The sequence below is a fragment of the Scleropages formosus genome, chromosome 4 (genome assembly GCF_900964775.1).
Source record: "Scleropages formosus chromosome 4, fSclFor1.1, whole genome shotgun sequence".
NCBI lineage: Eukaryota > Metazoa > Chordata > Actinopteri > Osteoglossiformes > Osteoglossidae > Scleropages > Scleropages formosus.
This window is the reverse complement of record NC_041809.1, coordinates 6,754,462-6,878,534: the sequence shown is the minus strand read 5'-3', so window position 1 is coordinate 6,878,534 and position 124,073 is coordinate 6,754,462. Positions and strand designations below refer to the sequence as shown.

The window sequence follows — 124,073 nt, the reverse complement described above, 5'->3', positions numbered from 1 at the left end:
ATTCGGAATGGGCATTTGAATATCAAACGCAGTTGCATCTGACCACTTTTAGGTAACTTTCTCATACAGTCTAATGTAGATACAGTAAGAGATACACCTTGATTTATTCGCTGGGTAGGTTTTGCCGAAGTCTTGGATGTAGATACAATGAATGTGTGCTATAACACACTTTTTTCCAGCTTAGAGCTACATTAAAATAACTGAAAATGCTTTGTGTCCACAAACCCCTGTTCCTTGTTGCTGCGGAGATTGGGAGAGAAGTGGATCTGAAAGAGATGTCTGAAGGCCCTTACTGAAAGACTGGTGTGAATAAGCACTTGTGAGGAGAAGGACAGCAGGAGTTCCACCAAACTGATTTTGTACCCTTACTGACCTTGTGTAGGGCTTGAATGTTTGCTGGTACTTCCTCTTTATACCATGCTCCCTTAAAGTACGGTAACTCTATGGGAATGGCCTTTATTCTTGTATAAAATCTTAAACTTCTAAAAAGAATAATTGATTTACATGCCTGATTGCACTTACCTACTTGGTTTAACCAATGCAACTTGGAGTTTGCTTATTTTTGTACCAGCACTACTTTTTCTTACTTGTTTTTCTGCTACACACAATTTCCTCTAAAGTAACACATGGAATTGGTTATTGCATACCTATGATGTTAGCTGAGAAAATAACCATTTTATGGTAAAACTAATAGGACACAAGGGGTTCATATACTTCTAAGCAGCACTGCATCCTCTATGCTGACAGTCATTGACTTAACTGGACTCTGCTCTTTCTGGTCACTTTAGCCACACCCCTTACACCATACTCTTTGCCCCTTCTTTCTGAATTGTGCTTGTGAAATATGCAGTTGATCACCTTCATGGGCACTTATTTTTCAGGTTGACCATTGAATCTGCAGTAGTTCAGTACTGCAGCGGTATGTGGAGGTCTGGTATTCGCCGCTTCCCATGTAGTAGTTCTTCCCACAGCCTCTGTGAACGTGTATCGAGGTGGTCCTCAGCATCATATGATGAGACTCTATAACAAAGACCTCATTATAATTCAACTTTGAAAGCCACAACACCCCTTACGTTAAATTGTATAAAGATATTATAGAAAGACATAGTAACAAGCATCAGTGCTAGGTTGTATAAATAGGTCATTTATATAGTTTCACTGATTTCACACATTTCATACTAATACTAGTTTTGAATAATAATGTAGTACAATATAATTACTTTCATACTGCACTATAATTTTTACTTTTGTTTCTCAATGTTTTTTCATTCTCTTTTTTCTACCACTAGAATACTCTCTTTTCCCTGGGTAGCCATTATGGGAGGAAAAAATGCAATAGAGTCACGAACAAAGTGTTCTGTAAATCAAATTATTTTACAAACAGAACACAGTAGCTGACAGATGAACTGAGTCAATAAGAAACATGATCCTTTGCACCAGAGCAGCCAGCTGATTTGATCATTGTCTTTAGGCCTTCAACCAACAGTCGTGACTCAAAAATAATATAATTAGACTGAGGGTGTGCTGAAAGTCCAGGACTTGCAGTAACCCAACACTGCAGTTCCTTAGTCACCCAAAGAGGAAGTTACCATGGTTGTACCATGCGAATGTAACATACTGGGTTATTGTCAGTTCCCTGTGCGGTATGAAATTGAGACAGTGTGTGATTTTATCATAGCAAGCTCACATCAAAGACTGTCCACAACACAGTGTCCACCTGTCGTGGTAGAATGTCACATGTAAGTGCTGTGGAAACCGTGCGGCCTGACAAGTCGCTGTCTGTCACGTAGCCAAAATAATAACCCGTCATATATAACAGGCAGTAAAAATCAACAACATGGGTGTTAATCAATGACACCTTCCAATGACAATGAACAGTGGCATTTATCCCCCACCAGCTGACCGCTTAAGGGTGTGATGCTGTCTGCATGATTGATCTGTGCATTAGACCACGGTACCGTACTCTTCATTACCATATCACAGGCAGCAGATGGAGCAGCGCTGTGCAGCTCTACCAGGCGCTACTCCTAAGGTGTGTTTCTATCAGCCAACCCCACAAAGGGGTGCATCAAGAGACAGAGGAGTTAAAATACAGCTTCTCTTTGTGTTCCAGCACTTTAATCACCACTCTGCTCCCCCTGAATGACCCTTCCCCCCCCCCAACCCGGAAAGCGCAGTGCCAGCATGTCCTTGATTTTCCTTTGTTGCAATTTGTATTTTGCCCGATAGATTGGCCGAATGGCAGGGAGTGCCAGTCTGTTTATGGAACGATCGGACCGGAAGTGCGCGTTGGTCAGAGGACCCAAAGAACCAGGGTGTGAATCGAGGTCTGTTGCTCACCCAAATACTTTAAACGAGTTCATTTTCCACACCTGAATTCGCCTTGCGTGTATGAACTATGGTTTTCACGGTTGAGGGGCGGTGTTACGGCACACACCAGAAATGCTGTAAATACTGCCATCGGGTGTATGGCTCTGTAATTTGCTGTCTGTAATGTTAACGGTTGTCTGCAGTTATCTTGCGTTTACACCACCTTGCACATTAGTCTCACACTCTGAAAGCAGTATGTTATGTCCCAGATTTGGAGCAGCTCTTCTGGTTTATAACGTCCACTGATGTCAAAAAGAGTCGTATAATCAGTCTCTCCAACATCACACTCAGGTGTTACACCCCAAGTGTGTCTTTTAAATTGTTGAGGTGTCATTACAGGGGCGGCTGGGCTGTATATATGCTGTCGCAGCTTGTTCCAATTGAATAAGGCTACAGTGTCAGCGTGGGGAAGTATTTTAAACAGTGGGATGCTTGATCTGTACCCACCCCACCGAAGGCCGTGCCGCCATCCTGACAGACCAAGATTCCTGGAGCCAATTAAAGAATATAGGCTTGACGGTGATCTTGAGCAGCAGGTGGCGCAGTGGTTGGAGCTATTGCCTTCCAGTCAAAGATCCAGGTTTGGGCCCCACCTTCTTCTGTATTACCTTTGATTACTCCTACCTTTTTAGAGCTTATCTTTTTTATTGCTCATCTTGCGGTTAGAACAGTTGCCTGCTGGAATCGAAGGGCTCAGATTCGAATCCCTGTTCCTGGTGTAGTGCACTTGATCAAGGCCCTTATCCTGGACTGATACGGTAAAAATGACCCAGCTCTGCAAATGTGTAGAAACCTAACACTGTACGTCACTTTGGACGAAGGTGTCAGCAAAACAGTGCTTATTATTATGCTGTGGACATTATGGGAATGGTCCTTCCTCCTTGTCGACCTGCAACTGGCAACAGTGAGAAGTCGCAAAGTGACCACAGCTTTCTTTTCACAGCTAGGGGTCTCCTGTCCCTCCTGACTTGGGGATGGCGTGTGATGTCCCTGTGCTGGTACGCCAGCGGCCTTCTCAGCCACTCCGCCTGGGTGTTTTCCACTCGAGAAGGTAGGGTGCTGCATGTTGGTCAACTCGCTTTTAAGCTCAGTGGGCTGATGGGAACGGGTCCCAGAGATAATGGACCTCTGCTTGAGAGCTGTTCCGCCTGACCCCAGAAGCCCTCATCTTTTTATCATTTATTTATTTATTTGTTTAAACATTCCAGCCACATCTCACGGCCGAGCTGGAAGTCCTCCACTCCTTCTTGCGTGCGAAGAAGGATCCGGCGAGGGAGAAACAAAGCTGGTCATGAGCCGTCCTCGGTCATCCCGCCGCTCGGTCGGGAAGCCGCAGCTTAGTGGCAAAAGTCTCTGCTTTGTCGTGGAGGCGCTGTCTGTGGACAGTGCGTTCGCCTCCTTCGCTGAGGACGAGAGTCCTTGTGAGTCACCGCAGGAGCCAGCCAGGACACTACTGGTGTGTGTGTGTGTGTGTGTGTGTGTGTGTGTGTGTGTGTGTGTGTGTGTGTGTGTTTGATTTCTCAGCACTGAATAGACATGACTGAATAGGAAGTTCAGCACAGAGAACATGTACTGTGTGACACTGAGTGATAGGATTTTTAAAAAATATTTTTTAAACTGACAGCTGCATTTGATTATAATCAATTGATATTAAATTTTTCTTTAAAAAATAGAGCCGATTCATTTGAATTACGCCATTTATCAAAGGTCTCAGCATGGGCCTGCATCTAGCAAAAACATGCATAATTTGCTAAGTAATTGTTTTTTACGTGATAACAGTACCAGTTTCGGACCAGCACGATGTTATCTTTTTGCAACATACTTTATTCAGTATTAAATTAATGCAATGAACATAAATCAGAGCTCACACACTTGCTGAGATCGCTTGTCCCAAGCGGGGTCACTGCGAACCAGAGCCTAACCCGGCAACACAGGGTGTAAGGCCGGAGGGGGGAGGGGACACACCCAGGACAAGACGCCAGTTCGTCACAAGGCACTCCAAGCGGGACTCGAACCCCAGACCCACCAGAGAGCAGGACCCGGCCAAACCTGCTGCGCCGCTGCGCTCCCCTAATCAGAGCTAAATGATGTAAATCAAAGCTGGACAGTACTACTCTTAACTGACCCTGCTCACTTCCTCAATGTAGCTCAGCAGCCTCAAGTACACCAGCACCAGATTTCCAGTATTTTACTTTCACTTTTAGAGTTATGAAGTGTAAAGGCTATAAAATGCAACTTTGCCCGATGCTTAAAATCTGTGCCAGAATTTACATACAGTAACTTTAAAGCAAATTCAAAGGTTTCCTGTAATAACTCCCCCCCACAGCACTGCTTCTCAATACAATAATCCTCAGACAGTGAATGACTGCCAACTTAATACCTTCTTCTAAGCTATCATTTTGACAAATGGTAATTGAAGAGAAAAAAAAAAAAAAAATACTATGTGAAAAGCGGTTTTAGGACTGCAGGATCCTGAAGTCAGAAATTATTTTCAGCTTTACCCAGCTCTGTGAACCCCACCCCCACCAGAGTCCATTGTTCAATAGCTGCGGCCAAAAATATGTATTAAAATTCCGTCAAATCTGGGAACACTTGAAGATACTAGTTAAGAGAACTTCAGGCAAAGCTTTTTCCATGTTCGCTGTATGTGTTACTCACTGCTGCATTTGTTGTTTTGTGGTCACTCGGCATAAATGGGTCAGCACATCACTCTTTATCCGCTGCGTTTGTCATTTGGAAATCACGGGATGGAGATAAACGTTAATTCCTCAGCCGGTTCTCCGAAACTCGGTTTATTGTTGGGGATTACCCATCGTTCACCAGGAAATAGGGAAATAAAAGTAAGTATTGTAGACAGATGTTTAGACAATGGTTTTGTCATGAGAGGCTATGCCAGCAATGGGCAAATAGTGTTCAGGCCTCCCTGCCAATGTGGGAGTTTCTTCTGTCAGCAGAAGGGTTCATTAGTCCACATATTTCCTATAGAAACAGTGTAATTTGACAGAGTAATGCAACTATGAGTGGAAATTTTCACATATTTGCAGTCTATAGCTGCCCGATGCGCTCCGAAGAGCAGGATGATTCATTTAGATGCCACGTAAAAAGCTGGTGAAATTTGCAATTCTATCAGCCGTTCCATCAGGCTGCATCCTGAGGCCATTAAACCGGCTGGTTGAGGGCAAGGCCGGCGAAATGGAAACGGAAACTGTCTGGGTTGGGGGCTTCGTACCATCTCTTAGTGGTAAAAGTGGGCTATTTCAGGAAAGCCAGGAGTCATTTTCAGCGTGTGGCTCAGTTAGCGGTGAGGTGTGTGTTTATGGGATGAAGGATGGGTGCAGGTTCATGCCAGTAGTCGCCCAGGTCGTAGTGAATTGCTCATGTGGGACAGGCTGTGTTGGGCAGAGATCAGCTTCGAGAAGCCAAGGATGCTCAGAACTAGCGGTATTGTCTGAAAAAGTTGTTGGGGATTCAAGTGCATGAAAGCGAAGAATTTTGCTGACTTTAAAATTATTTGAGATTTCCTGCAATTGGGGGAAAAAAGCTGAAAATAGCACAGAAACTGATTCGCAATTTCTCTGCACAGTTTCTTTTGAGAATTTCTTGTAAATGATTTAATGTGTCATCATTTATTTTTAAGCTACCAAACTGGGTCATGTTTTGACCTTTGGCAATTTCGATGAAATATTCCCGAAAATGAGGAATTCAGTCATCATTAGCTGGATGTCATTCCGTTTCATGGACGTTGTCAGTGAGAGCTAGTAAAGCTATATGGCTATTAATTATTAAATATAAATATGAGGAATGGATCGCATTTACAACGGCCAGCTGTTACGTTAAAGTCATGAGAGAGCAGCAAAGAAACAGGGCTACGCACTAAACTCGGGCTTTCAAACAGAAAGCTTCAGAATGCCTCAAAGCCCAGAAATTGAATGAGTTTTGTTGTCACTTATTAATAATTTTGAAATGTTCTTCAATCTCACTCACTTTTGTTAACTATCTGTCCAAGTCTGGGTTGTGGCGGTCCGGCGCCTATCCTAGAGGCGGTGATACAATTTAAAGGGAATGTCAGAGGATGGGAGGCATCACACTGTGGAGCTCAGTGTGGTACAGCCCAACACTCCTGGGTTATGCTCTGTTTATGTGTTTGCTATACGCCTAGTCGCTCCCGAAGCCGGTCTCACCCGGCATGTCACAGCTAGTTACGGTACGCCCAGGATGTAACCGCAGTCCAACACAGGGTAAAGTGAAACTAAGAAACATTTAAGAATTTCTGAACAAGGGCCTGCTTTCTGGTGGATCTGGGGTTCAGGTCCTGCTTGAGGTGCCTTGTGATGGACAGGCATCCTGCCCTGGGTGTGTCCCCTTCCCCTCCAGCCTTGCACCCTGTGTTGCTGGGTTAGGCTCCTGGTTCACTGCAACCCCACTTGGGACAAGCAGTTTCAGACAGTGTGTGTTTGTTCTGAACAAATAACTGGAACTGGGCTTCCTCTCCAAATGCTTGGCTGTCATCACCAGCTGATCACTCACACTCACACACTTTCTGAACCGCTTGTCCCATACGGGGTTGGGGGGAAACCAGAGCCTACCCGGCAACACAGGGCATAAGGCCGGAGGGGGAGGGGACACACCCAGGGCGGGAAGCCAGTCCGTCGCAAGGCACCCCAAGCGGGACTCGAACCCCAGACCCACGGGAGAGCAGGACCCGGTCTAACCCGCTGCACCACCGCACCACCGCACCCCCCTTCACCAACTGATCATTTCAGAGATTATTTCGAAACAGGCACTTTCAGCGGTTACACACCAGCTTGTGGAGCTTTGCTCATCACTGACCGCTGAAAGGCAGTCACCTCGCCATAAACGCTGATTGAATCTGTTTCATTTCCCTGCTGGCTCGACCCACATGAGAAGGTGCTGAGACAGATGCAGAATTTCCCATGCAGCAGTAACCCGGGTCTCTGCCTATCTCCTCGTGCCTTTTCTCTCATAAAGGGCCTCAGTAGGCACAGGTTGTCGTAACCAAGGGGACCAGCACTCTGCGGTGATCTTATGTAACCCCTCGCACACTTGCCACACTTATGTCAGTTTAGTCATTTACGGAAATATTCTTACACAGCGAGCAATGTCGCAATAGCCCATATATTTCACTGGACCCTTTTTTTTTTTTTAAACATTTCAGTTCTGATCACTCGTGTGATGTACATTGGTTCATATGGTGGAAAGAAACTAAACTGCGCTTAAGAAGCACACATCTGCATCGAAGTTCCTCTTTCTGCTAATGTAATGCGCACGTTGTATTTTCTATGAGATGTATGTCGCTTTGGAGAAAAGTGTCTGCTGAATGAGTGAATGTAAATGATAATTCTGCCATCCCCAGTCCCAGATTGTACATATAAGTAGGGCAGCTGGTAACATAGTGGTTAGTGCTGCTGCCTCTGGACCCAGAGGTCATAGGTTCAAATTTCACCTCTGGCTGTAGTATCCTTGAACTGTGTACTTACCCTGAATTGCTCCAGTGCAATTACCTACCTGTGTAAGTAGGTTAATGCAGTAAGATGCTTTAGAGAAAAGCATCAGTGAAATGAGTAAATGTACACTGGGTGCTATAGTCCTGTATAGATTCCCTACTTTTTCTTATAAGGCTCCACCCTTGCAAACAGAGCTAAGTGTAATTAAATCTTGTTTAAACTTTGCAGTTCCTCTGCTACTGTACCAATAATCATCTCCTGGCTTATTTAATAAAAGTTGATTTATCTTGATAACACTATGCTGAAGTAATCTTCATAGCATTAGTATGAGTTTGATGATTTAGACCAACCGCTTGAATTCTCACCAGGAAATCAAATTTTTATGTCGTATCGCCCCCTGTGGTGTGATTTCTTTAATATCGCTAAGCACTTTCTGTGCGTGAATCACCGTTGCGGAGTGTTTTAGTTCATTGAGAAACACCTTCCCGGCTGAAGATACTCACCGCAGTCTCACTCAGCATAAGCAGAAATCCTCCACTTAGGTGAATACAAATATCTCAGAGGGCCACGTTCATTGTGACCTTGAACAGTGGAGGTTGCGTGATGTTGTATTGCTTTGCCTTTGCAAGTTAACGTAGTTAAAGCGAGAATACGTGGAATAAGTCATGTTTTTTACATTATTTTAAGGTATGGTATATTTATCCATCCATTGTACCTAATCAATATTCGGTTCATGGTTATGGTGATCCAGAGCCTATCCCAGAAGCATAGCGCGTGAGGGAGGGTGCACCCTGGATGGGATGCCAGTCCACCGCAAGGTATAATTTGTTTTAATTATTTAGCAGTAAGGCATTGTTTGACGTCTACCTAAAATTAGTTCCTAATTAAACAAAATGATGAAAAATATTACAATAAATAATTTCCTTTTGTAAAGATTTGCATTAATATATATTGTTATGGGATCATTTCTCTGTTGCACTTGGGACAGTTGGTAGGGTAGTGGTTAGAGCTGTTGCCTTTGAACCCAAAGGTCATAGGTTCAATCCCCATCTTTGGCTGTAAAGCCCCTAAGTAAGGTGCTTACCCTAAAATCACCCACCTTCATAAATTTTGTTTCAAGCTTTATTGTCACATCATCGTCAACATAACATGTAGAGAAGAGTGAAAATCTTTAGTGCAGCTCCAGAAAATGCGCTATTGAGAGTATGTCATAAGTTACGTTAAAATACAGTATATATACAAATTGTATTTGCAAAATATGCAACAGAAACATAAATAAATAAATAAATAAAAAACATAAACCATCTATATGTATGTACAAATGGGTAAATAAGTGTAGTTTGACTAATACTGTAAGTTGCTCATCAGCTAAATGAGTAAATGTAACACCTTTGCCTTATTACAAACAACACTTGAATTGGCACCTGGCCTCCAGAAGAATAATTCACGAACTGAATATTAATATTCTTGTTCGCTGAAAATCGCTTGCGAACAGCTTTCCTGCAGACATTGTTGTGACCTGTACTAAGACTGTGTAAGCGTTCCTCTGTAACAGGAGATTCACTTTTAAAAAATTTTTTAAATTTAAAAATGTTTTGCTGCGCTTGACCCAAGCATCATTTCACAATTAGTCAATATTACGAAACATGCTGGTACCGGGCCTGAAGTCGGGTTGAGTTTTCTCTCGTCTCACCACAGATAGCGTGCTGCAGCAGCCCTGGTGCTGAACTCGTCTGAATTTGTTATGTAAGACTTTCTTTTATTAAGCATTTTTGGTGCAGTTAAAAAGCAGCTAAAAATCTGAAGGGAGAGCAGCAGCACGCGTCTCTTCGTGTGAGCGGAGTGTTAAATCCAAAAATATTTATTTCCATAAAAATCTTCTAAAAAGCTTAGATTTGTGAAAGGCTTTGACTTTTTACAAGCACGGCTTCGACCGTATAAGCAACGCTTGCAGGTTTACGTGCATTTTATATTTCACCCGAAGCGTCTTATCACAAAATATTTACTGTCAGTTCTGAAAACTGTATTTTTTTTTTCTAAAGGTAATTGTCAGCGGAAATTGTGCTACTGAGGAGTGATGTGCTGTGGATTGAGACAAAGAGAAATAAGAAAAATATCACTTAGTCTATTTCTTGGGCATGGCATATATACTGGAGCCAGGATCTCCTGATCAAGAGCAGAAATGCATTTGAATCCTGCAGGATGAATGTGAGATATACAGGTAAACTACATGACTGTCTGCAGAAGAAACACCTATAAGTAAATTCAAATTTATTTACTTAGCAGATGCTTTTCTCCAAAGCAACTTCCAATGAACTCTATGTAGTGTTACCAGTCCACACACCTTATTCACCAAGGTGTCTTACACTGCTGGATACACTACTTACACCGGGTCCCTCATCCATAAATCAGTGGAACACACTCTCTCTGTCACTCATACACTATGGGGGAACCTGAACAGCATGTCTTTGGATTGTGGAAGGAAACCAGAGCACCCAGAGGAAACCCACACAGAGACAGAGAGAACCTGCCAACTCCACAGACTGAACCTATGTTCTCTCACACCACCCAGGTGCTATAAGACAGCAGCACTCCTTGCTGTGCCACCATGCAACCCTGGCCACCCAGGGCAAGGCCTGAGCAAGCAAATCACCCAAAGCTCCCCTTGGTTGTTGTGCTTAAGTATCCCTGTGAAAATGACAATGTATCCTTTAGTAGTGAAATACTATGCAAAAATTACCACGGCACCTATTTTACAAGGATATACCCTGTCTAGGACTCATTAAGGAGGGGAGTGCAGTGGCGCAGTGGGTTGGACCGGGTCCTGCTCTCCGGTGGGTCTAGGGTTCAAGTTCTGCTGGGGCTGCTTTGCAATGGGTGGGTGCCTTGGCCTGGATGTGTCCCCTCCCCCTCCAGCCTTTCTCCCTGCGTTGCCGGGTTAGGTTCTGGCTCCCCACAACCCTCTATGGGACAAGTGGTTTCAGATGATGTGTGTGTGTGTGTGTGTGAATGAATCATTAAATATATTACTGGCCACTAGACCAAAGTTTATCTTATATCAAAAACCTTAATTAAGAATGAATTTTTGGCAAGAAGGTAACAAGGGGGTGCACTGCCATCCAAAAGCTGGTTCCTTATCTATGGTGGGCAGCTGAGGATGGAAGAAATTCTCCAGCCTATTAAGATTTGCGCTCCTCTTAATGAGGTCCAGCTGCCCCTGACTGAACTGATTGCCTTCGGATATAAAGGGGCAGCTGGTGAAGGATGTGACTGTGGGTAGAGAAGTCGGCACACTTTATCATGTATTCACTGATCCAGTTCTATTACACGTTCTTTAATATCACAGCTGCAATTTGCAAGATTTTGAAAGTTTGCTTTGCGTCTGGATCATTGTTTACCTCCCTAAATTAAATCCAGAATCTGTGTACTAGATTATTCATTTATACTTAGCTGATGTCGTTCCACATTACCTGCACCATGCCGATGAAAGATTTTTTTTTTTTAAACTTGTATCTGAAAGAAATAAATAATATTTAGTTTTTGTGACCTGAAATATGATGGTGCTTGTGTTTGCAAAAGAGAAAAAGAGAATGACACTAAAGATAATGGTCGTACCAAAGGTGTCATACAGACAGAGCCAGATTTTTATGTTGAATGCAGGTTGGTAAGAACCTAGGCGCTCTTTACCGGAACTTCTCCTTCAGAGAAATGGATAAAAGAACAGTTCTGGCAACGTTAAGCAAGATGTGACTGTTTCACATAGAATTCTGCTCTGCATATAAACAGTACTAAATATCAGTATGTTTGTAATTTCTGGGTTTACATCCCAAAGTAAATGTGCCAGTGTTACACCAAGGTCTTTTTTAATAAATATCATGCTCTGGTGAGCATGGTAAACAAAGTTAATATTTGGATGAAATGAGTGACATTCTCTTATTTGTTTTTTTATTCATTAGGTGCATGAAAGGTGTCTGACAAGTCTGTAAGGGTTTTTTTTTTTTTTTTTCCCCCTAATGTTTTCTAAATGTATTGCATCAGGTTGAGACATGTTGTGTACATAGCATAGTTAAGTGTGAGATCATAGTAAATTACTCATTTTAACCCTGAATGGTCTTTAAATATGTAAGCCAACTGTTGTAATGATACATACTGATCCAAAGAGATTATATATTTTATTCAGTTGGATGACACTGTTTTCTTAAAATGATTGACTTATTCATATGGCAGGAGAATTTTTACTGGAGCTCTTCAGCATGGGGGGGGGGGAGCCTGTCTGTGTGTACGGTGCTGCAGTGGGTTGGACCAGGTCCTGTTCTCCAGTGGGTCTGGGGTTCAAGTCCCGCTTGGGGTGCCTTGTGATGGACTGGTGTCCCATCCTGGGTGTGTCCCCTCCCCCTCCAGCCCTTTGCTCTCTGTTTCCGGGTTAGGCTCCGGCTCCCCACGACCCCATCTGGGATAAGCGGTTTCAGATGGTGTGTGTCTTCGGCATAAGTTCTTGGGTGCTTTGAGTGCAAACAACTCAAACCGTTATGCCACAAGCTTGAACTGTGTAATAGCTGTTGAGCAATTAGAATGTTGTACAGAACACTTTTCTGGCAAATTCTCCCAAGGGCCATGTATGCAACACATGCTCATGCAGTTCAGAAGATGCATGAGCACATGGGTAGATGGGTGCAGTTCGAAGACCTGCCTTTACTTTGACTTGAATTATTTTCATTTATATTTCTACCGGACATTTGAAGAAGTGAAGAAGTGAGCCGATGATGAGCGTGTCGCCGTATGGTTTTTATGGAACCATGAAGCTCAGCACATCCTCAGCATTATTGTTTGCGAACTGAATTCCTTATTTGAGCAAAGATGGCACATTGCTTCCACCTAGTGCTGGCCAGAAATGACTCACAATTTTAATTATCAAGAGCCAATACGATCAAACAAATCTTAATATAATCCTAGTTAAAAATTTGTGTTTTCCCATAAGTGCTTTGTCATAATAAAGTATTACCAAAATAAATGCAGTCTATATAAAATAAAAGTATATGTACAAAGGGTGTAACAGATGAAATGCTTATCTTCTTGTTTCTGTTTATATGACATTATTTAACGTGCTTTATTTACAAAGTAAAGCATAATATATTTGTGTGAGGAAACTTAAAATCATCAGCATTATAAAAGAATGAACTTGTATAGCAAGTTGCACATTTTTGTCTCTTTTGCTTAATATCAGTACTTTTTACAGTTTTTGTTGTTGGTGTTGTTTTGTATCTTGCTGAAAATGCAATGCAGTCCTGGCCTTTTTCTGGTAATAATATACTTTGCACAGAGCTATTTTAGAACCAGAGAGCTTTTCTCTTCTGCTAGACATGGAAGCCAGCTAACGCTGTAAAGAATTTGCCTTCGCTGAGCGTTTTTTAAACATATTGTTATAAATGTTGTTGGATTAATAGGGATCAGCACTGGTTCTCTTGAAAAAGAAGATGAAAATAAGGAAGCGAGACGTGTCAGACAGGCTCATTAGCTTGTTTATGGTAGTTGGTGGTACAGTGGTTGGAGCCATCACCCCGTAACAGAAGAGCTCCGGTTCAAATTCCACCTCCCACTGCGGTACCCGTGAGCAAAATAATCTTCTTAAATTGCGCCAGTAAAAATTACCCTGTTCTATAAATGGTTAAATAATTTAAAGTAGTTTACTCCCTCAAAGTCACCTTGGAGAAAAATCTCAGCTAAATGAATATTAATAATAATTTAGTAGCTCAGTTTAAGCCTCATCTATAAACTCAGTAATTCTCAAACCTGTCCCTTGATTACAGCTGCACGTTCCGATTTTTGTTTCAGATCGTCTCTTAATTGGTTTATTGCAATGTTGCTCAATTCAAACAATGTCAAACTTCACATTTTAGGCTCACTTTTTAAAATGTGTCAGATTTCTGTTCTCTGAGGAGTGCCCGGCCCAGTAAGAACCAGCAAAATAAGCTCTTTCTATTAAAATTCACAATACAGGTCATTATTTTAATTAAAATGATTGTTTTAAATCCATTCACCAAGTGAGTCAGCTTGATTAATCCAAATTAAGTCCAGTACTAACTTGTTTGGTTTGCTTGAGTTTTAGGAAAGATCAGTTAGAAGGAACGCTGGACTCCGATAATTTTCTTACATTATTTCTGATTACATGTTTAAGGTGTTTGCATCCTCTCATTCCTCTTTGACGGCAGTTTGTACTGTGTTTGGTTGCTGGCGTTACCACGAGTGATGAGTCACACTTTTTTTCAGTAATATGGTTTTAAATTATTTATCCTCAAGTGGCTGAATGATAAAGTCAGAGTGGTTTGTGGACATTAAACAGGTGTGGGCAAACCAACGTCCCGGAGAGCCGCGGTGCTGCAGATTATAGACAATATATATTAATTAGCACCTGGATGACAGCGGAAACACTTATTGTCCTAATTATTAAAGCCATTATGAGGCCAACAGAACAGTTAAGTGCTTAAGATGAGCAACAAACAACACGCCCTGCGGCTCTCTTGAATGGCCATTGTAGTGAATGAACTGCTCAACCATTCCTTATTTCCCACTCTTGTTTAAACGCCCTTCCTCGGTGCTTTTTTGCCGTGAAGCGACAAAAAGTAAAACCTTAGTGTAAATCAAAATAGAGCTCATCCACACGCATAAATAAGCAAAACAGGTGCAAGGGACATAAGGAAATAAAACAAGACTGTAAACGAATCCAGGAGAATACAGGCAGGTAGAACAAGTGTAAATAAAACATAGTAGTGGTAAGGGTACAACGCAAACAGAACGTGTTCCCCCACCGTGTCACTTATACGTGATGTGAACTTAACAGGCTTTATTGCCTCATGTTTGTCCGAACTCAAAGCCAAAACTCTGCTTCCCTTCTCGAATCAGAAAATAACATTTGAAGTATTGCTTGAACAAATGAGTAACAAATGTGCTGCAAACGTACAAAAGCTCACTAGTAAACTTGCAAAAGAAGAGAAAGTGTCTTTCACTTACAAGCGCGGCACTCATATGGCACAAACCAACCTAACTGTATGCAGAAACAAAAAAACGTCAGCATCTTAACCTCATATACAAACGATTTTTGGAGAATTTTCTGTGGTCACCTTATTTAAAATAAATATATTCGGCGGGAAAAAATTATATATACTGTATATATAGCATTTTTTTGCATGTTTATGTATGTATAATAAATATGACATAACATATATACGTATATATTATATTTATTGTATATATATATATATATTTTTTGTATCTTTGTTTTTTTGCTAAATATCACTCTACTTGAACTCCAGACCTTCCGTTTACAGCAAGAGTCTTCTGGAAAAGATTCTGCATATGAGTATTTCACAGACTCTAGCCTCATAAAGGGGCAGCACCATGAAAAAGCAATAATTGTGCAGGTACGTACCTTTCGCTACCCTGCTACTTCATCTTTTCAAATAAAAGGATTATTTGGCTTATTTGTTGCACCCCATCAAACAAGACAGCTGATAACTGCAGCACACATTCCTTCAAATTATTCATGGATTATTTATTCAGTGCTGCTGAGTTAGAACTGCTGCCTTTGGACCTAAAGGTTGCAGGTTTTAATCCCACCTCCAGCTGTAGGACTCTTGAGCAGGGTACTTACCCTAAATTGCTCTGGCAAAATTGCTCAGCTGTATAAATGGGTAAATAATTGTAAGTTGTAAGTTGCTTTGGAGAAAACTGCCAGCTAAATGTTAATGGATTTTAGAACTGGGGTTCTTTATCTATATATTGCAAGGCATCTGCACGGCATCCTTCTCGTAATGGAAAATGCCGCTGAGTTTAAGTTGATTCGTGGTGATCATTCTCATTGTTTTCAAGGTGAGGGAGGGATCACAAGTAGTTTACCGTCGCTTTATATCGTGCATGCTTTTCGTACACGTGAAGAACATGCAAACTCCACACAGACCGAGTCAGATCTAAGCGCAGATCCAAAATCACAGCCCAGGAGCTATGAGGCACCAACAGTACCCGCTATGCCGCTGTCTTCCTCAACTCATCCAGCGGGGAAAATAAGAACGGTGGAATTGCACTGTAGAGGAGATTGTAAGCAGAGGTTACAATAGATCATTGCATAAGCCTTTGTGTATGTCTGCTTTCTCCACTGAAACGCTGCTGAGAATAAATCAGCTCGAGTCAGTCCGACTGCACCTTCCTTTTCATTACAGTCTACGCACTCTGAAGTTTGCACCTCGTAACTGTGACAAATGCATATTTGATCTGCAGTAGTGTTTTAGCACACGTCGTACTTTCGAGCGGGAAATCGTGACGTGTCCATGTCTGCGGTGGCTTCACACACAGCTACAACGTGGGAATACTAGAGAACTGCATGACGCATACGCCTGCTGTCTCCGGCTTTCTAACGCTGGGATATCAGCACAGATAACAAGTTAGAGCTGCACATGAGAACAGCTCTTGCTGCTTTGGGGCCAACTGTGAAAGGGCAAGTATGACTATACCGTTTATAACACTTAGAACTTAACAAGGGGTATGTGAAGAACTGGCAGTTTAGAATGGAGTAGAAGGCTGGTGTTTCGGGTTTTTCACGCAGTACTGCTGGTGCTATATCGGAAGGGACACGCTGAAGATCTCTTAATGAAATCTGTGGAGCATCTAAGAAAAATAATCTATCACTTATTTTATGTGCTGTGTTGTTTGTTCCTCGCGCAATATTAATTTTCTGCATTAGAAACACCCACGATCTAGAAACTCCTGGCTCCACACTTTATACCTTTCTTATATAAACGGTGTATATATTCTGGTAAAGTTTATAATATAGTTCATGGATTATTTTCTCAAATTAAAATTGGGGGTGGTTCTACGTTGCAAATGAAGAGCTCTTTGTTGCCATGGCACTGTCATGGCAACAAACCCTGCTGGTAAACATGAATGGCCCATAATAGCAAAACATACAAGCCCTTTAAATAAAATGAGTGTTTGGAGTTATTGCACAGAAGTCCACATTACTCACAGTATACGCATGGCTCCAGCGCAGAACACACTTCGTTTACCTATCACATACTGAACATGCTTGCTTAAGCGCAAGTTTCTAAACATTAGTTTTTAATAAATGTACCTTAGGCACATATCACCACAGGCCTCTTACCATCCTCTCGCTTTGCGGATCAGCAGTTGTTGAGCTGGTGAGGTTGGGTTATCCCATTCTAATAATAGATAAGCACATTGTGACTCCCTTGGAGACCATAGCTTTGTCTCCCTCGAGTGCATCTACTTAAGGTAGAAGCCACCGACAGGCCACTCTTCTCCCCATTTTCTCTATTACCCATACAATGACGTGGAAGGTTGGGCCCAAGGTCGGACCTGAATGGCAAGAAGCTACTCATTTTTGCGATGCGTTTTTTTTGCCTTTTTTTCTGTTGTGGGAGAACGAAGTTAAGTGCTCAGGGATTGAGAGTGAGAGAGATAATTGTTTGTTACTTATTGCTTTCAATGGACTCTCTTGGTGTTCACATGCAATCTTATGTCAACCTTAGGGAATGAATGAGGCTGTGACTCTTAATGCAAATGGCATCTCAGAGGTCAGACTGCATCTCAGCCCTAGAACTAATACAATGGTGGCATGATGCTTAGAACCATTGTCTTCCACTTGGAGGGTGCAGGTATGAATCCCATCCACTGCTGTCGTACCCTATCTAATAATTTTCTTACACCATTTCTGATTACATGTTTAAGGTGTTTTCATCTCCTCATTCATCTTCAACAGTTTGTAGTGTGTTTACATTGCTGTATAAACGGGTAAATTATTGTAAGTAGTTTTGGAGAAAAGTGTCAACTAAGCGAGTACATTTACAAAGGAAAGTTCAAACTTCATGCAGTAAACATGCACCGAATCAGTATAACTAGCTTAGAAATGCCAGGAATTCAGATCTAGTTACATGAAAATAGACTCCATATTCTGACCTGCATTAGTGAATCGTTTTAACAAAGCCTCACGTTATATAAATCACTTAAGAGATGAAATGGGTCCTTTGTTAATCCACTTCATCCTCTGTGTTGCTGCACTGTTCTTGTCCTTTTCGTGAATCTCACCTCACTTTACCGTTTGCCACCTGGAGTATTGTGGTGTTTGTTGTCGCCCATGTGAGCACTTATAAGGTGAGATAATTAGCAATTAGATTATACACTTCAATCATGGCAGTAAGGCTAAGGATACAAGTGAGGGAGAGAAGATTCTGGAGCCAGTCTATGTATGCGGTCACCAAGAGTCAACATCGGCTCAATGGTACTTAACAACATAAACAGCTTACACACTATTCCAACGGCGCATTGTTTACCTTGGGAGAAATCTCACCATGGAAATGTAAATACTGGATTTAGGTTGAACATATTTCTTTTTCGTTTTTAATTAACTGAAATTTCCTGGCTGCCTATGATGCACTTTGAGTGTGAGTAACTTTTCACTAGATGGCCTGAAGTATTTTTGGCCTGAGTGTGACCTGCTTTCAATATTGACATACATATTCTCCTGATAGTGTATGTCGCTGTTTCTTACTTTGCTTAACTGACACTTTACTTCTATTGCCAGTAATGTTTCACTGGCCTGAGGTTTTTTTTTAAAAAAAGCTTATTCTTATTCTGAAGTTTTGAGCTTTACCTGTGCTCATCAGCCAGAAGTGCTCCTCGGCCTCCACAATTCTTCCAGGCAGACTGTGCTCCACCTTGCACACTCAAAAGGGAAGGCCTACAGTTGATATTCTCCAAAAAAATGCTAGATTTTGAAAAATTAAACCTATTTAAAAATCATTCATGCATTCATTCTTCATCGATGATAGGTTGCCAAGCGCAGTGTCGTAATGTTCCAGATCCTACCTCAGAAGCATAGGGCATGAGATAGGGTACACCTTTGATGGTAATCCAGTCCATCACAGAGCAATCACACACACTCAACCACACATACACACTAAAGACAATTCTGATTTACAATTCACAATGCATCTGAAACCTGTGTTGTTGGACTATGAGAATGATCTGGAGTCTCTACAAAAAAACCAACAACAACAGTTTTGTGCAGATTTAAGCATTTTCTTGCAGTATTACCCAGCATTTTACATTACCCATCAGTCCTTCAGTTCTGCTAATAATACAGTCCATGCTGATGGGAATCCCCCACAGCATTGTACTGTCACCACCATACTTCATTGTAGGGATAGTGTTTTTTTGGTAAATAAGAAGTCTTCCTTTTTCACCACACAAAGCAGTTTGCAGTAAGGTCAGGCCACAATACTTTTTCCCAACATCTCAATTGAGTCACGTTGGTGATCTCTGAAAAAACTGCACACTGGATTTGAGATAGTCTTTCTTGAATAAAGATTCATTTCTTGACACTCTCCCACACACGTCAAAATTTTGGAGGGATCTTGATACAATTCTCTGGTGCACCTTCACTTGACTGAACTCTGTTGACCTCTCAACAGTATTAATATTTCATTAGTATCCTCTTCCTATTCTACGTATTTTATAGCTTTATCTCTAACTTCTTTAAAATGAAGTTTGGTATTCATTTGGTCTTCTTAAGTAGCTACTTGAGCATGAGGTATGAAGACTTATGCAAGGAGCATATTTCAGTTGAAGTCTGTATCACAATATGCTGTACCATTGTTATATCAAAAGAGAAATAAATTTAGAAATATTTTATGCTTTCTTATATTTCTAATTATTATAATAAATTACTAACTGGAGAAAATGTCACTGCTTCATTTATACCTGAGTAGCATTTGAAAATGTTTGCAGAGTGTTTGGATATTGATTTGGTCCAGTCCCACTGTTTGTTATTCCTGTGGTTTGTACTTAGGAAACCTTTTTGAGATTGTTATTCTGCCCAGGGGGATGAACTCCGTATTTTGTATTTTGCAGCCAAAAACTGCTGCAGAAGAAAACTGCTGGTGTCCTCACGTGTCAGAGTCTTCTCCACTTGCAAACGTATTCAGGTCCCCTTTCATTTTTAACCAAGCAGACGGTTATCTAATTCAGCCACGAGCACAGAACGTGCCTATAATAAACAAACAAAGACACACACACACACACACACACACACACACACACACACACACACACACACACACACACACACACACACACGCACAAACGACTCCTCCTGTGATTCCTTTACCCCCGATCCTCATTGTTCAGTTTGTTCGATCGCTGACCCACACGTGCACGAGGGCAAGGTGCACTAAGGAGCAGCGCTACGGGGATGTGAGAGGGGGGTCTATCTCGCGCCTGCGAACCCCGGTGGACCGGAGGCGCGTGCAGCCACAGCGCTGCCTGATTGGGCAGGAGAGCCTTCGGAACGCTCACGGGGGGGTGTGGAGGTGGGGTGTGGAGGAATCGCTCGCTGGTATTGCAGTGCGGTACTCGCACTCCCCACCACCACGCACGAGTCCGCGACACGCGGCACAGGCAGGAGCAGCGCGAGGAGGAGCGACGGCCCCGCGCGCGGACATTCTCATGGCCTGTTCCCATCAGCGGCACGAGTGAGCGTGAGTCGATCAGCGCTGAGACCCCCGACATCCGCACACCTTGGCGTTGCTGGCCGTTCCGCAGACCGGCATGGATTAGCGGGAGCCGACAGGGGGAGCGGCACTAAATCCCCTTTGTTCCACGCTCATCTGGATTTAAGGGACAAAACACCACAAGTTTTTGTTTTTCATTCAAAAAAAAAAAAAAAAGAAAGAAACGGAGGGGCGCAGCTGAGGGACAATGGACACGAACATGCGCAAATTCACCGTGCGGAGGTTCTTCTCCGTGTACCTTCACAAGAAGTCCAGGTCCAAGAGCTCAAGTCTCTGCAAGCTGGAGGTGGGTGTTGGTTCTAGAGTGGGGTCTGGTGTCGAGTCTCAGGCGGGAGGGTGCGGGATGGAGGCGGGAGCGATGCCCTGTCCATGGTGCTGAAAGTGCTGTGCGCTGTTGGAGCTTGTGCTTTTGAAGTACAATTATACTCGTGTTTTGCGGATGCAAATGTATTGAAGTATTCTTCAACATATTGTTATGAACATTACGTTAATTTCTGAAACACACCTATGATTTTTTTATGTTCTTAAAAATGAATCAAAGGAAGAGGACGTTGAAAAAATATTGCTATTTTTTATTTATTGTAGTTATTTCATTTAAACCAACATTTTAGGTGATCAAAAGCAGAGTTTAAGGTTTTTTCTTTCAGTATAGTTTTACTGAGCGAGTTCATACATTTCATTAACTATGAATTAATTTAAATTCATATAGTTTGCAGAATTTAAACGTAATAGCGCACACACTTTTTACCATAGTGTTTGTGAAATTAATTTTTAATGTACAACTTGATTAACTTGTAGATTAGGTTAGAACTTATTCAATGACATTTGTGTATATCAAACAACCTACAAGTTAGTCTCCCCCCATTGCATTTTTTTTTTACCCACAGGGCTCTTGTTAGTGCTATGTGTGTATCTGTGCATCTGCAAAGGTTGAGGAGATGTAAAAAGTGATCGCGGGACAGGGGATGCAGAAAGCAGCAGAACCTGCAGTGTAGGTCATATTTATATTCATACTCTTCTGGAATCTCCTCTTCCTTTCTTCTGGGATGATGCAGTGTGACACGCAATTCTTCTGGAAACAAACAGTAAGTTTAGCCTTTCTCTGTGATGGACCTGCTTTCTGATGGAATTCCCCTTGATGGACCTTTTCCATCCCCTTGGCCTGCTCAGATCAGGTCAAGTTTGCTTTACGTTCTTGTGTCATGGTAGATGGGGCTGAGGGTTTGACCAGTTGTATGATCATTTGCATCTATCATAATGAACATGTACAGATATTAAGAGCTGCTCATGTAGTGTTAAAGAAGAAAGTGTAAGTCAAAATAGAAATGAGCTGAAGAAAATGGAAATGTGTTGAAGTTCTTCTCAAATACCCATATACTGCATATTTATGCTTTATTTTGGTCAAACACTGGTTTGCTTTTCAAAAAATATGTATGCATTTATGTTTGTGGTGGCTGCTGAGTATTTGGGTAGAATGTCTCAAATTGGCAGGTCATAGTTTTTCAAGGGAAAGTAGAAGCATTTCTGGGGACTAATGAGAGCTTATGCAAACATGGGTCTGTAAGCTTAGTTACGGAGAGGTGCACACGTAAATTCATAAGCTGGAGTCAAATTGTCTGCTACTGATCTTTTCGGTGATCTTGCGGACATTATCAATCCATTTGTAACCAAGACACCGGATAGCGGAAGATAATTTTTGTTTAATTTAAATTGGTCCTGTGACAGAAATGGCATTGACTACACAATGATTATTTCTCAGAAATAATATTAATGATAATAAAATCTGAAAGAAAAAATCACATTTCCCCTCAAAATTTTTAGTGATTCTGAATGCCTTTCATTTGATGTGTGAAATTCAATTTAAAATAAGAATACGGGGGCTGGGTGTATGTATGTGATCGATCCAAACAGGAGCAGAACTGCAGCTGTAACAAAGAAAATAATTTCATGGTCGTTATTCATCCATCAGTCCATAGACACTATAATCAGTGTGCTGGGCTTCCATGATTGCTTTTCGATGTAAGAAACATCTTAATAAATGGTTTCAAATTTCACCGATGATAACGATGATAATTTGATTAACTCACCTATCCCGAAAAGTGTTACACTGCAAAATTACAAAATCTATGAAGGCCATGAAGATACCATGAATATTTCAGATAATTACTATTTTTCAGTTCAGCCTGTATTATTCTTCTATTTTAAGTTATTAGATATTTGTCTTTTTCATTTACTGGAAATAAACACCAGCATTGAAAACTTGAAAGGTATAACAATTTCTTTTGATACTTAACTTATGATACATAAAAAAGCACCGTGGTTGAACATTTTTCAAGACAGTAGAGTACAGGGTGTATGCCATTGAATGACTCACCAAAACCAGGAGAGCTGCAGTAGTAAAGTCATGTCGGATACTGCTAAATATACAAAGCAGCGGTCAAAGTTGAGGTTACTGCACGCGTTCACGTCATTGCCCTGACGGCAGAAACACAATGCATTAATACTGCGCCCACCCTTTTTCCATGACACATCTGCCTATTTTATCGATTTTCTTTTATTCTGCATCCCACTATTGACATTCAAGCTGCTTCCTGTTCAGTGTTTTCTTGATGGCCTGATTCCTAGACAGGGTATTTCCTTGTACAATGGGTGCCATGGTAATTTTTGCATAGTGTTTCGCTACTTGGAAATCTGCGAAAGGATACATTGTCATTACGGGGATACTTAAAGTACAACAACAACCAAGGGGAGCTTTGGGTGATTTGCTTGGTCAGGTCTTGCCCTGATTTAGTGGTTCAAAGTGGCCTGATCCTCTGGAGGGATCAGCTATCCATCAACGCACCACTGGACAATCACAGTGTGATTTTCAGAGTTATCTTTTAGGGTATCAGATAATTGGATTTTGACAGGCTGGTAGCTGTTCCAGAAACAGTAGGGGATATGATTTGGGTTTACTGTGTACCTGAGCATCTGCACTGTATCTCTTTTAGTAAAGAGAAATTTCAGGGAATCTGGGGCTGTGATGAAGCTGGCAGTGATTGGAATAAGGACTTAATTCGAAATGGGAACTGTATATATTTCACTATTTCCACTTGCCTTGTGTAATGCATCAGGGAGTAAGTCATATTTTCTAATGAACAATCTAGGGCAAATTTATCTGTGCTCGTATTACAAGAATCAATACAAGCGAGTTCATGCTAATAGGATAAAGCTGCATTAGGATTTTGTTACCGAATTCACATAAATGGCTTGTTTTCCTGTTTAATGCTGAAATACAATGCCAGCTCGTGCAGGAAGTGAAATCCAATCGGGTATTTTTAATGGAAACCGCAAGTATTTTCGAAATTACATTTCACAGCTCGGCACCAATCTCATCATATCTAACTTGGAAAATACGGCGGGTAAACAAATATAATTTAAGGTTGTGGACAGGCTCCACAGATACAAGTTGAAAATATAAATCGTATTTTCATTTCTTTCCCACGAGACAAAGCACTCCCGTTGTTTATTTTATTTCAGGAAGGTTGAGATCAGCATCAGTGCAAAATTACTTATGACTCTTAATGGAAGTTCTTTTCATAGGCACAGAACACTTGTTCTTCTATGACTGGACAATTTCCTGTGTACCCGACTAAAAAAATTAAACATGATTTTTCAAAAAAAAGCATGCATCACAGATACTTGCAGCAGGTCTTGTTGTTTCAGTTATAGAAACAATACAGAAGGGGCCACATTCCTGCACTGGACAACCTGTTATTGATGATGGATAATAAATAGAATCCAGCAGGATGCTTTAAGGACTATTTTAGAGCAACATAGTCACAAGCCTTAGTTTATCATTCATCCTGCAGCAGCTAAGGAATTGCAATTGTCACTAAAATGCAGTAGTGTTAAATCTATAAATACTGAACATGTCTCCAATTGCCTTAGATCTTGGTGTTTGCAAATAACTAGCTATTGATGCATCTTTCCAATAAAGCAAATACATATTGGAATTTGACAAAGATCCAAATGATGCTTTACATCATCAGCATACACTCCCAGACTGCATGCAAAATTAGGATATTTGTTTTGTTTTACTGGAGGACTTCTGTTTCCCTGACCTACTTCTGCTTTTGCAGTGATCATCACTTTTATGTGCTTAAAATTGCAGATGAAATATTACCTTCCTGACCGCTGGAAAACCTTGTTTTAGCTCAGGCAGAGAATTCTCAACAGTAGCGGATCCGGTCCTTGTTGCATGGTTACAGACGGCATTGTCTTAGCCAGGAAGTGATGAAGTAACCTGTATTGTGGAAAATACAGTGTTTTCTGCCACTTTTTGGTTGGTCAATATGTGCTTTCAAAGTCTTACACAATTGTGATCTGAAATTTAATACTGTAAATTAATAGCTGATTTTTGTGGTCTTGTTTCTTGGTGGAATATAATTATTGTTTCAACTTCAGTTATGTTCTCACTCTTTCATGGGGTCTTATTTTTCCATTATTCTGGCATAAACTATTAATATCCATGACTGACAGATTATAGGTATGCAACCATCATTGTGTTCTTTTGGCATTTTAAATGGATGGGCCAATATTTTTTTGTGAAAACTGGAGAGAAAAATCACAAGCTCTTTTGCGTTTTTAGGCTTTTTGGTAATGGCTATTTTAAATCTTTTATAAATGAAAAAATTTGTAGGTGAAGGATTAAGTTCAATTAACATTGATTCATTCTGGTCAATCTAACCAGCATTTCTTTAAATCTGGCCAATAATTGATATTTTAAATGTGCACATCAAATTTCCCCAACCTTTATTAGAAGTAAAATATATGCTATGTGTGTTAAATGCCAATCACTTGTAATCTATAAAGTATAGACCACAAATAATTTCAAGATATATTGATTCTCATAATCCATGTAGTCAGCAATGCTACTACGGGAGAATTACACCAAAGTCAATGATCATAAGTTTCAAGACTAATATTAAAATAAGGAGTAGGATGAGTACATATGGAGAGACAGATTTCACCCAATAAGTGTGTGGTATTTTAATGACTTATTTTTGTGCGCTTAAATTAGTGTCAAGTCTCTTCTTCTGTTCCCACTATCATATATGTTCCTACTCTACTTGTTCATAACCTCTTGACAATCCAGTTCTGCCTGCCCACGCAAACGCCACTATGGGGTGGATGAATGAGCTGTGTGCTGCTTTGCTGTATCTGTAGGAATTCCAATATATGCACAAGAAGTCTGCAGCATTAGTTACACAGCACAGTAATACTGCAGATCTTTTATTTGGTCATCAATAAATCCTTCTCAAAATGATTAATAATAGTTCAGCACTACTCTGCCTTATCCGAAGCCAATATCTCTTTCCAAAATAATAGAAAAATATGTGAGTTTCAGGCTACAGATTATGTCATGGTAGATATTAACCTTTTTACAATGTTTTAAATTGAAAATGGGGAAAGAGTTTATGAAACAGCTTTCAAAATTATGCACATTCTTCTTCCTTTAGCTTAATAAATGAAATATGCAAAAAAAGTTTATTTAAAAATAGGGTTCTTCTCCGCTGTAGATGGTGCATTTGAATCATGACTCTGAGCTGGTCCACTTGTAACATGATAAAGAATGAGTCACTGAATGTCTGATATCACAAGATCATAAACCACCCCAAAACACTAGTTAAACCTCGTGTTATTAGTGTAGCTCATCAACGGGTTGTAAACTTGGAGGTGAACAGATATTAAATATTACACTTTCTAACCTGGGTTAATGGTGTAATTATACAGAATTTCTCCTCTCCAGTCCACTTCTGGCATAACATGGCTGCTCCTCAAGAAGGGGTTTAAAAAATCTCCATCTGGAAACAAGACTTGTAGCTGCATGAACCTACCTGGTGTGCTCTCAGTCCTGCATGCATCATCACATGAGTGCTCTTTAAATGATCATGTAAGTTGCTTTTAGGTTGGTATTTCTCTTCAACCCAATATGGGAAGACATTCGGGGCATTTTATTGTTTAAGCCGTCTATGGTACGGTCCCTGGATCATCAGCTGCATCCGGTGAGGGAATAAGCACCTGGTGTGACTAATGAAGTCCCAGTGTATATAGGTGAACTTTGGGAAGGAATTGGTTGAACTGTGAAATTGTGCGAGGTTGTTCCCCCTGTGTTCACATGGGCTTCCTGACCCAAGGTTCAAAAGATATAGCCTGGTGACCCTAAATTGCCCATAGTGTGTGTATGCAGGAGTATGTGTGTGATTACCCTGTACTTCTGGGATTGGCTCTGTACCATCATGACCCTCCATTGGATAAGAGGTTCTTGATAATGAATGGATGGAATAATATTTTCGTTCAGTCTATTTAAAATGATCTTATTTTACATTGATTTCACCTACAGGTTTGGATATGCTTTGTTTTGAGTTTTACAAGTATTATCGGTTTGCCAAATTAAAGACCCATGTCAACATTATGCTTAAACTATCTTAAGATATTATAAAATGTTGTTTCTTTGAAAACGTGCTATAAACTTCGTACAGAATTCACTACATCTGATATTACCCTAGTAAAATACTGGACATATATAATTCAAGTAGAGGGTTTACACTTATTTTTCTTGTAGCTCTAGCTAGCCATATCTGCAACCTCCACACCACAAATGTGTGTGAGAAGTGGCAGGGAAAAAGGAATCCCACTATGCGAGGGGGGTCGGAATTGAACGCTCACTGGAGATATTGAGCACTGGAGCAGCTGAGCTCATGGATATGAATATGGAGCAGTTCTGCGGAGATCAAAGAGCGTTCTGCCACACACACACATTGTGCAAGTCGGGTTCAAAGCGTATGAGAGCTGTTAATTTCCAGCGGCACACAGCGGCCCGGACAGGAGAAAACCTACTCAGCTTATTTCGAAAAAAGACAAAAAAAAATTAAATTAATCTTGATTCTTCAAACAGCTTAATAATTGAGAACAAAGGGGGAATTTACGTCAAATTAACGAAACGGGTGATTTCTCGGGGTCCGGAAAGTCAGGATCTTCCGGATGCTGTGGGATGTCGGGAAAGTGATGTTAGGCTGATGTTCAGGGGAAACTGTCTGACCCTTAGATGAACCTCCTGCTGCATTGGATTTCTTCCTTCCGACAGTCTCCTACAGAGGCTTCTTACAAAGAGTGTTACCTCTTCTTTTTCTGCCAGTTCCTGCTGGTCACCTTTGTTTCTCTGTGTCAACTACATTTTTTCCTTTTCCCTGAACTTAACTGGTTAGGCACTTCTTTCACTATGCTAAAACTTACCTGAGTAATCTGAACCATAAGTGAACCAGGTTCTGGAGATCTGTTTAATTTTACATTTATTCATTTGACAGATGTTCTTCTCCAAACCGAGGTACAACCTGGAGTAAACAAGAGTACGTTTCACCAGCAGATGATGATATAGTCAGTTACTCCAATACCAGCATACATTTCATGAGTAGCTGCATATAGGATTGATAGAGGAAGTTTTTTCTTCTTTCCCTACTTAAAATGGAAAAGTATTGAAGGTTCATGGCTCAGATGGATGGAGACAAGGCCTATGGAGCAAGCAACCAGGAGAGAAGTGAGTCCAAAAGGGATGTTTCCTTGCAGGTATTTTCCAATTGTTAAACTTGTGAACTTGTTCAGCAATGATGGCCAGTTGATCATCCTGAGGGCCTGCAAATCTGGAAGGCTGTAGAAAAAACATTTTAATGAGTGCCAGGTTCACACCCTGCCGGCACCACCTTGAGGTGTCTTATTATCCAGAAAACACTTCAACAAAGCAATTAAGAAGGTAAAGTGAAAGCCAGCATGCACTGCAGTCCCCGTGGACCAGCGTAGTCCAGTTCGGGTCTGCAACAGCAGAAATTATATGGTTATATATTTTGTGTCAACTGAGATTACAACGTGAGTTCACTATTATAGGACAGTTTCATATAGGAAATTGAACTCTTTTAGCACATTTACCATATCATAGCAGCTGTAGGGTGTTAAAGAAGTTGAGATACATCCAGAATGTAGCGCAGGAATTCCAGAGGCACAGTAAATGCTATATATGCCAAATCCGCTATTGCTCTGCTGTCCATATGCTGTCCATGGTGGATATTGCCCACACCTGTTCTTATTTACTCCTTGTCATGAATTCAGTCGTTGGCAATGAAAAGCACAGTTTTCTCAGACCTAACACCTTGGCAGAGTGTGAATCACACTCTTTTCGCGGATGCTGTTACTTATCTCGGTGCCGTGTATTTTTATGTTTCCGAGCCAATTCGCACACAAGGCTGTTTGTCTTCTTTAGCGTATTGTTTAAATGAATGTTATTACCACACAGTTATGTTGGGACACCGCAGTGTGAGTTCTGTGTTCAAAAAAAAAAAAGTTCCTGGTCAACCCGTTTTCGCGGTCAGATGTAATCCAGGGGAGCGTTCGGACGGTGAATCCCTCATCCTAAACAGCTGGTGGCCTAGATCAAGGGAACGCAGCACTGCGTGGCACACGACTACCTTAGTCCCTCACGTCTGGAAACAACAATTAATGGGCGGAGCCTTCGCATTAATGCATTTGTCACCATCAACGGTTTAGGCAAAGAACAAAACTAAAAAATTATTCCCTCTATTCCACCTCATTATTATTTATTCATTTAGCCAGTGCCTTTCTCTAAAACAACCCACAATGATAGATTTGTGTATTAAGCTATTTACAGTTTTTTAGTGGGGTAAATCAAGGGCACCACAGCTGGAGCGGGATTTGAATCTGGGTTCTTTGAGTACAATCCAAAGGTTTTAACCACTGCACTACATGTTGCCCCATACATAAGTGCCCAGTAAATAATATTTTAAGCAGACCTCGAAAAGCCGTTTCGCAGTACTGTTTGAAGGGGAATGTCAAAAAGGCCGAGCAGCAGGACCGTGAAAACCGCAATTATGATGATATTGGGTTTAATATACCAAGGAAACTTTAAATATTTTAGTAATTCTGTTCCTTCAGCAGAACAAAGCAATGAAGAAGTTATTTAAATGTAAAACGCACAGCATTTAATTGACTGGCATCCTGCCCATATGGAAAATATGAGCATGGTTTTGTGTTGCACGTAGTGTCCAACAGGCTGAGTGTCATCTGGAGCAGTAGGCGTGCATCTGAGTAAATCATTACATCACTCCTAATCTTCCTGTGGAGCCCCATTGTTCACAGTTAATATAAAAGCTATTTTCCTGCACATGTCGATTTTTTTTTTTTTCTTTTTTGCAAAGAAAAGTGCAGAAGTGTTTGTCACATCTGGCTCTGTGATGTTTGTGTAACATGAGTGGACAGTGGAAAAATGACTGCAGTGGGTCTTTGAGCTTTATCTGCGTCCCCTGGGAGCTTATGTAACATGAAGGCATGGGCCCAAAAGAGTGTGTGCGTGTGTATGTGGACACGTGTCCGATTTGTGGGAATAAATCAAATAACCTTTGCCGCCAAAACACATGTTGCAGGGATAAATTTATATATCTGAGACAAACGGCAATATTATGTTATGCCTTATCGCATGGATGATGAAAAGATTTGGAAATGAATACATTACCGGAAGTAATATCTGTGGTGATCGTGTTTTTTTGTGTTACACTGTTACACTGCATTTCATAAATAATATTAGTTGCTCCAGAAACCTTCGTATTCATCATCACTTGCATAAAAGTCTCATAAATTTTCTGAGTTTGAAGCTTGTCGTAAAAGATCAAGAAGATCTGTTGACGAAATTCGAAGGCAGGACTTCAGGAAATGTGATATTCACATAAAATGCTTTGGCACTTAAACATTTTATTTGATTTTAAATCTTACGGAAATCGCATAAAGTGATTTAGCAGACATAGCCACAAAATATATAGTGTTTTTGTTTCAGAGCAATTTAAGGAATGATAGAAAGCGATCGATTCGCTAATGCAACTCTACAGCTACCGCTCAGCAGAGGTACCGTGAAGTGAAAGGTCACATCTTTGCACCTCAAATAGAAACATGTTCACACAGCATGAAGTGTGTCTGAAAGATGTCACACTTTGAAGGTTAAAACAACAGGGTCTGGAAATAGAGGGAGGAAGGCTATGCTACATGATCATCATCATGTAAAGGCATTTTTAGGGGATAAAAAAGTATTCCTTATGTGTAGTAGCAGCTGGTGCCCCTGGACCTGAAGGTTGTAGGTTTGAACCCCAGCTGTAGTACTCTTACCCAAGGTGCTTTCCCTGAATTATTCCATTAAAATTAAACAGCATCAAAAGGGGGTGGGTAGTTTAAAATTGTAAGTTGCTTTGGCAAGAAGCATCAACTAAACAGGTAAATGCAAACTCGACATTTGCGCGAAAGCAGAGCAACACAGTTGTGCTTCTCTTTTCTGGAAGCTACTGCTCGGAAGACACGACACGTCAATTTCGCATCAAACTTGTCGACCTAATGTAAAAAAAAAAAAAAAGCTATGTTTCATATTTATATTTTTACAGCCCCAAAGACAGTGAATAAGCAGACTGGTCATACAGTTGATGCCTTACTTTTCTAGAACATTTGACTCAACACTTTCCTAGAACAGTTCTGCAGCCCCAGCTCCTGTCACCTTCAACACGGGCAATTTTTGACACCCGAACAGCACATGTCCAATTTAAGTTGCAGTCCACACCGGCTAATAGAACGTGATTGCATAAAATGTGTCAGCTTACGCCCTTAACAGACGCGGACGACTTACTGAACAAGTATAAGTCGACGCAAAAGGCCGGGATTTGCTCCGTAGTGCTGCAAGGGGCACTTCTTTTTTTGGAATATCTTTGTGGCTGTTATGAGCGGTGCTGTCATGACGGCCTCTCGGCGCATCAGCAGTTCTCATTGTTGCACAGCGAACATAAAAGCTTTATATAGTCCTGCGACGCAGCCCGAATGATGCTTGTCACAGCGAGTGTTTATAACCCGCTGGTTTCTGGCATCCAGCTCAGCTTCGATTTGCACATGCGGTCAGCAGGTTTGGCTCAATATCCCACTTTATCTTTGTGAACTGAGGTGCGGGAATTGCTAGCAAAGAGGAATATATAAAAAAAAAAACTGTAAATTGATTCATTTTTGAGACAGCTGATGGTTTAATTATGGCAATTACTTCATTAGACCCCAATGAAGCTCTAATGAATGTCTTTAATACCTGAGAACAAGCAAGGCCACTCTATAATATAAATATAAATTCGCAGTTTACATTAATGCTTCTGTTTTTTTTTAACCACCTGGAAATTTCACCCGAAGGTTGCTTGCAACAGCTTGCTAAAGCATGTGGCATTAACATAAAATGTGTTGCTTTTTTAACCTCAGTTTAAAGGTTGTGCAGTTATTGGGGTGAAATTATAACACAAAAGTCAGGTGAACAGTACAGTGAAATGCTGCTTCTGCTGCAGTATAATTACCTTTTTAATGGAAAACAGGAAAAAGAAGGCAATTGTTCTCTTTTCAGTCAGAGACAGATGATTGTTTTGCATCTAGCAAAGGGTAATACCATTAATCCATCCGTTTATAACCTATGAACAAGAGAGAGTTGCAATAAATAGTAAAGAGAGCACAGCACAAAACCTTTAGTGTGGCGCTGAGCTGTTTCTCCCCTTTGGATATGCAACAATGAAGTGCATCACCTGTGCACATGTTTAAAAGGTTGCTTCAAACCACCGAATACTGAGACAAACGTTTCACGCTTTAAAAAATTTGCATAATTCGGTTTTGTTGCCGCGTCGACTCCATATGTCTTAGATCTCGAGCAGTGGCCCGTGGTTCCTGTGAGTAACTGCAGCCATCTGCATGCCGAAGTGGTTTTTCACGGTGGTAACAAGGCGTGAGCGGAGCAGACCGTGGGACGGAGATCCACACCCACCCATGTCCTACAAACATTCGCAGTCCGGACCTCGCAGATGGCGTGTTGGTTCGACGAGCATTTATGTCCTACGGGACATTCCTCACCGCTTATAGAGAGCTGAGTCTACTTGGCTTTCCAGTGTGGGAAGCAGATGAGTAAAGGAGGCTGAGAGTAGGCAAACGTACCTGCTCTTGAGTAGCAATAGAAATCTTGGAGGATGATAGATAGATAGATAGATAGATAGATAGATAGATAGATACGCAAGGCTACAGCAGCATATATGACTGTAGTTATAGATCAGAAATGTAATTGCAGGTACACTGGAATCACACAGAAAGTAAAGACATAAATATTTTACCCAAGTTACCTAAGTACTGTATATAGGAATAAACACATTTCATCGCTGCTCCATTGCTTTCAAGTGGGGTTTTTTTTTTTGTTTTTTTCAATAAGATCACAGTGACTTTTACGCAAGTTGTTTCCCTTCTGTTATGCTTCCATGCATGCAGAAATCGTTGTTTCCGCCCAGCTCGTGATGTACGGGTCCAGTGGGACCAAGGGTTCCACACAAGGCCTCTCTGAGCCAAGGTCATTTCTCGGGCACAGCTGGATGTCCAGGAAGGTGCATGCACTATTAATGGCTGGAGATGTGTCGTGTTGGCCGGGGCAGGGGGGGGCACGTCAGATCCACTTTAAGGTGGGATGTGACTGTAGCATCATAACTGTCCCTTTTGGCTCCCATCACTTAAAACAAAGGGTGTATCTCTCTTGAATATGAGGTTCTGTACCCAGGTTCAGTGTCCAAGTGTCCATGTCTTGTCCGTGTGTCCAAGGCTTGCACGTCGAAAGTGTCCATGCAAATATATTCACGCATGGTTATTAGGATTTCTTTTGTCATTATTTTATTGTTTTCCTTTTTCTGGAGTTTGTAGTTTTCATGTGGTTGAGGGAAACAGGTGAGTTTGGGGTTTGGCAATTTCATCACGGTGGCATTGATTTACTTTGCACTCAGTGGATGTCTGTCATTAATCAGCAGTGAAAAAGAAAGAGAAACAATATTTGCTGAATCTTTTCGAAACGTAAGTCTTATATATTAACTTCTCACCTGAGAGCCTATTTTCAATGGTTGGTATCTCATTTCCATTGATACGGTCTATTGGAATATGCTGAAATATACTGAAAATACAGGTGGTCCCTGATTTACGATGGTTCGACTTACGATTTTTTGTCCCTTTAAGATGGTGAGCTGGCGGTAGACATTCAGTAGAAACCCTACTTCGAATTTTGAATTTTGATTTTTTTTTCCCGGGCAAGTGATATGCGGAGCGATACTTTCTCACGATGCTGGGCAGCGGCAGCGACCTGAATCTCCCAGTCTGTCACACAGAGGTGTGTATTAGGTGTATTGAATGCATTTTCAACTTATGATATTTTCAACTTGTGATGGGTTTCGCGGAATGTAACCCCATTGTAAATTGGAGACCACCTGTACTGTAATTTGTTGCTTCTGTGGGCCTGCATAAGGGTCCATATTGGACTCTGGATGATAGTACTTTCTGCTTCCTCTTCCTCCAGGATGAAGGCATTGTCAAAGAAATCGACATCAGCAACCACGTGAAGGAGGGTTTCGAGAAAGCAGACCCGTCTCAGTTCGAGCTGCTCAAGGTTCTGGGTCAGGGCTCCTACGGAAAAGTAAGCCAAACCACCCCAGGCCCTGGATTGAAGCCAACTAGAGCCCTTTTCACCAACCTGGTTGTGGAACCTCAAAGGGATGAAGTGTGATAGAATCTCAAGATTAAAAAAATCAGATTAGCGTCAGCCATTGTTTTCGATGGGAATATACACTCCAGTATAAACGCCATGCAAATGCTGCTCTTAATTTTCCACGAGGAATAGTGTGCTCATAATTTTTAGGAGCAGAAAAAACAGTTTTGCTAAATTCTTATATGGATCACAGACGTATCACATCTGATGCATTAAATTTTGGCTGTTCCGTGTGAATGTGAATCCGTAAAGTTTACCTTTTTCACCTTCTGCTGTTCCCTATCACGCTCGGTTATTAAATATTGTCACTTAGCTAAACGCCATCAGCAGGTTTTATCATTCAAATACAGCAGTGAATGCTTTGTGTCCGGAATATTTGTGATAAATGGGTTATTTTCCAATGAAAACCAATGTGCAATGTATATTCAGTCAGCATGTGACCGATATTGATATTTCCTTCCACGTTTTCCCATCAGGTATTCTTGGTGAGGAAAATCAAAGGCTCTGACAAAGGTCAACTGTATGCCATGAAGGTGCTGAAAAAGGCAACATTAAAAGGTAAAAACACATTTTCTTTCCTGTGAAAAGCACAGAAGGTCTCCCAGTTGAGAAAACTGTGACTCCATAAACAATTGATGAAACTGCCAATCAAAGTATATTATATATTATATATTATATATTATATATTATATATGAGGGGTGCAGTGGCACAACAGGTTTGACCAGGTCCTGCTTTCTGGTGGATATGGGGTTTAAGTCCTGCTAGGGGTGCCTTGTGATGGAATGGCGTCCCGCCCTGGGTGTGCCCCTTCCAGCCTTGTGCCCTGTGCGACCCCACTCGGGACAAGCACTGTCAGCCTGTGTGTGTATGTTATATATTATATATTTAGTGCTCTCTGTCACTGCTTGAGAAGAGCACTCTAATAAAGAGAAAAATTAATTGAATTGAATATATTTACCAGTGCTAATGTCTAATGTTATTATGAGACTGAGTGCCATAGACATTAGTATGTATAACACAGACGTTTAATGTCGCGGATTCATGAAAATTTCTTCTAAAACAGGTAAATGGTTCGAGCTCATGGCCACCTGCATTATTTGAGCAAAACGCATCCTGCCGTAATTCTTTAATTATGAGTTTTAATAAAACAACATTTAGAGTCACCTCTAACACTCAAGGAAATCGGAAATAATTGCAAGATACATATTTCCGTTTAATAGCCCCAGCTGTGTCGGGTTATTCTGCAGAGTTAAGATCAATAATGACTATAATTCTGCCTGAACACTGGCTCTATAACCTTTGAATCTGACCACCTACACATCAGCAGTAACCATGGTTACTGCCTGCTGATGTCATCTAAGAGTCATTCTGAACAATTGCCTTTGTGCAGGTTATGAGCACCCTGCAAAAATAGTGCCGCTAGCACTTTCATACAGGTTGCCATGTCTTGATTTGGCAAAGGAAAATGTCGAAATCGCTTATGTACTATAAGTAGGAACAAAGGAACCAGGAGTGTGTTCACTGGAGGGAAGCTGGAGTCAGACAAAGTTCTGCAGCACTCCCATGACTTGCTTTGCCTTGGGATTCCTTAACGTTCCACTGGCGGAGCCCCATTGGTCCCCAGTTGGCCCTTTGGTGATTCATCAGAGAGCTCCATGCCCCCCCTCCCCCCATCACTGACGGAGATTCCCATGGGAGGACCATACTCAAGGGTATCCCAGGATTGCTCCTGCAGCTGCTTCAGTCGAACCCACGCTGTTCCATTCCCTCTGCACTCAGACACGTTTGTTCGGGGTGTTTCTGGAGAACAGCTGATGCTCACCCTGTCTTTGCTTCCCTGCGGCCTGTTCTTCTGAAGGATCAATAGGAATAAATGCTTCTGGAAGAATGAACTTCACTCATATGAGAAGACCTTGTCATCTAAGGGGCAAGAAGAAGCATAGAACTCATTAGGCGAACCTGTAACCCGAACATTAGCTGGAGCTCTGCCATAGTACCCTTGAGCAAGGTCCTTAGCCTGTATTGCTCCATCAAAATGTTTAAATATGAACAGGCAAAGCTGTAAATGACATTGTGTGAATGCACTAGACAAGCAACAAACACAGTAATAATTATAATTATTATAACACAAAACAATAATTCTGTCGGCTTTCCGACATGTTTTAGGTGCTGTTTTTCACGGGCTTTCAAGATGCTTTTGATTGTTGTGTGTTTGTTGGCTATTATGTTCTCTTTCTTGGCTGTTTAATAGCTCATGACTCACAGCACTGGTTCTTTGATGCACTTTCCATATACGTGTCAGCTTGGGCTCTCTCTGCTTTTGCAGTCCGGGACAGGGTGCGATCGAAGATGGAGAGAGATATTTTGGCCGAAGTGAATCATCCCTTCATTGTCAAGCTCCATTACGGTGGGTTCGCTTTCACCACGTCGGTTACATCAGCATGTGCCCTAAGAGTCGAATCCAGCCCGTGAGCGTCCGTCACCTACAGGATTGTGTAGAATTAATGTACAAACAGAGGGAAAGTGTAACACCACTATTAATTGACTGAACATGTCTGAAAAGTTTGAGCTCTGTGTACTTCAAGATTTATCTCACAGCTTAGGAAGTTCGTTTGTTGTCTTCATTTACCGGCCTCCTGGGACCCAGCCATTTGTTTTTGCCCACTCTAGAGAACACATTTTCAAGTATGTCTTCCTAACCGTACACACTACCAGGCTTGTAGTGGATATTCTATGCTTCGAAATGATACTATGCATGCTGGGTTTGAAGAACTTCCTAGAAATTGTCGAAAAATTTCTGAAGTTACGGGTGGCTGGTGGCATCGTGGTTGGAGCAGCTGCCTTTGGCTCTGGAGATTGCCAGTTGGATTCCCCGCCTCCGGCTGTAGTGCCGTTGACTGACGTGTTTGTCCTGCAATCGCTCCAGTACCTTCGCCCAGCTGTGTGCCTGGGCACCTAGCCACGGCCGTGCTATGGACTGGCGACCTGTCCAGGGTGTGCCGCCCCACCCCTTTGGCCTCTCGCCCGTTGTCTCTGGAATTGGCTCCGGCTCACCGTGACCCCGCCTGGGACAAGTGGTTATTGAAATTGTTTGGTATCCTAAATCACATTTTTTCCTTTGTCTTGGAAGGCTAGACATGGATTTTAAACACCTTAATTCCAAGGCTGTCTATTAATAGTTACCAAGGGTCCTAAAGTTCACCTTCTGACATTTTTCATTAGGGTTCATTCCCTTTGACCTCTCTCTGTGAACAGGAATTTTACCAGAGTGTTACAGTCATTACAACAGGCAAAAGAGCAACAGAGTGGTTTAGGTTGTGCCCACTTTATTAAACACAAAAGGGTGTACTGTGGTTTACTGTGGTGTACTGTTTCTTGCTTTTGGATGTACTTCAGTGTCAATACTTGTTTGGCACTGACAACCAAATGACAGCGGTGGTTGAAAAAAGTGTAAATTAGTAATGGATTTCTTCTGTGGATTTTTTCCCGGCGCGAAACCGTTGTTGTGCTGTGAGCCATTCGCTGCATGTTAAGCAAACGCTGTTGCGGGTTGTTTTATTGATCAATTTACATAATGAATCTGTCATCCACTCACAGCATTACTCAGAGTGCTTAACGGAGCATGTTTTCCGCGCTTGCAACAACCCTGCGTATTAGTGAGCACCAATGGCCACGGACCCTCACACTACCATTTCTCCAGGCTACTTGGCGGATGTGCTGATGTATGTCTCTTAGGCCACAAGTGATAAACTCAGTTGCCTGAAGGCTGCATATATGCAGATTTCTGCTTCAGCATAGCCCTTTAAATTTTTAATTTGTTGCATCATTTTCACAGCTCATTCTTTAAAAAAATCATACTGCACATTTTACATTTATGTCAAATGCTTTTCCAAAGTGATGCGCCACTTACAGCAGACAAAAGTGCCTTCAACCACAGTCAAAGAAACATGAGTGATCAAGCACAACTTGTTTGACTAATAGCACATTACTGAAGTAGCTGCCTATTCAGAAGACAAACCAAACAATTTACAGGTAGATAAAGGGACGAAAAGAATTTCTGTAGCTGTCATGGAGAACAGAAGAGAAATTAGTCTGATTTTGAAATTTTGAGACCTATCTTGACTGCTGGAGGGATTCAGCAGTTCTGAGGGAGAGAGGAAACTCATCTCACACGTAGACTTGAAGACTGAAAGCCAGTTGGCTTTCAGTTTTGGGCTCCTTGTAAGCAAGGCCACCAAGCAGTCAGAAGTGGAACCGTGTAACATTCCTGCCAAGATGTACAGAGAGATCAGACCTTATAGGTATCAGAGTGTGCATTGTTTGACCATCTTGGACACAGTAGCTAGGGTGTTGAACCGAATGCAGGCAGGTACAGGAATCCGATGCAGAGAGACAAGGAGCAAAGGTACATGGAGAAGCTTTGGCATGTTAAAAACATCTTACCGCAGTAACTTTGAAAATGACAGCTCATTTTATATGTGTTTGCAAAACTGTATATTTGAGCCATGCTTTTTACAAAAAAACACATCAGCAATAAAAATAAGCAGCTGGAAAGTGGACAGTAATTTAAGACGAATGGATTGGTTTTAACTGGTGTCCCATCTATGGTGTACGCTCATCTGAGCCTTGCATGCAATGATTGCAGGACAGGCTGTGGACCCTCGTGATCTTGATTGGACAAGCAGTTATTGAAAATGGATGGATGGATGGATGGATGGGTTGATTGGTTTTACAACTGGAACGCACATGGGCTTCCAAGACCTGACTTTAACTTTACAGTATATCTAAAATTATAGGCATAAATGTGAAATGGGTATATCATTAAGGTTCTCAAATTCCTGCCATCTTGTTTGTGTTTCACTGTAGAAGAGATGTTCTTCGCTGACCTCTGCTTGTCTTCCTGTCCCTCAGCCTTCCAGACTGAAGGAAAGTTGTATCTCATTCTGGATTTCCTCAGGGGTGGTGATCTCTTCACTCGTCTCTCCAAGGAGGTCAGTGTCGTGGTTTCCCAGCATGCTTCAGTGTATTCAATGACCTCATCTCCGCTCTTCTCCGATACACAACACACGTGCACTTCAGCAACGCAGCAGACTGGCCATGCTCAGCACCCTCGTGCACAAACCCAGTCTAGTCATGATTAACCTGGGTTTTTAAAAAAAGACTGTAATTAAGCTCATCAGCTGTAATTAGCATTTCCATCAAGCGCACACAAATCCTGAGAGGTATCAACCCTTGATCAAATATGAAATTCTAATCAAAACGGAGAGTGGGCTAATTTGTTCATTCTGTTCAGAATGCTTCTGCACAAGCGTCCCTTGGGGTTAGTCGTAATGACTTTTCAACGCGAGCTCAGATCTGTAGCTGCAGCCACCTCGTCGACGCAGGTCCTCGAAATCTAGGCAAGAAAAGAGGCAAAGAGGTTTCTGTGGGATAAACACGACAGGTTGCTATGGACAAATTTTAAATGAGCATCAGAGGACAGCATCAATACCCAGGATAGTGAAGAGATCAGTCGTCCACTGTGGAGGTTTCGCCTTTGGCAAATGGCCCTCTTTATTTAGCATAAGCTGGTGAAGATGGATCAACCTCTTGCTCCATGATTGATATTTCACATTTACAGTGCTGTACCCTGCTGGACATTCCCAAAGCTGCCCCCAGCACGCTCCTAGTCCTCCATCCCTGGTGTACATTCCCATTTACTTTGTTTCATTTTTATATCCTTTCAGACACACTCCAATCGATTTTTGATTTCTGTTGTTTTGGTGGCAAGTCCAGAGTGTTCGTAATTGCTTTTCTGGGTGCTGCCATGAGCATCATTTTCAGTGGTTACACAGGAATTAATCTGACACAAATTGAAAGGTATGTTTCATTAAAATTTTGAGTTCACTCGAGTTGCAATGTGCCTCTGAGATTATATTACATTCACAGAGCTCTCTATATAACTGTTTTGTGTAACAGAGTAGGGAGGCTGTGATTTAAGCAGCATCCCTTTAGTGAATCCTCTCATTAGAAGGCTGCTAAAAACATTCACAATATAGGCAGTTTTTGTAAATATGTTCCCTGACTGACCAGTTTGGATGCACTTAACCATTGGAGCAGAGCGATCATGGTGCTCATGTTCTGTCTACTTGGACTGCTGTAATCTTCTTCTGCTCGCCCATTTCTCACTGGTTATGCAGATTTGACCCCCGGAGCGATAAATGCAGACAGTTTGATGCACAGGAGTTGAAATCAGAATCCAGCAGGCCTCAAATCAGCCTTTCCAAAAGGGATTCCCCCCCCAGCCATCAATGGTAATTTGATGGCTTCCATCTCAAGTGTCCCTCAGCCAAATGCCATCATTGAGGTTTCCACTCTGTGCTGTTTGGGGCTGATAAAAAAGGCAGAGTTCAGTGCTCCAGTTCACCTACTGGTCCATCTAGTCCTGGTCTTGGGTCATTTGTACCTATTTGACCCAGTGTGGCCTCAAGCCCACAGGGGGGACTCACTCTAGGGTTGCGACTTTCATCTTTGAAAAAAAAGGAATGTCCTACAGAAGAGGTGGGGGTAGTGAACCGAGCAGAGATGTTGTTTTGTTTATATAACTATAGATAAATACTGTATAAATATAGATGTTGTTTTGTTTTTAATACAGTCAATGGCAAATGTTCCTCATACCGAAGAAATAATCTTAAATCCAGGATGTCCTGGCAAAATGGTCCAACATGGGTCCCGCAATTCCTAAGGCCAGCCCTGAGTCAGTTGACGTTGATGGTCAAGATGCAGAGTTTTTCATTCAGACCAAGAAAGTTGTATTCGACATACAGTTGACATAGGTTGACATAGGTTTCAATACAGGTTTGGCCCTGCAAAGGAAGCTGCGAGAGCCAACTCTAAAAGAGAATATGACAAAGCATGAAACCAGTCTAGCAAAATATGAAAACTAACATTAAAATGTTAAGTGAATGAACTGCTTCCCTTTGGAGAGTCCATCAGGTGGGGAAGTTTAAGGAATGGCTGTTGCTGTGCTGATGTTGTGATAAAGATACTGGATTATGTAAGTCCAAGCAGTCTTTTTACATGTTTTTGCTGGTAAGGCTGGAAATACCGAGCCACCCACAGACGATGAAACTGGATGTTCGAACTCCACTAATGGCACTTTTTCTACAGTTTTCAAAGGGTCTGTTAACTGATTTGGTTTCCTTCGGATCTTTTCACAGTGTTCATAATCAGCCAGGAGAATTAATGAGCAGAATTTCCGTGGGAACACTTGCTTAAATTTGTCTGCTAATGGCCATCGATTATTTTTATTCAGTGTCAGACTTTTTCTAATTATCTGAAGATTTCCTGCGCAGTTTTCTTTCCTCCACTGATAACCAATCAAAAGGCCACTGTTGACGCTTAAGCATCCTCTCCCTGTGCATCTTCCCAGGTTGCACTTCAGTGACCTTGGGTTAGACCATGTATTGATTTCAGCGAGTCATCACTAATGATTATTGACTTTCCCAGATGAGTGCCAAGCCTTGCCAGCGTATGCTTTAGCACAATTCAGTAAAGATAATTTTTAAGAAATTAATAAAATCACTCATCCATTTTACTGTTGGTTATAATAATGTTCTAGCATTAGGCATATTTTTTGACTGACAATAAAATGGAAGACGAACTTGGGCTCTTGCTCAAGGGCACTAGAGATGAAGGTGGGATTCCCACCTGCAACCTTTGGGCCTGAAGAAAGCAGCTCCAACCACAAGTCTACTAGCTGTCCTCTATTTGTTGTGAAAAGAAATAAAACTGACTTTGTTCTTTCTCACCATCTCTGAATCATTGTTTTCCTGCATTAAGTTTCTTAATCATGTTGATTTTATCTGCCATAAAACCAACCTTATTTACATTAATTTAGTTGACTTATTTCTCCAAAGCAACTTAAAAGGGTACTAGAGCAGGAGGTGGGGTTTCAACCTGAGCCTTCTGAGCGGAGACAATAGCACTAACCATTAAGTTACCTGCCGCCCATACTGCTAATAAAGAATTTTTAGTTTCCCTTAATTTATATGGCTGATTTAGTGACTCAGAACAATGGATGAATATTTTATTATGCCTAAAGGTTCTGCAAATGAGTTACATGTTACCGGATCATCAGCGCTGATTAAATCCCTTATGCGCCTGACTCATACTTGTTTTTCTCACTCCATTCTTCTCACCTGCTTAGAATATCACTCCTGTCTGAACCGCTGAGCGAGTCCAGCTCGGTCTATGCTGAAAAAACATGGTTGTGGGCTTAGAATTGAGGCGATTGCTTGCGGTCCCTGAACGCATTCATCTCCCTGGCCACAGCCTCCGCGCTACCGGCAGACACATGATACGGCTCCTCGGACGAACCCTGGGAGCCTTCTTCCCTTGAGCTGCTATAAAACATTATCTTTTTGATGTTTCCTTTAAAAACTCGAGCCCGAGTTCCTGGTCTCACTCCTCGGAGGAGGAAAGAGTCATGTGATGAAAGGGTTACTTTCAGATTTCATTGCTGGTGGTCAATGACGTGACCTGTATATGCTATATATACTCACATGGCATGATATCACTTCCACTTACACCAGTCCAAGAGAACCTTTTCACAAAGCAATTTATCTAGTGTCTTAAGTAGTAGTTTTAAGAAATTCTATATAAAAGGGCAGCACGTGGCAAAGAAGTTAGAGCTGCAGTCTTGCCTTTAAAGGAGCAGCGTTTGAATCCCACCTCTTAGCAACTATGATCGAAGTTCTTACCTTAAGCTCGTCCAGTGAAAATGATTCAGCTCTATAAATGGGTAATTACAAGCAGCTTAGCCCTGTAAGTTGCTTTTGAGAAAAGCAGCATCTAAATGAACGAATGTTAAGTGCAATATCTCGCCAATAAAACATTTGCCGATGTCATCCTCTTTTCTTTACTTTCAAGCTTAGCTGATATAAATCTAAATGCTTAATTTTAACAGCGGTTCTCTTTTGATTTGCAATGCCAGGTGATGTTCACAGAGGAGGATGTGAAGTTCTACCTGGCTGAGCTTGCCTTGGCTCTAGACCATCTCCACAGCCTGGGCATCATCTACAGAGATCTCAAACCCGAGAAGTGAGCACTGCGATCTAACCATGTCTTTTGTAAAAAGTGCGCAGATCAGTTCCTTCCTCTAACAACTGAGGTTCCTCAAATCCAACAAGAAAATCAGAGCAGGGTGGCCGGACGTTCCATCACAAGACGAACAGTTTTGTTAAGGTTTTTTTTTCCTATCAAAATATATCAGTATCAAATCACACTGCTGTGATTCATGCCAGATAGTAACAGTACGTAGATTTGTGCGCGACACCTCTAGATTTGCACATTTTCAAAACGCCTTTTTCATCTTTTGAAATTGCTCTCAGAGATATTGGTTCAATTGATTGGATTCAGAAATAAGCATCTGTGTTGTTGCGAAGGTCCTGTCATGTAGATCTGAGTCACTCTCATCGCTCTCATCTTCTGCCAGTATCTGCAAAAATCCATATGCGCGTAGAACACTGGACCAAGGCCTGGTTCCGCTCCAACCACAAAGCGTGTGGCCAGCTGGTACGCTTCACGGGCGCTGCTGAAGAAGCATTTATTTCTGTCCGGGTCCTCTTCTGCACCGAGGCCTTAACATGCATAACGCTCCACAGATTGAATTGTGCCTGTACCACAATGCAATACAATCCTTTAATATCCGCTGGGCTGATGGATTTAATCTGGACCTAGCTTCATGCTGCATGCAAATGCTGGACCAAAACTGCATGCATGCATGCATTTCTTACATACAAGAAAAGATGTGGGATACATGTTCCACAGGCGACATTTCCCCTAAATTTAAAAAAAAATTATTTACCCTAGTTAAAGAAATGCCCTTCCGGTGGTGATGAGGACTACAATATTTCACACATAAATACATTTATGCATAGATGCATGCAAACATTTGTTTATTCATTCATGCATACATGTACACATGCATATATGTCATATATCTGACAAGCACCACATTTATGAGAGCTGGTAAAACAGAGCTGCTGTAGGAATTCAGCATGTTTGTCCCTCCTGCTCCTTGGTTTCGATTCTCAGTGGAAAAATTGATGTGTTGCGTAAGGTGTTTTGGCGGTGGGAGGGGAGTGTCCTCAGTGTAGTAGGTTAATTTATCTCCCGGACGGCCTCTCGAGGGTGTGAGTTATTCTAAAGCCGCTACAGCGAGGACGATTAATGACTGGGGCAGGACGTGAAGGACAGAGGCTCATCACAGCGTTCCGTTCATTAGGACAAACAGAGGGCTGCAAAAGCACAACACCTACCTGTTCGTTTGTCCAAGGGGGACAATAAATGCACTCTGGTCTGCTCTGCCTTTGTCCTCTGGAAATGCACCATGGGAGTCTTTCAGCAAATACATGTAGAAATGCAGGAAAATGGTAAAAATCTTTTAATCTCTCTGAGAATCTATATGTTAAATATTTACATATCCAAGATCACAGTCAAATGTAATGTTCCTTTTTAAATTCTTTGTTCCAGATTTGTTTAGTCATCTGAGGTCATTATAGTCATATTTAGTCATCTGTGGTCATTATAGTCATATTTAGTCATCTGTGGTCGTTCTAGTCATATTTAGTCGTCTGTGGTCGTTACAGTCATATTTAGTCATCTGTGGTCATTATAGTCATGTTTAGTCATCTGTGGTCGTTATAGACATATTTAGTCATCTGTGGTCATTATAGTCATATTTAGTCGTCTGTGGTCACTATAAGTCGTTATGTATATATTTAGTCCACCGTTCCCCAAAGTCTAATAATATCTTTCATAATCCCCCCACAAGAGCTTATGTCTAATATGATTGTTGTCATCCACAGCATACTCCTAGACGAGGAGGGTCACATCAAAATAACAGGTGAGAAAGGACGTAGCCCTTGTGTTCTCACGCATGATGCTCAGCAGACTGAGGGTGCGGCTCCACTGATGCTGGGCCTCTGCCCTTACAGATTTTGGCCTGAGCAAAGAAGCGATCGACCACGACAAGCGAGCATATTCCTTCTGCGGCACGATAGAGTACATGGCCCCCGAAGTGGTGAACAGGAGAGGGCACACGCAGAGTGCCGACTGGTGGTCCTTTGGGGTTTTAATGGTATGGCTCTTTTGCTCTTTCACTTTACATTTAATAGCAATGCACTGTGGGAACTCAGTTTACGTGCAGAGTGAGGTTCTGAGGGGCATAGCTGGTGTTCTTAGGAAAACCAATGCAATTTATTTATTCATTAATTTAGCTATTGATACTGTTCTCTCATGCTCGTTTAAAGTTCCATTCATCCTAGCTTTCTCCAAAGGAATTACAGCCTTATGCTACTTACAGTCTTTTACCCGTTTATTTAGCGGGGTCTTTTTTTTAGTTTGTGTATTTAGGGTAAGTACTTTGCTCAAGGGTACAGCAATAAGAGATGCAAATCAAACCTGGCTCTTTCGAGCACAAGGTAGCAACTGTAACCAGTATGTTACTTACTGTCCCATAGTAAATGTAAAACTAATGTAATAATAAATACCTGAAATATACATATCAAGAATAGAATAATTCCAGGTGTTCTGAATACAATTTTAAACAGATTATTAAGATGTAAGCATATTGTGAGTGCGTTACAGCAACGACTCACCCCTCTGCTGCTCATTAAGTTAAATACTTATATTTTATTCAGGTTTTCCAGAATTGACATTTAGAGGTGACTGAGATACTTCCACCTCAAATCAATCTCTTCTGTGGTTTGTGATGTGACTCCAAGCAAATGTATTAATTAGACCATTTGAGCTCCAGAATAACTGACACACACACACACACAGCATCTCCAGCTTGGTGGCCAAGCACTTTTGCCTCACACAAAAAAGGAAAATCTTACATCAAATCCACTCGAAGCCAAGGTAGCACTAATTAAACCAGGCCGGACCTTTAGACCAGAGGCTGACTAATCCACTCATCCTCAGCCGCCATGAATTGGTAAACAAACCACTTGTTCATTGTCTCACATTTGGGTATTTGGAGTGAAGCTCAGTCACATCTGGCATGTTCTCACTGTGCCACTGTCAGTGAGCGAATTGGGCATCATCCATCACACTGGAGCATCAGTGATTAAACCACAGAAATGTCCCCCCAGGTTATTAGAATGGCCTCACTGTCACAACGCAGTGTAACTGAGTCCTGTGTCTTCTTCTCATTATTATTATTATTATTATTATTATTATTATTATTATTATTATTATTATATTCTGCCATGTAACATCAGAGGGCTTTCTTATGGAAAATAGATATCTTTAATTGTTGGTTTCCTTCTCTCTTGTCCAATATCAATTGGCTAGAATTAAAAATAGACCATTTTACTGAGCAGTATTTTTTGGCCATCTCCTTTTTCTAGTATATGCAGTTATTAGAGAAAACAACTTGATTTATTTTTTTCTTTGTCACATTTCACTAGGTTCAAATTACCATGCCAGGGAAATCTAATGAGGAACAGAGTGGAAAAGCTGATAAGGAAACTGCTGAGTTGAATACTGAGCGATGAAGTACAGAGGAGTTTCACTGATTACGGCAGTTTCATGGAGTAAAAGGCAAACTAATCAGCCGACAGCGAATTTGCATTTGTAATAGCGGAAGTGAAACAAACAAAACACAATGCTGTCGAAAACTAAGATACGTGGTCTCACGGTTAAGGAACTGGACCTGTGGGAGGTTCAGATCCAAACAGACAATCTGCTGTTTTACCCATGAGAATTAGCATAAATCACTACAGGCCCTGATTTACTGCTACTTTGGAAGATAGTGGCTACCTAAATATGTAAATAAAGATAGCTTTTATGTAATAATCACACGTAATGTTAGTGAGTGGGTGTTCAAAATTTAAATTTAGTATATGTGGGAGCCAGTTTGGATGGCCTGGCATATTTGATTGCATTTATATATTTAGTAGACAATTTTTTCCAGAGTAACTTACAATGCAAGCTATTGACAACTATTTGCTCGTTCATACAGGGGGATAACTTTATTGGGACAATTTAGAGTAAGTACCTTGCTCAAGGGTACTACAGCTGGATGAGGGATTCAGATCTACAAGCTGTGGATCCAAAGGCAGTAGCTTTAACCATTACACTGCCAGCTGCCCTTTTGATAAATATAAATTGATAGAAATGGGCATTCAGATGTTACCTAGTCCAGCTCAACACTGGCATGTCTCCATGGATCCGTTCAGACCCTGAATGTGCTTGAATTGTTTTCCTATATTGATTAAATTCATTACATAAAGACACACATAAGAGGAGCCTTTTTGCATCTGTTAGAATTTATTGTTGCGTGTTACTTAGCTGTTTGCTTTATAATGCGGTCCTTGGTGAATATGCTGAAAGAACTTTAATTCCGTTTTTCAAATGAGCTCCTGCTGTCTGGGCAAGGCTTTTTGTGGAATTTCGGACTGATAACTGCCATCTGCTTCCATCCTTCGCTCCAGTTTGAGATGCTGACCGGATCGCTGCCCTTCCAGGGAAAAGACCGAAAGGAGACCATGGCACTCATCCTGAAGTAGGTGTGAGCATCGCTGAGTGCGAAGCACAACCTAAGACCTTAATCTTAGTCACAAGTTCTCAGCTGTGCATTAGTCATTTTCTCTCTTTCTCTTTGCTCTGTCTCACACCAGGGCTAAACTTGGCATGCCTCAGTTTTTAAGCCCAGAAGTCCAAAGTTTACTACGGGCACTTTTTAAAAGAAATCCGGCCAACAGACTGGGTATGTAATGTACACCGTTTTACCTTCACCTTTTTCTCTAAGATATGTAACATTGTGCATTATGTAAGACGTATGAAACATAATATTCATCTATCATATTCAGTAAATTGAGACTCCACATTTGTAAGTTGTGAATGTATTATTTATCCCAGTCTGCCCCATTTATTTTTGCCTTTACCCCAATTTATTCTCTTCATGCAGGTAATACCACAGGTATTAATGTCTAAGCAACTATTGATCTTTGTCTACTTGACTATTCAGAGACCATGCATCTCCCTCAAAGACAATCTACTATTGACAGTGGGTGTGTAATTTGTCAAAGAGGGCAGGTCAAAGCGTTGATCGAATCACACCTTTATCCATAATTTATGTTTTTTGGGAGGGTTCAGTTGTGAGTCAACCAGGGAAGGAGTGCTGACAGATGGATCCTTTCAAAAGCCATGGCACACTTACAGTGACGCATGAAAAGTCTACTTCTAATAAAAAATATATATTTCATGTTGGCCATTGAGCTCCAGTAGTGAAGAGGGCTGTCTAGGCTTCACCTTGATTCTTCAATACAGTTTGATCTGAAGATGTTCTCTTCTAAGATAGAGTTTGGGGTTTTGTTTCAGCATCTGCAAACTGACTTCTTATTCTATGCAAGTCACCTATTTTTTTAAGTACTGTCCTCAAGAGTACTGCACCTAGAATCTGAACCTGTGGCCTTTGGGTCCAAAGGCAGCAGTATCAGTCACTACACTACACTACCAGCTTTGTATTGCTCTGTATATGTAGCCATACACACAAACTACAGCCATATAAACAGCTTTAATACCCTTACATCCTTACACGAGCATTAATAAACCCTTAATCTTACAATGAAATTATGATAATCTGGCATCAAACATATGTTAGTAACACCACACAGCTCTTGCAATTTCTTTGCAAAGTGATAGAGGCAGGAATCTTGGGAAATATTTCTTAATATCATTAACATTTGTGAGCCATACTATCAAAAGGACTCCATCTAGTGTACCATGTACCATGTTTCACACACTTTACTTCCGAGGTAGATTCCGGACCAGCGTAACATTGCACTGAACAAGCAGTTATTGATGTGACTGAATGAAATTATAGCAAAAAATAGCATTAAAAGCCAACCTATTAATAATGTTTTTTGTAAATATTATAAAACACATTGTGTTGTCACTGTTCTGCATAACCACTGTCTAGGGCAGGCTTTTATTTTGCATTTTTAATTATTTTTAGGTGACACATTTTTCATCAGGCTATCAATTATATTTTTTCCCATAAGATATAATTGTAATTTGGTACCCTCACAGTAGAAATGGGTATAACAGTGTCATTTCATGGAAGTGAGTGATGAGTGTATATACATATCACACTGTATTTGATAATAGTATTTTTTCATAAATAAGCTTTCAGCACAGGATGAGTATAGCTATTGCAATGGCATCGGTGTTTTGCAAGCCAAGTGTGATGTGCAATGTCTAAATGCTGAAGCAGTGGATCCACCTAAGACCTTTCTCCTTGAAGAGATGAGCCTGCACTTGTTTGTAATAAATTGTCTCCTGCATCTGTCACCTTGGCTTTCACTGCAGTGCTCCGCATCAATTAACTTGCAGAGCGAGACCGGCTGTGGCCTGTACCCACGGGGGGCGAAGCAATAGATGTTGCTACAGTTTCTTGGCCAGTAAAGAAAAACCATGAAACGGTTGCTCTAATCTGCATAACCAGGATGAAGAAATGGGAATTTCGTTTGGGCCTGTAGTTTGGTGTGGTCTAGTTCAACTCAGATTGGAAGAGAGCAGGAATTTCTTCATAATACTGATTACGTTCCAAAACACATAATATAGATATTGGACAGGATACAAGGGTATATCTATATTAGGTCACTATTGTAGGCTTATGGTTTTCTTATTAAATACTCGTACAGGAGCAGGACCTGATGGGGTTGAAGAAATCAAGAGGCACCATTTTTTTGCAACAATAGACTGGAATGTAAGTGCAATATCGTTTGTCTGGCGGTCGGTCTATCTTTCCATTCTTGAATTGGTCAGTCGGTCTATCTGGCTTATGCTTTTGTCTAAGGTGATTTGCAGTGCTAGGATTTGCAGTGCTAGGTACAATAAAAGCTGATTACAAGGTAATGGAATAATAATTATATTACTACAATCCTGGATGAAATACTGATCTTCAGCAAAAATTAAAAAAAAAAGACCATTCAAGGACTAGATAGAGCTCTTAGTATTAAATATAATCAAACTATTACAAGCTGAAATGAGAACCAACAGATTAAAGGTAAAAGTCAAACTGTTGCAAATTTATTCCCTTAAAAGTATATCCTGTTCTATACTCCATGTCAAATGATCTTCTGCTTTGTTCTAATGTATTGTACTCTCATCTACTGTGTTACATTGCAACATTGCATATTGTTTTATTTCACAATAGAACAATTTTATCTGTTCTGTTCTTATTCCATTCAGTGTACAGTAGTAACTCCTAGTGCAACTTCGAAAGTCAAGTAGTTCTCTTCTTATGTATTTTTTTCAAAAACAGAAATTGTACAGAAAAGAAATTAAACCTCCCTTTAAGCCTGCGGTGGGCCGACCCGAAGATACCTTCCACTTCGATCCCGAGTTCACATCCCGGACACCTACAGGTGGGTCACTCCCTCAGCTCTTCTTAATCTTCATATGAGGTTTGTTCTGGGCAAGAGCACAATTAGAAGCCCTAAATTTAAAGTAAGAGCGAAACGCCAGTCTGGACAGAACTATGTGTACCGTAATTTGTTTCCTTTTCAAACGGAACACTGATTGAAAACAGTAGAACAAACAGCTTTGTGAAAATTGAAATAAATGCGTGTGCAATATTACACGGGAAATGTAAGATCTAGGGATAAATAGGGTTTAAGGTATAATTACATTACATAAGAAAGTTATTTTCTTGCTTTTTGTGGTATCTAACAGTTATAGAAATTACCTCTTTTGATATTATGTATATAGCCTTTTTATATAGCTATAGTTTATAAAGTTTTGCATGTGTGTCTGGGGGAGTCTCTTGACTATTTCTTGTTGGACTAATGGTTCAAAATGAAAATGATGCCATTTTATTTACTATACAAATGCACAGATGGAGAAAAAACGTGTACAGGTTAACAATTTTTTTAAATTTTTTTCTACGGTGCATCAGCTGCTTTAACACAAGGTTTTCAATTCACTACAAACAGTAACAGAAATCTGGCTGTTTATTGCTATTATTACTATGTTGTGAATACACATCCGGTACTTTTTAATAACTCTCTATAGTGTCCTGGGATCTGTCATCAACCCCAGACCGACCACACAGTGGGCACTAGCTGAACCCACTGCTTTTGTATTTACATTTACATTTACCTACTAACTCTATGTAGTGTTATCAGCCCACACACCTTATTCACTGCAATGACTTACACTGCTAGATACACTACTTGCACTGGGTCACTCATCCATACATCAGTGGAACACACTCTCTCTGTCACTCACACACATTTATTCATTTAGCAGACGCTTTTCTCCAAAGCGGCGTACATCTCATAGAAAATACAATTTGTGCGTTACATTAGGAGAAAGAGACATAGCTGTAGATGTATGATTAAGTAGTTAGTTATTTTCATCATATGCACCAATGCAGCTGCATAAAACTTTGCCAGAATATCAACAATTCCTAATTACCTTCCTACTATTTTTTTTTTTCTGAGATACATATAAACATTTACGTTACATTACAGGAGTAGCTACGTAAATGATTGATCCCGGCATGATCTTAAAGTTATAGCGCATGAACTGTTATACCTTACGTGAACTTCAGAGATCATGGGTGAAGTGAGTCCAGAAGAGATGAGTTTTAAGACCCTTTTTAAATGTGGACAAATATTCAGCAGTCCTGAGTGAGAGGGGGAGGTCGTTCTACCACAACAGAGCCAGAACCAAATTGTTTTAATTATTTAATAAATAATTACTTATTTTTCTTACTGAGTGATGATAATTTGGCATTAATATCATTATTACTAATACTAATTCTAGGACTGCTAACTAATTTTTGTTATTATTAACAAACAACTTTATTTGTATAAATATGTCACACACCTATATGTTTCCATGCCATAGTGCTATTCAGGATCGGTTTTGTTTAACCCTCTTATGTCAGCGCGGTGATGTCCTCTTGATGCGGCGCACTTGACAGATAGCACACGTTTCCGACAGATCCAAAAATAGCCTTTGTGACGAAATCTGTTTTGAACTAACAAACGAATCTTTACGAGTGTAAGAAAAAAGCCCCGCGGCCACAGGGACACTGTACAGCGAGCCGTCCTTCTCTCCTGTCAATTTCGCTCGAGTGGAATTTTCAGTCGGGGCCTAAATTTATGTCTGGTTGTGCCAGCATGTCCTGAGTTGCACCCTGACTCGCGCCCTTCGTCCCTCTCTCTCTTTTTCGGTGCCTCCCCAGATTCGCCGGGCGTCCCGCCGAGCGCCAACGCCCATCAGCTCTTCCGCGGCTTCAGCTTCGTGGCGGCCAACCTGGGCCAGGAGCAGCCGCACTCTCAGCCTCAGTCCGAGTCGCAGTCGCGCCAGAACTGGGTCAGCCCCATCGTGCAGGTGCGCGTGGATAATCTCGCCGTGTCGCGTTTACGATACTCTCCCCAAGGTTGGGTGCTGGGTGGATGTGATGTCTTGTGCTCTTGGGGAGGAGTTCCTATTTATTTATGTATTTATTTATTTATTTAGAGCAGCACTGGGTCACGGCAACACAGGAACAGAAACGGTACACTGAGAAATTGCAAGCGGCTCTCTACACAGTACATAAAGCAATGGAGAAAGGTTGCAGTATTTTACAGCTGTGATCATGTAGGCCTATAACAGGGCTTCTATCTAAGAAGTCCCAGAAGGGTGTCCAGACATGATAGAATTACTGTCACGTGAATCAAACGGTGGTTTTGGCCATCCATGTATTTGTGGTGGGGCCTTCAATTGTTTACCATGATCGTAGTATGCATTTGCTGAGCCAGTGATGTATGAATGGTCAGTCTACGTTCTATAACGTCATCAGAAAAATCATTTAAGTTGTGGTTAAATGGGAAGACAGGGGAGGACAAATGAAACTTTTTCCTCAAGGTTTTTCCAGCGAGTTTGTATGTTTTCACATTCCCAGAAAAAAAAAAAGAGCATCAAAGTTCCAGAATTTAACTGCATTATATTGAAAACAGAAGTGAGATGTCCGCAGGCATATAGGAGGATATCGGAGGAAGGGAATGGGTAACCACTGTAGATCGGGACTGGTCTACCCTCCTCCTTGTTGCAAAAAGATCTCAAAATTTCATATTTTCACTCCCAGACTGCTTTGGTAAAAATGCTGGTCTGTGATCCACGCAGTTTTGCAGCTGATGGTTTGTAGGTACCCTCAAAGGGGGGCTTACTTAGAGTAGCTCAGAATTCCTTAATCTCGTTCCCCACTGGGAGGCTTTGTTCTAATGGGTTGGTGTTTACCCACAATGCTCTGTGACGGCACAGACTACATTGCTGCGCAACCTACCGTCGTCTCCAGGGGGTCAAAATTTTCTCCGTCAAATATTAAACGTTCCTGGGGACACCCCCACCCTTCTGCTTAGTCCTCAAAGCAACTTGAGTTAATCTGCTCCAAAGGGGACTGTGCAGTTCAGGCGTGTCTGAACATTAACTGAGTGGTGCTAAGAGTAATAACAGTAACCTAGGCGACGGGGAAGCTGTCGGGATGGGAACACACTCCCAGGGCCAAGCTTCTTCTAATTGGATCTGTGGAGACAAAAGTACACACACACGCACACACACAGAAAAAGACACTCATGAAATTACAATGCACTGCTGACATATGCGGGTTAAGTGGGGATTTGGCAGTGTCACTTTGGGACTCTTCCCAGCACGGTCAGTGTCTGATTAGAGCTTTCCACACACATATTGACCGCGGAAAGAGGCACCGGCCATGGAAAGTCCTCTCGTAAAATACACATGTAAAACAGAATTAATCCACAGTTATTGAAATTACATAAAGTGCATGAACAGGACCACTCAGAATGTATGATTAGAATGAAAATGGGCAGCATTTCTTTCACTTTCGCAAATGTGCTGAATAAAAGTTCCATTAACTATTTGGTAAACTGAGTGTAAATTAAATTAGCAAAAATGCAGTGGCACTTATAAAGTTCAAATTCATTATGTAATTTCAATCCTTTTATTGCAGGATTTTTCCTCTAACGTAAGGTGACAGCAATGTGGTGTTTTAACTTCAGCGCAACACATTTCAGGGATGAAGATAATCACCAAGATTGTCTCGAGACTTATCATTCGAATGATAAAATACCTGTCTTGCAAAGATCATTTATTCTGCTAAGGTTCACGTCATTTTTGCATCTATATTTAGAATTTGCACCCTTCTCATCTCGGGCGCATGCTGTTGATGAGATTATGCCTTTAATTACCCACCTTCTGAGATGACAACATCCAGAGTGATTAAAAAAGGGAAATAAAACAAGAAAAGGATGGATAAGCTAATGAGGTAGGGTTTGGTAAATTCTGGAGCTTGAACCAGTCCGCCGAATGGAGCGCTCCTCTCAGACCTATAGATGAGTGCTTGCTTTTCACTCCTTCTAAGATCCCATCACATGAGCATCTGTAGCCTTTTTGTAAGAGCAAGCAAGGCTTTCATTTGCAGAGAAAACCACGTTGCGACGCTTTTTTCAGAGCCGCAGATGCTTGGTTACCTGAGCCAAACTTTCCGAAGGCCCATGTGCTTCCACGTCAAAAAATAACCTGGTTGCATAACTTGTGGTTGTAGTTCCATGAGGGTTTCCAGCTTCTCGCTTCTGATTGGAACTCCATTGATGTAGCAGCTGGCGGGCGGCACCCTATTGATTGGCCAGCGGGCCTATGGACCGCCGTCGGTCCTTCCCAGAAATTCAGGCCACCGAGAAGATGTTTCGAGGCGCCGCGGTGTTCCAGTGCTCCGGTGCTGCTTATTTCCCCATACTGGACAAAAGAGCCCGAATACTCAAGTAACCCTAATTAATACGTTTGAGCGCACAAATTATAACGAATCAGAATATCTATCAACAGCAAACACTAATTAGCATTGATTGCATGGCACATTGAGGCGTCCTTTTCAACGTCTTAATTGATACCGAAGTGGGATGTCAGTCGGGCACTGAATTATTCATTGCTCTCGCTTACATTTTTGCATCTGGGGGGAAAAAAAGTTTGACAGAGAAGAACTTCCGTGTTTTTAACGTTAGCAAGGAATTGGAAAAGCAGGGGAGCCTAGAAATAAAGAAGTGGAAAATAAATTTAAGGAAGCCTGTGCGAAAGGAAATATGGCCGCAGGTTTATGAGAGCAAGCGTTTTTTTTTTTTTTTTTTTTTTTTTTTTTTTGAGCAACTTCAGAGAACTCCTTCAAGGATAAATGTGCGGATCAGCTTCATTAAAATGAATATTTATAGAGAAAAAGAGCTGGGTACTTTGCATGTGAAATAGAGTTTCCTTCTGCGGAAAAATCTGAGGATTATTTCAACCCTACAAGACCCTGGTCTGAAAAGGCAAGACAATTGCGCAAAAAACGAACAGCTAAATGAGCAAATTAAATGCAAACTTAAGTAATATTGCCAAAATATCACGTTCAAAATTAAAGGAAATGCAAAAGCTTTTTTTTTCCATTTTGACTCTATTCATTCCTCCACAAATAGATCTTTTTACCTTGTTTTTTCGTTCTTTGCAGCAGCTGCACGGCAACAACATCCATTTTACAGATGGTTACGAGATTAAGGAGGACATCGGGGTCGGGGCGTACTCCGTCTGCAAGCGCTGCATTCATAAAATCACTAGCGTGGAATATGCAGTGAAAGTAAGTGTGTTGTGAAATGTGTAACGATTAGAGCCAACACCTCGCAATCGACGCATCCGGGTTCGAATCCCCACTCCTGGTCTGGTACCTATGATCGGGGTCCTTACGCTGAACTGATACAGTAAAAATTATAATCAGTAGTGCATCAGTGGACAAATCATAGTAAACAGCTTGGTATACAAAGCAAACCGTGTAAGTTGCTTTGGAGGAAGGTGTCAGCTAAATGAATAAATTATGAAATAAATTATAAAAATAGAAATGTCTGCATCTTATGGATGGATAACAAGGATTTCAGTGGAATGAACAGGGGTGTAATTCCACTTCTAGCCTTGTTCAGAAGCGCACAAAATACTGGAAGCTGCTACTGTTTTAAAATTTTCTCTGGATAGAGGGCTCTGGTTTGTGGTTTGCGAATGTCACAAATCCTCCATTGAGATTCTGAATATGAATTCATGCAAATCTCATCGAGCTGACAGCTAGCTGACGACGGCTGATAAATGAGCTTCCAAATGAACCTCTAGTCCAGCTCATGGCTCTGGTGACATGTTTGAACAGGGAATTTAAACCTTTTGGCATTTTTGTTGTAATCCTGTTAATAACTTGTCTCATTATAGGTCACAATTATATAAATGAGGCAATATGAATGTGTAATGTAGTGTTCCGATGGCCTGCTCTTTCTTGCAGATTATTGACAGGGCCAAGAAGGATCCTTCGGAGGAGATTGAGATTCTCCTGAGATACGGGCAGCATCCTAACATCATTACGCTGAAAGATGTGCGTAATGCGCTACCGCGTTGATTCCCGCCTTTCCTCTGCAATGTTCAAGCTGAGATTATAATGTTCATGCTGTTGATGGGGATAAGCCAACCTCAGTCTTGTTCGTGTTGCACGAGAGCAGCTGTTTGCTGAGTTAGGTGTGAACTTTGATTATAGATGCACCATTTAGCATTGGGTTTTCGTGTCTGCTCTGTTCTCCCTGCCCCGGGACGTCTCAGGTGTACGACGACGGGAAGTACGTGTACCTGGTGATGGAGCTCATGAGAGGGGGGGAGCTGCTGGACCGAATACTGCGACAGAAGTGCTTCTCCGAGCGAGAGGCCAGCGCCGTGCTCTGCACCATCACGAAGACAGTCGAGTACCTCCATTCACAAGGGGTGCGTGCAAAGTCTTTGGCGGCTCCGAACGCAAAAAAATTACCCGCTTCGGGGTTGCTTTGCATCTTTCCTGCATTCTTTTAAGCTGTTTTCTCACCCATCCATCCAAAATCACTGAGCAGTTGTAAATACAAGGTCATTGTGGTCCGGAGTTGATTCGGGAAGTCTGGAGTATGAGACAGGGCACACCCTGAACAGGACACTAGTCCATAACAGAGGAATCTCACACACACACTCTCAGGGCAATTTATAGTCACCAATTCATCTGAAACACATGCCTTCGAATGGTGGGAGGAAACCAGAGCACCTGAAGCAAGCCCAAGTGAATATGGGGAGAACATGCAAACTCCACACAGACCGAGCAGGATTTGAACCCGAGGTACAACCGAGCTGTCCTTAAACTGATTTATTTTGATTTGAGCGAAGGTGGTCCATCGAGACCTGAAGCCAAGCAACATCCTTTACGTGGATGAGACGGGAGACCCAGAATCCATCAGGATCAGCGACTTTGGATTCGCCAAACAGCTGCGGGCGGAAAACGGCCTCCTCATGACACCGTGCTACACCGCTAACTTTGTGGCCCCGGAGGTATGGAGGCAAGATAGATTCTCAGTCTTTCTGCTTACTTAACACTTTTTCATTGCAATGCATGAAAGAACTGCTTAGAAACTATAATAACTATTACAATAATTTAGTACTTCACTTGTACACTATAATTCTTATGGCCATGAAAGTATGTCAGGTTAGGTGAAAAATTCTCCTTCGCTATTATCTACGTCAAGGCATACAATTTTCTGTCACAGCCTTGGTTTGGACCTCAGATTGACTGCCTGTGGTTCATTGTATGGCTTTGAATTCAGACTGGCTTTTAATACGAAGCACCTTTCCGAGCCATTGCCCAAAGCCCTGAAAATAAATTTACATACAATGACACCTTCAAAAATGATCCTTCTGAAAGAAGAGGGAAAAATTCTCTTATCTGAGTAGAATTTTGATATTTGAGTTGTAGCTTTATTCTCTTATTCTCCAAACTTTTTTTCTAAAATTGCACTTCTGTTTCCTGTCCACTGCTGGTTGATGCATTTTGAAGCTTTTTGGCTCTTTTGAAGTGATAGGACACTCAGGTTGCCATCTGAATGCAGACAGCGTCACACAGAATGACCGAGAGTCTCCCTCTTGTTCATTTCAGGTCTTGAAGAGACAAGGGTACGATGCTGCCTGTGACATCTGGAGTCTGGGGATTCTGCTCTACACTATGCTTGCAGGGTACAGGCTAAACTTGGTCCTGCCAAAGTGTCAGACCGATGCTTACTTCAAACCAAACATCTGACTTTTGAATTACATCAAAAGGATGCCCTATAAGAACGTGAATCCCAGCAAGTGACATTGATTTATTTTATAATCAAAAAACTAATATGTATGAATTATTTTGCAATGGGGGTGTGGTGGTGCAGTGGGTTGGACCACAGTCCTGCTCTCCGGTGGGTCTGGGGTTCGAGTCCCGCTTGGGGTGCCTTGCGACAGACTGGCGTCCCGTCCTTGGTGTGTCCCCTTCCCCCTCCGGCCTTACGCCCTGTGTTGCCGGGTAGGCTCCGGTTCCCCGCGACCCCGTATGGGACAAGCGGTTCTAAAAGTGTGTGTGTGTGTGTGTGTGTGTGTGTGTATTTTGCAATGTAAAAGTTAATTTGTACACCTGTCAGAAAAAAAAAAAAAAAAACTTGGTTAGAGACATAAATAAGCCAGAGAGAATTAGATTTAATTGATCGTTCAATTAATAATAGATTTTTTTTATTGTTCATTTTAACGGTCCAGTGCAGGGTCACAGGGGTCTGGAGCCCGTCCTGTATGAATAGGGTGTGAGGCAGTGTGCACCCTGGATGGGAAGTTAAATACTATAGAGGGCAATCTCTCACACAAATACACACGCTCACTGGCTCACATACAAACAAAGAGCAATTCATAGTTTTGAATTCATCTGGGAGGAAACCAGGGCACCCACATAGACCAAGCAGAATCTGAACCAATGCCTGAACCATAGCCCAGGAGCTGTGAGACACCAGTGCTACTCACTGCACCACCTTGGTAACTGGACAAGCTGCATGTAAATTGACTATTTATCTCAGGAGTAGCTCCGTTCATCCTTTTTAACTATGCAGGCAAAGTGCGAGAGTTAAATGCGGCTGGCAACCACGTGCGCCTAAGTTATCCACTTTTACCACACTAGCGGGGAGTGGATTGGCACTTTGCTTTAATTGGCTCCATCTGCTCTGTCTGCAACGCAGTGAATTGTTGCCAGTCTTCAGCAAATTGCCCTTTATCCCAATTTCACCGTTTCTCACCCTGGCAGCGTGTTTCTGGCTGTCTTCTCGGTCCCCGCTTGAACACCTGAAAGTGTTTTGTCACCAAAGCGAACATGAGTTAAACCTCCGTTGTGCCAAAGTCCCCGTCGATAACGAAGGGGTCTCCAAAAAAACCACAAAAACGCCACCGTTTTTACCTCTCAGCATGTCGAGAGCCCCGCTACGGCTCCTTTCGCAATGCGTCGGGCGCACGAGTCGGAGCGACAGGGTGGACCGGTGCAGCCTGCTATAGGAGGAAATAATCCCGAGAACAGCGCAAGAGGGATTACTGGGTAAGCTGGGTTCAGGTCAGCGGCCGATTCCGTTTAATTGAGGCCCACACAATGCTAAGGCCATCAGGAAGGGAACGGGCAGGCCCACATACACACCGGGCCACTAGGAGTTTAAATCCCCCTGTAATGAGGGCATCTGAACCACACAAATCTTTCCTAGATGTAAAACACCATTGAGCACTGCCCTAGCCCATGCTAAAAATACCACCTATCAGCTCATGCCGAGTTTTTTTTCTTTTTCTTTCACCGACATAGCGAGCTGGCAGCGGTTTTTGTTTGGTGGTGCTGTTTTCCATGAAAAGGCGAGGCAGGCTCACCTGCTCTGCCAAAGCAAGGGTGATATGGGGGGAAAAAAGTGTTAGCATCTGTGAAATGATGAGGAAAACATTAGAAAAAATGTTACAGGAGTGGAAACAGCCTCCCCTCTGAGACAGGAAAACACATGTAACGCAGTATTTACGGCCAAATTGCGGTGCTGTTCGAAATTGAGGAAACAGGACTCGCTCTTGTACCTTCGAGCGCTGTATATATGAGATGTGAATATTGGGTAGGTGAATATTCAGTACAGCCATGTACGGCTCAACACTTAAAACTATAAGCTGCATAAGCTTCTCTGGCGTCGGCTGAAGAGGTGAATGAAAAAACAAAATCAAGCCCTAGTGAGATGTGGATTGTCCTCATCTGGCTGTGTCCCCCCCCCCCCCAGATTCACTCCCTTTGCCAACGGCCCTGACGACACCCCAGAGGAGATCCTGGCACGCATCGGCAGTGGGAAATACGCCCTTTCCGGTGGCAACTGGGACACGGTGTCTGACATGGCCAAGGTACCGGAGCTGCTCTTTACCAAATCGGCCTTGAAAACGGTCATGAGGTGTCCACTGGGACCAGAAACATAACAGCATCCTGGTTGTGTATACTGTAACAACCTGTATTGCTGTGGGGTGTCCTGTTTGAGCGGGACAATGGGTTTATTGTAAATAGTTAAGAATTGTGGGTAAAATGTGAGTTAAGCGTTCAACCGCTATGGGGACTCACGGAGATTCTGAGGGGGTGAGTGTCTTAGGTTGAGAAGACTGAGTATGTGGGAAAGAAGGCTTGCTTGAAGTGGAGCTCTAATGGGGTCCTTGAACCAGTGGTGTTAGTTCCATTGGTTTGGTATTGATACCTTTTACTGTGTAAAAGGTAAATGTCCTGTATAATAGTGTTCTAATGAATGCTCTCCACGTGTCCTTTTTTGCTCCATCCAAACCGGGAGTGGTGCGCTACAATACAGCTGCATTTGTTAGATTTGCACGGTACGTGTGGTAAACGCAAAGTCAGCACATAGCAAATGTGAACTCGCCACATATCTTTCAGAACAGAGCAGAACTCCCCCTGCAAAGAGGCGGTGAACAGCAGGCCCCCTTGGCAACTGTGTGAAAACACGCAGATCTGCGTTTGAGATGTGTGCTTGCATTTCCTCCTTTAAGAGGAGGCATTTTGTTCAGCGTCGCCGGACTGGAGCGACTGGGTCGTGCTCCTCTTGCGGAATGAGAAAGCGTGGGGCATGCCTTGATCCATGGTTATTGTTCTCCAATTCAGCGCTTTCGATTTGAGGAGTCATGGGAGTAAATGTGCAGTAAAGACGTGCAGTTTTCGTTGCAGGTGACATGAAATTTTATTAGAACAACAGAGAAGTTATCCTGAGTCTTTTGCTAGGAAGCAGGTTATGGGGATACTCCGAAAGGTCACACCCCCAAACAAATGTGAATTATTATTTCACGTCAGCCAACACTTTTGCCCAAAGTCACTTACGGTTTCACCTACAACATTTCTACATATGCATACGCTCCTGAAACTATTCCTCTTCTACACCCTGTTTAAGGGTGCCATAGTAGGAGCTTTGAACCAGCAGCTATTATGCATTCATTTAGATGACACTTTTCTCTAAAGTCGCATACAAGGATTTATCAGTTTACTCTATACAGCTGGGTGTCTTTTACTTGAGCAATTGAGTAAATACTTTGCTCAAGGGTACTACAGCAGAAGGTGGAATTGAGACCTACAGCCTATAGATCCAAAAGCAACAGCTCTAACCACTTTGGTGCAAGCTTCCCCCCAACACACACCTCTTTTCTTGTACTGGCCAGGGGCGTCATATTCAACTCTAAAAACTGGGGTTTTAACCCTCACTCCTGCTGTTGTACTCTTGATGAAGGTATGGACTATGAATTGAGACAGTGAAGATGGCCCAAGTGCAAAAAAAAATTGAGTGAATCATTGTAAATAGCTTAATGTACGTTTACATTTATTCATTTGTCTTATAATAATAATAATAATAATGTTTTTGTTGTTCTTGTTGTGTAGCTAACAGCTGACGGTGTTTGATTTGTGCATATTTGTTAAATGTGTAGGTTTTCTAAGTATTGGGGCAGTTGGTAGTGTAGTGGTTAACGCTGCCACTTGTGGGTCCCCAGGTTGCAGGTTTGAATCCCAGTTGTGGTAAAGTACTTAACTTACCCTACATTTTTCCAGTAAAAATTGCCAGGTTGTATAAATGTAGGTGTCTTAAGATTGTCAACCACTTTGGAAAAAAGTGTCAACTAAAGGAATAATGTACACGTGACCATTAGTGTTCATGTACTTTTTAATAAGCAGTTCAGGATAAATACCTTGATCACTGATACCACAGCTGTAGTGGATGCGGTGAGATTGCAACTCTCTGTCCTCAACCGTTATTCTACCTGCTGCTACCAGTGACACAGCCACTGGGGTCCAGTACACAGAGGAATTGTGCCACACAGCAAGTCTGGCCATGACACACAGGTCCCCTTTGTCCTCAGGATATTGTGTCCAAGATGCTTCATGTGGACCCCCACCAACGACTGACGGCCCACCAGGTCCTGAGACACCCTTGGGTAGTAAACCGAGAGCAACTGTCGCAGAGCCAGCTCATCAGACAGGACGTCCAGCTCGTGAAGGTGAGTCACCGACATCCAAGGTGTCACAGGTTTCGCTGCACAATGACAGCATTAGACAAAAGTGTCCTCAGGAGGACTATGAGCAGGAAATGTTGTCGTGCCTAAATAAAAAAAATTGAATTAGTTCATTGAATCATCTAGTCTACCCAAAAAAGTAATCCAATCAAAATCATGAGTTCAATCCTTAGAGACAATTTGCAGTTATGTCATTTTCTACTGATGAAGTTAGCTTTTCAAATGTATGCAGTCTGTGTGGGGAATAATGAAGTTATAAGGAAACGTTCAGTCGTTTATTCATTATAAGCACAGTCAGGCTGTATTGCAGTATTTGGATTTAATTGCCCTTTCATCCATAGCTCACTGCTGCCACCCCCTGAGCATTGCTGTCATTCCTGCAGTACCTCCTATGTCCTCATGGGTGTGCTGTGCTGTTTGCAGTTTAGTATTTCCACAGGCAAAGTGAAAAAATTGCCCTGCCTCTTCTGCTGTCCTAGGGTGCCATGGCAGCCACATACTTTGCCCTGAACCGTACCCCTCAGGCCCCAAAGCTCGAACCCGTGCTGTCCTCCGGCCTGGCCCAGAGGAGAGGCATGAAGAGACTCACGTCAACACGCTTATAGCGCTCCCTCAACTCAAGCAGCACATGAGCGCAAGTCGACGTCCGTCGAAAAAAGTGCCCTCGCTTCCTCCGGGCGTCGACTCGCGACGGGCCACGCGATTTGCACTAAGCAGCAATTGCAGCCAAATCGACACTGAAGGAGGAGCAGCAGCTCTCTGACTAAGGAGCTGCAGCTCAGGTGTCACATTCCAAAAAAAGTTCCAGTAAAGGCTCCCCAGGGTTCTGTCGGGTTCTGGTTGCAGCACCGACAGAGCAGCATCTCGGAGTGATTTGTGGGAATGGCCTTGAAAACAAACTTGAAGAATAGTGACCCATCACTGAATTCAGCTCAGAAGATTCATATAGCAGCCCCTCAAGTTACGAAAATAATCCATTCTTGAAAACAGTGCACATACAGAAATTTTGGATACTGGAGACTTATTTCCCATTAATTTAAATGTAGTAGTAGTAATAATAATAATAATGTGTTCTCAGTCCATCAGAAACGCCTAAACCAGTTTTCCCAAATATTACTAAAGCACTGTATAGCCACTATATAAAAATCAAATCATGATTTCAACATTATATAAAACACAATATAACATAATATAAAAAACACGCACCAAGCAAGCATTTTTTTTTTGTAATGTTAATGTATGCAGTAGGTGAAGAGAAGAGCAGTGGATTGTACATTATGATGGGCGGAGGAGAGCGAAGACTTGGCAGTCATTCTTGCACTGCAACTTCCCAAACACGTGGAAAGAAAGTGAGCATGAGACAGGACACCAACAAGAAACAGCTGATTGTACTCTAGTGCAACACTCAACTTTCATTTTTTTTGGACATGCTTCAGGAAAATTTCGTAACACTAATTTTCATTTCAGAAATCAAAAACTGGGTATCAAAAGCCATTATACCAAATTTTGGCTAAAGTTCAAAAATCAATGCATGCCTGCAAATGAAATATTAGAAATAGAAGTTTTCTCAAACTTCTGCAAAATTAAAGTGGACAGTAAAGCCTTTGCAGACACTTTTTATTACATTCTCATAACAAAATATTAAGTGCTTTCCTTTTGTCCCGAGTATTCATAATCCTGTTTATTATCACCTTCACTCAGTCTAAGAGAATTACAGTGAATTTCAAATGCCCAAGGTTCTCCATCACTAAGCTTTCTGTCCTTGATGTCACTCTGGTTTTTTTCTGGGCAGAGACTCACAGACAATTTGCTTTTCTTCAAATTACCACATATTTACTGTTTCATGCACTGCACTGAAGAGAATAACTTAAAATTATTTTTGTTTAAATTTTACTGTATTGACATTTAAAAATAATTTACACTTTCCAAGTAAACTTTCTAAAGCACAAACATATGTGTATTTCCTACATTTTTTCACTTAGCTGATGCTTCTCTCCAAATAAATTTACAGTGTCAAGCTACCTGCAATTCTTTACCCATTTATACATCTGGGTGATTTTACTGGAGTCAAATTTGCATAAGTACCAGATTTGAGGGTAGAGCAGAAGCAGGCAGGATTCGAACCTGCAACCTTTGGATCCAAAGGGAGCAGCTCTATACGCTACACAAAAAGCATCATCACAGATAACTTTAAATATTTGTAATTAGTAATATCAAGAGTATTCAGGGTTCACCGAGACACCTTTAGTGATGGGGGATTTATACTCTTGGTTCTGTTAAGCTGTTTAAAAAGTACATTTTATTCATTCCAAGCATAAAACAAGCAACTTTATAAAGGCTTTTAGTACCACTAATATATTGAAAATCAAGCTATTTTAAAATGCTGCAGTGCTCATACAGTCACTATGGTAAATGTATGATGTCACTCTTTTTCAAGTGAAACTGAACAAAAGGAAATTGATTTCTGGGTTTATACTGGAGTTTATCCATTGTGCACAATGTACAAACACACTGTACAGATACTGAATAACAGCTGTTATAAATGAGGGCACCCTGCGTATGAGTGTGTGTGTGTGCACGCGGGTGTGTGTATACACACATATACACATACAGTATATAGAGGAAAACTGTGTGTATATATTTGTATAGAGAAAAAGAGCAACAGATAATGTGTGTGTATATGTGTGTTCAAAAAAGCACAGATGCTACAAAATGTTTCAATATTTTACTTTATTTTTTTAATGAGAATGCAAGTTTTTTCTTTCCTCCGAACTCGTTTCCTTTCCAGTGACTGTCAGAGTTTCCTGTTATGTTTACAAATATTACTCATGTCGTCTTTTTATTTGTTGCCTATGTGGAAAGCAGACATGTTCCTTTTAGTGCAGACAGATGCCATTTCTTTTTTTTTTCTCTTTTTTTATGTTATTTCGGAAAGGCTTTTTGTTTTAGCTCTTTTTGTCTTTCTTAGATACAACCCTAATTATTTATGTGTTAATCTGTTTATTTGTGTATTTATTTTTGTGTTTAATGAAGTGCACTTTATAGGTGACCTGGGTGTGCAGATTAATGTTGTTACATCTACACTTACCAGAGACTGAGTAAAATGTGAAGATTATGTGAAGATTTTTTTTTTCTTTTGCTGTATGGTGTGAAGGTAGTATCCCGTGCCATAAAGTAACCGGCTATTTCACAGTCCCAGTTAATGAAGATAACATTAATATTGTAAAATATCATATAAAAAGGAGTGTCTGGAATAAATAATATAATAACACAATAAATCAGTATATCTCTTTAAAAATAAGGAGAATAGACACCTCTCAAATTTATATGCTAGGTTTTCAATTTTGCATCTCTGAAGGGTCTTAATTAACAAAGCACATGAACAGACCAACTAGTTAAATAAATGCAATCTCAATAAACTGTGACCTTTGGTCTCTGGAGTATCATCTCCGTTTACACTTTTTGCTCTAACGATTAGTAAGGACAAGATAGCAACAAAAAGTGACATGACATTGTTTGACATGTATCGCTTAGATGCTTTGTGTTTTTATGATGTCTTTCTACATCTCTTCAAGTCACACTCAAATTCTGAAGCTCATAGTTTCTAGGATCGAATGAGATTCAGTGGGAATCTTGTGGTAAAAGTGTGTATCACTTGCCAAAATTGCCAAAAGTTTTTTTTTTTTTTTTTATTTTAAAAATTCTGTGTTATAAGTAAGGAGAAAAGCGCGCGAAGACAAAGAAAGCACTAATGTATAAAATATGTTTCTTTTGCTTGTCTGCCTTCTCTGTTTTTCATTCCTTTGACAAATGCTATATTTTTTTTTTCCTTTTGGTGTTGACACTTTACCATTCGTAGGATTACCGTTCATAAAAGGAGTGTATGAATTTCTTTTTAAATTCCCTGTGCATTCATGTTCTGACATGCAGCTGTAGACACTTCAGTCTCAGTTAATTGATCATTGTGGTTTATTCAAGGAGTCTTTCTGCGGTAATATGGAAATAGACAAGAGGGCTGTAATTATATGTGCGACAGCTTGCTCCTGTCACGTTTTTGTACTGCGGTGAAACATGACCCTTGCTCCCTTATTCACAGAAGGAATGTCGACACAAAGGAGGTAAACACTATGGTAGTATTGAGGTTTGGCAGGGTGCAGCTGTGGCCAAACCCACAAAACTTGACTGACAGCCACGCCAAAAGGAGCCCGTCCCGGGTTCGGCTGTTCGTCGCAGTTTGGGGGTGTGGACGCTGTGTGTCCTGCAACCTGAAGCCTTAAGAAAATTCCTGCTCTGATCTCTAAAGCTTTACAAATGCACTTGCAATAAAGATATCTAAAACAGTGTTTATGCCACCCAATAATTTAATTTCTATTTCTTTCTTAGACTTCTTCATTTCTGCCATTCAGTACTTTAAGATGAATCAATATTTTTTTAAATATTGGTTATGGTTATTGGCTATCAGTTGTATTTGCATCTGTAAGTGGAGAAATCTTTAACTTTTTACTTTTCACTGCACAAATGCTACAATTGTATAATAATAATAATAATATTATTATTATTGATGAAAAATGAGTCATTAAGGAGATAGCTGCAATATTTTATAGCACTGTGAAAAATCTCGGTAAAGTACTTTCTATTTTCCAAATGCCATGTCTGGTCGGAGGAGATACCTGTGAATCCTGAAAACCTCAAAAAGAACGTGTCTTCTGTCAGCGTGGTTTCTTTATGGGTTATGGAAAATAGTCCGTGTCGTATGGTTTTCTGCAATTTCAGTGCAACGTACATTCTAATAAAAAAATGTCCCCCGAGCGAACACTACCCACTGGAACATTGCTGTAACGCTGTGGCAGCGCTGCATTGCTCCAATGTTACACCAGTGTTGTGAAGACGTCGTGTGGTAGATACCCCGACCTGCTTTGTACTGGTTTTGGCATGCCAAATATTTATACATAAATAAAATAAATTATGGCACTTCCCTGTGTGTTTGTGTGGCCCTTGTGTTAGTGCTGCAGTACGTCGTGTTGGTGCTTCACTTTTTTATGCAAAAAAAGAGCAAAAACACGGAACCGTTGACTGTTTGTGTCCCAGGTACATGCCGTACAGAAGCAGGGTTTCGTTTCAAAGCTTGGAATTTCTGCTTTCTGTTAATACCCAGCTTTTCAGCATGTTCTCAATGACCAGATTTTCAGCCCAAACTATGCTCATAATGTTGAGATAAGCACAGTGTACAGGTATAACAATTGCTCACAAAACTCAATGGCCAGTGTGGACAAATAAATATAAATAAATAAATAAATATATTTGTGAAATGTGCTATGTGATTTAACTTCAAGACCTGCTTTTAAATCTTTAATCCGTCCCTCTGATTATTGCGCGAATTTCGAAACATGACGGAGCAAGTGACACAGAATGTTTATTTGTCACACACTTGACACGCACTTAAAGGAAAGGAGATTGTCATAGGAATTGTGTGTGCCTCCGCACTTCATTGTCAGGCCATTATCCTTCAGTAAAAGTCATTTATTAGGATTGTACTAAATATGTGTTTAACGAATATGGGCAGCCTGGATAAACTGGTTGAACCTTTACAACAGTGACAGGCTTCCATGTTTTTCTTTTCTTCTATTGAAATGACAACCGCAGTTGATAGGACCTTCTCTGAAGTAGAAATAAGGGAAAGGTCACTGGGTTTTCCGCAAAAAAAATCCTAAAACGAAAAATAAAACGATAAGAATGTGGACTATGCAATCTGTTAAAATATTTCTGGGGAAAGGGTCATCTGGTAAATGTTTAGCTATATATTACACATAGACATCTGTGACCAAGTGCCCCAGCACAAATAAAATGCTAGCAACATTTTGTTTACCTGTATATATATATTTATTTTGGTTATTTGGCTGCACATAGCTATCCAAAGATAGCATTTTACACAGAGGAACACCCAGTGTTTATTCCAATGTACAATGGGGAACAAGGAAAGGAATGAAAAGTCATGTAAAATAATGAAACAGATTCGGAGGGGAAAAATCTGTATGCGTCATATCTTAAACTGATTTAAAATGGGCCCCAATAGGTGCCCTGGGGCACAAAACAGAAGTGCTTCTTGTTTAACTATGAAGACTGAATCACATTCGTTCAAGCTCTGGCATTTCATTTCTGCTGCTGTACTTCGATGAACACAAGTGAAAGATGCATTTCTATTTCCTTGTAGTTTAAATGGGCTCAGCAAATACAAAGTAACTGTGAACATCTCATTTTAAAAAACCTAAACTGGGAGTCCCCTTTTTTTGAACAGTTGAATTACAATTTTAAAAATCCCTACAAACCAAACTCAGCGCAATTTATTTTGCATGAAATTAATTACGGTCATCTTATGTTAAATATGTGACAAAAACTGGGATATAGATATAATTCCCCACGTGAAAATTTTAGTAAAATGGCACACCTTGTGTGAGGGAGCGAGAGTGCGTGAAACGAACTTTGTGATAGTGTCGTAAAATAAACCGTTGGCGGAAGTGTTTGCAACAGTGTCGTAAACTGCCCTGCGAGCGCTGCTCCTGACGTCGATTTGTGGGCGGTTAGCTCAGTGACCGCAGGTACTGAACCTCAGAGGTACGTGGACAGCGTCGATTCTCTGTTAGCCTCAGCCCCGGCACGATGGCAGGTACCTTGGCCCGGAAAGCCGTGGACCACCTGAAGAGCAAGGAGTTCAGGGACTACCTTATGAGGTGCGAGCGCCGTGCTTGGGGATTGATCCCCTCTTAGCCGCTAGCTAAGAGTCAACTTTTTATGTGGGTCAGTGCTACTCTCTCGCGTCGGGTTACCGTTACCCTAGCCTAGGGGTTGTTTTTTCTTTTGATTTTTTTCTCTTAAATAAACCTGAAAAAACAAAACAATAAGAAATCGTGAAGCGTGTTTTTGGGCCGAGCGCGGCGGTTTGTGCGCCTTCCTGTTTTGTAAGCTTTGAGTTTGAGCGGCCTGCGTCCGGTGAAGGACAGAGAGAGAGGGCTCTCTGAGAGGGCGGTGGCGGCGCGTGCGAGTTGCCAGCGAATCATGGCGGCGGCGGAAGGGCAACGACAAAACTTAAGGATGTAGGAGTCACTCAATGTCCACATTTTCCACCACATTCTCCTAACCCTGCTCTGTCACAGTGTCAGCGGCCTTGGCTCTTCGCACTGGCACACAGCGGGCAGCCGTGCGAAACAGGCCCATCCGGTGTATATTTGGAGTGGCATATATAATTAACCTGGAGCTGGATCGAAATTAACCGGAATTTTGTCCAGTTGCAAGGTTAGGCCAATCATTTATTATTATTATTTGTAGTAGTAGTATTAGTATTATTTTTAGTATTCCTCTTATGTACCTGCTGACATCTTTGTCCAAGGTGACATTGTTAGATAACTTATCCAGATTTATAATAGAGTAGGGTATATTTACTGTACCAGTTCAGGGTAAGCACCTTGATGAAGGTTACTGGGCAGGAGTGGGATTCGAATCAGGAACCTTCAGATTGCAAGGCGAGAGCCCCAAAGGACGCCTGCTGTTGCCCCTACACGGCCTGGATTCCCTAAAGACCATTATTTCCGTTTCTTTTTGCTCTTTTTGCACGTGCATTCATGGTCTGCATCTTAGCGCGTTTTGCACAGTACCCTCAAATTAAGTGATGTTTGCAGGCGCGCTTGTTTGGACTTCATTGCACGTGATTGCTTTGTTTAGGTTTGTGTTGTGTTGTTGTCGTGTGCATGACAACAGAAGATCGCACTTTCCACTAGGGGGCGCCAAATCGACACGATTGACTTTTCCCTTCCTACGCAGTGGGATTAAAAAAAATAAAAACTTCTTTTTTTTTTTAATGCTGAAAACAAACAGTTAAACCACGCCATAGGTAGTAATGAATATTTATAAAATTATGAATTCAGAGTTTAGTTTTTCAAGGTCACACCTGCATACATTGGGCAGCAGGTGGGGTAGTTGTAAGAATATCTGACTGTCATCTAACATTTTAAGTCGCCTTACACCCACCGCTTAAATAAATAATAAACATTTAAGTTTTCCTTTTAATTTTGGGGAATGCGGTAATCTCTTATTTATCTTTCTTATCTCTCACATGCCTGAAAATCTACTGTGTTCCTGGGGATGTCTTCCAAACACAGCACAGTAAGGAAGATTACATTGATTTTTGTTTGTATTCCGTGGTTCAGCTGTTGTGCATAGTGAAGATCGGTGTGTATTGTTATGTCATTTAAATGTTTTAATTTCAAAGTATGTATTTTCCCCTATTTTTCTCCAAACTGAAGCACTTCTGGGGTCCTGTGGCCAACTGGGGTCTTCCTATTGCAGCCATCAGTGACATGAAAAAAAGCCCAGAGATTATCAGTGGGAGGATGACCTTTGGTGAGAGAGACCATGACAAACATGTGATATGGCATCAGATAATCTGTAGATTACTTCTGATATCTCATCCATTCTTATTGAGCCTCATGGAGATGATATGAAATGATTTGCATTCCTGAAGCATTTCTCTCCATAGTTCCAGGTGCTGGGGGTATGTTTTCCTCCATAATTTATTTACATGAGCTTATTATAAGCTTCCGCAGTAGCATTCAGCTCTTGGAGACATATTTGCCTGCTTTTCCTTTCAGCGCTGACCTGCTACTCACTGCTGTTCATGAGGTTTGCGTACAAGGTCCAGCCAAGGAACTGGCTTCTTTTTGCCTGCCACATCACAAATGAGACTGCACAGCTCATCCAGGGTGGAAGGCTCATCAAATACAAGTATGTTGGTTCTGCTCCCCCATTCAAAGTGGGCGAATAAAAGGATGACAGTAAGACAGATGTGACATTTTACATGTGTAGAGATGGAGGGGAACACCTGTTGTAAATTGTTCTACGTGATATTTCAAAATGGATTGGATGAGTAAATAAAGTAACTATCACTCAAGGGATGCTAGTTTCATCCAATAAATATGTTAGAAAATTAGTAGATTTCAGAATGTAAGGCAGAGCCAAGTCCTGAACTCACAAACAGATGAAGAAATTGATGTTGGTATTTCCAACCACGTTTATCAAGAATTTGGTGAAAATGTAACACTCACCAAAAAAATTTGCTCAGTTCCACACCGGCAAACACTTGCACAGCCAAGTAATCAACCACTGTTAACATGGATCATCACTGAAGGGCCAATGAGTGAAACTCGACTTGCACGTGCATGGCTTTCGATGTAAGGGAGGGTAAACAGGATTACTGTTGCATTCTGCATGTGTGGGCTGTGGAAAGAAACCATTTGTACTTGACATGTAAATTCTGTACAGTCAGATTCGAGCCTAGATCCAAAACCACAGTCCATTAGCTGTGAGGTATCAAAGCTACATGTTGCATCACTGCATTAAAAGAAAATTAGCTAAATGTAACAGATTTATAAAATCAGGGTTTTTAGATGGCTTACTGTCAGTTTAGATGTGTGGTTGGGTTTTTAATAGGAATGGATATTGCTTAAATCACGGTGAAAATCCCGTTTCCGTGTCGTAATGTTTCCATTTTCTTTTTTTTTTGACGTTTTAGCTTTATGGTGTATGGCACGTGACTTGTTTTCATGTTGTTATAAGGTATAATTACAGTAGGTTCTCCTTGAGACACCTCTGCATTCTCCAGCTATCTCCTGTTTCTTTGTTTAGAAGCGTGGGCCTCCTGATTGAGCCTATCTGCAGAAAATGCACTTTTGTATGGCACTACTGACAGTGTCTTTATTAATCAGCAGACTGCGTGATTGTGATGCATTACACCTATTCAAATTGTCTTATGGATATTGCTCCGAATCCTGGGCTTTATTACATAGTTGCATCTATAAAATAGAAGAATGTTGCTTGCCAACTTCCTTCTGTGGCTCTTTTACAATAAGTTTTTAGTTTACTGGCTCTTGTTTTTTTTGGGGGGGAGGGATTTGGCTGCTGTGAGTAAACGTCGAAGAGAGATCTTTGTGGCATGAAATACGTATTACATGTATTCATTTAGCCGACATTTTTCTCTAATGCAGGACACTAAGCTTTTCACAGTGATTTACCCATTTATACAGCTGGGTCATTTTTACTTGAACATCTTGTGGCAAGTACCTTGATCATGGGTAGGAGGTGGAATTCATACTTGGGTTCTACCAGCTCACATAAATGGACCATGGGCATATCTGACTTGTTACTACCAATAAGGTAATGAGAGAATGGCTTGGAAAATGTTCTCATTTATGTGTCTTTTAGGCAGTTAAAGTTTTCATACTTTGATTTCACAGTGAGGTAGGTTGCACTGTATGCGGGATGCCAGTCAGTCTCACACAGTCATTGACTTACACATTAATACATATTCAAGGTTACAAAATAGTTACAAACTGTCCTGAGAAAAACATGTCTGTGGCTTGTGGGAGGAAATCCATGTGATCACAGGGAGAATATGCAAATCCCAGCCAGCCTGAGCCCGGTTCAAACCCCAATATTCATCCACAGCAACGGAGCTGCGAGGTACCACTGCTGCTTGCCGTAGCATCATGTTGAAGGAATAAAAGATTCGTGTGCATAAGTGGGTTTTTTTTTTTTTTGGTGGACTGCTTGTTAAAAAAAAAAAAAAAAACCTCATCAGCTTGATTGCTTGCACGCCATCTTTTGAAAACATTTTTCTTGTTCTCCTATTTCCATATGTGCCCGCGCATAGATTCTGAGGAAGCATTTCCACTTCCTTTTCAGATTGGAGAAGAAGAGTGCTTAATGGATGGCTAGCGACCATTTCTGCTGAAGGCTGTTCCGGCATTAGGATCTTCAAGAGTGTTTTATGAATATATAGTACCATATTGTAAATAAACACTTTTGAGCATACAGGTAGTTGAATATAGTACTGTCAGAATTTGATGCCTTTTAAGCAGCAAGTTTGGTCAGCACTTCATTGTAGAAACATAATTCAGAGTGAATAATATTCCAGAATATTCAAATGCAGGGATGCTGTGGAATAACTGGATAAAGCAATTACTGTTACAAAATGTTTATATTTTATCATAGTCCAAAATGCAAAAAGAAAACATACATTTTTAAAATCTGTGATTAAATTAAAGGTAATTGTTGAATGTTAGCTGAAATTATAAAAGAGGATGGTGAGTGTCCTTTATTTTTGACAATGTAGTTGAAATGGTTGCACTACGTTTTTGTTTTTGATTGGTATTTGCACAGTATTCTGAGAAGTCACTCAGTACTGCTGAGTTTTATTACCAGAATGAACACGTACTTAACACATCATTTCCCTGTGTGATAATGGAGTATGACAGATGGGTTAATCATTGTCAAGTGGAATAAACAGATTGTCCATGCTTAACAATTCACTGTCTAATTATGAATAGTCTGTTGCAGTTTATTTAAAAAAAAAAAAAAAAAATCTCTCAACCCGAAAATGCCATGCTAGCTAGTACAGTTTAATAACACTGGTCTTCAATATCATGAAGCTACCTCTGTGATATTTCTAAAATTATAGTGAATTTATTTATATATATAGTAGATCACATATTTAACAGAAAATAATACATTTGCAAAAAATAAAGGAAAGATACATTTCTCGGGGGGGGGGGAGTGTACCCACAATGATTTTCTTTAAAGTACAGTATCTTCCTGGCTTTAAAAAAAAAAAAATTTCCCCATTTTCTGCTCTGCTTTTTTTAAATACTTCAAGATATTTTTTCATAAATATTATTTTAAGACAGTAGTAGACTGGTGTTTAAATATTTAATTTCAATTGAAATTAAATATTTAAACACCAGTCTACTACAAACTATACATTGAAAAATCTATCCATAATTTGAACTGGGCTACTGACATGTTTGTACTTTGCACCTTTGTGTTGCAACTAGGTGTATAAAGCTGTGATAAACATTTATGTCAGTAACAATAAGGTGAACTGTTAGTCTCACAAGTCGTCACTGGTGATCACAAGGCCGTTGGCAATCTGGTTTTCATACATTAGGCCATCATCATCCTCCTGCACGAATGATAGGAAAATAGATTAACAGTTTGTTAAAAAAAATAACATTTGATCTTATAAAGCTTTTCAGTTTTTCTTTTCATATGGAAAACTTGCTCACATCAGCGTTGACTTTGTATTCTTTTTCTGTGCTTCTGTAGGATACCACATGGATGAGGGTATAAATCCTGTAGAGAAAAATGTGTATGTTAGGTCCATACTAAACTATATATTATAAAGTTTGAAGTACTTAAAAAAGAACTTGGATCACACAGTAAGTGTGCATGTGTCTGTAATTATTCAAAACATGGATAGATTTAGTAAGGTAGAGATGTGCAAAGCTGCTAAAAATAGGGGTCTGAGCACATAAATGCTGTACCTGTGGTAAAGCATGGCTAAGAACTGCACCAGCAGCAACACAGCAAATGACAGGAGGAACATCAGGCTCAGGGGCTCCACCTTCATGGTGTCATCAGACTTGGTTCCGTTGGGAAAGTATTTGGGAATGTGGATGCTGATAGTGTCACCGATTACTTGGAGGAAGAAAGTGGCCACAACCCATAGGACATTTAGGATAAAGTAAAAAAAGACGGCCTGCAACAAGAGCACAGGTTGTTAGTGTATACTTTTAATGTTCCCATTAAGGGTATTCTGGGTAGTGTAGAGTAGGGCAAATACAGCACAAGCGTGAAACAGCAAACACATTCTGACCTAAGGTAAGGAAAAGAGACAAAGGTTTATATTTCGTGTTAGAGGGAAAACACCTGAAAATTATTGCAAGCCGTGGAATTTATCATTTCTTTTACGTTCTTGCTCATTATGTTGTTCTCTCCGTAAAGAGTCATGAAATGCAAAGGAGATGCTGAGACACTTGTAGGTCCCCCACAGTTGTACAAGTTTCTCTCTCATGAGACCTGTAGCACATGAGCAATCTCCTCCTTTTTTTGTCTTGGCCTCGAAAAACATTAACTGGGATTATTACTTTTGCAAGACTTCACGTAAGCATCTCAAATACTAAAAGATCCATGAACAAAACTTCTGACCCTTTCCAAAAATGTGTCTGGAGATGAGATCAAGGTCACCAAAACAATTAAGAGTATCCAACTTCATTATCATCACACTGTGTGAGTAATACCGCCCTGATCAGGGAAAATATTGTTGGACTTAATTTGAAGTAAAATTTGGCAGCAACTACAAAATTAAACTGCAATGTTCACATTCGCACAGCTTGACAAGACATGACAAAGCTAAAGGGTTTACAGAGATTTAGCTTTGATTCTAAACTGAACCCTACCTTGTTTCTCAAGGATTTCAGCTCCCTCGTAACTTCTTCCTTATGAGCTTTGTCATCAAGTATAGGTGACAGATATCTTTCTATTAGTTTAAGCCAAAAGTCTTTCTCTTCCTGCACAGGGAAAGTAAACATCAGTTAACATTTTACTGAGTAGATTTCAGAGGCTTAGAGAAATAAAAGATACAAAGGTATGTTTATCATCACAGGAAACATTTAAGGGTGGTGGTATAATAAGTTGTTGATAAAGATAGCTAGACACTTGTATTAATGTAGTGGTTGCAAAAGTCAGTCCGATAGCCCTCCCAACCCCACCCTGTTCCTCGTTGTATTTGTGCATCGCTCGCCGATCAAGGATGCTCACCTCAGTCAGCTTCTCCACCTGTGGGGCGATGAGGGTCTTCTCAATGGCACGCTTCACCCGTTTCTCCAAACGCTCCATGCGGTTGGTCTTAAGGACCCTGCGGGCAGTCTCGTTGAGCGCGTACTGCAGCTCCTCAAGTTGGCTGTCCAGCAGCACATCCTCAGGGCCAACCTTGTCCTTGAGCTCACCATTCACTTCATCCGTCAGCATCTGCACCAGCTCCTCACACAAATCATCCTGGTCCTTGTTCCTCAGGGAATAGCGGACCTGCTCCTGCAGGTTCCTCTTCAGGTTGGCATACGTCAACTTCTTCAGGAACTCCGTTTTGACAGGATTCACCCAGTCTTGGAAAAAAAATTGGAAGACAATACTTAATACATCATTAACACTTTATACCCCATGTAAGTCTTGTGAGAGTATTGGGGTTTTACAGTGTACTTTGTATTTTGTGCTATTACACTCACCACCGTATGGAACAACCTCTTCCTCTTTTTCACCATAATTATAATCATCATAATCCCTTTGGTCCGCTTTTTTATTCACGCTGTCATCACTCTCGCTGAAAAATGTTCCCAAAATGTTAACTTCAGAAATGTTACTTTTATGGGGTTATTTTATGTGACTACATGTATCCCTTGATTTACAAACTGTCTTTATCTGCAATTTTGGGACAACGGCTTTTGGTTTTTAATACCCAATTTTCGATTTACATCATGAAAAATCAGTATCACAAAATTTATCCAAAGCGTGTCCAAGAAGTGTGAGTGAAGCAGAAGTAGAGTACAGATGCTCCCGTACTTACAATGGTTTGACTTACAATCTTTCGACTTTATAATGGTACGATTTGATACGCATTCGGTAGAATCCGTATTGCGTATTTTGAATTTCGATCTGTTCCCACACTTGCTATATACGGTACGATACTCTCTCCCGATGTTGGGCGATGGCAGTGAGCCGCAGCATCCACTCAACCATGATCACAGTCTCTATAGCGATCATTCAAACGAGTGTAAACAACAGCAAGTGTAAACTACCGATACTCTTTTCAAAACATCTTTTTGTCTTTTTGCATCCCATCACGTCTACTAAATGCCCATGTTTGTCTCCTGCTTAAATTTCCCCAGCTGTAGGCTCCGGTAAGTGTTCTGTGCACGTTTAAGGTCAGTTAGGCTAGGCTATGATGTTCGATAGGTGCAGTACTGTATTCGACTTACGATTTTTCCACTTACATTGGGTTTATCGGAACGTAACCCCATCGTTAGTCAAGGAGCATCTACAATTTACTATAGTTGGCACTAGTGTCCTATCAGCTGTTTCCTGTTGGTTTCCTGTATCGTTTTCGTTTTTTTCCATCATGTTTCTGCAGTGGCAGTGCAAGAATGACTGCTAAGTCTCCTCCACCCACCACAACTCGTAATCGACTGTTCTTCTCTTCACTCGGTGAGTACAGTAACAGTTAATTACAGTAAATCGCCGTGTTTATTTTAAATTGTTGTCTGCACTTATTTTTTAACAAATGTTGTTGCTGTTTACTGGATATCAGAAAACACATTTACATTGCAAAGCATATTGCCTAAAAACATACCCATTGATAACATCATTAACTGTTTGCTAATTAGGTAATTGGTTTTAAAGTGTTTTATGCTGAAATCATGGGTTGACAGTTATGCAGGTGTTTTTTTAGGGAAAACTGGGGGAAATTTAGAAAAATTGGTTTGGGGTTTGAAATTTCTGAGTCCACGCCATTTCAGGAAGAGATTAATTTAGTAAATCAAGGGATTGCACTCATTTATCACCATCATACATAACTATGTGTGCCAAACATGCTGTTTCATACCGTGAATATGTTGTGCTGGTTTCTCAGTACATTGATTAAAATATCGTTAAAAACAAATTATGGTATCAATAATTGTTCAAATGTCAGAAAAATAAAATCCCTCTTTTTGTTGTTGAGGTTTATTTGTCTAAAATCCTACCTTGCTTCAGATTCAGAGGTATCTTCATCTTTACGAAGTTGTTCTCTGTCTGGCACCTTGCGTTTGAAGCTGGTCATTTTGTGCTGGGGGGCCTGATGTTGACATTGATCTTCTGCTGGTTGGTGTAGAAGCTGTCTACTTTCCTGATTTTCCAGAGCTTTCAAAGGCACTCCTTTCACATTTGGGTTCACCACATTTTTTATTTGCTGCAGGACTATGTTCTCCGTCTCCTGAGTAACTTGACATTTCATGTCCCAGCAGCAAAGCTTGCAGCTGCGGTCGCACAACACCCCCACCCGTTTTGTCACTGCCTTGTCGTGGTTCGTCTCTCGGGTTCCCCAAGACACGTTATGCATATTGACTAGGGTGTAGATGGTCAGAAGAAGATACCCGCTTGGGATGCAGATGAAGTACATGAGACCGTAGACAATCATGCCAAACTCCTGCGGATGGAGTATGGCAGTGACCAGGTACAGGATGCTCATGGACACCAGGAAGATGCCAGTGGGGGTAATAAAGGTCTGCTGTATAACCATGTCACCTGCGGAAACGATGCCAGTGTTGTTAATAAAATGCCACAAGAAAATAATATGACTACATTAATAAAAGATAATCTATTATTCACAGTGTAGATCCCTTTCACAGCTCTCACCAATGATGGAAAAGAAGGATGCGGTCATCAGGAAAGCATACAAGACGCTCAAGATGGCCGCAATCGAGATCTGGAAGTTTGTTTTGCACGTGAAGCAGATGAGCATGTAAATGACAGGAGGGATGATGGACACTATAATTGCCAGTGTGCCTTCCATTTGGAACACAAACTGGAAAGCACCTGAAAGGAGACCAAACAAAAATCCCACATGTATTTAGAATAATGACTTGGGTCTGTTTCACTGCAATGAAAGTAGACCCTTACTACTACATGGCTACCTTGACTACCTCATAAGGGAAAACCTGAATGTTGAGACACTGATACGCTGGTAGTGTAGTGGTTAGAGCTACTGCCTTTGGACCCAAAGGTTGCAGGATTCATACCCACCTCAAGCTGTAGTACCCTTGAGCAAGGTACCTACCCTAAATTATCCAGCTGTATAAATGGGTAAATAACTGTAACCTGAACATTATAAGCTGCTTTGGAGAAAAGTGTCAGCTAAATGAACAAATGTAAATGATAAGTATCACGAAGAAGACAAGAAAACGGCACCATTATTAGTCTTGTCAAGACAAGCTCTTTCTCATAATGTACTCTGAATCCCATGAACAGTATTTTACAGTTTTATTGCACTGAAAAAACATTATTATACTTTAATTCTTTAAGACATACAGCCTCAATTTATTTTTTTTTATTAATAATAATGTGTGTTTAAAAACCTTTATCATATACACTGGAAGTAATAACTTGGTGGTGCTGAGACACTAACCAGCTATCATCAAACTGACGGAAGCGGGTCCCAGAATGGAGGATCCAACAGTGAAAATCTGATAGGCGATGTATAGCATGGAGATGGAGGAGTTCCTCTGAGCTGTCTCCTTCCCACTATGCAGGAGGTCCAGGGTGTTGGCCAGGGTGGAGGGGCCCCAACGTCGCCTCTGGTTGTAGAACTCTTTGAATTCCTGAGGAGCATTAGTGTAAGCATCTGAGGCAGCATTGTACTCCACCCTCCAGCCCTGTTGGAGCAGCAGCGTGCACAGCCAGCGGTCCTCACCTGGGCACAAGATGGGTTTGAGTTGACACGTATCAGTAAGTCACTCTCAGTCATGTAAAACTCCAAAATAATACTCCCTTCCTAAAATAATTATGTTTCCTATTCCCGAAGTCATTAATCAGTCTATACATCCATTATCAATAACTGCTAGTCTAGTGTAGGGTGGAGTCTGCACTGCACAGGGTATGAGGCAGGGGACACCCTGGAGAGGATGCCAGTTGAAGTGATTAATGAACAAATAATGTAGCTTATTAATAAAAGATGTAATACCCCCCCCAAGAGGCATTTACACTAAGAGAGCAGGCTGCTGGCCAAATAGAAGGGACCCGGTGTTGTGCCCTGAGGTATACCTAAATCGTAATCTTTGGTCAAAATGTACATTTGTACAAATCAATAGGCGGCAAGAGATACAGCAGTATCTGGGCAAAATAAAAACACATAATTGGTTTCGTAGCATGAGCAAGCAACACATAAAACAGACAGATTCTAAGTCACCTTGATCATACTGGACATATTCTGCCGCTCTGGTAGACTTTGTTGTGTATCTCTTCAAGACATTGTCATCCATCAGGGCTGATCCCCGGAATAAACTGAAACATCCAGGACTGCAGAGGACAGACCCAAAGACGTGCTCTGCAGTTTTCTGGAGCCAATGCCCCACGGCATACTCAAATTTCTGGTACCACACCATTGGTCCTGTGGAGATGACACAGTGTCATGTCTGTGTTTTCAGTAAAAAATTACCAGAAATGTCAGTATCTTTCAAAATCCTTTTCATTGAGTAACATTCTTATTCAAATAGACTTCTGGTTTCATTTGTCAATTGAATTTTTAAAAAGTTCTTATACTTCATTCTTTATAATATAGCATTACTGATACAGCTTCACCATACAGTTGTATCTCCATCTCTGTTAGGTCTTTGTTTTACCCATTCCGGTTGGATGAATTCTGCCACATGCTGCACCAACGTTGTTGTACATCCGGAGCCGGTCAACCAACAGGATCACAGCGGAGGGGTGGAAGTCAGTGTCCCCATCCAGTGCAAGGATGTATGTGTTGTCTTCCGAAATGAATCTCCTCTTGCTGTCATTGTCATGGGTTACAACCCCGAAACTTTCACCGTCCAGTGATATGAGACTTGAGCGACAGGGATTGTTCTGCCTCTAGATAGCAAAAAAAAAAATCAGCAAGTTGTAACTTCAAACATTTTACATTTAGATTTATTTATCTTATTTACATTATTGTAAATTTAACTTTATTTTTTCCTCAGTGTCAAAATTTCACAGTTATATACCTACTGTTATTTTTGGAGGATTCTTAGCAAGGTAGCCTTTCCAGCCCAACAAATAGTACATGTACATAATCTGAAAGAAAACATAGCTGTGTTTAAATAATCACCTTTTGCCATATGAAAGTATCATTTATAACCTAATTTTTTCCTTTTCAATTGACAGAAACTTGTTGTTCAGACATTTTGATTACGACAAATTTATTTTAATACTATCTACCTGTGACCATCTCTTTTTGTTCCGGATCAGCTGCTTATCTTTCAGATGAAAGAACAACATATTTCCCTCTGGCATCGTGAACATCAGACGTCCACCATATGGAGTTTCAATAATTGACACGTCATCTGGCTCTTTGTTTGTAAATACTCTGAAAATTGAACAGAATTAATTTTTGTGATTAGCTAGCTGAATGTTTCATCGTTTCAAAGAGAGGTTTTATATTTAACTGGTTATAATCACCGTTAGCAGTATCGAAAAATTACAAAATTACGAAAATGTGTCCAAGACGAAATGTTGGGGATATTTCTACAGAGAACCATTTATACTGCAATCAAAATACTTAAAAACATACTGACCTGTAGACTTCTATGACCACTTGTATGAGATTATTCACATATTCATTGGTTAACCTTTTCTCAGTATCTTTTTCAGTCTGAAATGCATCATCTACAAATATGTGGCATTCAAAATCAAAATCATCTTTGTGTTGTTCTTTAGGATCGCCTCTGTATCGGTCCAGCCTGAAATGAAAAATGAAAGGGAATGATGAGATGTTTTTTTTCTGGCAAAGCCATTTTCATACCGTGCATTTTACCATATTTATGTAATGCCGACTTACCTGAACATTGAGGTGAGGATCTTCAACATTTCATCATAAGTTTCATGCCACATGGTAGCACAAAGGTAGATTACACAGCTTTCAAGCTCATCTTTACTGTAGTAAACAAATAACAAATACCATTTTCAAACAGCAGCAAGTCCATGGATTGTGAGTTACTGTTCCTTGTGTTTTGTATGGTAAGATCAAAATTTGCAAAGCTGCTAATATTTGCTCATGAGGAACAGAATACTGTGAATTCTGCTCCCGTTCCTATTATGCTGTTCAGTTAAACAATTTTTTTTTTTCCCCATCCAAACTGAGTCACTCTTGTATTGAATAAGAGGGCAATTCGCCTTGTATCTGCTTGACTATTACAAAGTGTGCTGTTGATGTCAATATTTGACCCCATAAATAATTTGACAGGATAAATCGGAAGTATACCTGAGTATACTTCAAAGGCTGTGTAACCCATGAAAAATACAATGTTCTTAAGCAATGAGGGCAGTATCAGCCATAACCGTGACTTGCCTGTCCTGGTTCCTTGCTCGGACAACCTTTATCTTAGTGTTGAGTAGCAATGACTGGTCAATGAATGCCGACTCGTACAGCCGGCGCACAAAGAGCTGAGACGTGCGTTCTATCCTCTGGATCTTAATCTTCCAAACGTAGTGCGTAGCAGCCAGGAGGCCCAGCCACATGCAGAGGCCCTCAGTGGCCAGCATAGCGAGTGGCCATGACTCGTAGTAACTGTTGAGTGTTGTCCTGCAGATGCTGTTGGAGATCTCAGCCAGTATGAGCTCTGTGCCATTCCTATTGTTGATGCTTCCCAAGGAAGAGCAGAATGAGGTGAAGTTTGCCGTGGCAACTTCCTCCAGGACTCTGCTGGAGTTCCCAGCCTGCGTGAGGAACAAGGCCACTGCTACGATCAGCACAGCCGGCACGGTGAAACACACAGGGATGGCAAAACTGACCCGCACTGCGTGGATCTTGCAGGCGACCACCCCAAACCAGTGGCAGCCAGCGGATGTGAAGGCTTGGAGGAAAAAGAGTGAGATTCCAAGGTGCAGTGTCTGCGTGGGCACATGTGAGAAGTACGACCAGTCAATGTGAGGCTGCTGAATAAAAGCAAAGTAAATGGCATAAACGACGCCAATGATGGCTATCCTCAAAATGCTAGTGATCATGAAGACAAAGTCTCGGAAACCTTCCAGCTCCGAAAGCATATCCTGAATGCTGTTGCTGGCCTTTAGAGGGTTTTCCCACCAGTTGAGGGAAACCAGCAGAGAGGAGAGAATTCCAACGCCCACGTACACAAAGTTCTCATTCGTCTCCTTTCCCACGTAAGAGCTCGCCCGTACGTAGTAGTCGCTTGCTAAAAGTCCATAACCGGTCAGCACAAGAATCAAGGAGCAGATTGGAAAAATAATTTTCCAGTTCTCTTTTTGTAAGCGGAAAGCAATCTGCAAAACGCTGGACACTATGCACACGCCTCCAGTGATGAAGAGGTTGGTCAGTACGTCGAACTGAGGCATCACAATTAACACAAGCAGGGATGTTCCTAAAGAAACCAAACCCTCAATAAGGCAGATCTGGAAAATGAAACAAAGAAAATTTGGGGTTGTTTATATTCTTATTAATACTTATTAATACAACACAGCATAGCAACATAAATGTATAGAGCGAAGTATGCACTTGCAGTGCTGCTTGAAATAATGTGAACCCTATAGGGATGGTCATTATTCCTGTATAAAATAATAAAACAAATTTGGAAAATCTAAAACTTAAACTTATAAAATGAATAAATGACTATGATTTACACATCTGATCCTACTTACCTACTTGGTTTAATCAATGTAACTTGGATTTCGCTTATTTTTGCACCTGCACTACTTCCATGTTTCTACCACACACATGATTTTTTTCTAAAGCAACATGTGGAACTGATCATTAAACACCTGTTATGTTGGATGAGAAGCACTGCTTCTCATTAAATAACCATTTCATGGTAAAACTAAGGGACGCAAGCGGTTGACATACTGTACTTTCAAACAGCTCTGTATATTCAATTATTTCATAGTTGTGATTTAATTAAAATTAGGATGTCCCTACTGAATATATCTCTTATTAAATAACCTTCCCATGCCGTAACTTACATAACAGACATTATGAAACAGAGTATTTGGTGTTTCTAAAACAAGTACAGATTTTAGTGTCTGCTATTTAATCTCATTTTTATTGTGTGTAAACTGACTCACAATGCCCATAGTTTTCATGTTCGGGGAGACAAAGTTCTTGAAAGCACACTTCCATAAGGACTTGAGGAACATCAACACGTTTGGCATCACCAAGCAGAACACCAACATGAGGAGGTAGAATTGCTGGTCGTGGTTTTTCTCCAGGGACTTGGGACTTGCCATCGCACAAAGAACAAGCAAAGAGCCCTGTGACCAAGAAACAGAACATGTTAACCCCTTGTGTACTGTACAGTTTATATAATTTCATCATAATTAATACTGTACTATACTGTGTGGCTGGTGGTATCATAGTGGTTAGTGCTGCTGCCTTTGGGCACAAAGGTCAGAAGCTCAAATCACATCTCTAGCACTCTTGAGCAAGGTACTTACACTGAGTTACTCCAATAAAAATTACCCAGCTCTATAAATGGATAAATAATTGCAAATGCCTTGATGTCATAAATTGTATCAGAGAAAAGCAACAGTTAAATGAATAAATGTTGCACATGGAACATGTCACAGTGATGATAGTGATCTACAGTGAATCATAAGGCAGCAGATATCAGAAATGACTCTTTCAGACTATCCCTGTGACTATTGTGTAATTTAGTCGAATAGCCTGCTGAGCAGCTGTGATGTTTTTACAGAAGGTCTTACTCAGCCTCTGAAAGTACAAGGATGTTCTGTGAGGGGTTGGTCAAATTATTAGCAGGTTTACTTTGAGCTCTTCTGTCTTCTAGTTGTCTATGTTTACAGGTTCCCATTATGCCATAAATGTCCAAGCTACTGCTCTGTGAACCCTGATGGCCCTTGGTATCCATGGAGAGGGCAAACATGCATCATAACTCAAACAGGAATGGATCGCACAGATTTCTCCTACAAGGAAATATTCCCATGCTTGTGTGAACTTTGATCACTCTTATAATGTCTAACTTTCGGAGGGAAAACAAGCATGTTCTTTATTTTATTTTATCACAGCGGTTAGTCAAATAGTTTTTTATGAAAAGTTACACTTTAAAATTAACAGACTGAAATATGGCCATTCATCTATTGCCATTTCAGCCACATTTCGATTCAGTCCTTGAATTTTGCCTAGTGCTGGAGTGACTGAACTTTTTATTCAGTGCTCAGTTTTCTGCACTTTAAAGCTGCTCGACTTTTCCTTTCTCCACTTTTCCTAGTTTAGGCGATATTTATTCTATATGGCTCTTTGAGTGTCACTTCATGTTGAATTGATCTAGAAGTTATAGGCTGAACAAGGGGGTGCAGTGGTGCAGTGGTGCAGTGGGTTGGACCAGGTCCTGCTCTCCAGTGGGTCTGGGGTTCGAGTCCCGCTTGGGGTGCCTTGCGAGGGACTGGTGTCCCGTCCTGGGTGTGTCCCCTCCCCCTCCGGCCTTATGCCCTGTGTTGCCGGGTAGGCTCCGGTTCCCTGCGACCCCGTATGGGACAGGTGGTTCAGAAAGTGTGTGTGTGTTATAGGCTGAAAGTGTAATAAAAACCCAAAGGCAGCAGGTAGCATAGTGTTAGAATCCCATCTGATGCTCTTGTCAAAATTGCCCAGCTGTATAAATCGGTGAACAGCTGAAAGTAGCTTAACATTGTAAGCTGTTTTGGCGAAATGCCTCCACTAAACAAGTAAGTGTGAAAGCCATATGTCCATCGATTGCTGTCTCGTACTTCGTCGCTCTTTGGACCAGACATGTCCCGGTCAGTATCCTTACTCTTAACACTTACAGTATTTCATCTGACCACATGACTTGCTGATGATGAGCAGTGTGACAGAGTGCTCACCTTGCTGAGGACAGCGCTGACCAGAACCAGTAGGCCTACGATCACCGCCACCAGGTGCTGGGCCAAAATGAAGCATCTTTTCTTCTTCTCCTTCTCCGCTCCGATCGGGTTCAGCTGGAAGGGGTCCCAGGTGTCCCTGCGAACAGACGTGAGTATAGTAGGAAATGCCTTTCATAGTAGCTCATGGATTCATGTTCTATGGCACATTGTGACCTGCAAGCGTCTATAGTTCCAGTCAAGAGCACAACAGTTTCCTGGTTCTCAGACTACCTCATCTCCAAATTATTTTACACTTTTATGCATTGGTAAAGTTTACCTGGCATTTCAGGTAATAATTAAGAGTTATCCTGAGAGCTGTGAGACTGTCATTATTGGCTGCTACAGCCCCTGATTGTTATCCTAAATGTACTGTAACCGAACCAGTGTCCGCTTTGGGTTTCTGCAGAGTATAGAGCACTATTAATGTTCGCTATTAATAATAATTATGTGTCATAGCAATACAGCATAATCCATCACAATAAATACAAACCTCATCACGATATCGTCTGATTAAAAAAGTTAAATCCCCATGTTCAATAGGAGCGTCTGCTATGTGCTCTGGTTCCTGTGTTAAATTTTTGTGCATCAAAGTGAAAGTCATCAGCGATTTTAGTTTTATCAAGCTTCAGTGGTTCAGATTTTAGCTGCTCTCTTCAATAATAACAACATCATCATCATGATCATCTGAAACCGCTTGTCCCATGCGGGGGTCATGGGGAACCGGAGGCTAGCCTGGCAACACAGGGCGTAAGGGTTAGAGGGGGAGGGGACACACCCAGGATGGGACACCAGTCCGTTGCAAGGCATCCCAGGACCCCGTCAAACCCACTGCGCCACTACTAATGTGCCGTAATGTAGTTACATAACTACAGAGAAAACACCAGAGAGAATTTAATTGAGAACTTAATTACGCTCAAAATATTTTTTATTTCCCACTGTTTCCTGGTTTTCTTTCTGCTTGCTCCTTTACTTTCACTTTTATCATACTGTAGTGTCTTTTACAGGCACTTTGTTACAAACCAGAAATTGTTTACTTCTGTGACAATTTCTATAAAATTTGAGTAATCTATATAGATATGCTATGTACTTACATTAACAAAAAACATTTTGACACTGAAAAACTTTTGATGCTGAAAAAACAGAAGCATCCTCTGACTAGGCTACCATGTCATTCTGGTTAAATTTAGGCAGTCAGAGCTGTTAGTTATTTACATTTGCATTTATTCATTTAGCGGACGCTTTTCTCCAAATCAACGTACGTCTCACAGATATATTGGAATATACTGGAATAATTCAAGTGGAATTGCTGTGTGAATAGGAAGAATCTCAGCAGTGGGAGACTAACCTGTGCCTTGACTCCCTTTTCTTTCCTCTCTGCGTCAGTTCCTCCATGACTGGTAACCACAATCGCTATTCCCTCCAACAACAGTCACCCGTGAAGCCAGCCATGGACAAAGGAGGAAGTGAGTTGTCTTCATTTATTTCAATAATGTGCCATTATCAGTTAACCTGGGCCCTCCTACCTTTTACTGTCCCGTACGGTACAAGGATCAGCTCAGAAATGTTATTCTTTAACAGTGACTCCCTTTGTGCACGGGACCATTTCAGTTCTGGCTAACCACCACATGCCAAAACCCATTATTTCTGCAGAAAATGGAATATTCTTGTACTACATCTAAACCTCAAGCCTTGGCTTTGATTAGGTCTTCGAGCTTTATCAGCTTCCCTAACGCTTAATAAAGATTGCTGTTTTATGCAATGTGTTAAATATCAAAAAAAAAATCACATTTTTTCATTCTTTCAGATTAAAATTGTTAGAATGATAGCAGATTATTTGCAAGGACTTTCGTTTGTACTGGTTTTGTGTCGTGGACTTTGGACAGTCTCCTTCCGCCAGGGCAACTCACAGGATCAGCGGTTGTCTGGAGGAAAAATAAATTGCAGCCATTTTCATATAGCTACATACTGTAATCTTTATGCAAGCACTAAAAATTCCTGTATGTTTCTGGGATGAGCTAGGGTGAGGCTGGAGGAAAGAAAATTTCAGTTCCTTCCAGTTACCCCCCCAGTTCATTTAAAAAATGGTATACAGTCATGTTCACAGACTGCTGATGATAATAAAAGTGATAAAGAAATGAACTTTGAGCCTCCACCTCTAATTTATACCTTTAAACAGTGAGCGTAATTAACCTGGCTATAAACATCAGATTCTGTGGTACACGGATCATTTATGAAATAAACCAGTTGGTCTTTGACTAAGCAGTGGTTGGCAAGTGCATACATCAAGGCTGTGTTTCTTCATATGCTATTATTAGAATTACTAGTCAGTACATTAGCAGTATACAGACGCTGAGAACGCTGAAAGAATATTGACATTAGTAGAGTTGCATGTGTTTAAAAACATAAACAAGCATGAGTTGTCTAGTATGTCTATTTTTCATATAGTCTGCAGCTCAACACCTCTAATAGCCCAGCAAAGATGTTGATCACAATAACAAAAAGATGAAGAATAATGTGTTTATATTCGTTTTTTATTGTTTATGGCAGGTCTCTTCTATGGGGTTTCACCTTCAGTGATTAAGGTGGTGTTTCTTGTAAAGGAAATGTTGTCAAGGCTCAGGCTGATCACAGCTCAAGTGAGTATATTATAGCAACAGTATGAACTCACTTTGCTCCACTCCTGCTCGTGGTCATTGATAACTGTGAACAAGCGGTACATATATAACTTTTGTACCTGAAACCCCACCTGGTCTCTCACATGACACTTACAGCAGATAAATAATCCCTAGTTGTGATCATGTACAGAGAAAGACTGTTTACTGGAGCCAGTCGCCATAGACAAAGGAAGGCATCCACTAAAAAAAATAACAGGTCATGACATTTTACATAATGGGTTAGTAGTGCTATAATGTGTCACTGTGTTACAAAGATCAGTACAAGAGTTGCTGTCATACACCTACTCAAAAAATCGTGTGACATGTCACCTGTAAGGTGTGGCAAGGGTTTGACTTCACCCAAGAGTGGAATTATCAATGCAAAACAAATGAATGCATTTACAGGAAGGGTATTTCAGTAGAAGGTTGAGGTGGTGCACTAGGTTTGGTTGGGTCCTGTTCTTGGGTGAGTCTGGGGTGTGAGTCCTGCTTGGGGTATATTTTTTATTCCAGAATTATTACATTTTCAAACATTTCAAATATGTATTTTTTAAGTTGAGTGATTCACTGCAGAAAAATATAGTAAACAATGTCAGCTGGTGAAGTGTGCACAATGACATTATAATGACATATCAGTACAGTCTGAGTTATTTACAATAAATTATGTATTGGTTTCACAGAAATTGAAAAAAATCAAGATGGCGCGATAAAAAGTAAATGCAAAGACTGGCTCTTCTGGGCAGGTGATAAAAAATATAGACAATGAAAATTACAATGGAATAAATCCATGCAAATAAATGCCTCCTAACGGAGGCAAGGAAAACAAGAACTAGACGAGATTTTAACTGTACAAAAATTTTCCACTTTTGTCTCATAAAACAAGGTCTTGTGTGGCGATGCCAAATTGTTCACTTGGGACCAGGGTACTGGACAGGCCGTTGTTCTTTTCGCTCCAGGATTTTATTAGTTTCACTCCACGAACACAGTAAACCTACAGAAAGTTCTGGAAACAGAAAAATTTTGTTACCTGTAATCTCTCTTGTGCTTTCACTTACTTGATAAGATTAGAGTAGAAATAATTTTATTTCAGTAATTTTAATAGGTTCAGTTTTTAAAACTGATTTTTCAATGGAGAAAAGGATTTCCCACACTTTTACGACAACCTAGACAGCACTGGTAAGCAAAACCTGTAAACTAAAAAGCAATTTACCCTATTCTCTTTCATGAGTTCCTCCATAGATTCGCTACATGCTTTTGTTGCAGCTTTTGCCTCCGTTTCATGGTAGGAAACATAGTGAATGAATGTTTGCAGTCTGAAAAAGTTGAAAAGTCAGTGTCAAACAATTGAAAATGCTGCAGTAGAGCAAGCCAAAAATGCAATCGAAAATGAATACTATCGGACAATATAGATGCCATACCAACATTTAACTTCTGTACACTGCATCTCAGAAAAAGCTGCCTTTTTGCCATGCAGCTAATGATTCATATTCTGATTACCACCATTCTGTCTTTTTCCAGTCTTTGCAAACCAAATTTCTGCATCTAAAAGTCATAATCTTGACAGCTATGGTGAAAAAATACTTTCAGACTTCTAATTGCTGATAGAGAAATTATAGTTATCAGATCTATTGGACTTAATTTTGATATTCAGATATTGAAGTAATAGATACAAGGCTCAGATAATAAACTTTCCCTGACTGCAAATTATTTTGCGATATTGGTTGTACAGAACTAATTCAGATATTAATAAATAAGAGATGCCTTTTAAAAGTGCTTTACCTGTGCCAGAGCATGGCAACAAACTGTATTAGAAGTAGGAAGGAAAAGCCAAGCAGAAACATCAACTGAATAGGGTCAATATATATGTACTGGCCAGGTTCAACATGCCCCTCAGTTTTCAGCTTGGGGATAGGGATGCTGACCGACTGACCAATGGCTTGGAGAAAGAAGGTGGCCCCGAGCCACAGAGCATTGAACATGAAGAAGACAATGGTCACCTGGAAGGGAACAGCAGAGACGGAGTCCGGCATCAAGCACTGGAATTTACGATGGAGCTCAGCCTGCACTGCAAACGTGCACGTCCTTAATTTAAGATCATGTATTTTGAAAAATACATTTGAAAGAAATTATAATCTAAATACGAAAATACATTATTTCTGAGGTCTTTGAGGTCTGCAGCAATTTTCTCCTTTTCTTTGTTGTCCTCACTCATAGGTTTTAGATATCGTTCTTGGAGGTCCCTCCAAAACTCTGCTTCATCCTACAAAATGCATATACCCATATAATACCAATAAAGGAGGGGACAGCTGGTAGTGTAGTGGTTAGAACTACTGCTTTAAGATCCAAAAGGTTGCAAGTTTGAGTCTCACTTCCAACTGTACTACTCTTGAACAATGTACTTACTCTAAATTGCTCCAGTAAAAATTACCCAGCTGTGTAAATGGGTAAATAACTGGAAGTACCTTAACATTGTAAGTTGCTTTGGAAAAAAGTTCATTTAAATAAATAAGTGTAATACTGTATATGCATGCAGCATTTTTCAGAAGTGCACAACAACAGTTGTACTTTTCGAACTCACATCATCAAGTGTCATTTCTATCAGGGGAAGCTCACAAGACTTTTCTTTCAGCTGAGAAATCCAACCTGCAAAAATACATTTAATCCAGCAAATAAGACACATATTTAAAGTTACAATAACCACAGACACAGCAGCAGTGGTTTGTTATCATGCTGAAACTCTGTTTTTGTTCCGACTTTTCTATAACTTACAAGGCTCAGAGGATTCTTCTTCCCTAAGAGAGACAAGAACAAAGTGGTTAAAGTGCCTCTGCAAGTCTTTCAGCCACATAAATCACAGTTTACCACAAAAGTATAGAGGTAGAAAATACTGTTCTGGTTTACATTAGACACTCACTAATGTAAGTCATAGAAGTAACAGCTTCCAAAGATGAGAATTGTGATTCTGTTTTGATGCACTAATGTCTACATTGGAGAAGTGCTGAGATCCATAATACTTAATGATCCTGAAAAGTCAGTGTGAGAGCAAGTTTCAGTCTATCAGAGCAATGAATCACTGAAATGATGTCATCATTTCCGTAAATGTGGTGGACCAGCTCTCTCTTTTAACGCTGAGGTTTTAACAGTTTACGAAGAGCCACCTGTCTGCGCTCCAGGCTTGAGAACCATAAAACAACACAGTATCCCTACCACCCATCCTGGATAGGTAGCCGTTTCTCTGATGGTTGAGTCTCACTAGGGATGATGTGGTGCCCTTGTGGATTCATGGTCACTGTGTCATCATTGTCCATTTGGATACGAACATTCCAGCTACAACACCTGCAGTTCCACTCATACTTCCTGTCATTGGTGCTGGTGTCACTGAATATTGATTTGGCAGTCTCTCGTGTGCCCCATGAAACATTGTTCATGTTGACTATGGAATAGATGGTCAGCAAGAGGTAGCCGCTTGGGATGCTGAGCACATAGACAATTCCATAGATGATCAGATGGAACTCTTGAGGGTGTAACAGTGCTGTCGTTACATAAATTAGCACAATGCTGATAAAGAAGAGGCCACTGGGTGTGAACGTGTCGTTGACGACCATTTCTCCTGGGAAGGTACACAAATATTGACAAAACTTTGTTACATTTTTGGAGTCATCATTTAGATGTAGCATTGCTGGCATCTAATTATGTCTCCCTGCTAATGATGTTGTTCAAGCCTTTTCCATCAGCACTCTCCATTCCATTAATCTATTGATCATGCAAAGTCCTGACAGTCATCTGACCATTATGTCATCAGCTTATTGAACAACAACCTTTCAAAACATTTAATTATTTAGTGCCAGTGAGATCCATGTATTTTTTTTCTTTAACAGCCTTAACAGTTTCAGTAGCCATAGACTGCACAATCACTGTTAAAGTCGTGTTTTACAAAAACCTTGTGTAATAAGTTTTAACACATACTTGTTATCATGTTTTCATATAGGAACTTGTTGATGAAATAGGATGAAACAGCAATACTTCACGAGTCCCTACCGATGACAGATAAAATAGTTGCTGTCATGAGGAATGCATATAAGATGCTCATGACTGCGGCAACCGTAATCTGGGTGTCGATCTTCAGATTGTAGCACAGCACCAAATAGATGGCTGGAGGCAAACTGGCAAGAGCAAGGCTAGTGCTGGGGGTAACATCAAAGACAAAGGAGAAGGAACCTGTAGGATGTGAAACATAACAGGGGTTGCAGGAGACTCATGTATGTTCAGTATCCTTTACTGTGAATGGTGCTAATTATACTGTAGTATTTGTATTATGGATTAAAAATGTTACCTGCTATCATCAAGCAGATTGTGGCCGGCCCGAGAATAGACCCAGCCATGCTGATGGTCTGGTAGATCATGTATGGTTTGGATATGGACTTATTTCTCTGTGAAGTCAATGAGCCTGTGCCCAGAAGGTCCAGGGTGTTGGCCATGGTGGAGGGACCCCAGCGCCGCCTCTGGTTGTAGAACTCCTTGAAGTCCTGAGGAGCATTGGTGTAGGAGTTTGATGCAGCGTTGTACTCCACCCTCCAGCCCTGTTGGAGCAGCAGTGTGCAGAGCCACCGGTCCTCACCTGTAACACCCCACAGAAGTCATTGCAAGAACCAATGGAAGAATGTCTAGCATTATAACCCATGTGTTTTAATGAGACCATATTGACAAACCTCTATTTTTTAGCAGTGTGTCAATTAAAAGCACAGACTCGGTTCTTGACGTTCTCTCCAAATAATGAAATAATGTTGCCTCTTGATATCTAAGATATGCCAACTTCCCCATAAATTTACATTACGTAATTTGTCACAAATATCTCAGTATCAATTTTATTCGCTGCTACTCAATCCATCTTAAAATTTTGTGTTCTCTAGCAATTCTATATTCAACTATCAATGTAATTTTTTGCTGGTTTTAGCAGAGACATCAGACAAACTCATTGTACTTGCAGAATTGCGCATCTGCATCTATGCCTCTCTGCCTGTGGGTGAAATTGCACATTTATTTTTGCTGAGTTGTTTGTTGCTTTAGAGAAAGGTGTCTGCCAATTAATAAATATAACTGTACATGTGTTCAACTATTCAACCGAGGTGGGGAATCAGTACAGCTTGAAACAAGAGGTGGGCACCCCAGTCACTGGATGCAGAGGGTCATGAAAGAGTGGAGCCACCCCAAGGAGGGTAAGGTATCTGTATGCAGCCTGGAACCAGAAACTAACAAGTCAGACACCAGAAGGAGTCAGACTGGAGCTGTCCCAAAGGTATAAAAAGGGGAAAGGCAGGAGGAATCCGGATACACCTGGGGAAGGGGGTGGGGGGATGATGGCGGCTCAGTTTTCAGATGCACACAGCAGCATCCGCAAGCAGAGCCACCTGGAATGTGAACGAGAGGAGGAAGGAGAGGGTAAAACTAGGCACAGACTGGGACAAGAGCGGAGGGGTTCATTCATGAGGATGCATTTAGCAGCGGTGGTTTGCTTTAATACTTCGCTCCAAATATTTTGTATTTGCAAACTTCCAATTCTTACCAATTACTCAGATATGTTCGCAGTGGGTTGGACCGCAGTCCTGCTCTCCGGTGGGTCTGGGGTTCAAGTCCCGCTTGGGGTGCCTTGTGACGGACTGGCGTCCCGTCCTGGGTGTGTCCCCTCCCTCTCTCCGGCCTTACGCCCTGTGTTGCCGGGTAGGCTCCGGTTCCCCGTGACCCCGTATGGGACAAGCGGTTCTGAAAATGTGTGTGTGTGTGTGTTCTCTCCAAATTATGCAGCAATTTAGCTTCTCAAACTTGCTGAGTCATTAAATTCATCATCAATGTAAATGGTAGTCATCTAATTAAAATGTATTGACCTCAGTCATTTGCTGAACGAATGAAAAAAAGGTCTCAAGAGCTTTTTTTTCTAAAGCATCAAATAAGGGTATAGAGCAAACTCTACCTTGATCATATTGGATGTAGTGGGCAGCTTCTGTGGCCTTAGTGGCGTACTTCTTCATGACGTTGTCGCCCATTAGGGCTTCAGCTCGGAAGAGGCTGAAGCAACCAGGGCTGCAGAGGACAGAGCCAAAAACATGCTCTGCTGACTTCTGCAGCCAGTGGCCCACCGCATATTCAAACTTCTGGTACCACACCATGGGTCCTGTATTGGGGAAGATATCATTCCGGCATGTTTCCTGCGATGACTCCCTCCCTATTTTAATAGCTTTTAAATTTTTCAGTTTCTTGGATTGGTCGTTGAAGTTAAACTTTAACATAATAGCTGGGAATCCATACAAAGCAGAGCTTAGTTGAAGTTTCTGCAGAGAATCATTAGACACAATGCAACAATCAGTAGGTAGTATTTCGCCTAAAGGATTGATATGAGGCCAGTCTGGAACTTGGCCATTGACCTGCATCTCTCTTAACTCCTTACCAGTGCCTGTTGGGTGAATCCGACCGCAGACTGCACCGACTTCAGGGTATAGCCGAAGACGGTCAATCAAAAGCATGACCGCAGATGGCTGGAAGTCTACATCTCCATCTAATGCCAAAATGCACATGTTCCGCTTTTCTTTCTGAGAATTAGATTGTTCAACGACAGTTCAATTCAGTTCAATAACTATGAATCATTATTCCACTATAAGAACAGAGAGACAATATTACCATTAAATTCTTCTCTAGTGTGGCCTTCTTCTGTCCATGTTTATACCTCAAAAAATATTTGTGCTTCAGCTTCCAGCCCAGTAGGTAATACAGATACATGATCTGAGGAAAAATATGTAGTAGTCATACTTTACAATAATCCTGTAATGGACTGTGAGGTGCAGTTGGTGTAAATTTTAATCTGCAGCCCCACATCAAAGAATCTAACAATGACATCATGGGATCAGATTCAAAATCTCAAAAAGATGGCATTCAACTTGTATTTTTCCTTTAGACTCACCTGAGACCATCGCTTTTTGTTCCGGATGAGGTTTTTGTCCTTTAAGTGAACGTTCAAAATGTTGCCGTGTGGCAGGGTGTAACGAAGGCGACCACCATAGGGCGTTTGGATGATTTCCTGGCTTGGAACTCGTGTCATTTTTTTAAAGACACCTGAATTCTCTTTACTGAAGATCCTATTTAATATTTGTGTATATATATATAGATAAAACACGTCAACATCTAGTGTGGTGTGAACATTATTGACATACAAGTGATGATGAATAATAATGCTTATAATAATGCTTATATGTGCTGGGATTACAAGAGTGCACCATTAGAATAACACAGAAACGTTATAAGAATATTAAGGAGATACTAACATGTAGACTTCCTTGATGACCACCAACAGGGTTTCTGCATATTCGTTTACATGACGCCCCTTCCTTTTTTCCACATCTTGAAAAGCATCATCAAAATAAATGTGGAACTCAAAACTGACATCATTATAAGGGTTTCTCCTTGGTCTGAAGCTGTCAAGCCTTTCAGAAAAGACAATAATGTTGCCATTATGTCTATAGTGATAGATGTAGTCAAGGTTGTTCATTTCAGGAATAATGAAGCCTTGATTGCAAGCTTGCAAATTTATGACTTAAATATATATATACTGTATATATTTAATTATTGATTGCATTGTTTCCATGAGCTTTGTGCCAAATGCTGTGTCGCTGAAAACACAGAAAATAGATATTAAACTTTTTACTTACCGGAATAAGGAAAGGATTATTTTCATCATTTCAGCATAAGTCTCGTGCCACATTGTTGCACATAAGAAGACTGTCATTGTTTCATAGTCACTACAGGACAAATAAAGCAGAATAATCAGTGCCAGAATATTTTTTTTCCATGATTTTCAGGTAACACAACTTTTCCAGAGGATTACCTATGAGTTCTGTTGCAAAAGTGGATTTCAAATCGCATGTTGAGTAGCATGGACTGGTCGATGAAAGCGGCTTCATAGTGGCGACGGACAAACAGGTCCCGTGTCCTTTCAATGCGGTGTACCTTCAGAAAGCAGGTGTAGATAGTGCAGAGGACAAGTCCGATCCACCAGCAAGCCAGGGAGCTGCCCAGCAGACCCTGGACTAGTATGTTTCCTTCCATGAAAGACGATCTGGAGCACAGAGTACGCCTTGCGTCCATGATAAGCTGAGAATAAGCATCAAGCTGCGACGTGCTTGTCTTTACCATGGTTTCACAGTATGCGGTAACTGAGCGGCCCGCAGTTGAGCTGCTCGAGACAAAGCTCTGGAAGTGGGAGATGAAGGTTATCAGAAACCCAACCAGCACAGCAGGGGAGACCATCCACATGGGGATGACAAAGCTCCGGCGGACAGCGTGCATCTTACAGGCCACCAGAGCAAACCAGTGGCAGAGGCTGGTGGAAATGACCTGAACGGCAAAGAGGCTCAGGACGACAGTTTTCGTCTGCTGCGACACCGAGAGGACAGACGACCACTGCTGGCCAGAGAGTATGACGTAGGCCCCAAGTACACTTGCAATGACTCCGATTCGGACAAAACTGGAGACAATGCAGACGATATTCCTGGACCTCTTAATGTCTTCTGAGACACTTTGTAGAAAGTGACTTTTAAACAGCATGCTGTAGTTCTCCCACCAGTTTAAGGACACACACAAAGTCCCTGCGATAGCCAGTCCAACGGGTGTGATTGGGATGCTGCCGTACTTCGCTGCTTCCACACAATATCCAGCAACAAAGAGCGAATAGCCAAGAGTGATGAAGATTACAGCAAAAATGGAGGTTGTAATGAACCTTATGCGCTCTTTCATGACAATGTTTCCAGCCACCTGAAGTACAGCAGATAGGATGGCCACACTGTTCAGCATCATCACATTGGTGAGAATGTCAAACTTTGGCATGGCGACGATGGTGAGTACAGCCGTTCCGAGGGCCACAAAGAACTCGGTAAAGACGACCTGGTTGAAAATATACAGCGACAACAAATCAACATAATCTAGGTTTCAGTACTGAACAAGATTGGACAAGATGTTTTTTAATGTAGTTTCTCATGAAGATACAATATGGAGATCCATGTAATGTGATCAAAATTTTCAAAAATACAGATCTTATTTAAATTTAAGATACACATCTCATACATTTTAAAATATTTGAAAGTAGAAATCGAGGAATATTGTATACTTATATTTTAAAATTTTACTCACCCATAAAACTGTTGGCATTCTGGGCATCTTCGAATCTTTAAATATAATTTTCCACAAGCTTTTAATAAGTGACAACACACTCGGTGTAACGAGGACACAGCCGAGGAAAAGCAGCGCATACGGCTTGGTGGAAACGGCTGTTGAGTTTTCGTTTGCGACTATTATTAACAGCAGAAGGGATGACTGGAATACAAAATAAATGTGTTATCAAGGCAACTGGTGCACAAATGTTGCTCTCTCTTAAACTGTATATCCGTACATGAACCGCTGCTAAATGAATTTTAGTTGCTGATGTTGTTAAGGGACATCATGAACATGTAAGAAGTTTTTTTATTTTTTGCTGAAACAATATACCTTGCTGAAAAACCCCAGTACAAAGACCATGAGGCCAGTAAAGCTGCAGATAAGAAACTGAATGCAGGTGCGTAGCTTCCTTGGTCGCTGTTCATCTTCAAAAATGGGAACTTCTCGACAGCTGTCCCAGGCCTCGCTGAACACATATCGTCAAAGGAAAAAAAATCTATTATTTTATTGGAAAGCAATTAGCCAATTAGTTATTGGCCTGTGGTCAATTTTGGTATTTTGCTGACTAGTTCAAAATTATTCTTGGCAAATGCATCAAACATTTATTTGGCCTAATTTAATTTTTGGTTTAATTTATTTGTTTCTTTATCATGCAGATTTCAGTTGTGTTTATTTTGTAAATGAGTAAATGTCTTTGTATGTAACGTTATCTGATATCCAAGGGAACCGGGTATTTTTTTTTAACTTGGAAAAAATGGATTGGAAGGTTTGGTCTTTTACCCTGTTACAATGTACGACTTAGGAATTTTGCAAACTGATTTTCTCAGGGTATTTAGAGTGGTCAACAACAGACCAGATGATTAAAATCGCTATCTTCAGTCACTTGCCTAATATTCGGGATGCCTCAGTAAGGATTATATTACGAAGTATGAAAGTATGAATGAATTATGAATCTTAGTAATAGTAAAGACTGCCTTTAAAATCTTATTGCCTGCTTATAGTCTGTGCGTATTTATAGGAACTCATAGCATGTACACTACAGAATGCATTTTCTAGAATTGTAGCTATAATTTAAATTTAAATTGTAGTGGAAGTAATTTAAATTTGCACAGAGGTTGATAGGAAATTGTGTTTAACTGTTAAAGTGGATTTTAAAAAATCTTCATGTGAGAAATTCCAGTTCTAGGATACTGAAATTCAGTTTATTATAACAGCCATTTGAATAATGACTACAAAAATTGACTCCCTCATATCAGAAATTCCAGTTGTAACTGTGTTTTAAAATTCCTTTCATGACATAAATTTCATTTACAGCCACCTGAAATTGGATTCCTTAATAAGTGGGATAGATGGTGAAATAGCTTTCCACAGCTGCAAGGGTATGGAGCATAAAATTCAGCAGTTCTACAGCACTGTTTTAGGATGGCATTTTTTTACCAATATATTAATTAGCAGAAACCAAAAAAGCTCCAAATTAAGAGATAAATACAAAAAAAAATTACCTTCGTTCACGCATTTTCTCAAAGTTATTCATGTTGCTTGTGTCTCCAGGCGTCGATGTACCGAATACAGTTTAGGGTGTTCATGTCTCTGTACAAATTCCTCGAGGGCCAGAACATCCAGCAACACGCTCTTCAACGGTTTTTGAGTCAGCAGTGATTGTCCATGTATTTTCCTGTTCTTCCTCTTCACTGAACTGTGAAAGTTAACCCTTTCAATAAAGTTTTCCGTAAAATATATGTAAAAAAAAAAAAATGCAGATATGGTTAGCTAATATTTTTACCCAATCAGATGTTACTCAAATCCTTATTGTCATATATAAATGTTAAAAGGCATTCTGGGTATGTTTGAAAAGCAAATGCGGGGCATTTCCACAGGCACACAAGAAATACACTTTTAATCTACCAAAACCACTGGTTTTTGGACCACTAAGGAGACGTGCAGGGAATGTGGGATGAACATGTAAAGTCCAGCAGTGAGTCACCAGTCAAAACCTAAATTATTACATCATTCTTCATATAATCTACTCTTCTAATAGCTCCTATAATCTCAAGTGCCTTTTGTATTTCATAGTCCATGTGGGAAAATTGCTGAAAAATGCCTGAAAATTGCTGAAAAACAGATTTTACCAGTTAGATTTGATGAAATTGCTTTACTGATTCCACTGACACTGTCATGAAGCTCAATACACATGACCTACAGATACTAAAGGTTGTTTAAAACTTTGTGTAAATGCACTCTAAATTCAGCAAAACTTCTCTTTCTTTTGTAATGTGAGGATTTAAAGAGTATACTTTACACATAGGGGCATGGTGGTGCAGTGGGTTGGACCGGGTCCTGCTCTCTGGTGGGTCTGGGGTTCGAGTCCCGCTTGGGATGCCTTACAATGGACTGGTGTCCCGTCCTGGGTGTGTCCCCTCCCCCCTCCAGCCTTGCACCCTGTGTTGCCAGGTTAGGCTCTGGCTCCCCACGACCCTGTATGGGACAAGCGGTTCAAACTTTAGAAATAAAGAAGTCCCTGCAGAGAGAGTTTCTAGAGAGATGGGAAAAAGTTGGGTACCTGAGAAACAAATCCGTGTCCCAGACAGAAAGTTACTGAAAGGTTTATGAATCAATCTGAAATTAATATAGCATTTTCCCTCTGTAACTTTTCCATTAATTCCTATAGTGTGCACTTTCCAAGGACCTAGAGAGTGGCGGCAAAGTTGATTGTGTTGGCAGGTTTCCTCAAAATTTGTACATTGCTCGTTGCCTTGGTTCAGCTCCCGTGAATCAGTTGAGCCTTGTTTCACTATGGCACGGACGTTTAGGTGTGTCACAATAAAATGTGGTATTTTCACATAACAACAGGACTAATTATTTTTGGGTGTGGTAACGGCGTAAAATCTCTGGCAAGGGTGTGTTATACTTGGCTGTTTTATGCTTTAAATGATACCTCCATTGTTAACATGACTATTTTCCAGAACGCTGGGTGAATCCTTTGATCGATATGTTATGCAGAAGTTAAGAGTGTCTGTCGAAGTGTTGTTTCTCAGAGCGGAACACATATTTACGGTAGAGATATTCCTGGTTATAGGTATGCGTGGAATTGATTTTTTACAAATACTTTCATAATGGTCTTGACCTACAATATGCAGGGCAGCAGGCAGTGTAGTGCTTAGAGCTGTTACCTTCGACCCAAGGTTCGGGTTTGAATCTCACCTCCAGTTGTAGTATCACTGAGTAATGAACTCACCCAAAAAAAATTGCTCCAGTAAAAGTTACCCAGCTGTATAATGGGTAAATAACTGTAAGTAGGTTAATATTGTAAGTCACTTGGAGAAAAGCATCAGACAAATGAAATGCAATATGTGTATATATTTCTGCTTCATGTACTACAAAAGAGCTTCTCTGTTGTGCAAAAACTGTTTGCTAGTTATTTTCAAAAAATTCACATCTGGTGTGAAACTTATCTTCATTTTTTTATAAACTTTATCATTTATTTTAACATTAAAATGAATTATCTCAGTAATGTCAAACGGAGTCCTTCACTTTTTTGTTGAGGGGTGTAACATGGTAATGGGCTGAGCAGGCCAGTAATGTTTCCTTTTGTCTGTAGCTCCTCCTGGAGATCCCCCAGGCCTTCCCAAGTCAAATAAGAGGTATCATCTCTGGTGTTTCTTGGGGTTTCTCTAGGATTTTCTTCCAGTGCGGTTTGCCCAGTATAGCTAAAACAGCAGGAACTTTTTCTGAGGACTCTCATTTCAACACCAAACATCTATATAGGGTTAGTAATACTTCAGCAATATGTGAAGCGAATAATTTCACAGTCCCTTATGATACTGTTATGAAAATACCAAGGTATTGTACCTGAGGTGGATATTCCTTGCTCCCGAATGGACAGAACATCCCTCCTCGTTCGGATGAGAAGCATTCCTTCAGATTTTGATCTGGTTTACATTGCAAGCCACATTGAATTTGGCTCTTATGTTATCATCAGATTATGAAGTCTGGCCGTTTTAGCATTGCTGCGCTCATGACAGTAACAGGGACAAAGGGTTGGAGGATGCGAGTGCAGGTGCTGAAGCGGAGAACTAGAACGAACGCAAAGAGTGACAGATGGATGGGTAAAAGATTCACAAAACTGTTATTAATGTAGTCTTTGAAACTTGACTTGCTCATGCAGGTTCAACAAGACACAACAAGAACTGAGCCAATTTCACATCCTGTGAGTCCTGGTAGATGAGTCAGACAGGTTTGAGTTGTGTCGCCAGTTTCCTTGTGCTCTGGCAAGGAGGCCCTCTTGTGAGCACCTGTACACATGACAGTGGGGATGTAACCGTGGGATCAATGTGAGAAAAGACAGTAAATTCAGGAGAGCTCATCAGTGGAATTCCGAAACTTTTTACACACTGCCAATTTCAACACCCAAAATTCTAGCATGCCAGAATAAAGGTTGTGATTCCTTACTCTAGACAAAAAGGATCTGATCTATACACCATGGCTCTCAGCTTTCTTTCATTAAGACGCCATAGAAGAGCTCAAAGGCCTCGTCGGATGCACTGGATAGGTAACAAGTGGTCGATCGAAGTCAGAATAACTCCGAGTCAGAGCACTGAATAAGGTGTTGATCAGTGTTCCACTGGTGCTTTTTTGCTAAGTCCATTTCCCAGGACTCTTGGAGGAAAGTCTGGTATCTTTTACCATTGCTTTTTCCTAACAACAGATGTTGTTGATCCTTACACCTGCAGGATTTTATAGATTTGCTTAATAGAAAATCCTGAATGTAAGCAGACAAATAACTCAGGAATCCAAGAAATGTCTGTATTTCTTCAGCTGTATTCCCAGATGTGGGCAGTAATGTGTTACATTTACGCCGTTATTTGTATTTAAAAAACTTAATTCCTTAACTTTACTTTGTCAAAAATGTCATGGTGGAGGATTCAGATCCTGAATTTTTATCTTCAAAGGACTGTGGACTGAGTGTGGCATGTGCTTTTGGAAAATGTTAGAGACACTGTTCATTCAAAAACAGAGCCTGACCCATTCTTACCATGGAACTGTCGTGACTCTTTAACCATCAAATCGGTATGATAGACCTTCCCTTGGTGCAAGAAGTAGTCAGAATACCAAGCCTGCAGTGGTATAATCTTTCTGGGTGAACACCAAGCCTCTAAAGGGCAAGACACAACCAAAATATTAAAACTGAACAATTTCTGATAATTTGCTTACTGATGTTAAGGAACACTGTAAAAGAAAGAGTGATGGTCTAGAGTTATTTCACAGTATTTATTATCTTCATGGATGCTACTGTTACACAATAAACAACAACCAAACCCATCTCATCATTTGAGCATGGGAATCCAACCACGATTATTGTTTTCATGTATAAATATTAACTTAATATTTTAACATTCTTCAACAAATTAAGTTTAAAAAGCTTTAAAACCTTTAGTGTATTCAGTGTGGCACATGCCATAACAAGGTACAATGCATCACTGAACATGTCATTGTGTAGCTAAGTATATTAATGGTAAAAACCATATACATAATAAAAATGCATATATAATTTTACATTTCACTATAGTGTACTCAGGTAAGATCTAAAGTGATTATCTGTACTAGACTATTACATAGCTACCATTATCATGGACTTCTGTTTTACATTTAATGTGACAAAATAATATTTCCACTTCATCAGTTTAAGTTCCAGTGATTTCGGTTTGTTCATAACTGACTAATACCAACTGACGAACAAAAGGCCACCTGTGTGTACTCTTAAAATGTACAGTGTTAGTTATATAAAATAAATAATACAATGATGTTTTTATTTAAAAAAAACTGAAAAAAATCAACACACACAAACATACAGATATAATAAATAAGTGTACAAATCAGTTCTGACAGGCAGATATGTAAAAATACAGATCATGATGAAAAATTAATTCAGATATTGTAAGATTTTCTCCCTCGATGTTATGCCATACCCCCCTGGGGGCTAAGGGTGGTACGTAGGCAGCTATTGACTCTTTTCCACAAGCTTGGCTCCATGAAGAACATAAACCTACAAAAAGTTCTGAAAACAAGAACATTTTGTTACCTAGAATATCTGCAGTGAATTCATCCAGTTGACATTTTTGCAGTAAAAATTATGCTTCCCATTAGCACTTCTTTTAAGCCATTTTGGTGATATTTGCTTAATTACTTTTATTTGTAATTTTATATTTCTACTTGGTAGGGGGTGCGGTGGCGCAGTGGGTTGGACCGCAGTCCTGCTCTCCAGTGGGTCTGGGGTTCAAGTCCCCCTTGGGGTGCCTTGTGACGGACTGGCGTCCCGTCCTGGGTGTGTCTCCTCCCCCTCTGGCCTTACGCCCTATGTTACCGGGTTGGCTCCGGTTCCCCGTGACCCCGTATGGGACAAGCGGTTCTGAAAATGTGTGTGTGTGTGTATTTCTACTTGGATTTTTTTCTTAATAATGCTTACAATTTATCATTTGTTTTTTTGCTCTCAGAAATAACATAAGCATTACCATTTCTTCCTTTGCCTCCTCCAGAGACTTCTTGTGTGCCTTTCTCATGACTTTCACCTCTGTCCCATTGTAGGCCACATAATGAATCAGTGTCTGGATTCTGAAAAATAGTTCACAGGTCAGACTCAAAACGTTGCCAACACTACCCTTTTTATTTATAATTTTTTATTTCATTCACACAAATGACATTCATTCATATTACACTGAGACCTGACAAACAACTAAAAATACATATTTAATAAACCAAAAACTTGTTCCTAGTATTTTACTGGCATACTGGTACAAGGAATAATATAGTCATGTGGAAGAAATCTGACAGTATAAAGATTATACTTTGATGTATTTGTCAAAGTGTAGTCTATACTAAGTGTAATTTTTACCTGTGCCAAAGCATGGCAAAGAACTGTATCATCAACAGAGAACTAAAGCCAAGCAGAAACATCAGCCCGATGGGATCAATGTATAAGTACTGGTTAGGTTCCACATGTCCCTGAGGGTTAACCTTGGGAATCCGAATGCTGACCGCACCACCGATGGCTTGAAGGAAGTAGGTGGCCATGAGCCACAGAGCATTGCACATGAAGAACACAAAGGTCGCCTGGAAGGGAATGGAACAGACTGAGCTCAGAGCTCAATGTATTGCTGCAAATGAGAGCCTTTCTTACATTTGCATCATTATTTTATTCAGTTAAAAGTGAATTATAATTTAGATTTACTTTACTATTACACACACACACACACACACACACACACATTTTCAGAACCGCTTGTCCCTTACGGGGTCACGGGGAACCGGAGCCTACCCGGTAACACAGGGCGTAAGGCCGGAGGGGGAAGGGGACGCACCCAGGACGGGACGCCAGTCCGTCACAAGGCACCCCAAGCGGGACTTGAACCCCAGACCCACCGGAGAGTAGGACTGCGGTCCAACCCACTGCGCCACCGCACCCCCTTTACTATTACATTACTTATTATATCAAGTCTGAATAATAATGCACCGCATTGGATAGTACTCCAGTAATGAGGGGCAGTAATTGGTTTTAGCCAAAAAAACAAGCTACACTGGTAATCATTTGTGAGAGTATCATATAACGTTGAATAGGGATACATACTGCCACGATATTTATACTTGAAACATTACATAAATATTCTGAAATACATTATACATACAAAGAGAGAAAATGTTGGTTTTTAATATATTTAACCTCAGGTAACCCTTAAGCATCCAAGTATGAAAGTGACAAACACCTAGTTATAGTTATATATAGTATACTATACTTATAAACATCTAGTTATAAAATTCAGTAATTAGTAATTAATCAGTATATAATAGTTGAGCAGCTTTGAAACAGTGCACTGAAGCAACACAAATGCAGCCACCTGTGAATTGTAATATGCTCAACTTTGAAAGCAAATTGAAGCTTTTACAGGTGGTTTGTGCCCCTGGCTTGGCTTTGCACCCTCACCTGAAGGATATTGTGAAAATATTAAACTTTCCCCTCAAAGACATTACCTAACTGCTTCCTTGTTGCCTGTTACTATACCTGAAAGGCAGGTTAACCTATCTGTCTTTCCAAGGAATAATTACTGGCAACACCCTCCTCACTGAGGGTTGAAAATCCACGGTAAATACGCTCCAACATGTTCAGAACTCAGGTGCTACAGTCCCGACCAGCTCCTGCACTAGCAACTACATGACACCTGTTTCCCGAGTCCTTGAACTATCTTCCTGTCAGGGTTCAAGCTGACTATTAAATCTGTATTTCTATTTATAAGGCTTCACACAGTTTGGCAACCTTTGTACCTGTCAAAATTACTATCTGTTTAAAATCCACTTTACAACCTTTATTTGACTGATGTACATAATTTCTTTGGTTAATAGGGCTTTCTTCTGCTGTGCCCCAAAGTTATTGAATTTTATCCTGAAGAAAATGTGAATATTTGTCCCTGAAAATATGAAACATTTTTCTATTCTGAACATTTATTCTGGCTTAAGGCCTACCTGTTCAAAATGGCTTATACGTGGTGCCACACAGCCTTGCTTCTTAACTCACCAATTGTACGGTGTTTCCTTTAAAGCTGCAATAAATTTGAATAGTTCCAATTCTACACCCACAGCCCAGAAGCTGTGAGGCACCAAGTGCTACCCACTGAGCCTCCATCTTACACATTTCTAAATTCCCAGTACCTTATTCCTTAGGTCTTTGAGTTCTGCAGCAATTTTCTTCTGCTGTTCTTTGTCCTCATCAAGAGGTTTTAGATATCGTTCCTGGAGGTCTCTCCAGAACTCTACCTCATCCTACAAAGTGAATGTACCCAAAGTAATTAATGCATGCATTTTTCTTGGAAAATCATGAAACAATGCAAACAATTTAGAGCAGTGTGTACATTTTTTCAACTCACTTCATCAAGTGTACTTTCTTTTAAGGGGAGCTCACAAGACTTTTCTTTCAGCTGAGAAATCCAACCTACATAATATTTAAAATAATTAGTAAGGTGATTTATTGAAATTGCAGTACCCAGAGTGTCAATTAAATAATCTCATAATACATTTAATAGGCCTTTATGTCATAAATGGAAAGAAAATTATAGCTACATATAATGAAAGAATGGAATACACCCGAATTTTGTGACATTTGTTTTGTAATGTGTGTTCTTAGAAAAGTGAGTTCAGACTTTTCTACTACTTACAGGGCTCAGAGGGTTCTTCTTCCCTAAGAGAGACAAGAATGAAGTGGTTGAAGGAATTCCCATTGCCCATAAGTTTTTAAACAATAATGTATTAGTCATAGTCTAACAGAATGATGCGCAACAGAAATCCTTGAGGCAGAGGATCACCCGGCTCAGTATTTAAAGTTCATCTGAAGCACTAGTTAAAGGATGTTGAAAAAGCTGGGACCAGGACTTTAATTATACTGACAGAATAACATGCAGTGGTAAACTGTGCTACAGCTGTTACATCAGTGACAATTAACACTGGTCCTGGGAAGCCACGGTATGAGTCTTCAGTATGCTCTTTCATTATTACAGGCATCCCTCAGTTTACAAACTCTCTGTCTGGAATTTCAGTATAAAGGCTCATGGCTTTTGATAACCAAGTTCCAATTTATGGAACAAAAAATCAGTACAACAAAATTTATCCAAATTTGAAATTTGCATCTTGTGCAAGTGAAGAAGTGCAGTAATGTACTGTAATTGACATGTCTGCATCCAAACCTCTCAATCTGTTAGTGTGAGTTTTGCTTTTAGAGTGTGGGGTATTATGAAAAGTGTATGAAATTCCACAGGTGAGTCTATCGACCATATCGGATGTGTTAAATGAAAGATTGCAGAGTCAGTAGAAAAATTAGCTGGAAAAGTTTAGTTGGTGGTTTTTCGGGTATGTATTTGAATTTTGAGAACAGTGCGCAGTTTTAGAAAGTTGTTCACAACAAATCTGATGTATTCAGTTGATCCAAACTTAGTTTATTGCTCATCATGCAGAAAACTGATCAAAAAGTAAAGTGGCAGTTATCCCAAGGCAGTAAGTGTTTAAATGTGTTTTAGGTTGTACTAAAATTGTAAGCTGATAGTTGCATACGTGTTTTATAATGCTCTAGAGATATTTGGGAAAATTTGGTTGGGGTTTTTGGATGGCTTGAGAACGTATTTGTCATAACCTCAGAGGGTGAAAACCCCAACGTTCACCTGTCCACTATATGCGCACTGGTATATACACTCTGCTGTTGAGATAATTGCACTTCACACGTGTACGCACGTTACAGCAAAACACGCCAATGTTTGTTTCACGTTTGGATGTTACAGCATTGTTATTTTTCCCCTTTTAAAATAATGGGAAATAGGCTTTCAGTACCTGAAATTTCAATATTTGCAAGGTTTTCAGGAATAGATTAATGCCGTAAATCAAGGGGTGCCTGTATTTGATCATTTATTACCCTAGCACAAGGCAACTATGTTAGGGTTTTGCTTGTAACACCTGTTTACTTATTTATACAGATGGGTAACATTTCTTAGACCAATTTAGGACCAATAATAACTGCCTTACTTCAGGGTAGTACAGGGTGAGCAGAAATTAGAATTTAGGACCTTTCTAATGTAAAGTGAAAATTGAACACACTATCTGCTACCCAAATTAGGCCCTCTTTGGTACCAAGGTTGTCAGTGTTTTAAAAAGAGCTGTAAAACCTGTTCACAAAAATTAAGAGCCGCTATAAATAGGGTCTGTACCTCTCATACTGTATAGTTTCTTTTTCCTCCTGTGGTTGTGTCTCAGAGAAGGCAAACCCTCCAGCTGGGGTCACAGTCACCTTCTCATCTTGGTCCACTTGGATGCGGACATTCCAGCAGCAGCACTTGCAGCTCTTTGCATACTTTACCACTTGGGTGCTGGCATTTCCAGGTGTCACCTTGTTTGGTTTAGCAGTCTCTCTTGTGCCCCATGACACATTGTTCATGTTGACCAGAGAATAGATAGCTAGCAAGAGGTAGCCACTTGGTATCGTGAGCACATATAGGAGCCCATAGATAACCAAGTGGAACTCCTGAGGGTGCAGCACTGCAGTTACCAAGTACATTAACACAATGCTGATGAAGAAGAGGCCGCTGGGTGTGAAGAAGGTTCCATTAGTGACCATGTCCCCTGGAATGACACAAAAATATGATTTTTAAAGAAAGTTCACTTGCAGGTCCTTTTAGATAACCTCAAGATTTTACAGTTATTCTGTACATAATGGTGTATTTCAAAGTTTACACACACACACACACATCAGCTGAACCGCTTGTCCCATACGGGGTCGCGGGGAGTCGGAGCCTAACCCGGCAACACAGGGCGCAAGGCTGGAGGGGACACACCCAGGACGGGACGCCAGTCCGTCGCAAGGCACCCCAAGCAGGACTTGAACCCCAGACCCACCAGAGAGCAGGACTCAGTCCAACCCACTGCACCACCACACCCCCCATTTCAAAGCTTATTTCAGACTAATTACATTTACACTTACATTTATTCATTTAGCAGATGCCTTTGTCCAAAGCGACGTACATCTCAGCAAAGGTACAATTTATGCATTACATTAAGAGAAAGAGACATAGCTGCAGACATGAGAGTCTCAAGTAATTTGTTACCTACCACTTGCTGCACTGAGGTTCATTGTTCGAGTGGGTGCATAAAACACAGGGTAGACAAATCCTGATACCTTCCCACCAATTTTTTTTTTTTTAGATATTCTAAAATACACAAATAAGCAAGTACAATGCCGGCCTAGTGGCTGAATAAAGGTTGTATCAGGAGATGCTCATGAAGTTACAATGCATGAACAATTACACTGTAAATGAGCTGGAGAGATCTTGGGTGAAGTGGATCTGGAAAAGGTGAGTTTTCAGACCCTTCTTGAATATAGACAGAGTTTCCGCAGTTCTGAGTGACAGGGAAAGGTCATTCCAGCACAACGGAGCCAGAACCGAGAACCTCCGTGCTTTACCTTTTGTAATTCTGTTTTTTCATAAAATCAGCAGTACAACAGAATAGTGATATTTTGCACAAATGAATACATTTAGGAAAACATCCCCTACCGATGATGGATAATATAGTCGCTGTCATAAGGAATGCATAGAAGATGCTCATGATTGCTGCAATGGTGATCTGGGTGTCTGCCTTCAGTTTGTAGCACAGCACCAGATAGACGGCCGGAGGCAGAATGGCAAGAATAAGGCCATCGTTGGGTTTGAGGTGGAACACAAATGAGAAGCATCCTGGAACATGTCAAACATAATAGTAATTTAAAGAGTATCTTTTCATGGTCCCTATTACTCTTTCAGTCACTCACACTTCAACAGATTGGGGATATATTTTAAATAGTGTATAAGCTGGACACAGTTAAATTACCTGCTATCATCAAGCAGACTGTGGCCGGCCCTAGAACAGACGCAGCCATGCTGATGGTCTGGTAGATCATGTATGGTTTGGATATGGACTTATTTCTCTGTGAGGTCAATGAGCCTGTGCCCAGAAGGTCCAGGGTGTTGGCCATGGTGGAGGGACCCCAGCGCCGCCTCTGGTTGTAGAACTCCTTGAACTCCTGAGGAGCATTGGTGTAGGAGTCAGATGCAGCGTTGTACTCCACCCTCCAGCCCTGTTGGAGCAGCAGTGTGCAGAGCCACCGGTCCTCACCTATGACATCCCACAAAAAACACTTTAATACCTAGAGAGTTACTGTCTAGTGCTGTTAGGCATATGTTCTAAGGAGGCCATTGATACGCCCATAATAAACATCTATTTCTTATAAATTAGACAATTAAAAGCACAAATATAGTTCTCTGTTTTCTCTGAATAATGCAACAGTGATTCTTCTTGACTGTTCAACCAGTAGATCCATAATTTCTGTAAGTTTCAAAATCAAATCAAATGTGTAAAACTCAGACGTTTGTACTATAGAATAGAAAGAATACGGTAGTTCTGGGTGAGTCAACAAGCATCAAAGATGGTGTATTATATACTGTACCTTGATCATACTGGACGTAGTGGGCAGCTTCCGTGGCCTTAGTTGTGTACTTCTTCATGACATTGTCGTCCATTAGGGCCGCAGCTCGGAAGAGGCTGAAGCAACCAGGGCTGCAGAGGACAGAGCCAAAAACATGCTCTGCTGACTTCTGCAGCCAGTGGCCCACTGCATATTCAAACTTCTGGTACCACACCATGGGCCCTGTATTAGGGAATATATCATTCCTGAGCATGATGTATGCCACAGCACCCCCTTACTTTACTTACTTAAAGTACTCTTACATGTTCCAGTTTATTTGATTAGTGTTGGAATTAAAATTTTGATATTATGGAAGAGAGCGTACATATAGCAAAGTTTAGTAGTAGTTTATCTGGAGATTCATTAGATACATCACAAACATACAGTGCTGGAGCATGTACACTCTGTTTAAGGATATTATTAAATTAATGTAAAACATGACACAGCTATACTCTGTGGGTAGAATTTTACCGTACAAAGAAAAAATTCACCACTTTGCTATTGGCCTGAACCTCCCTTAACCGCTTACCGGTGCCTGTTGGGTGAATCCGACCACAGACTGCACCGACTTCAGGGTATAGCCGAAGACGGTCAAGCAGAAGCATGACTGCAGATGGCTGGAAATCTGTATCTCCATCCAATGCCAAAATGCATGTGTTCTGTTTTTCTTTCTGAGAATGCAAGCATTAATAATATACAAATAACTGCGCCACTTAAAAATAAGGCATAGTAAGGCCAACGTTATATTATATTTATTTATTTTCTTATTTATTTATTTATTTACTTACTTACTTACTTACCTTTAAGCTTTTCTCAAGAATCTCCTTGTTCTGCCCATTTCCAAACCTCAGAAAATACTTGCGGTTAAGCTTCCAACCCAGGAGGTAGTACAAATACATGATCTAAGGAAAAATGTGTTTTATGCACTGTGAAGTCCAGCTGGTGTAATACTTACTCCGAAACATCATATCAAAGAATCTGACTATGACATTGTGGATTCAGAACCAAAACCTCAAAATAGATGATATTCAATTTGTGTTTTTTCTTTAGACTCACCTGAGACCATCGCTTCTTGTGCCGAATGAGGTTCTTGTCCTTGAAGTGAACGTTCAAAATGTTGCCGTGTGGTAGGGTGTACCGGAGACGACCACCATATGGTGTTCTGATGATTTCTTGGTTTGGAATTCTTGCCATTTTTTTAAAGATGCTTGAATTCTCTTCAATGAAGAGCCTGTGCATGTATAAATATAAAAAATAATTTGAAGTTTACAGTACGTAAAAGTGTCAACGGTAATGAAATAATAATCATTAAAGTATTTATTATTCTCAGAATATTACAGTCAGAATTAGTAGAAGTGCCAAGATCTGAAGATACTAACATGTAGACTTCTTTGATGACCACCACCAGGGTTTCTGCATATTCATTTATGTGACGCTCCTTACTTCCTTCTACCTCTTGGAAAGCATCGTCAAAGTAAATGTGAGACTCGAAACTGACGTCATTGTGAAAGTTTTTTCTTGGTCTGAACTTGTCAAGCCTTTCAGAAAACATAACAACATTGACATTAAGTTTTCGGCAAAAGGTCTCACGATATTAACCATTGCATATGAATGTCTATACAAGCTTTTCTCCTCATGTACAGGTTAGTGCTTTGGCATTTTTTGTTCCCCCTTTGGGATTCATGAAATCTTGAACTAAAAATACAAATATGTTCAAATAAATATACTTTAGCAATATTTACATTGTTGTTTCTCTGGAGTTGTAACTTTTCTGTGGGCTGATATTAGGTCAGACTCCTCAGATAGGTACTTAATATTTTACTTACCTAAACATTGAGATTATCATTTTCATCATTTCATCATATGTCTCATGCCACATTGTGGCACATAAGTAGATTGACACCACTTCATTCTCACTATGTGAAAAAACAAAGTACCAAAATAAACGGCTGGTTTACTTGAGCTGTCAATTTTTACATGTTTATTATGTAATGCTGCTCCTATAAAGCATTACCTGTGTTTTCCTTTTGAAAAGTGGATTTCAAATCGCATGTTGAGTAGCATGGACTGGTCGATGAAAGCGGCTTCATAGTGGCGACGGACAAACAGGTCCCGTGTCCTTTCAATGCGGTGTACCTTCAGAAAGCAGGTGTAGATAGTGCAGAGGACAAGTCCGATCCACCAGCAAAGCAGGGAGCTGCCCAGCAGACCCTGGACTAGTATGTTTCCTTCCATGAAAGACGATCTGGAGCACAGAGTACGCCTTGCGTCCATGATAAGCTGAGAATAAGCATCAAGCTGCGACGTGCTTGTCTTTACCATGGTTTCACAGTATGCGGCAACTGAGCGGCCTGCAGTTGGGCTGCTCGAGACAAAGCTCTGGAAGTGGGAGATGAAGGTTATCAGAAACCCAACCAGCACAGCAGGGGAGACCATCCACATGGGGATGACAAAGCTCCGGCGGACAGCGTGCATCTTACAGGCCACCAGAGCAAACCAGTGGCAGAGGCTGGTGGAAATGACCTGAACGGCAAAGAGGCTCAGGACGACAGTTTTCGTCTGCTGCGACACCGAGAGGATAGACGACCACTGCTGGCCAGAGAGTATGACGTAGGCCCCAAGTACACTTGCAATGACTCCGATTCGGACAAAACTGGAGACAATGCAGACGATATTCCTGGACCTCTTAATGTCTTCTGAGACACTTTGTAGAAAGTGACTTTTAAACAGCATGCTGTAGTTCTCCCACCAGTTTAAGGACACACACAAAGTCCCTGCGATAGCCAGTCCAATGGGTGTGATTGGGATGCTGCCATACTTCGCTGCTTCCACACAATATCCAGCAACAAAGAGCGAATAGCCAAGAGTGATGAAGATTACAGCAAAAATGGAGGTTGTAATGAACCTTATGCGCTCTTTCATGACAATGTTTCCAGCCACCTGAAGTACAGCAGATAGGATGGCCACACTGTTCAGCATCATCACATTGGTGAGAATGTCAAACTTTGGCATGGCGACGATGGTGAGTACAGCCGTTCCGAGGGCCACAAAGAACTCGGTAAAGATGACCTGGTTGAAAATATACAGCGACAACAAATCAAAGTAAGTAGCATTATACATTCAATTTATTTTTCTGTGTCTATGTTTCCAGTTTATTCTAATTTGTTTAACAGTTTTTAAGCCTACCACAGGTACAGCTACATTTAAAACCATTGAATTTTACCATAAAATTTAGAGCTAAAAAATGTAAACTAGTACTCAGTATAAAATATTTGAAAGTAGAAATTGAGGAATATTGTATTCTTATATTTTAAAATTTAACTCACCCATAAAACTGTTGGCATTCTGGGCGTCTTCGAGTCTTTAAATGTAATTTTCCACAAGCTTTTAATAAGTGACAACACACTCGGTGTAACGAGGACACAGCCGAGGAAAAGCAGCGCATACGGCTTGGTGGAAACGGCTGTTGAGTTTTCGTTTGCGACTGTTATTAACAGCAGAAGGGATGACTGGAATTACAGAGAAAATATATAAACATGTTAACAGTACAGGAAATGTCTTTCAGAAAGTTTGTCTTCACATGCAGTGCTACTGAATGCATTTTTAATTGCTGATGGTGTAATAAGTTGGGAGCAAACAGTGTAGTTTATAGTACAGTTCACTTTACCTTGCTGAGAAAGCCCAGTAAAAAGACCATGATGCCAACAAAAGTGCAGACAAGGAACTGAATACAGGTGAGGAGCTTCCTTGGTTTCTGCTCATCTTGAATGACAGGAATTTCCCGAGAGCTGTCCCAGGCCTGCCTGTTTGCCCAGGTGGGAAAAAAGGCAATTAGGGCATTTAAAAAACTCCACGCAAATCCAATCAACTCCAGATATTTTGTAATCGAGCCTTCGAATGATCTTTCTCAAAGGAAAACATTCCACTCTTAAAAATCTGAAGTATAACAATTTCAGTCCATCAGTCATAAAGCCCAAACCTGACTAAGACTCATAAACCACTAGTATTGATTGTACAGTTTCTTTAATAGACATCATTTTTAATATACTTAACGCTATATTAGAAAAGAGGCATTCAGTTAAAGTTTCTGTGTTTCATTAGACATTAAGTAAAAATTTGGGGTCATGTGTAGTGGTCAGAGCTGCTGCCTTTAGACCCAAAGGTCACAGGTTTGAATCTCACCTATGGCTGTAGTACTGTACCCCTTGAGCAAGGTATTTACTCTACATTGCTCCAGTAAAATTACCCAGCTGTATAAACAGGTAAATAATTGTAGGTTGATTAATATTGTAAATTGCTTTGGAGAAAATCCTCAGGTAGGTGAATGAATTCAATTAATTTTTCTTAACTTAAATATCTGAGGAATATTATAATATTAACAATATCACAATTTGATCAAGGTCGGCGTATGAAAACGGTGCATGGACTGTATAAACATCATGTCATGTGAATCTAACAGAAATAACATTTTTTTTATTTTGTCTCATTCAACAGAAGCAGTGAATCTGCGCATTGAATGACAGCCCTACGTATCTGACGTCAGATTTTTCAGCGGCGGTCAGTTATAAATAAATGTATAAATCAATTGATTCAATACATTAATAAATTATAATAAGTTAACAAAGGCAAATTAATCATTAATGTCTAAGAAAAGAAGACAAAGGTTGGCGAAATACTGGAATTACCTGCGCTCACGCCTTTTCTCGCGCTCATCCATGATGTCGGTGTCTCCTGCTGCCATTGATTGTACGGGCTACCGCGGTTTACACCTGCGGGACGTATATATAACTAACAGCTCGTGGGTGTGGAGCTGCTCCGCTGCACGTCAACGGTTCCCTGGCACGCGCACCCGTGCGTGCACCAGCTCCCGCCTTAAGTCATCCATGTCTTTTTGCTAAAGCGCTCGGCTCTGGCTTGGAAAATGTTTCAAGCTGTTTATTATAAACCGCTGTGGATTTGACTATTACCCTATAATGTAAAAGTCTGGCAGCATTTTTTAAACAGAATTTTTACACTGACACGCGCTGTCGCCTCCATGGCCATATTGATGGAGTGTATGGTTGACTTGAGGTGGAGAAGCATAGTATTTTTGATTTAACGTAGTGTAGACCTGAGCAGAGATGCATGGTCATCTTGGTTTTTTGTAGTTAAGATCTGAGGTGGAGGCATATGGCCATCTTAAAGGAGTGTATGGTTCACCTCAAGTGGAGATGCATGAACTTCATGGTGAGCAATGTAGGGAAAGCTTGTAGTGTAGTGGTTAGAGCCGCTACATTTGGACCCAAAGGTCATAGTTTTGAATCCTATCTCCAGCTGTAGTACCCTTGAACAAGGTACTTACTCTAAAATTGCTCTACTGAAAAAAACTTGCCCAACTGTATAAACAGATACACACGCGCACACAGTCTGAAACCGCTTGTCCCACGGGGAGCCGGAGCCTAACCCAGCAACACAGGGCAAAAGGCTGGAGGGGACACACCCAGGACAGGACGCAAGGCCATCGCAAGGCTATCTCAAGGCTATCGCAAGGCACCCCATGTGAGACTCAAACCCCAGACCTACCAGAGACCAGGACCTAGTCCAACCCACTGCGCCACTGTGCCACCACACCTCCTCCTTATAAATAGATAAGTAATTGTAAATCTCTTCGGAGAAAAGCGTCAGCAAAATGAATACATGTAAGCCTGATCGTCTTCATGGAGTCTAGGGTTGGATCAGGTCTTGAAGCAAGTGTGGTAACTCCAACCCACTTTCATTATTTCTTTTGTAGGTTGTTTGGGCTTCAGTTTTATCAAACAGGGACTGACAATTAAAAGAAAACTGTATTAAAATGTTATTTAAAAAAAGCTGCAAGCAGGTGTTTGATAAAAAAAGGGTTCAAAGTTTTTTTAAAAAACATATTCAAATTATCCCCTCAAAAAACTGTTTTCCTGAATGGATTTATGCAGGTAGCAGCTTTTAAAGGGACCTGATGAATGTTCATATTAAAAACAATGATTAAACTCAAGTAGTGAATCAATACTGTGGAGACAATCTGCTTTAAAAAGTATAAAGAGTGGTTTTATTTGTATACCTCTAAGGGCAACGAATGAAGCAACTTCTCCTTGCAGCAAACATAGTCATGCATGAACTTGCCCAGCATGTTATTAAATATAGCACCTTAATACTAACGCTGAATAATACTGATACAAGGAGATTAGGCCTTTAATGCTGTTAGTAAGCACACTTTCCGGGTGAAAATACACAGCTATTCAAAATGCAAGGCTCTCAGGTGTTGATCAGAATTCTGGTTGTTTGTGTGCCAGTGTATTGGAAGTCAGTAAGGCGTTTAGTAACTAGACGGAAGCACCTTCTTTAAAATTTTCCACCGACATGTTTCTCATGACATTCAGGTGAACTATTTTTTCATGGTATTCACAGTATTCTTGTCATGCATGGTTAACAGCACCTTGTGTTCTTTTTTTTTTTTTTCAAACCAGGAACCAGGAAAAAGAGCTTAAAAGCATTTAAGGACAAACTTGTTTTTAGCATGGAATTTGATACTTACGTTTATATTACTCATTTAGCAGATGCTTTTCTCCGAAGCGACGTACATCTCATAGGAAATACAATGTGTACAATACATGAGGAGAAAGAAACATAGGTGCAGACATGTGTTTCTTAAGTACAGTTAGTTTTTTCAGCATAGGCACCAATGTTCATCACACGAATAGCTGCATGAAAATGATGATATCATTTTATTATTGAAATAATTATGTTATTTATTTAATATATTATATATTATATATTATATATTATAAGGGGAGTGCAGTGGTGCAGTGAGTTTGGCTTGTGCCTGCTCTCTGGTGGGTCTGGGGTGTGAATCCCGCTTGGGATGCCTTGCGACGGACTGGCATCCCGTCCTGGGTGTGTCCTCTCCCCCTCCAGCCTTGCGCCTTGTGTTACCGGGTTAGGCTCCAGCTTGCCGCGACCCCGTATGGGAAAAGTGGTTTTGCATGATGTGTAAAAAAAAAAAAAAAAAGCTGAAAGCTACTTACAACTGGATGTTCTGCTGAATGAGTTCAGCTTAAGTAACTTTCTCAAAGGTACATTTTGTCCAAGGCTTTGGACCGATTCAGGTCTTCATTGGCTGTCCCTAAACACCAGGACACCTGTCAGTGTATAATCATTAGAGCCTACCAGAAAAAACACCAAAAATATACCATGAATTTATATCAGGAGGTAGGCTTGGCATGACTGTGATGGATAGTGATTATTGCTGCATTTTGGTGTTTAATAGCAGTGCAGGTAAGGGTAGCTGCTACTTGCTTGTCCTCATGCTTATATAGCATGCTACCTGATTTATACTGCATTCTTCCCTGTGTGTGCAGGTAAATAGCCCTGTCAATGATGCCACCATCAAATGTTAACAGTGGAACAATGTAAGTAAAAGTACTGTAGTATGTCTTTTATTATTTCAGGAAAGTTTGTTCATAATCGCAATTATCTTCCCAAAAAGACAAAAACCAGTGACTGATACTGGGGTAGCAGATGATTTTGCAAGGTACTTACTCTGAACAGGTACAGTAAGAATACCCTGCTGTATAAATGGGTACATCATTGTCAAGTTCCATAATTTTTGTTTAACAATAGCATCAGCTAAATAAATGATAATTATATTAATAAAATTAAAGTTAAATATATTGACCTCTTTAATGCAAAAGGAGTCAGCAGTGAACAGTTGTGAATTATTACATAATTATGAATGATCTAGAACAATGATATTGCATTATTCACCAGGTGTTTGAAAAAATATCTGAGGAAGGCACAGAATGGGGTCTTTGGTATTTATTTAAATTATATTTTGTCAATATACCATCCATTTCAAGGACAGATAATGAATAAAGAAAACACAGACATGTACATCACTGAATTTTGAAATATGTTTGTAAAGCTGAACAATGTTCCCAGCCTTGCATTTGCTTTCTAGATGAAAACAAGTCATTTACAAAGTTTGCATACATTTCACATTTAAGTGTGAGTGTACAATCTCACCCTAAAATGCACATGCAGGAAAAGCATTTTCCCTCTCTAACATCTGAAAATATTTCAATTGTGCACCGCTGCATATTTGTGCAGATGGCCTGACTTTTTCTTATGGGTTAATACATGTCACGTATGTTTCACGTGCCCTAGGAATTCTATATGAAAGCACATCTATAGGATTTATGAAGAAATCTCTGTTAGCATGTTGAGTAAATAAGTTTTCATGTTCTTTCAGAATTCTTCCCATACTCAGCAGCACATTTGGATTTCCATATTTCAAACTGTCGTTTTAAACATTTCGACAGGAGTACGAAGTTGCAGTATGTCTGCTGTGATTGTACTGTCTCACTAAGAGGCACAATAGATTCTGTGTTCCCACTTTTCCTCCTGCCACATACCGTCCAGCTGTGCCGGAAACAGCTGGGCCCTCTAAGCGCGCGAGGGTCATCCCCGCCCCCTCCTGCAGCCCCTCAACACATGTAGTTGGAGTGAGTATCTTTGGGACTATTAAAACAAACAGGAAAACCAAAAAAAAAATAAAGAATGTTGTACAGAAGTCAAAATGAAGTCAAATAATGGTTTTGATTACTTTCTGTCCATCTCCACTCCCACTTCATGTTGGTCTTTTTGACTTTTAGACTCCTCCCCCTCTTTAATTTCCCTCCCATTTCCCCTCTGCTCTGTTCTGTTTTCTGTCTTGATTATTCTTTTTTTTAATTGAACCACACCTGAGAGCTTTTTCTTTTAGAATTGTGTGTGCGTGTGTGTTTGTCCGCTGCAGGTTCACCCTGGTCTACATCCTATCCTTGAGGGGCACAGGGTAATCACACATATACTCGTTCATCAGCAACAGCAACTGCTGCCCTGTGTGTATTTAATTTATCATTATGATGCTGCAATATCATGCATAACACCAAAAAACTGAGAATACCAGATCTGTTTGTGCATAACTGCTCTGACGAATTTCAAAGGTGTGATCTGACTCCAGTCTTTTGTTCGTACATAGATTTCATAGAGTCCTACACACCTACACGTGGTTTGACAGAGGTTTGGCTTATGTAAAAGGTAATTTGGGGACAGCTCTGCGTGATCATACATAAATGAACTCTATCACGAATCAGATCATTTAGGATCCGTCTTACTTCCTTGGCTGCCCTGCTGATGTATTCTTTACCATCATTAATAGTTTTCGATTTCTTCATCATACAAGCTGCAAGAATATAAGAATATTGTGACTGAGATGCAGAGTATGAAAACATCGAGCAGCCATAATTCAGATGGAATTTCATCTCACAAAAGCACATACAATAGATTCCACCTTGGGTGTAGTTTAATAAGGGCTACACCACTAGCTACACGTAAACAGTGCAAAAACAGATGACTCAAAACATAATGTCACGCTCTTTTATTACATATTTAGCAGACACTTCCTTCACATCCTTCTTTTCTACAGTTTATCTGTCTTATTGGAGCAGTTACTAGCTACTTTACTTCATTTAGCACACATTTTTTTCCAAAGCGACTTCCGATGTGTAGTGTTATCAGCACACACACCTTATTCACCAAGGTAACTTACAATGGGTCACTCATCCGTACATCAGCGGAACACACTCTCCCAGTCACTCACACACACTGCGAGTGACAGAAAGGGTGTGTCTTATTAAATGCTCTGCTTTTTTTTAATTAAACAATTCAGCCACACGATTTTAACTGAACAATCACAACATCTAAGAGGAAAGAAAACTCATTAAACTTAAAACATGAACACCGAAATGCACCAGATAGAAGTCCACACAATATATTTTTCATTTAAGTTCTGTGTTCCACTGAACGGAAGAAAAAAAAAAAGTTTGTACAGTTGGTACAATATAATCCACCTGATCTTTTCCCACAGGAGATTCCATAAAGACACTGATGCCCATCTTAATCCACACCCCTCCAAAGGTATCTCCTAGGCATTCTACATGCCTTACTCTTTTACCTGTCCCCAAAAACTCCATGGATCACGCTACAGAGCAGGCACTATCACACAACATGCCCACTGCAATGAAAAGCAGCACAAATAAAAAGAAGATATGAAAAGAGCAGTATAATTACTGATGACGGTAAACGAAATACTCCAAACAAATAGAAGCCACCTCAGTAAACCATCAATGCATTTGCTAGCCTGCAGGTCAAAGTGCTGAAAAGTACATAGCATGTGCCTTTGTTATTTCAAAGAACAGACAATGTTAAATTATAATCAAAAAGAAGACAGGGAAGAATTATTGATATTTTGGCTGCAGGTGTTTAGCTCTCTTGCCTTGCACTGTAAAGGTCATTGGTTCAAGTCTCATTATTGCTGCAGGATCTGCGAGACAGATAATACAACCGTGACTCAAAAAAGTTGCTTATTTTACACTGTTCATCAGTTAAAAAATAATAAGCCAGTATTTGGATGATGACACCTTGATTGTCACCAGGATGTGATTCTTGACTGTTCCAAGCCCATTACATATGTTTTGTGAGTCACATGTTCCACTCCCACTGATTTATATAACTAGCTGCTTCTAGTAAAAGGAAGTGTCTTACCAGGAAGTCAGCACCACTATTACCATAACCAAATTCATCTGAAGAATGTTGGTCACTTAATAGGAATCAGTACTATTTAAAAACTGCACCTTCATTTCTTCTCTCACCATGCCTTTGTTTCGGACCCAGTACTGGGTTTTAGACGACAAATCCTTTGCTAGCCTGTTCATAATACCCTGCTTTCTGAAGCCCCAACCCAAAAAAGATTATTATTCATAAGACTGGTAATAAAGCAGTAACCCGTGGAATGAAGCATGACTTTTTTAGTTGTCTATTTGGCAAATATAAGACTGAGCTATGCTACTCTGTCTCGGGCTATGATGCTGTTCCTCAGGGGCTCACAGTTCTTATTGAGGATGCCAGCGAAAACAGACACTGAAGGTAACTCAGGCAATCCCACTCTTCATGCCTGTGCCGATTAGTCTGCAAGTTCCACGGCTATTTTATATTTTCTCATACCACCTGGGTGGAGCAGTTTGATGCTGGTTAAATCGCTGCTCAGTCTGCACCATCCAGACACGGACAAAGTGCAGCGATCGCAATTGCATTGTGCAAATTCAAGTGCACAGTGCAAACCAGGAATTACAGTGCATGGGTGATACAATGGACTCCGAATGAAAGACACACAGGGTGTTATATAATAAGTGAAATAGTGTTGAGTGAATGCAGCTAATGAAGACAGGGTGGTACACAGGACCTGAAGAGGGTCACAATGGACTGGCATAGATAGGACAGGAGCTTGGGACTGGAACTAGAACACACTAGACCAGTAATGTGAGAAACAGGTCAGTGAACAAGAGCCACCCAATAATCATAGTAAAGAGTTGATCAAGAATCCACAAACTAGTGATGTGACTTCAACCCCTTTATAGGGCTGGGAACTGATCTGGCTAATTCAAAGCAAGTGCGTTGGTTTAATTACATGGACCTTAGGTTGTGCCTCTGGTGGACCTCGGGGCTTTCACCTGCTGGGGCCATGACAACTGTGGTTGCCTAGGTATCCGCCAGGTGCTCTGGTTTCTTCCCATAGTCCATAGGTTTGCGTTTCAGTTGAACTGGTGATTGTGATTTACCCATTGTACTCTATGTATGCATTACATTGTTCTGGTGTATAGGGAGGGGAGTGACTGTAAGGGGTGTGATATAAGTTATATATAAATTGCCATGGATAAAGGGGTATGGTAAATACTACATAGTAAGAATTGTATGTCTCTTTGGAGAAATGTGTCTGCCAAAAGGAATAAATGTAAATATGTGGTCCCATAATTTTGCCCAAACTCTTCTTATCTTGTATCCAAAACCAGCATCATCATGGCATGCATGCTCAGAACACACCTACTTTTATGAGCTAGTACGTGACAATATGACAACCTGACAAACCCTAATGACACCTGGAGAAACTATTTTGCAGTTGCATTTTCATTCCTCTTTCAGTTCATAAGTATCTGTAGCACGCCGAGGTGGCCAGGGGAGGGGACAGAGACAGGGGCAAAGCAGCAATAGCTGGGGCTGATTACCTTCCCTATTTCTTCCCCGGAGCCCAGCAGCAGGGGGAAGAGACGGAGGAGGAGAGCGAATCTCGAGAGACAGAGACGAACCCGAACCCGGAAACGACGCCGGCGTCCGGACCAACCCGAGGCTCCCTGCCTCCCTGACCCGCACGAAGCCCTATCCTACCTGTTCCCTGGCCCCCCTTTTCCATCCCCTTCCTTCTCCCTGCTCTAAGGGCAAATAAAACCCCTTGATGGCAGCATATGTCTCTCTAAAATCCCAATATACACCTCCACGTCAATGGTGCCTTCACACATGCAAGTCACTCATGCCATGGGAACTGATGCACCCCCATACCATGACAGATGCTGGCTTTTGCACCTTTCGCCGATAACAGCCTGGATGGTCCTTTTCGTCTTTGGCACGGAGAACTCAACGTCCGTTTTTCCCGAAAACAAGCTGAAACGCTTCCGCTAGTCTCGGTCCGCCTGAGATGAGCTCGGGCCCAGAGAACTCAGCGGCATTTCTGCATACAATTGATGGATGGCTTCCTGCTTGCGTAATATAGTTTCAGGTTGCGTTTCTGTATGCAGCAGCAGACTGCGTTAAGTAAAAAAAAATTTTCCAAAGAACTACCAAGCCCATATGGGTCTATTTATCACAGCAGCTGATGGCTTTTCATGCAATGCCACCTGAGGGCTAAAGGGTCACGCACGTTGATTAGTGGTTTCCGGCCTTGTCCTTTACACACTGAGATCTCTGCGGATTTCCTGAAATTTTTTACAGTATTATGTCCGGGGGGGGTTGGGGGGCGGGGTTTGGGGGGCACAAGGGGTTTGGCCAAGTCCTGCTCACTGGTGGGGCTGGGGTTTGAGTCCTGCTTGGGGTGTCTTGCAATGGACTGGCATCCCGTCCTGGGTGTGTCCCCTCCCACTCCAGCCTTGCACCCTATGTTGCCGGGTTACGCTCCGGTTCACTGCGGCCCTGCTCGGAACAAGCGGCTTCAGCCAATGTGTGTGTATTATGTCCTGCAGACGGTGAAAAACCTAAATTCTCTGCAATCTTGCATTGAGAATGTTCTTTTTGAACTGATTAACAATCCTCACACAAAGTGGTGAGCCACAACCCATCTTTGCTTGCAAAAACTGTGC

The 124,073-nt window shown here is 40.9% G+C and overlaps 4 protein-coding genes and 1 pseudogene across 5 annotated transcripts; 2 read left to right on the top strand and 3 right to left on the bottom strand.

The window, feature by feature from the left end:
- Positions 1 to 20,600: 20,600 nt before the first annotated feature.
- Positions 20,601 to 63,178, top strand: rps6ka2 (ribosomal protein S6 kinase, polypeptide 2). The gene is made up of 21 exons (XM_018749344.1): positions 20,601 to 20,699; positions 33,843 to 33,959; positions 34,508 to 34,589; positions 36,359 to 36,439; positions 38,944 to 39,023; positions 43,007 to 43,113; positions 44,883 to 44,920; positions 45,012 to 45,154; positions 47,514 to 47,584; positions 47,700 to 47,788; positions 49,728 to 49,792; positions 50,351 to 50,453; positions 52,280 to 52,428; positions 55,574 to 55,699; positions 56,384 to 56,473; positions 56,695 to 56,853; positions 57,280 to 57,441; positions 58,043 to 58,119; positions 60,192 to 60,309; positions 62,308 to 62,445; positions 62,940 to 63,178. Exons 1-21 carry the CDS (start codon positions 20,601 to 20,603, stop codon positions 63,063 to 63,065), a joined length of 2,220 nt encoding a protein of 739 aa, XP_018604860.1. The 3' UTR covers positions 63,066 to 63,178.
- A 5,809-nt stretch (positions 63,179 to 68,987) lies between these two features.
- Positions 68,988 to 73,810, top strand: mpc1 (mitochondrial pyruvate carrier 1). 2 transcript variants are annotated; one of them, XM_018749241.2, is made up of 5 exons: positions 68,988 to 69,188; positions 70,614 to 70,617; positions 70,758 to 70,854; positions 71,103 to 71,235; positions 73,192 to 73,810. In XM_018749241.2, exons 1-5 carry the CDS (start codon positions 69,118 to 69,120, stop codon positions 73,211 to 73,213), a joined length of 327 nt encoding a protein of 108 aa, XP_018604757.1. In that variant the 5' UTR covers positions 68,988 to 69,117; the 3' UTR covers positions 73,214 to 73,810. The 2 variants fall into 2 exon arrangements, with proteins under 2 accessions (XP_018604757.1, XP_018604756.1); XM_018749240.2 differs by lacking the exon at positions 73,192 to 73,810 and having other exon boundaries at positions 71,103 to 72,517.
- A 404-nt stretch (positions 73,811 to 74,214) lies between these two features.
- Positions 74,215 to 87,351, bottom strand: chs1 (chitin synthase 1). Its single transcript, XM_018749311.1, has 18 exons — positions 87,305 to 87,351; positions 85,921 to 86,056; positions 84,151 to 84,336; positions 82,424 to 83,484; positions 81,914 to 82,009; positions 81,651 to 81,815; positions 81,295 to 81,442; positions 81,085 to 81,150; positions 80,715 to 80,949; positions 80,282 to 80,482; positions 79,502 to 79,786; positions 78,733 to 78,912; positions 78,081 to 78,621; positions 76,569 to 76,663; positions 76,105 to 76,448; positions 75,744 to 75,854; positions 74,571 to 75,043; positions 74,215 to 74,467 (listed from the first exon to the last, which is right to left on the bottom strand). Exons 1-17 carry the CDS (start codon positions 87,349 to 87,351, stop codon positions 74,750 to 74,752), a joined length of 4,191 nt encoding a protein of 1,396 aa, XP_018604827.1. The 3' UTR covers positions 74,215 to 74,467; positions 74,571 to 74,749.
- Positions 87,352 to 88,506: 1,155 nt separating this feature from the next.
- Positions 88,507 to 99,438, bottom strand: LOC108932680 (chitin synthase-like). The gene is made up of 19 exons (XM_018749226.2): positions 99,314 to 99,438; positions 98,142 to 98,277; positions 97,788 to 97,970; positions 96,487 to 97,541; positions 96,311 to 96,400; positions 95,927 to 96,085; positions 95,566 to 95,740; positions 95,286 to 95,387; positions 95,056 to 95,197; positions 94,582 to 94,782; positions 92,947 to 93,231; positions 92,652 to 92,831; positions 91,821 to 92,223; positions 91,383 to 91,405; positions 91,192 to 91,256; positions 90,763 to 90,873; positions 90,393 to 90,673; positions 89,824 to 89,926; positions 88,507 to 89,616 (listed from the first exon to the last, which is right to left on the bottom strand). Exons 1-19 carry the CDS (start codon positions 99,343 to 99,345, stop codon positions 89,605 to 89,607), a joined length of 3,738 nt encoding a protein of 1,245 aa, XP_018604742.2. The 5' UTR covers positions 99,346 to 99,438; the 3' UTR covers positions 88,507 to 89,604.
- Positions 99,439 to 103,693: 4,255 nt separating this feature from the next.
- LOC108932745 (chitin synthase chs-1-like) lies at positions 103,694 to 115,579 on the bottom strand (annotated as a pseudogene).
- Between the last annotated feature and the right edge of the window lie 8,494 nt (positions 115,580 to 124,073).

Excerpts from the sequence above, each read along its gene's own strand:
- rps6ka2 (XM_018749344.1), top strand. The coding sequence starts at position 20,601 with ATGGACACGAACATGCGCAAATTCACCGTGCGGAGGTTCTTCTCCGTG. Across the intron at positions 20,700-33,842 it reads CAAGTCTCTGCAAGCTGGAG|GATGAAGGCATTGTCAAAGA; the intron begins GTGGGTGTTGGT and ends CTCTTCCTCCAG. Across the intron at positions 55,700-56,383 it reads GCGTGGAATATGCAGTGAAA|ATTATTGACAGGGCCAAGAA; the intron begins GTAAGTGTGTTG and ends TCTTTCTTGCAG.
- mpc1 (XM_018749240.2), top strand. The coding sequence starts at position 69,118 with ATGGCAGGTACCTTGGCCCGGAAAGCCGTGGACCACCTGAAGAGCAAG. Across the intron at positions 70,855-71,102 it reads CAGTGGGAGGATGACCTTTG|CGCTGACCTGCTACTCACTG; the intron begins GTGAGAGAGACC and ends TTTTCCTTTCAG.
- chs1 (XM_018749311.1), bottom strand. The coding sequence starts at position 87,351 with ATGGAGGAACTGACGCAGAGAGGAAAGAAAAGGGAGTCAAGGCACAG. Across the intron at positions 83,485-84,150 it reads ACATGAAAACTATGGGCATT|ATCTGCCTTATTGAGGGTTT; the intron begins GTGAGTCAGTTT and ends TTCATTTTCCAG. Across the intron at positions 80,950-81,084 it reads AGAATCCTCCAAAAATAACA|AGGCAGAACAATCCCTGTCG; the intron begins GTAGGTATATAA and ends TTTGCTATCTAG.
- LOC108932680 (XM_018749226.2), bottom strand. The coding sequence starts at position 99,345 with ATGAATAACTTTGAGAAAATGCGTGAACGAAG. Across the intron at positions 95,388-95,565 it reads ACAAAAAGCGATGGTCTCAG|ATCATGTATCTGTATTACCT; the intron begins GTGAGTCTAAAG and ends ATTTTTCCTCAG. Across the intron at positions 92,832-92,946 it reads AATCTGCTTGATGATAGCAG|GTTCCTTCTCCTTTGTCTTT; the intron begins GTAACATTTTTA and ends CACATCCTACAG.